Raw genomic sequence first — 144,179 nt, 5'->3', positions numbered from 1 at the left:
GGATGCAGTTGGTCCGGTTTTCTTGGATTTTCTGGGGAGCACAGTTCAGGTCAGCTGATCCTGTAGTTCAGTGAATCTCCAAAAGGCAAGGTCACCATGATGGCAGGACAGGTATAGTCATCAAATTCCAGACACTGGTCTGCACACACGGACATGTGCACACACACGTGTGTGGCATACACACGGCGCTTCATAGCATAACCTCATGACAAAGCACATAGTAGGGTTTATATCATCATTTTTCTTCTTCCTGCCAATGGTTCGCTGCCAGAGGCCTAAGATGCAATGTGCCTTTTCATCTTCATAACAGGGTAGATAGGGTGATATGATGTCAGTGTGTGTGTGTGTGTGTGTGTGTGTGTGTGTTTCAGGTGTCGCATTCATGGCTGGCCATGCAGCAGTGAACCATTCAGCATCTGAGTACTCGACACTCCAGGTGCACACTTCCAAGAGAGAACTGAACTGCATAGGCATAAAACTAGAGTGAAAGTAATCAGCTCCAGTGATCACAGATGACACTTCCCCGCCCCTCCTCGACCCCAGGAAGCCCAGGTATTGGAGGGTGTCATGGGAAAAGGAAGTCAGTGACCTTCAGCTGGTCTCAGGTGCCACACACTTCTCAGAAATTCAGTATATTTCTCCTCTGGGCAACATGTAATCCCAACACACTCTGACTTACAGTGGAAAGAAGAGACTGGAACGGGGCTGAAGGCCTAGTCTGACTTGAAGATCTATTTCTTTTTGAAGCTGTCTATCGGGGTCATGAGGGCATGCTCATCCTGATAACATGGGGGATATTATGGAGTAAAACTGATGAGAGGGTGCTACCCCTCTGGAACTATAAGACACAAGAAGTCCCTTCCTTCATAAGTTGCCTTGAATGTAGTTGTTTTTTTTTTTTTCACAGTGGAAGAAAAGTAACTGATACAAGCAGCCTGGGAGAACAGTGCACACTTGACACAGAGGTGTCCCTACTGTTTGGAACTCTGTCCTCTTGATTTTTCTCTCTTATTACTCAGAAGTGTCCATTGCAGAAGGAATTTCAAATCCTCCTTGGAATGAAGTAGAGGCTCTACCAATACCTGGAAACTTCTCAATGTCGGCATATTTACCATGCGCTTGCAGACTCACCTTTGCTTACTGTGAGGTTACTTCTCTGTAGACTGCCACACACTGACAATATCTTCAGTGGAAAACGCATTGTATATGCCCGGCCTGCCACCCATCAGAGTTTAGCAATGTCTACCCAATAGATAGAATGTTGGTTGGTGACCTTCATGATAGCAAAGCTGATGAGGAGCTGTGACTTACGGTTGGTGCCCAGCATCATGTGGCAGTATCCTAGCAAATGTCATCAGCCAGGGAAAAGATGCAAATTCAAAGTGTGGGCTGAATTGAAGCATGTTGCTTTTGAAGGTCAGAAACATTTTGGGTTAAACCATGGTAAGTTGGCACCATTTGCGTTTACATGTCCTCACATGTGCCCGTGAGTAGGGACACAGCATGATGCTGTGTTCTGCCTCTTACTTTCCTCCTCACTAGCTTCCCCTACAGTATGGGACACAAAGCCATCGCTCTGGCTGCTTATGCATGGATCCTCTCTTCTGAGTCAATAAACTGCCCTTTCTAACAAGAATGGATTTTCACTCTTGGCGGCTGGCTACCTCTGCTGGTAAATCCCCCCAGGATCTGGAAGCTCTCCACCCAGTCTGTGGAAATGGCAGGTCTTAGGGTCCAGAAAAGAGACAATTAGATGCTGTCAGTTAGCAAATGTTCTGTCCACCCAAGCCCCCAGGATTTGGCAGATTTATGTGATGGTGGGTGAGCTGTTGTCTTGACAGGACTCTCACAGATTCCCATTGCAGCTTCAGAGACTCCCTCATTGGGAGCAGGCTGAAGGAAGCTTCCAGAATAGCGTAAGTAAGCCTCACTAGTCTGACCTCCTCTGCTTCTTCTCCTTAGCTTCAGCTCTTCCCCCACCCCATGCCTGGACTCCTCTGCTGCCTTCCTTCCCCATGCCCTTCCCTACACCCCACTTTCTGAGATCAAAAATGAATGTGAGGTTATGGGAAGGTTACAGCATTGTCTCTTTTCAGATAAGGACCCCAAAGTTTCAAGGACATGCTGAGATGCCTCTAACTTAATCAAGATGGAAGTTGTCTGACTTTCACATATTTAATGAGCACCAACTGTATTGCAGACACAAGTATAGGCCTTGGAGATGCAGCTCTAAGGCGAAGGAAAATAGTACCTAGCTTCATGGTACTTGCTTTTCTCAGGACAGAAGGAGGCTGGGACATAAAATGAGTAAACAATAAGGTTTCAGAGAGTGGGAAGCACTGCTGAGTGCTAGGACAAGGAAATCTGTGTGCACACACATGCCTGTGTATGTGCTTAGACAACAGTGTGAATGAGTGTGAGCATGTGGGGTATGTTTATATGTGTGAGTGTGTGTGCATACATATTTGAGTATGTGTATGTATGTTTATGTGTGTGTGTGTATACATATGCATTTGTGTGTGTGCACAAGTGAGTGTGTGCAATTCATGCTTCAGTTACAGTGTTCAGAGAAGGTCTCTTTGAGGCTTGGGGCTAGCATTCCGTGCATAGAGAAAGAAAAAACAAAGATCATTATTAACTGCTGTCAGATGGTTTGCCAGCAATGGCATCTTTATTCGACATCTGTGGTCCCTCCACATCCATGTCTGAGCTACTAGTCACTCTGATTTCCTCTCCTCTCAAGCTCTGGGCTCTGTGAATCCCACCACATGTGCAGAGGAAGGTTTGAATGAGGAGACTGGGCAGGGCGCTTGGTACCTTCCCCTCTGCTCTTCACCCATAACTTTCCTACTTCCCTACCCTTCTTCTGGGCTAGAGTTCAAAGGATGAGGATCCAAACCTGGAAAAGATCCCGCTCTTTCTTTTCCATTCAGCTCTGTCATCCACCTTGGTCATCTCCCAGTCTCTCTGGACGGCTGAAACTGGGGGAAAAGGAAAAGGTGAGATAAAAGGTAGTACTATTGGCCAACTGATCTGCTAATGTTCTGTATTGCTGTAATGTTAAAGTTCTGTTGAACTTTGCAATGCCTCATTCTCAACCAGCAAGCATAGATAGATTTTTCCTAGGTGCAGCAATTCCCTGTTTTCATCAGCTTTGGGGGTCGCCGGTTGTTCTTTGAGTGATGACTCAACCTCTAGAAAGACCACTGATGTCTTCCCTATCTCTTTGACAGTGAACAATTGTCTATAGTGCTTTGGGTTTTGCAAGATGGTCTCTGGGATGGCCAGTGTTGTGAGAGGACATGCCTGCTTTCTCAGGTTCTGGAGCTTTGTGGCCTTAGCATCGGTGATATTGGTTGTACTTTTCTGGAGGGATTTGTTCCATGCTCTGTCAAATGTCAATCATCCTGCTTTCTACACTCTCAACACAGGCGTGTGTCTCTCAACTCCAGGAGTCAAAACCCACAGTATCTTCAAATAATGTCAAATGTTCACCGTGGGATAAAATCATACTAGTTATGAGCCAAGATGAAGCCTATCAATGAAGAAAAACATTTGCTTAAAGATCTACAAATTTTACTTCATTCATACACATAAAATTACAACAAATTTAATTCAAACACCTGAATTTCTTCTATTTGCAAATAGAAGAGTCAGGAAACCTCATTGTATAAAGCAAACTGAATATTCCAATAAACTGAGCAAAGGAGATGGGCTTTATAGATGAAGAAAAGTGGAGGAAACTAAAAGAGGAAAAAAAAAAAAAAGAAAAGAAAACTGCTGTTACAGTCCTAGGGCACTTTCCCCACAGGGTTACCATGGAGATGCACCCTTGTTTTGGGTAAATTAATGTGGTTTTGGTTAGTTTCTGTGACTCTCCTGGTTTCCTGTTGTTTTAATTTTTAGAAAAACATTTGATTATATAGTGTCTTTCATGATTGAGTAGCTCCAACTTGGCTTCATTAGCTGTTTGGGGCTACTGCCAGGAGCTGGTCCTGAACAGTGGCCTTCTATGTATTCCACTGAACACCACAAGCTTGGGTTCGCATGACTGCATTCATCACTGCTGGGGATGTGTTTAGAGGTCCTCAGCATATGGAGATCATGTTTGCAGCTACCCCCAGACCCTCACTAATTAAAACTTGAAATTAAGATCTGTATATTGAAAAAAAAAAAAAAAGACCTGTTTATTGTTAGGAGCATTAAACTCTTCTCAGTGTTAGAGCACATAGTAGATGCTATGGCTAACCTAAAGACTCATCGAGTGACACCAAGCTGCATCCCCACAGTGAATTTAGCCCATTTTAATACAGCCATATTCTGATCCTCCTCTGTGTTATTTATTATGAGAGTGTTCTGAATTCTTGTTCTAGGCTAATAACCTAGAGTATCTAGCCAACATGATGATGATGATGATGGTGATGATGATGATGATGGTGGTGATGATGATGATGGTGGTGGTGATGATGATGATGATGATGGTGATGATGATGATAATGGTCATGATGGTGATGATGATGGTGATGATGATGATGGTGGTGGTGATGATGATGATGGTGATGGTGATGATGATGATGGTGATGGTGATGATGATGATGATGATGGTGATGATGATGATGGTGATGATGATGATGATGATGATGATGATGATGATGGTGATGATGATGATGACAATGATGATGCTATATGTTTGGTAAGGTGCACAGATAATAGAAAGGAAGAATTCCTTTGAAGTGAGTCATCAAAGGCCAACATCACCAGCTTCTCTCTCTCTCTCTCTCTCTCTCTCTCTCTCTCTCTCTCTCTCTCTCTCTTTCATTCATTTATTTGTTCCTTTTTTCAATTTAACACTATAAAACTTCAGCTTTCAGGACTTGTTAGAATATTGATCAGTTTTTTGGTTTGCTGTTGTTGTTAACTTTTTCAGACTGGCTATACTAGAACTCACTATATAGACCAGACTGGCTTTAAACTCACAGAGATAACCCTGACTCTGTCTCCTGAGTGCTTGGATTAAAGGTATATATCACCACACACACTCAGTTCAAATGTTAACTATTTTTAGAATCTTGCTTAAAGACCCTTAACCTATGAAGCCCACTCTATTAGCTACCATCATACTTTCATTATGTTCATGCATGCATTAATATAGAAATACATACATACATACACACACAAATGCAATGTGATGTGTTATGCATACGTGCATATGTGTGTGTGTGTGTGCGTGTGTGTGTGTGCATGTGTGCATGTGTCTTCTTTTGGGAAAAGGTTAATGTATTTTTCATTGTATATGTGCACTAGTGTCCTGTGAATGAGAAGTTTAAACTTTCTGTGATCAACACTTAGATGTTAAGTATGGATTAACGAAATGTATGTAAAAGCCAGTGTAACAAGGGGTCTCTATTTGGGCTCAATAATGTGTCAGACTAGTTGGACCGAATTACTCTCCCAAGAATTCAGTTTCTCAGATGGTTCCAAGTAGAGCAGGCTACAGAAAAAGTCTTTTGGAGAACCGAAGGAAGACAGGCCACTCGTGCCTGTTGGTTAACTGTGAAGCATCTCCGTGGACTCCTGCGCAAAGGCTTGGTCCCCAGATGTTGACGTAAACATCAGCAAGAAGCTTGGTGGAGGGCATCAATCACCAGGGACACATCTTTGAAGGGGGTTTTGTCTCTTGCCTTCTTAGCAGCTGTGAGGCAAACAACTTTGTTCTGCCCCATGCTGGCCCACACCAGTGGAACAAGCTGAGCATAGACTTGAAGGCTTTGAAACTGCTCAAGTGAGCATTTCTTCTTACAGAGTCGCATGTCTTTGGAACCACCCATAGTGTGGAAACCTACACCGTGTTGTTGATGTGCTGATCCACCTAAAAGTGACACAGCTCCATTGCCTTTGTGGAATTAACTTCCCTAGGAGTTTCACTCAGCTTATTTGACTTCTAGGTGACAGGTGCATATTTTGAATCACAATGAAAGGCCTGACTCCTTCCGTGGTGGCCTCTTCATCACGATTAAAGCCAGTAAAAAGAGACAAGACTCAATCTGAGTTTGGTGGCTCCATACCAGACATTGATTCAGGCTCCAGTATCGGGTACAGAGCCAGCAATTTCTAAAGCTGACTGTGTACGATATTTCTTTTCTCCAACACATCCCTCACATATGTACTTACCAGTATACATGCATGCACATTTATGCACACACATATGATCTGCTGACTCCACTTCTCTGAACAGAGCTTGACTGAAACAAAATGTTTCTTTTATAGTGATTAACAGTTTGATGGTGTCTGAAGATCTGTTGTACAAGACATCAAGTCCTTCCATTTGATATTCCAGGGAGGAATCCCAGAGAATTTAAGTGGCTCTCGCAAGACATTTCCCCAATTTTTTCCTGATGAAAAAACCATATAGAACATAGCATCTTAGTAATGTTAAGTGTGTGGTTCAATCGTATTAAATAAATTTATAATGTACAACCAACAATTACTGGCATTTATCTTCATAACATTCTTTATCTGATAAAGACAAAGCTTTATGGTACTTGCAAAATAAATTCCAGTTCTTCCCTGTCCCTAGCCCCTGGCAACACTATTCTGTTTAAGTCTAGGAATTCTGTGTACTTCATGTAGCTGGAATCATACAGTATTTTTCCTTTGTGAATGGTTGATTTTGCTTGTATAGATCCATCAACATTCACTCAGGCTGCAATATGCCAGAATCCCCTTCTTACAGCACTCTATCATATTTCTGTAGATTCTATTTATTCACTTATTTATCAATAGACATTGGTGTTGTTTCTTAATTTTAGATATCGTAAATAATGTGCTATGAACCCTTTTTATAAACATCTCCTCAAGAACTGGCTTTGAATGCTCCGACATGTGTGCCGAGAGTGGACATGCTGGATTATGAGGCAAAATTCTTTTTTCAAGTTCCTGAGGAATTGCCACAGAGGCTGGACCATTTTCTTTATTTATTTTTCATTCCCAGCAATGCACAGAAGTGCCATGCCTCCCCCAGATCATCACTGACAGTTCTTGTGTTTCTTGGATTTGCTTGTTTTTTTTTTTTTTTTTAAGTATCCATCCTCCTGGCTGGAGGGAGCACTGTGCAGCTTTGATTTCCATCTATCCGATTGTGTATGATGCTAAGCTCCTTTTTATGTGCCTTCTGGCTACTTATCTGCCTCCTCTGGAGGAATGTCTCCATAGATCTTCTGCCATCTTCTAGTTGCATGTTCTTATGAGTTTGAGGCCCTCTGGATGGCCTGGGTAGTGAGTCCTTGCCAAGGTACGGCTTGAAACCTTTCTCATACATGCAGACTATCTTCTTACTCTGTTGGTATTTTTCTCAAGAAGAGTAAAAAATTTTTTCCCTACTCATTTGCCTTTGTTGTATCTTCCTTATGGCTTAGAGTGACATTTGTGCTTTGAATGATTCTGCAGAGATGCCTTGGGCGGGACTTCTGGTGACAAACCCTTTCAGCATTTGTCTTGAAATGCCTCGGTGTCTCCTTTACTTCATAAGCAGCAATTTCCCTCCATATGGGAAGCGTTTCACATAGCGTGCTCTTGGTGGGTAATAGGTTTGCAGGGGAAATTTTGCTATGGCCACCGGGTGGGGCCTGGTGGATGGGGAAGGAGGTTTTTATACTGCTCGCTAGTATCAGTGCCCATGTCTGCTGGTGTATTATGTGACACAAATTGGAGGATCCTAGCAAACTAGTAGAACCTCAGAATGGACCTGAAATAGGGCGGTGGCTGATTCCCCTGTCCTCATGGAAATCCCTAGGGTGCTGGCAGGCCTGGAATCTCCCCATAGTGACAGTGGCATGGCTGGCTACCCCAGAGCTCATATAAACTCCCCATTGGTCCAAAGGCTGTATAAAAACACTTGCTGCTGCACAATAAAATAGATCTGCACCTCCATGCTGGTCTCTGGATTCTGTCTCTTGGGTTCATGACTCCAATTTCTTCACCTCCCACCGCCGATCCTGGTTCCCATACCTGGCAAGTAGGTCCTGGTCCCCACATCTGGCAACAGGCTTCTCTCCTTCATAGTTTCTTATGAGAAGTCTGATGAGGGTGCAATGGAAGGCCCAGTTCAGCTGAGCCAGTCTTAATGATTTTAAGGTTTGCCTTTCCCTTGGGACAATTTGGTTGCAGTGCCATCTCATCTCAGTGTGGACTTCTAAGCATCTACCTTTCCGTAAATTGATTATGCTTCTCTGGTGATTATATTCAGTGTTTCCTCATATTTGAAATGTATGTTGTCAGTCTTCAATCATCTACAACAGCCCTTTCCCCCTCTCTTCCCACCCTGAATCTCACAGGGTGTGTGTGTGTGTGTGTGTGTGTGTGTGTGTGTGTGTATTTGATGGTGTCTCACAGATCTCTTAAACTCTGGCCACTGATCAATCTTTTCTTCTTCCTTCTCTGCAAATTTAGTTATTTCCTTTGCTCTACTTTCAAAATTTTCTTGTGCTCCCTTCTTCTCTCCTTAGCCTGGTTTTAAATACCCAATTCTTTTAGCTCTACCTCCAGATTGTTGAGTTTACAGACTGCGCCAGCAAGCCTAGATTGGATTCTTTCTGCTGCCTCCCATTGCCGTCTTTATAGCCTTCTAGTGGATTTAGTTTTTGTACTTTTCACCTCTAGATTTCTCATTTGGTTTGTTTTCTATGTATTTTTTGAAACTTGCACATAACATAATTATTTTAAATCCCATTTAGTTCCTCAGCTGTCTTTTAAGTTTTATCTTGTGTTTTTGTGTATGTCCATGTCTATGTGCGTTTGAGTGCAGTTGCCTTATGAGGCCAGAAGGTGGTGCCAGATGCCCTTGTAGCTGCTCAACCTGAATTCTGGGAGTTGAATTGAGGCTTTCTCCATGTGCAGTGCACATTCTTAACCATTGAGCCATCCATCCAGGTCCCATTACTACAGTACTTTTTCAAGTATGTCTATAGTAGACCTGCCATTGTGTCCTTTCAAACGACAGATCTTGTTTTATTATTGTCTTTCGGTGGCGACATGAATCTTTATATATTACTGATTTTTGTTGAAAACTGATCATGCCAAACAAGCCACTGGGAAAAATGTCCTTGTTTCGACCACTGACAGAATTTTGCCTAAAACTTGGCAAGCTTGGATGCAGGCAGAGTCAATGGCCAAACTCTGCCAAGACAGGGTAAGCAAGTCCTCAATAGTTTCTGCCTCAGGAATATGTCTGTCAGGTATACTGGGCCAGAAGGCTTAAGATGATGCTCCAATGTTTTAGAGTGCTATGGGTGACTGTTCAGGCAGCAAACTGTCTCTGTCATTTTTTTTAATTATTAAACTTGGAGGCTGGTAACCCACACTTCCTGTTTACTCAGGTAATTAATATTACTCCTTCTCAAGTCTCTGATGGAGTTGAAGACCATAGTTGAGTTTCACAATTGAGCCTAGTTGTTTGGAGATTGAGATGTCTTTAGGTCTAGATAGATATTTTAAGTTGATAGAGATGAGCTATGATAGATAATGAGTTACATTCAGAATTTTAGATTCACCGAGATAGGAAAGTGTTTTCTTCAAGGTTGCTAAATACAAACAGCAACATTATGAATGTAACATGAATGTAATTCCTGAATGTTCTGTGGTTCTTTTTGCTGTATGTAGTTTACTTTATATAGGTGTAATAATATAAATGTATATGAAAAAAAATAAAGAAAAAGAAGAAAACTGGTCTTATGAACAGTGATAGTACAACTCAGAAGTAGCTTTGAGTTACCATAGATTTTAGGGAACCCTCTTTAGATTTTACCATAGATTTTAGGAAACCCCATTTTGTTGCCTAAAATTATGTGACCTTGGATCACTCAAAGGTCTTCATCAATTTAGCTTCTTTCTCTGCAAAACAAAGAGCAAAATGCTGTCATTGTCATGGGTTACTGGTCTCCATGACTATGCTTTTCTAGTTGTGGTAAAACAGACTGGAGCTAATTTTGGCCAATTAACTGCAAGCAGCTGTGGCCTGCTGTTCCTGATAAGGTCTTCAGAAACCAGCCTGTGCCCCCTCAGCTCTCATCTGCCTTAACACAGCTGTTGTGGAGGCCACCTGTTGAGCATACGTCAGCCTGAGTCCCTGACTCAGAACTCACACTGTTACAAATTGGTCTCATAGCAAAATTAAGCTGTAAAGTTATTGGGAGAAGCTTCTAGAATTCAAAGGCTGATTGGTTAATGAGAGCATAACTTATGCCTTCCTCACCAACGTAAAATGTGGTATGGTTGTTTTGAGGACCATGTGAAAGTGTGGAAACAGCTGTGTAGAACCAGGCATCCAATCAGTGCTTGGTAATCACCTCCACCTGTTTTTTTTACCTGTAACCTGCTATTGGGGTACAGTCATCTTTCCATGCTTGATAACCCAAGCTTTCATTTCTGCTCCATGTGTGGAAAGCTCATTCAGGAAATGTGAATCTGTGGGGCCTCTAACTGAGAGCAGCCTGGCTTTGCACAATGGTCCTTATGTGCAGGAAGGACACCATGTGGGAGTGGCTGGGAACAGCAGGTGCATCCATATAATAGATGTGTTTGCTGATAAACAGTGGCTGAACACCACCTGCTCAGGAGTCTACTGACTGCATCTCACCCAACAAGCAAGTGCTCCAGGTGCTGCTAAGGCTTCACGAGCATTCTGTGATGACAAAAGCCTTGAGGCCAAACAACAGCTTCTCCCCAGGAAGCAGGCCCAGAGCTTCTGTGCTCCACAATCTCTTAATAACACAAGTTTTCTATCATTGAAATGAACTGCACAGAGCACAGGTTGCAGTAAGGGTGAAAACTTCTCCGTGAAGCAGTGGGGAAGATGCCTTTACATTACAGTGCCTGTCATGAGCTAAGCACCCAGTCCTAACTCAGGACTAGCTCCTGTGTGGCTTTGAGCGAGACGATTCACTGCTGAGTCCATAGTCCTCTCTCTAAGGTAAGGATACATTATAATGCTTGCCTTATAGGTTATGGAAGAGACTGGAGTGGGTTAGTCAAAAAGCAATTGGTGCAATGTCTAATCTATGCTGCAAGAGGCATCAATGAGGGCCCGATGTCCATCACTGCCTCATTATCATCAGCACTGCTGCAGCCAAGGCATTTGTTGTGAGGCCTTCTGTGGTCAGTGAACCATGCTGAAGTGCTGACAACTGCACTTTAGAGAAGAAAGTTATTCAAATACTTCTCATTTATCTAGACCAAATTTAACCCAACAAACAAACTGTTCTAAGCATTGTGTTACGTTTCCCCACCAAAGCTGTTTCAACGTATCCTCACGGAACTTCCATGGAATCATATAGCTGGGAACTGAGGTTCAGGGGGTTAAGTCATTCGCCCAACACTGAATTTTTCATAACATATATATTTTAACTTTTATTGTGTGTGTGAGTGTATGCACGTGCATGCATGCATAGTTGTACGCAAGTGCCCCAGAGACCAGAAGTCAGATACCTTGAATCTGGAATTATAGGTGCTTGTAAACCGTCTAGTATGGATGCCGGAAGCTAGACTCCGGTTCCCTGGAAGAACAGCAAGTGCTCCTTACCGCAACTAAGCATTACTTCGGGCCTTGGGAGAACAGAGCTGAGCTCTTCTGATTTCCCAGTCTTTGCTTTCTGAATGGCCACTACAATGTCAGGTGACCTAGGTGGCCACAGCATTATTATCTCCCAACCTGAGTAAATCTGGACCAAATACATTCCCCTCTTTTCTAAATACAAATGTTTAATAGGATTAACATTTAGAGTTATTTATCCTGCTTCACTTCATTCAGAGAGCATTCTCTTGTCCTGTCTCACAGACATTCGTTTCCCCCTCCCCCATATCAGGGTCATAGAGGCGGTCAGTCACAAGCAAGGAACACAGTTCAGGTCTTCAGAGAACAGCTCATGATTCCTCCTCCCACAGCCATAGTAACGGAGGAGGCCAACTGTAAAATACTAATGGCCACAATTAGAGAAAATGCCATCAAGCTCTTGTTTCCAGCACATCCCAGGAAGGACGAAGCACTTAGCGTGCTTATGTGGCTTAGTTTGTCCCAGCTATGTTGTTTTCTTTGTAGTGAGCAGAATGAAAAGGGAAATATCCAGTTCTAGAAAATAGGCCCGAGGGGGTGCCAATGAAGACTTCGCCTAAAAATAAGCTCAATTTGGCAAGAGCCACCTGCCATTCCTAATAAAGCAGCCGGGGAAGCATGAATCCAAAGCCCCCGGGATCTGTTCTCTTTCATTGTTCTCCCCGAACTCCCCTACTTGTAGCCCCGTTTCAATCAACAGTCTCAAGTCATAATTTCCCACAGAATAAAATGTGCCCATTTTAAGCATAGCATTGGCCAATACAAAGGCCAGAATAGCCATCGTCCTAATAAAGATGAATGCTCCCATCACTTCATATGGCTTGCTTGTGAATTCTCAAAGCCCAGAAGACACCATCCTCTGTAAGCAAGCTCTGGGGAGCAGTTTGCTGGGTCGAGAACTTGAAGTCGATGTGATTCCCTGTTTCCTTTTGCATCTCTCTCCCTTCCCATCACAATGTGTCTGTAACCAGCGCTTACTTCTTTGTACAGCTGAGTCAAGATTCAGATTTCTGTTTTATAAACTTTTATAAACTTTCAATGGAAAGACTGTCGTATTTCATCACAGTTTTTGAGACAGGGTCTTACTATGTAGCCCTGGCTAGCCTGGAATTCAGTATGTCAAACAGGCTGGCCTAAAACTCAGAGAATCACCTACCTTCCCTCCTGGGTTCTGGGATTAAAGGCATACACTACTACACCTAGTCAAAATTGTGGGGTGTGTGTGTGTGTGTGTGTGTGTGTGTGTGTGTGTGTGTGTGTGTTTGTAAGTGAAGATGCCCTCTGAGTCTAGGAGATATCAGAGCAGGAGTTGTAGGTGGTTGTAAGCTATCTGATATGGGTGGTAGGAACCAAACGTAGGTCTTCTGAAAGAACACTGCGACAATCGCCCATAGACTTAAATCCTTGGTCACCAGGGAGTGGCACAGTTTGAAAGGTTGAGGAGGTGTGGCCTTGTTGGAGAAAGTGTGTCACTGGAAGTGGGCCTTGAGGCTTCCAAAAGCTCAAGCCAGGCTTAGTGTCTCTCTCTTCTTGCTGGAGTCAGGTCTGCCTGCCTGCCTGCCTGCCTGCCTGCCTGCCTACCATGGTGAAAGTGACTAAACCTCTGAAACTGTAAGCAAGCCTCCATCAAATGCGTTCCTTTATAAGAGTTGCTGTGGTCAGGATGGCTTTTCACAGCAGTAACAAACTGACTAAGACAAGCAGTGTGTCTTCTTAACTACTGAACCATCGCTCCAGCTTTATTGCATGTTTATATATTGTTTTTAAAAGTTAGTTGATCATAAATAAATGACTGTATTTTCAGATTCTCTCCTGTCCTTTTTTTTTTTTTTTTATGATACTGAATTGCTTATGTGTCACTTTTGGAAGTTAGTCGGTTAGGTCATGAATGTGTCCACCTGTATCTCACCTTTCTTCTCTTTCATTGTTTTTATGTGATCCACCAGTTTTATATATTGATCCTACATCACTTTCATTACCATATCCTTATTTTTATTATTTATTTTCAATCCAGAAAGACTCTCTCTTCCAATTTTGTGGATAGTTTTTTTTAAATATTTGGGGTGGTCGTGTTTCTCTGCATATCCAGGTGAATCCTGAAATGCTTATTTATTTCTATTAAAATGCTTCTGAGAATTATTTGAACTTCACTATGTCTTAGCTTTAGGAAAATTCACCTCTTAATATCAGAACTTTTCATCTGTAAATATAGAATCTCTGAAGTTATTAGGAAATTCAGTTAATTCATTGATTTTTTAAAAATATATTTTAGTAATTTATTCATATTACATCTAAATTGTCATCCCATCCCTTGTATTCTCCCATTCCTCCCTTTCTCCCATTTTCCCCTTACTCCCTTCCCCTATGACTGTGACTGAGGGCGACCTCCTCCCCCTATATATGCTCATAGGGTATCAAGTCTCTTCTTGGTAGCCTGCTATCCTTCCTCTGAGTGCCACCAGGCCTCCCCATCCAGGGGACGTGGTCAAATATGGGGCACCAGAGTTCGTGTGAAAGTCAGACCCCACTCTCCACTCAACTGTGGAGAATGTCCTGTCCATTGGCTAGATCTGGGTAGGGGTTTGAAGTTTATTGCATGTATTGTCCTTGGCTGGTGCCATAGTTTGAGCAGGACCCCTGGGCCCAGATCTGCCCATCATAATGTTCTTCTTGTAGGTTTCTAGGACCCTCTGGATCCTTCTATTTCCCCATTCTCCCATACTTCTCTCACCTAAAGTCCCAGTAGGATGTCCTCCCCTCTGTCCTACTTTCCTGATAAGTGAAGACTTTCATGGGATGTCCCTTGGGCTAGTGTACAGATATAAGTGAGTATATCCCATTTGAGTCTTTCTGCTTCTGGGTTAACTCACCCATTATGATCATTTCTAGGTCAATGGATAAAGAAACTGTGGTACATTTACACTATGGAATACTACTCAGCTATTAAAAACAAGGAATTCATTGAATTTTTAAAAATTTAAATATAATATATGTTAGAAGTATTTATTATCTTCATTAGCTTTTCATTCATCTTATGACAAAAATTGAGACCATTTATAATTAAATTGAAAGTCTTCATTGATAAATGTTCTTTTCTAGCATTTATAAATGACACAGATCTTTCTATTAATCTTATGACCTGAAATGTTCCTGTATTTATGAAGATTCTTCAGAGTCTTGTGTAGAGACTTCCATATTGTGGAAGAGCCAGTGTTGTCACTTTCTTTCCATTTCATATCATTTTACTTTTTGTACATCATTGCAATAAAGAAAATCTATATCATGGTATTGAGTGTGAGTTCTGAGAGAAAACGAATCATGTTGTTATCAGGCTTCAGGGGAGAGAGATTGCTTAGTGCTTTGTTATTTGCCCTTACACTCTGTGGGGTGTTAAGGTTTTATTTGGGGTAGATAGTCTTATTTGGCCAAAGAACTTCCTCTGTCTATCTAACTTCCGGTATATTTTGATCATACATGAATGTCAATAATCCATTCAAATGCATTCTTGTTTCATAAGCATAAGGATAATCATATGGCTGTGACATTTTCTCTTTCAGTCTATTAATATAGTGAGTTTCATTGATTGACTAATCTAAATCAGCACTGCATACATGGGAAAAAAAATCTCACGTAGTTATCATTTATTTCATCTCCACACATTACTGAATCAATTTTGCTAATATTTAGTGCATTATTATTTACCTCTGCTTATGAAGGATATTGGTTTTGGCGTTTTCTCTTGAACTGCAAAGAATTTACATTACAATGTGGCAAATTTTTAATTGTTATTTTAAATCCCAGAGGAATGTTCTGTGTTTTTAATGTACTGATGTGTTAACTCATACTTACATCTATCATATTTATCAATCTATTAATTATCAAATATCTAGCATGGACATATATATCATATATCCTATCTATCTATCTATCTATCTATCTATCTATCTATCTATCATCAATCATCTATCTCTATCATGCATAATCCTCCCTGGCTACTTTTCAGGGTTTCTTGTTCCTTTGGATTGCCACTTGACTATTCCATGCTTCAGGAAACTTTTTTTTCCTGACGTTTAACTTGATTTTGCACTTCCCCACCTACCAGAAATTCTTGTATCTATCTTAACACTTTTGTGTAATTGTAGAGATTTGGTCATTTTGTCCTCTGTATTTCTTGGTTATTCTCATTCTCTTGCATTTTGAATGTGAAATGTTCCCCATTATGTTCATCTATTTGAACAGATGTCCCCGACTTGGTGGTGCTCTCTGGGAAGGCTATGGACCCTTAGAAGGTAGCCATTGCCAGAGGAAGTATATCAGTAGAGATGAGATTTGAGGATTTTATAGCCTGGCCCCACTATCTTTTCTCTGTCTCTGCTTCCTGTGTGTGGATGAAATGTGCTCTTGTTGACATGTCTTACTTCCTCTTGCCATGCCTTTCCCTGCTGTGACGGACTCTATTCCCTCAGGAACTGTAAGATAAAACAAACCCTTTCTGCTGAAATAGCTTCTTGTTGGGAGGTTCTATCACATCAACAGAAAGGAGCTAATATAGGCTCCCAGGATATTATGCACAGGTTTACAGGTTCCTGGGTGTTTTTATCAGCCATCAGGGTTATTTTTCCATGAAACTGTTTTGTAAAACATATTATTATTATTATAAGAAAGAGAGAGGGAAGAAGGGAAAGCAGGTGTATGTGTGCTATAGCAAGTGTGTGAAGGTCAGAGGGAGACCACCATGGCTTCCTGACCACACTCAGGGTATGAGGCTTGCATGGCCAGTGGCTCTACCTGCCTGCTGATTCATCTCACTGATCCAGCAAAACTCTTCTTTGCTTTTTAACTAAACAATTTGATTATTAAGTTGTGTTTTGCTTGGCAGACATGTGAGGTGTCTAAGGTTTCCCAGAACTGGCTAAATTGTAAGATCTTACCCTACAGTCTTGTCTCTGTAATCTGGCTGCTGCAGCAGAATGTTTGTTGGACAAAGTCCAGGGTGCCCCTGTGACTGGGGTTGCATGTTCTTTAAGAGCCCGTGTGTTAGGCTTAGTGTACAGGGAAGGACTGTTAGAAGATAGAATTTTTTTTGGTTGCCAGAGAGGGCCTCTTGAAGAGAATCTGTCTTTTCTGTCCTTTTGCTTCTTTGCATCACCACACAATCCCATGAGGTGCTGCCTCACCAACTCTGAAACCATAAGCCAAAAGAAATCTCTTCTCCTAATTTAGTTTTCCCAAGCATCTTGCTACAGTCATGAACAGTGAAATGAGTCAATAGTGTGATTCTTCAGCTGTAATTTTCCACTTTCATGAGGGCCTTGCATGAGGTAATAAGGGGTTAATGATCATAGCATCTTCATTCTTAGAAGGCTAAGAAAGCATGTCCTCTTTAAGTTGACTTCATTTCTTTAGTTAGTGTTTATCTCTATAGCAACAATTTCTTTACAAGTCTCACATTCTCTCACACTAAACATGACAGCTCAGCCATTAGCCAAGGACACTGGGAGGATCTCACACAGGCTTTAGAGCATCCTATTTCCTATAGTACCTTTGACATGTCAAAGATTGTGGAAAGTTCAGCCACCACAGCTGCTGGTCTCTGCTTCCTTAGCCTGGCATGAATTATGTAATTGGGAAATGACCAGCAGCATAGAACTGTGACAGCTGTGTAGATCGACATGGCAGTACTATTTCCATGTAGGACTGCCATAAGACTGTGGTCTTGTTTGCTCAATGTCCAGCCTCTGAAAACAGTTGCCTCATATACAGGTTTAGTTCCACATTTGACTATATTAAGAAGCCTGCCTCTACTTACTGTCACTTCTGGGTGCAGAATTTCTATTACTTGTTTCAGGTACTTTTCCTAAAGAAACTAAAGAAAGCAAGCTGGTTAATCTTAGTGACATCTCCAAATTGATGGACTATATTTGATTGTCTTTGTTCATGTTTGAGTTTTGGAATTAGCTGGTTCTCTGTGTGGTCCTGGGTGTCCTGGAACTCATTCTGTAGATTAGGCTATCCCTGAACTCAGAGATCTGCCTGCCTCTGCCTCACAGGTGCAGCTATTGAAGCTGTGAGCCACCATGCTTGCACACACACACACACACACACACACACACACACACACACACACTGCTGGACTTTGATTCCAGGGGCCTCACTCAATCACTGAGCCATGTCCCCAGCAAGGGGTGTATTTTAAGTTATTTGCTTTACATCCATATTGTAGCTCCCTATCTCTGCTCGTTCCATTCCCCCTCTCCATCCCTCTTTTTCCTATCTCCCCTCCCCTACTCATACCAACTCACCACAGTGCATCTTCTTCTCCCATGGTCTGACAAGGCAGCCCTGCCAGAGGGGTGTAATAAAAAAACACAGAGTCCATGCTAGACATAACTTCACTCTCTCATTACTATGGGACCAACATGAAGCCTGAGATGCCCATCAGCAACATCAGTGTGGCAGGCCCTAGGTCTAGTTTATGCATGGTCCTTGGTTGATATTTCCCACAAGCCCCTCTGGTCCCTAGTTAGTTGTCTTTGTTGGTCTTCTTGTGGATCTCTTATCCCCTCCTGGTTCTTCTATCCCTTCCCCCACTTTTCACTAGACTCCTCTATGCTTCATCCAGTGTTTAGCTATGAGTCTTAACATCTGTTTTGATATGCTGATAGATGTAGCCCCTCAGATGACAGGTATGTTAGACTCCTGTCTTCAAGAAAATGAAAAGGGAAATGTAATAACAGATACTGAAGACATCCAAATAATCACTAAGTTTTACTTCAAAAGCCTATACTCCACAAATTTGGAAAATCTGAATGAAATGGAAATTTTTCTTGATAGATTCCACTTACTAAAGTTAAATCAAGATCAGGTAGGCAAGTGAAATAATCCTATAACCCCTAAATAAATAGAAGAAGTCATTAAAAGTCTCCCATCCAAAAATAGCCCAGGACCAGATGGTTTCACTGCAGAATTCTACCAGACTTTCAAAAAAGAGCTAATACCCATACTCCTCAAACTATTCCACAAAATAGAAATAAAAACAACATTGCCAAACTCACTCTATGTGGCCACAGTCACCTTGACAGCTAACCCACACAAAAATCCAACAAAGTAAGAGAATTTCAGACCAGTTTCCCTCATGAACATTGATGCAAAAATACTCAACAAAATACTCACAAACCTAATCCAAGACACATCAAAAATATCATGCAACATGATCAAGTAGGATTCATCCCAGGCATGGAGGGATGGTTCGATATATGAAAATCCATCGATGTAATCCACTATATAAACAAACTAAGAGAGAAAAAAACACATGTTCATCTCACTAGATGTCAAAAAATCATTTCACAAGATCCAACACCCTTCATGTTAAAAGTCTTGGAGAGATAAGAGATACAAGGCCCATACCTAAACACAATAAAGGTGATATACAGCAAGCCTATATGCAACATCAAATCAAATGGAAAGAAACTTAAAGTAATTCCATGAAATCAGAGACAAGACAAGGCTGACCACCCTCTTTGTATCTACTTAGCACAGTACTTGAAGTTCTAGGTAGAGCAATAACATGACTAAAGGAAACCAGGGGGATACAAACTGGAAAACAAGAAGTCTAAGTATCACTATTTGCAGATGATATGATAGTATACATAAGTGATTACAAAAATTCTACCAGAGAACTCATATAGCTGATAAATACCTTCAGCAAAGTGAACAGATATAAAATTAACTAAAAAAAAATTAAATCCGTAGCCCTCCTAAATACAAATGACAAATGGAATGATCCTAAGGAGGTCTGTGGGGTATCTGAGTAGCTTTTGGCTTAGAACCCTCTCAACCTGCTCCTTACCTACCTGGCCCAACTGGGAAACAGACAGTGATCTCAGCAGAGCTGAGCAGGGTGCAGTCTTCAACCTCCATTGTTTTCCATCCTGAGGAGGCCTCTGAGGAGCCCTAGCAAGCAACCTTCAGCTTGAAGTTCAATTCAGCTGCTAATGGCCTGGACCATCTGGGACACAGAGAGTGAATACATTGGGAGCAACCTCCATGTCTGCTAGTACCAGAGACAACCAGATGGCTAGAGGTCAGGATAAGAACACAAGCAACAAAACTCAGAGCCATATGATACCACCAGAAACCAGTAGTCCCAAGACATGAATCCCAAGATATCAACCCTCCTGAAGCAAAACAAGAAGATTTTAAAATTTGAGGTTATTAAAATTATAGAAGCCTTGAAGGAGGAAAATAGATCTCCTGAATACACACAGGAAAATACATTCAAACATATGAAGGAATGAAATGAGTCCTTTAAAGAATTACATGAAAATACAATCAAATGGGAGAAAGAAATGAATAAAACTATTCAAGACATAAAAATGCAATTATTAAAAACAAAGAAAACACAATCTGAGGCAATTCTGAAGTTGGAAAACCTAGGGAAGAGAATAAGAACTGCAGACACAACACCAACAGAATACATGAAATGGAAGAATCTCAAGTATAGAAGTATGGTTGAAATAATTGATACATCAGTTAAAGTTAAAAAAATGCTGATACTAAAAAGTTTCTCACATAAAACATTCAAGAAATATGAGACACTATAAAAAGACCAAATAAAAGAATAATAGGAATAGAAGGAACAGAAGACTCCAAGCTCCATTGCCCAGAAAATATATTCAACAAAATCATAGAAGAAAACTTCTCCAACCTAAAGAATGAGATGCCTATAAACATACAAGAAGCCAACAGAGCTTCAAATAGATTAAACCGGAAAAGAAAATCCTCCTGCCACATAAAAATCAAAACACTAAGTGTACAGAAAAATAAAGAATATTAAAAGCTGCAAGAGAAAAAGGCTAAGTCACATTTGAAGACAACCTATCAGAATTATGCCTGACTTCTCAACAGAGACTATGAAAGCCAGAAGGTCCTGGATAGATGTCATGCAGACACTAAGAAACCACAGTGTCCATCCCAGACTACTATACCTAGCAAAATTTTCAGTCACCATAGATGAAGAAACAAGATAGTCAATGCAAAGCCAAGTTTAAAGAGCACCTAACCAGAAATCCAGCCTTGCAGAAGATACTGGAAGGAAAACTGCAACCCAAGAAGACACAGGAAATAAATAACCCCACATCTGCAAAACAAAGAGAGAGGAAGTTCTCTCTCTCTCTCTCCCCCCCCTCTCTCTCCCACTGTGAATATAAAAACCACATGTGCATGTGCATGCGCATGCACACACATACACACCAAACAGGAACTAAAAAGCACTGGTCATTAATATCTCTCAACATCAATGACCTCCACTTCCCAATAAAAAGAGATAAACTAACAGAATGGATGCAAAAACAGGACCCATTGTTCTGATACATACAAGAAACACACCTCAGCAATAAAGATAGATATTACCTCAGGTTAAAAGGCTAGAAAAGGTATTCTAAGCAAACAGACCCAAGAAACAAGCTGAAGTAGCCATTCTAGTATCTAATAAATAAAGTATCAGCCAAAACTAAACAAAAGAGATGGGAAATAACACTTTATTCTCATCAAATGAAAAAATCCACCAAGATGATGTCTCAAAATCTGTGCTCCAAATGCAAAAGCACCCACATTTGTAAAATAAACACTGTAAAAGAAACTAAATCTTAAGTCACACATAGAATCAAACATATTAATAATGGGAGACTTCAGCACCCCACTCTCACCAATAGACAGATCATCAAGACAGAAACTAAATGGAGAAATAATGAAACTAATATACACCATGGATCAAATGGACCTAAGAGATATCTACAGAATATTTCACCCAAACACAAAAGAATATACCTTCTTCTCACCACTTCACTGAACCTTTTCCAAAATTGACCATATACTGGTTAACAAAGAAAACCTCAACAGACACAAGAAGATAGAAATAACCTCTTGCATCTTATCAGACCACACATGGATTAAATCTTAAACTCAACAACAGAAACATCAGAAAGCCTAAAAAATCAAAGAAACCATACAGCTCCCTACCCAATGACTTCTTGGTAAGGGATGAAATAAAAAACAAATGAAAGACTTTCTAGAACTCAATGAAAATGAAGGCATAAGATACCCAAACTGATGGGATAAAATAATTTCGTAGCACTGAGTCTTTATAAAGAAATTGGAGAGATCTCACTCTAGCAATTTAACAGCACACCTAAAAGCTCTAGAATAAAAAGAAGCAAACACACCAAAGAGGAGGAGTTAAAAGGAAATCATCAGACTCAAAGCTGAAATCAATAAATTAGAAATAAAAAATCATAATTCAAAGACTCAACAATACCAAGAGCTGGTTCTTTGAGAAAATCAACAAGATAGACAAACCCTTAGCCAAACTAACTAAAAAGCAGAGGGAGAATATTCAAATAAAAAAATCAGAAATGAAAAGAGAAACATAACAACAGCCACCAAAAAAATCCAAAGAGTCATTCGGTCATATTTCAAAGCCAATATGTCACAAAATTTGAAAATCTAAATGAAATAGACATTTGATAGATTCCAATTACCAAAATTCAATCATAATCAGGTAAACAAATTAAACAAACTTATGTTTTCTAAAGAAATGAAGCAGTCATCAAAAGTCTCCCAACCAAAAAAAGCCCAGGGCCAGATGGATTCAGTGCAGAATTCTACCAGATTTACAAAGAAGAGCTAATACCAATACTCTTCAAACTAGTCCACAAAATAGAAACAGAAAAACATTACCAAACTCATTCTATGAAGCCATAGTCACCATGATATCTAAACCACACAAAGACCCAACAAAGTAAGAGGATTTCAAGCTAATTTCCCTTATGAACATTGATTCAAAAATACTCAATTAAATACTTGCAAACTAGAGACCAGAACACATCGAAAATATCATCCTTCATGGCCACGAAGGCTTCATTTCAACCATCAGGGTGTGTGTGTGTGTGTGTGTGTGTGTGTGTGTCTGTGTGTGTGTGTGTGTGTGAATATATGGAACTTCATCAATGTAATACACCATATAAATACTGAAAAAAATCTACATGATCATTTCCTCAGATGTCGAAAAATCATTTGAAAGAATTCAATATACATTCATATTAAAGTCTTGGAGAGATCAGGGACACAAGGCACATACCTATACTTAATAAAGACAATATACAACAAGCCTATAGCCAACATCAAATCAAATGAAGAGTAACTTACAGAAATTCCACTGAAATCAGGAACAATACAAGGCTGTTCACTCTCTCCATATCTCTTCTATATACTACTTGAAATCCTAGCTAGAGCAATAAGACAGCTAAATGAGATCAGGAGATGCAAATTGGAAAGGAAGAAGTCAAAGAATTACTATTCACAGATGATACGATAGTATAGATAAGTGACCCCAAAAATTCTACCAAGGAATTCCTACAGCTGATAAACACCTTCAGCAAATTGACTGAATGCAAAACTAAAAAAACAAAACAAACAAACAAACAAACAAAAACAAAAACAAAAAAAACAAAAAAACAACAGTATCCCTCCTTTATACAAAAGACAAATAGGCTAAGAAAGAAATTATGAGGAAAAATCCTTCACAATAGCCACAAAAAAACATAAAGTATCTTGGTATAATTCTAACCAAGCAAGTGAAAGACTTGTATGAAAAAAATTTCAAATCTCTGGAGAAAGAAATTGAATTAGATATCAAAAGATGGAAAGATCTCCCATGAATTGGTAGGAGTAACAGAAAAAATGCTCATCTTACCAAAAGCAATCTACAGATTCAATGTGATTCCCATTAAAATGCAAACACAATTCTTTACAGACCTTGAAAGAACAATTCTAAACTTCATATGGGAAAACAACAACAACAAAAAAACCTAAATAGCTAAGATAATCCTGTATAATAAAAGATCTTATAGAGGAATCTCCATCCCTGACATCAAGCTGTACCATAGAGCAACAGTAATAAAAACTGCATGACACTGGCGTAGCAGCAGACAGGTTGATCAATGTAACTAAACTGAAGACCTAGAAATAAACCCACACCCCTATGGACACTTGATATCTGACAAAGAAGTCAAAACTATACAATGAATAAAAGATAGCATCTTCAGCAAATGGTGCTGGTCTAACTGGATGTTTATATATAGAAAAATACAAATAGATCCTTACTTATCACCTTGCACAAAACTAAAGTCCAAGTGGATTAAAGATATCAATATAAATCCAAACCCACTAAATCTGTGAGAAGAAAAGTTGGGAAGAGCCTTGAACTCATTGGCATAGGAGACAACTTCCTGAGTGAGGTAACCGAGGCTCAGAAAGACATGCATGGTATATACTTATAAGCAGATATTGGCCACAAAATACAGATAACCACACTAAAATACACACATTAAAGTAGCTAAATAACAAGGAAAACATTAGGGAGAATGCTTAATTCTCATTCAAGAGGGCAAATAGAATAGGTACCAGAAGCAGTTGAAGAGAAGGAACAGGATGGAAGCCTATCATAGAGGTCCTCTGAAAGACTCTCCCCAGTGGGAGATGTAAGAAGATGCTGAGATTCACAGCCAGACTTTGGGGTGAAACACAAGGAGTCTTATGGAAAAGCTGGGGAATAAAAGGCCCTGGAGGGGACAGAAGTTCCACAGGGAGACCAATGGAGCCAACAAATCCATGGCGGTGGAGGTGGGGGAGGTTGCTACTGAGAGTGATGCACCAACCAAGGACCATGCATACTGAGGACCTAGACACCCTGCTCTTATGTAGTAGATAGGCAGCATGGTTTCCTCGTGGGTCCTACAACATGGGAAGTAGGAGCTACCTCAGATATGGGCTCTGGTGCCCACATGTTGATCACTTCCCCCTGGTAGGGTGGCCTTGCCTGTCCACAGAGGAAGAGGTTGCAGACAGTCCAAGTGAGACCTGATAGACTTGGTAGGCTGAGATCAGATGATAGGGGAGGAGGGTTTCCCCTTTCTGAGGAATAGGGGAACAGCGAATGGGGATAAGGGAAGGAAGGCAGGACCAGAGGAAATCAGGGAGGGGGCTACAATCAGGATGTAAAGTGAAGACATTTTTAAAAATACAGAATACAAAATACAAACAGGGCCGAGAAAGGAATTAGGGAAACTACACGCTTCACAATAGCCACAAATAATATAAAATATCTTGGTGTAACTCTAGCCAAGCAAGTGAAAGACCTGTGTGACAAGAACTTCAAGCCTCTGAAGAAAGAAATGGAAGAAGATATCAGAAGATGGAAAGATGTCCCATGCTTAAGGGGCATATTTTTAAGCTGAAGTTTTTCGTCCCTAAGATCCAAAGGTGGAAGGAAGGGAATCTGAGGAGATCAATTATTGCCTCTGAGTGTGAAGCTCAGAGGCACACAGAGGTGATGCCACAGAGGTGATGACAATGCTGGTGATCAGACAGCTGCTTACAAAGGTGGTTGCTGCTGCCCACTAAAACCTTTCTGTATGCAGGAGTCCCAGGGGAGAAGTGATTCTAAGTTGAGCCTTTAGAGGCACAAAGGAGTTAACCAAATGAAGGTGTCCTAAAGACAGAAAAAGAAATTCAGACAAGAAAACCAAGAACAACTGGTGAGTTAGTGGTGTTTTAATGTCAGTACGAAAGACATTTGATTGAACTAAAAGCATGGCAGTCCCCTGGCAAGTTGGCAAGCATCATTCACATGTTAATGCTCAGGGCCTCTTCAGGAGTGGAGACTTCTCAGATTAAAGACGTGTTCCACGCGCTTACATTTTGGTAGCCGGCACAGAGATCCACCAAGACCTTTAAGAAAATGTTACAATCTGAAATGACTCCATGGATTTATCCTGATGAAAAAAACCCACTGCAGCCATATGACGAATACGCCTCACACTGTGATCGACGCGATGTTGAAGAAGTGCTCATTTGCACGGGAAGTTGTGCATGATCTAATGCAAAATGATTAAGAGCAGACCATGAATCAGCACCTGCACCATGTTTTAGTTAGGATAGGCTGGTGCATGCTGCAGTGATAAGTAGACTCCTAAACTGTAGTTGCCTAGTGAAGCAGAATCTTCTGTCTTGCTCATATTCCAGTAGGATGCAGACTATATAGACATCTTGAGTGATTTCCTTTGGCATGTGAACCAAGGACTCGAGGGTCATTCTGCCATAAGCCACAGGGTTCAAGGGGAGAAAAGTCCCTTTCGCAAACAGATTTGTTCCCAGTTCTGGAAATGCTCTGCACCACTTCTAGTCCATTGTTCGAATAAAACTTAATCACAGGGCCCAAATCCATTTTGAGGGAGATACAGAAGTACTGAGAAACATATTATTATACATATAGGGAAAAGAATGTCCCTGAACATTTTAATTCTAGTCTTGAGAAAGCCAACCCACGAGGCTGGAGAGCTGGCTCAGTGGTTCACAGCACCGGCTGCTCCTGCTGAGGACTTACTTTCCTTCCCTACCACCCATATGGTGGCTGACATCCACCTGTAACTCTAGTTCCATGGGGTCCGACATCCTCTTATGGCTTCCATGGGCACTAGGCACCTATGTGGCACACAGGCATACGTGTAGAAAACACATTTATTTAGCATGAACTTTTTTTATAAAGAAAGTCAATGCATCTACGTATCATCAACCTACCTGTGCACTGTTTTTTCAATGACTCATTTACTTAGCTGTGTTTAACATGGGAAGGAACTTGTTAGCATGCCCACGGGGATGATACATAGACCCACTGGGTGATCTTCTTTTTCCATATATAAAATCGTTTGTTCACATATCCTACTTGATGATCTTTTCTTTCATATACTGAAATGACAACTTTTAGTTTGCTGCATTTTTATATGGGCAGTTATAATGAGAGAGGTTGCAATGAATTTTACAGAGAGAGAGCCAGTACCCTTCAGCAACCCCTTAGGTTGAGGGGTACAATCATTTGAATTAGCAGTTACTCCAATCATAGACTGTTTGCAAGGAAATTCAGCATTGTGGCTTCCAGCTACCATCTCTGACCTGCCGTAGAAAATAGGTAAGAAACAGTCGGGGATGATAGCCCAGTGTTTGTTTGCATTTCTAGGATGTGTTTTCATGGCTTGAGAACTTCTGTTTGCGTTTTCTTGTGTCAACTCAACTTTTCCTTTTGTATCAAAGATCCTTGAGTGAGCTCAAGCCCAGTTTGTAAGCTTTCATTGTGATCAGACAGACTCAGAATGTCTAGATAGCAACAAGAGAAAAATGTTAAACCTGGTGGCACTGGCCAACAATAAATATGTAATGTCTCCTACTGTACGTAGACATGTTCCATTGTCCACTATATGTGCAGACATATGATATCTACCACTGTGTACAAACATGTGATGTTTTCCACTGTGTACAGACATGTGATAACTCTCACTGTGTACAGTCACATAACATCCCCTACTGTGTGTAGACACGTGACACCATTTACTGTGTATGGACATATGACATCTTCCATGATATGCAGACGTATTGTCATCCACTGTGTGACATTCAGAGACAGGACTGATATTGACAATTTTCACAGAACAACTCCTACCGTGAGCTCCCAAAATCTAAAGAGACAGGGTTAGACAGGAACACCTGCCCTGAGCTGAAGGATCAAGAATACTGAGTGCTCTCAGTGTGCCAATCCTGGAAGGATTCCTGGAATTAATCTGAATGTTCTGGACTCTATCATCCAACATCTCAGAGCATGCCTCAGACAGCTCTGCATGCATGACCCTCTCCCAAGCACATCCTAACCAATAAGCAGGCAGGCAGTGCTCAGAGAGAGAGAGAGAGAGAGAGAGAGAGAGAGAGAGAGAGAGAGAGAGAGAGAGAGAGAGAGAGAGAGCATCTTCTGAGAGACATTCGGTCAGGCCATCCTGCTATACAGACCCTGAAGTGCACACTCACCTTGGCATCCCCATGCAATCAAGACACAGCAGAAATACATGAGGCTGCTGCTGTCAGAACCAAGGCAATTACTGCACTGTATACTACAAAATGAGTGTTAAGAGGACGTGCCACAATGCTGACAAATTATAGACAAATAAGTACATGCTTACTGTCTGCAAGTGTAACATGCAGAGTATGACAGTTTGCCACACTTTTATGGGACCAGAAATGTCACAGGCTTATTTGTCCCACATTACAACAAACACAGAGTGACATGTTACAACATAGTTATGATCACAGAATTATAGTCATACTGGTGACACTAGGTGATGGGACCTTCGGAGCTCCATTTTAGTCTTATGGGTCACTGCCACATTGCTGAGTTCAGGCATTTATGAGATGCAGGATGGGACTTCTCACTACCCCAGGGCCTTTGCATGTTCTTGCCACTCTGACACAGGTGAGTCTCTTTCCTTCATTTCTTACTCCTCGCATACTGAAACGTCATATTTCAGTTCAGTTTCCCCAGAAAACTTCTGCTGTGGGTCCAGACTGCCTACATGCCTTCCGCACTTCTCTCTCAAGCTCTCACCACAAGAGCACGTTTGTGCCTTCTTCTTTGACAGATACTTACACTCCCAATTACAATGCAGGCTCCATGAGGAGAGGGCACATTATTATTTTATTCATGTTGATTTCTAAGAAAACCACGGCTCAGGCATTTAATGTATGCTTAATGTCAAAAGAAGATAAATGAAGGATTCTGAGGGAGTGAGTGACTGCATCACAGGGAGGGTTAGTAACTTTCCCTGGGCCTCCGAGCCTTGAGAACATTCTGCTCCCTATGAGACAGACAGCCAGAAATAGCCAGAAATAAGTAACAACTCGTATTAATAAATGTTCCTGGAGATGCCGAGCGAAGACAGCAAGCCAAGTGTTTCATTTTGTCAGCCAAGCTCTGCACAATCTATGCAGTTGCTTCATTATACTTACTTTGCAAATTGCAAATCATGAAATTACATAGCATATTCGGGTGTCTAAAAGTGCTTTTCATTTGTTGTTAAGGTATTATAAACTTGTAGGGAGTGATGGGACAAGACGTTGCAGGTCAGGTGGCAACAGAGACAGGGTGAATGTGTGAATTTGGGAACTGCATGTCCAGAGCAACTTCTACCAGGTCTCCTAGAGCCCAGGAGAGATGTGATACACCAAGAAATGACCAGGGAAGGAGGGAATTTCCATGAAAGCAGAGAGGGTGGAAAGGCTGGTCCCTGCTGGAAGAAGTGGTATGTTGTGAGAAACTGGTGGGGAAGTACAGCCATTGGCATTCCAAGTGCAGGAATAAAAAGAGCAGAGGCCTAGAGTGGTGAAAAACAGGGCCAGCAGCTGTGCTGCAGCTGTGACTGTGGTTGCAAGGCCTGTGCTTCACAAGAGTGAAGTCAATGTGTGGGTTAAAGGTCAGGTGTCAAGTCAAGTGGCTGAAAATCAATCTAAGAGAGTCATGCCTCCTCCTCCTCCTCTTTCACCTCCTTTTTCTCCTCCTCTTCCTCTGTCTCCAGCCTACATACTCACAATGGGCCACAGCCACTTCAGACAACGTATTTCACCTATTATGCTATGGAACAGCTCTCATCACACAGGCTGCTGCACCTGTAAGGGTGGTTGCAGGTGATATGCTTAGGCCACCGAAGGAAGACCCCGCCTTCTTCTCCGCTTCTCACAGCTTCTCAGTGGCTAAACAAGAAGGGATGCTGATTCACGGTGGGCATTGTACACTGGAAAGATTGCTCTCTGAGAGACTCAGTGGTTTATAAATAATGAACTCCATATCACCTAATTAAGGGCATGGTCTTTGAGATTGAGGCAACCAGGATTTCAACACCAAGTCGGTCACCCTATGGTTGTGTGAGACAGGGAAACATTCTTATCTCTCTGAACCAAACTTCCTCATCTGTATTGTTTTATCTCACTTCAGAAGATCCTACAAGATCCCTAAGATGTGTGAAATATCGTGGCTAAAGTAAATATCACTTTGCTGCTACTTGAGTTGTGCTAAGTAAGTCAGCCAAATGTGCTTTCAGAGGCATATAAGAAAGCAGAGAGTCAGATGTTCAAAGTAGGGGACTAGCCTGAGCCTGCTCTTGGCAATTTCTTCTGAACTTCTCCTTGTATGTGCTCCCAGATGGCTCAGAATTCCAATTTTCAGTATTAGATCTTGAGACTCATGTATCGACATAAAAATGTGCATAATAGAAGGCTTACTGCAGCCTGCTTAATAATTTTATAAGAAAAAGTCTATGTCCATAATGTAGGGGACACTGGCTAAGTAAAAAACAACACAGTCACAGTATGGAGTATAAATTATAGTTTACAGGAAGGAGGTGAATCTATGGTACATGGGGAAGTAAATAAATTACAAAGCAATACATGCAGTATGACATAATTTATGCAGAACAGGATGTAACTCTATGCTCTGATAGTGACAGGAAGATCTGGAAATGTTTACAAAGCTGGTATGCAAATCACCAGCGAGAAGAGGAGCCAGCGCAGAGTAAGGCTTCCTGAGCTATGCGTGATGCTGCTACCCATAACCCAACACTTGGGAGGCAGAGATAGGAGGATCATGAACTGGAGGCCCACCTGTGCTACACAGCAAAGCCCCGGATTAAGACAACCATGAAAACAGAGCTTTAGATTCCTGGTCAAAAGAGACTGTAGAAAGGCATCTATGTTTTAAAACAAATTACTTTTGTGTGATGTGTGAGTGCATGTGTGGAAGGCACGTGCCTGCCGGATCATGTGTGTGGAAGTCATGGGAGGCCTTTGGGTGACAAGCCTCCTTTCTGCCTTGTTTGAGAAGGCCAGTCTGGCTGGCCCATGGGCCTCTGGAGAGTTTCCAGTCTCCACTTTCCATCCCCCCCCCATGGATGTCTTGGGGTTGCTGATGCTTCCACTACTGCATTTGATTTTTGTATGGGTTCTGGGGATCTTACAGGCTTGCGAATCCATCTCCCTAGCCCCATGCCTACTTTAAAAAATTTTACATGAATATATTCATACATAGCTTGTGTAGTCAAAATACAAAGGAACCCATGGAGAAGATCAAATCCTTGTGTAGGGATGAGCCCAGAGGGTAGGCTAAGTTCCCTGACACCTAAGCTCGGTATCTAACTGTGGCTTCTTCCCTTGGTACGAAAGCATCCTCCCAGATGCAGAACCCCCAACCCCTCATCTATGGTGTCCTGCACAAGCTATTTCTGGTGGAACATGTTTGATTGTTGCCCAATCTAGGGAATGTGGGGGCAGGCACAATGGCGAACATCCTTGGATCTCTGCTTCAACAAATTGAAGGGAGGCTAGGCGTAGAAGAGATGCTGAATCCCGGTAGCTTCCAGTCATTGCTGGTTTCCTTGCCCACCTGTGTCTTCTTATGGGGAGACAGAACTGCTAAACTATGGGCTTCATGGCTCTAGTTTGGGCCAGAACTTGGCTAATATTAATTAAACTGTCTGTGGACCTAGTAAGAAAACTATCCACAACTTTAAAAACTTTTAAACAATAAAAAAAAAAATGTGATTCTTCTTTCTTTCTTTCTTTCCTGCTAGGGATAGAATCCTGGGTCTTGTGCTTGCTATGCAGGAACACGGCCTTAGAACTACATCGTTAGCCCAGCATTTCATATTTCTTTTACACATTCACTTAGGACCCACGTGAGGCCCTGTGATGTGCTCTCCCCCGCAGGTTGTTGATGTCAACATCATGTGTAAAGGTAAAAGGGGGAAGCCTGCTGAATTGGGTGTTGGCCCTTAGACATGTGCCCCGTGTACTCACATGTCAAGGGGAACGGCTAGAGCGTGACTCGCTGACTCAAAGGGCAGGGAGACCAAGCAGCTTATCCAAGCATGGATTCTAGTGCTAGAGTTTGCAGTAGGAGCAAACTCACCCTCCATGTGTCAGATTGGAGGTGACTATAGCTGACCTAATTCTATGGCTTAAGTGTGAAATGCCCCGCACAGGCTCATGTGTTTAAGTATTTGGTTTCCAGATGGTGGCACTGTTTTGGGGAGGCTGTGGACGCCTCTGGATGTGGAGCCTCCCTGACACACATAGATGGGGGCGTCGCTGCACGCTGCTGGGGCTCTCTCTGCCTCTTGACTGCTAGAGCAAATCTTCCGGGACTTCACAGGCCGGCTGCTCTTGACACCGTGCCTTCCCTGTCACAATAAACTGTATCCCTCAAATAAATCATTTCTGCTTTAAGTTGTTTCTTATGGGTTATTTGGTTACAGCAATGAAAGAAGTAACTAATACACCTAACAAGAGCTGGCGAGAAATAAACCCAGGCCTGGAGAGATGCTCACCATGATGTACAACCCCTAATAAATTGGCAGAGATGGCTGGTGCTATTAGAACTAAGGATTTACGGATGCTTATTACCTACAATCAGCTTGGCTCGGCTTCCCTCCTTGCTTAAACCGTTACAATGGGGGTAATCTCTAAGTAGCGCACGTGGGTTAACCTCTTCCGTATTAGCCATCCATCTTCAGGATGTCAAGGAATTGTTCCCAGGGCTGTATGACATTCCAGGGATTCGTAGGTGAGACCAGAAATGTAGCTAAGGACTTTGGTGGATCGCATGTTGAGCTAAGGGAAGGCTGCCATGGAACCTGGAGAGCAAAAGTTGGCTAGAGAGCTTGTGCTGGGATGGGGTATGGCTAAAGCTTAGTCATTGCCAGGGGAGGGGTGCAGGGAGGCTCAGGGTGCAGAAATAGAAGCAGGAACAGGCGCTGCAGGCAGGCGAGCAGATGGAAGTTATTTTTGAAAGGAGGCTGCACAAAGCCGTAGGCGGAGAAAGCTCTAGACACAGAGCCAGGGCTATGGGTTAGAAAAGAGTGTGGAAGTCCTAAAGAGCAATCTGCATTATCCTGACGAGGGTGAAATTTTCTTAAAACTACTTACGTCCTGTGTCCCCAACATCAAAAATAAAGACCTGCTTTTGAGAGTCAAGCATGCAGTTTTCAGGGGGATGGGCAGCTAATCCCAAGGTGTTTTAAACAGAAAGGGATGCTGATCGGTACATGTAGTTGGGAAGTCTCAGATGGACAGGGCTTCAGGCAGGGGTGCGTCTGGGTGCTGAAATGGTGTCATCGGTGGTAGGTCTGCTTGATTTTGGTTTCTCAGCTATGGGCTCATTCTTGTGCAGATTTTTTTCCTTCCTGGTGTTCCAATAGCAGCCAATACCTCCCCACATCCCAACACAGCAACTAAGCATTTGTAAGCCGTGCTTCTTGTTAACTCATCTGGGTCATCTAGGTCTTTACTTCCCTGCGATATTGGCTTGAGTCTTTCTCTATATTGGAGATAACCAGGAATCAATAAACCAGGCCCACATGACATTGATAGCCAATGCGTGAATGGAACTGGTAAGTATATCATCCATAATGAGATGCTTAAAAATTCCTCTCGGAGACAGAGGAATTGTCTTCCTTGGGTGGGCCCAAAGTGACATTTGCTGGACTGTGCAGAACCTGGATCAAAGCAAGAAGCCTTTAATGTATAGCCCCCATTTTCTCTGCAGTTAGCACACCTGCACAAGCTCCCCCAAGGCCTGTTTCACCATTAGTGTCTTCCTTCCGCCTTGCTCCCCTGATGCATGGATGTGGACAGTGGCCATGTGCTGCTCTTTAAGGTCAGTCCTGGATAGCATCCGTTCCTGGTTGGCAGTGAAAGGATAAATGGATGGCTTATGAAATCAAACTGGAGGATGTATTTGGGATTCACGAAACCTAAACCACTGCTGTGAAGGTAAGGGAACTGCCAGAAGAACAGGCAAATAACTCTTAGAAATATGCAGGACAGGCACAAATACATGAGGGGGTCCTATTTCTCAGACCAGAACCCTGTGTGCCATAGCTCTGCCCTCCAGGGGCCCCTCTGTCCTAGGATTTCCTTTACTTTCCCTGAAGAGCCTTGTCTTCCCCCTTCAATGAACAGAAATCAGAGGGTCAAAAACATGATGCTGAAAGTGGTTTCCCAGCTCTGCACACTTCAGGGACAGACAGATCCCACTCTTCACTGGCGTGCTTCCTCTAGTGGAGAAACTTTGAGAAGACCCCGGAGCCTAGCTTCCTTCCTAGAATACCCATGCTTTCCTGTCTCCTTCCCCAAGCAGCAGCCTGCTGACTTGAAATAGAAACCCTGAAATGCAGACCATGTTGGTGATGCCCAGAGCCTGGCGCCTGATTCTGGCAGCTAAAGAGAAGTGGAAGACTCCGGAAGTTCACATACCAGACTCCAGCTTTGGGATGGGGAGAAGGCAGCGCTCTGTGGCATCCAGAACCCAGCACACAGCTTCTGCTGCTGCCAACCCAGGATTGTGGGAGACGGCGGGGGAGGGGAGAGTGAGAAGGGGACAGTCCTATAGAACAGATGGGCCCGTATTGAATTTTTTCTATGAAATGTCTTTATTTTCCCCTGTAACTAACACCTCACAGAGTACCTGGCATTTTTGCATCATGTATAATCCTACTTGATCATGGTCATTGTTGAAGAGGAGCACTGTCATGCCTCCCACCACCACATGTACTTATTGATATAGGGATAAGTGAATCACACCATGCATGATCAGCTGCTCTTGTCGCTGGTTCAAAGCCGGCGGAGCTAAGTATGACTGAAGCGATCGTGCTGAAGAGCATGGTGAAATCACAGGCTTTGCTCTCAGGATCTCCTAGCTGTGTGACGACGCTGTGGAAGCCTGGCTTGCCTCATCTGCAAAAGGAAGGCAAAAATGATAAGGTTGATTACCAAGTAAGACGGCACAGGTAAATATCTATTATACAATATAATTCTGCGCAGAGGCGGGACAGCAAAGAAGACATAGACTCTCTACTCATAAGCAAATTATTTAAGCTCTGTGAACCTAAGACTTGAAATTGGAAGTGAAAAAATTTTTGCTACATCATTTTGTCTGTTAAATAACCAGTAATAATTGCTACTTATTAAGAATTGTTGTGAGTCTTGACTGAAAAGCCATCTGACAACATTACGCACAGCCCACCGTACCACACTCACCAGCACCCCGGAAGGCTGCCTCTGCTCTTCTCTCTTTGAAGGTGTATTACTGGCCACATCTTCATTTATGGAGCCTGAACTATACGAGGAGGCCCTGGTCCAAACTCCCTTCTGTCAGATCCAGACCAGAGGGAGTTAGGGTGAGGTAGATTTTGGGGGGCACCTCTTCACAGGCACCAGTCGGGTACGAGCACAGTTAAAACCTGCTAAAATGGTTCTTTTTATTATTATTATTAATTTATTGCTAAAATGGTTCTTAATGCCAATGAAAAGCTCCATGTGCTGCGAGGACTACTGCTTCCTTCCTTCTAGCAAACAAGCAAAGGTGCCAGGGGTGAGGAGGTTGACTCTCCATCTCCCTCTAAGCAGAGGGTAGAGCGGAGGTTCAGCTCAGCTGAACTACTCTATGGCAGCACTAGCCATCGCAAACATTCTGTGGAGGACACGAGGCAACTAAACAAAGGCTATGGCTAACAGCCCTGGCTGCTGGAAGTACAGTTTCTAGCAGGCTCTTCACTATCACAAGCCTCTAAGAAATGTAGCCGATTCTAGAATTATTTCTACTTTGGCCAGAGGGAAGCATTCCCTCCAATAAAGGGGTAACTGAGACTGAGGCTGGGAGACTAGGCTAAGACTAGTCCCCAGTATAAAGCTCAGTGACTGTGATTGGGGCTAAGAGGTTAAGATGTGTTTGGGCTGTTGGTTAGTTGCTTGCTTGTTTTGTTCTGTTCTGTCAATTTGGCAAAAAGTTCTCATCCGAGAAGAAGGAATTTCAAATGAGAAATTGTCTCCATTTAATTGACCTGTACATCAGTCTGTGGGACATTTTATTGATTAATGGTTGATGTTGGGAGGGCCCAGTCAACTGAATACAGCCCCACCCCTAGGCAGGCAGCTCTGGACTGTATAAGAAAACAGACTGAACGAGCCTTGGGGAGCAAGGCAGTAAGCAGCACTCCTTTGTGTCTTCTGCTTCGGTTCCTGTCTCTGGGTTCCTGCCTTGAGCTCCTGCCGCAAATTCCCTTCATGATGGACTGTATACTGTAAGGTGTAATAAATTCTTTCCTATCCAATTTGCTTTTTAAAAAATGGTTATAAAGTTTATCACAGCAAGAGAAAGTAAACTAAGACAATTGGTCCAAACAAATGGCCATGGTTGGTCTACACAAATGGCTGTTGGTTAGCCAAAGTGCCACTCCTCCTGCCTGCCATATAATCAGGCCTCTTAGGATCACAGTTCTAGCTTCATTTCTGTTTCTGTGGTAAAATATCCCAACAAGAAGCAACAGAAGGGACAAAGTGCTTTACTTCAGTGTACAATGGCAGATCGCAGGTCATCTTTGTGGGCAAGTCATAGAAGGAACTTCAAGCAGCTGGTCAGGTCACATCCATGGTCAAGAGCAGAGAAAAATGAACGTGTGCATGCTTTCTTGTTTGCTTCCTTGTATTCAACATAGTCTCCCACTCTTGCACAGTTTGAGACCCCCTTCCTAGGGCATGATGCCACTCACTGTGGGCTGGGCTTTTCTGCATCGACTAAGGCAATCCACCACAGACATACTTGCAGGTCAATTCTGTAGACAATACTTCATTGATACTGTTTTGCCAGGGGATTCTGAGTTGTATCAGGTTGACAATTGAAACTATTTATCATATCCATTCAGGTTGTCAGCTAAAGAAACTTCCTCTTTTGTTGGGACATCAAGCCCAATAAAGACTATTCTGGAGTGGCTGTTTCTTGCCTACTTTTTAGGGGTGCGTGCTGAGACATCAGAGACAATAGAGCAGTGAACATCTGCTTGGCAGCTGAAGAAGACAGCTGAATAATTCAGTGGTGACCAGGACTTGATGAAGGGGTCAGAAATAGAGAGAGAGAGAGATGACTACAGGAGGGTACAAGGGCTATAAGGAGCTAGAGAGCAAGCCTGTAGACCCTGGTCACTGGAAGTGGGTCAGGGCGCTGTCAAGTGTTGAAGCCAAGAGTTTTATCCCCAGGCTGAGGGTTGTAGTCCTAGCCAGTGCCAAGGACTAGGGTTCAGGGACCAATGGTCTGCGTGGGGACTGTAATTTGTATATAAACAAGGGCCTGCTACCCAAGGATGGTTTGGGTACTGTGGCAATAGAGGATGCTTGTTGCTGCTTACTCTTCTGTACAGCTGCTATAACTTTGCTGGAAACGAAGGCAGCAGAGACAGCCTTTTGAGTGGTTTCCCCTCAACTACCCACAGTTTCTATCTAGGTAGAGGCCAAGAAACCCAGGCAACTGATTGGTGATGAAAGAGCCAACAACAGTCTGAAAGTACCCATGGAGGTGCCGATAGGTTCAGACTAGGACAAGGGCACAGATAGAAATGAAATGAGCACGCGCCTGAAGTAAAGAACTGGGTCTAGAGAGGTGCTTAGTGGTTAGCGCACAGCTGCTCATGAAGAGGATCTGACTTCGGCTCCCAGCATCCACACTGAGGTCCACAATCACATCCAACTCCAGTTCTACAGGATATGTCACCCTCTTCTGGCCTTCCTGGGTACCAGACATGCACATGGTACATGTACAAACTTATGTGCAGACAAACACTTATACACATAAAATAAAAATAAACAATCTTTTTAAGTTAGGAGTTACCTATAACAAAGAAAAGTTGAATTGAGAGATCTGGAGACAGTGTGTCTGCCTGAAGTAAGGAGATAGTGTGTCTGCTTGAATTAAAGATGGAAATGGAGATTTCTAGTGGAGGTCATTGTGATGGCTTGTAGGGCTGGGATGCAATTTCCCTGCGTACCAGCAGGTGTCAGTGTTCTCTATCTTGACATGCGCACAAGCCACGATGTTGGCTCGGAAAAATGAATTGTTTCCTTGTGTTCTGTAGCATTTCCCACCCTTACACAGTTTGGGACCTCTTTCCTAGAGAATCGTGCCACTCACATCAATTAAGACAGTCCACCACAGACATGCGTGTAGATCAACCCAATAAATACAACGCTTCATTGATACTATATTGCCAGGTGATTCTGGGTTGTGCCAAGTTATTAAAGTGCGTGAGTCTATACAACTTCACACTCTTTCACTTAGGAGTGTTACATATGAGAATAGGCAGTGTTCCAGGTTTCTCGTGACTGCTTGAAACATAGCTACTATGTTGTGGGGTGGAAAAGAAGTGTCTGAATTCTAAGGCCTGGCTGTGGAGAACGTGCTTATCAACATATACCCAGGAGAAAAGAGGAGAGAACAGGAGAGGAAGATGGGAGGAGGACAGCACAAAGCAGAGTCACAGTAGCCAGTTAATTCACTGCTAATCAGAACCTTAAGCCATGGCCAGGGCATCTGGATTCAAATGTCAGGTTCACAAATAACCTTGTAACCAGGCTCAGCGTGTTATGAGCCCATCTCTGTGAGCAACCCACTCTCTGTAGAATATACACAGTAAAAGTGAAAATTGTGGAGGGTGGAATAGCCTAGCACACAGTACAAGCTTAGTAAGGATGAACTATTACATTTATATACGGCTGCAGTCTATTTTTGCAGACAGAATGCTTGGAATAACCTAATCGCCAGAAACATCTGTTTTGCTTTTCTGTTCGCTTTCGTATTCTTGAACATTGTACAGACTGTGTCAACTATTTATCAAATAATTGCTTAATGGGCCAAAAAGCATGGATCAAAGATACCTTTGAGAAATGCTAATGTAAACATGAAGAGATGACACCAAGCAGTAGGATACAGGACCACGTGTTGCTCAGCACACCTCTGCAAGACAAGAATCCATACCTTTCCTGACGTCTTTCACAGAGTGTGCACACAAGGAGATGTGTAAATTATCACTGGGGCCCCCTTCAGAACAAGTTATGAAGAGAGAAGAGACGACACGTGCAGGTCAAACTTTGCCTCTTACAGCAGTCTATGGTGACACTAAAGCAAGCAAGAAAACAACAAAGTCATGGTGGGGCTGGCAAGATGGATTCACAGGTGACAGTGCCTTCCACAGAAGCATGAAGACCTAAGTTCAAATTCACAGAATCATGTAACAAAGACTGATGTGGGTGTGCATGTGTTTGCATTGAAAACAGAGTCAGGAGGCCTCCCAAGGCTTGCGGGCTGTCAGCCCAGCCCCATGTTCAGTGAATGACCGAATCTCAAGGTAACACAGTAGAGTGATAAAGCAGGACACTCTAGGTCCCCTGGCCTAGGAGCACATGGATGCATACATACAAATACTTCACACACACACACACACACACACACACACACACACACACACACACACCATGTGCACATGCACACACACACCACACAGTTCATCTTTTCATGCAGCTTTTGACATATTCTTTCTAGTGCCCTTTATGACACACTAGTAAACTTAAGTAAATGCTTCCATGAGCTCGTTAAGATGTTAAAATACATTAATGAAGCAAATCCAAGGAGTGGGTTGAGATTCCAGTTTATAGCCAGTCGGAAGTGCAGGCTAAGTGACGTGGGGTTTGCGCCTGAGGTCTGAAATGAAGGCAAGGGCAGTTTGGGAACTGTGAGACGGGATGCTACTCCAGGGAGGTAGTGAATGCTGTGGCCATATTAAAGGATCTTCAGCGGCATCCATCAAACAATCGACCAATTATTCACAGGGGGGAACACTCCCATACCTATGGTGTCAGTGGTCTAGGCTGATTGTAGCGTGGAAACAGATGGGGAAACAGGCAATTTGTCCTGACAGACACACAGTGATGATAATAACAGTAGGTGCTCACGGTGTAAGTACTGACAGGAAAATGCAAAAGTTTGTCAGATTAGATTCAACAAGCAGAGCTCAAATATATTCTGCCTTGGAGAAACGTACTTCACATGTAGAGGCTGAAAAAAAATTAAAAGGAAAAATACCCTGTAAGGGCTTATCAAAGAGAGCTGGCATGGTTATATTAATGTGAAAATACTGCCAATGACCAGGACGTCCATTTCCTAACCATAAAAGAATCAATTCATAAGATGGACGTGAGCAAGCCAGACTTGAGGCAGAAGCAAGAAGCACTGCAAGTTCAATTGAATGAACAGCGAGTATCACCTGTGACCTCAATACTCCTCTCTTGATGACTGACAGAGCATATGGAATCAGCCACACTATGGATTTGCGAACGCTACTATCAAACTCGACCTAATTCACGTATATAGTACACTCCATCAACCAAAAGGATTATACACATTTTTTTTTTAAAGGGAACATATCACATTTTCCATGATAGATCATTTTGAGGGTAAGGAAAACCTCTTAGCCAGGTATGGAGATTCATGTCTGTATTTCTAGCAGTTAAAAACAGCTGTGGAAGGATCCTGAGTTGGCCTATATATTAGGATTCTATCTAAAAAATTGGGTAAATAAATAAATTTTTCAAAAATTTAAAAAATATATTTTATTAATTTATTCATATTACATCTCAACTGTCAAAGTTTTTCAAATTTTAAAGGGATTCAAATATAGATACCCACAAAGTACTAGACTCTCCAAAAGCAAGAAAAAAAAAAAGATGATGGATGTTTGACAAATGGGCATGGCTCATCATCCGTGAATAGGTTCTTCATGCCCCAGTGAGGGAGCTTGTAAAGCATCAAGTCCAGTAGTGCTGCATACGCACAGGGGTATGATGTCACCCACCGGGGCCTCATATCCACGCGCACGGGCAGCACTAACTGGGCTCAATGCACGATTCAACAGGAAATTAAGGGTGTGAGTTTGGGAAAGATGTTTTGGCAGGGGAGTCGAGGGTGGATATGATCAGGGTACATTGGGCACATGTATGAAATATAAGAAGAATACTCACATAGGAAAATAAAAGACCAGTAAATGTTTGGGGTCCTGGTTTGTTTGTTTAATTTATTTTTTATTTTTATTTTTTTTGCTGTTTTTAACTTGACAGGAGTTAGGCTCATCTGCTAGGAAGAGCTTCATCTGAGAAAAATGTCTCCATTAGCTTGACTTGTGGACAAGCCTGTGGGGTATTTTATTAATTAATTATTGATGTGGGAAGGTCAAGTCTACTGTGGGCCAACCGTGGTTATTGATCCTGGATTGTATAAAAAAAAAGCGTAGGAAAAAAGCCATAGGAGTAAGTCTGTGAGGAGCACCCCTCTGTGGCTTCTGCCACACTTCCTGCCTTTAGCTCCCGCCTGCCTTCCCTTCATGGAGGGCTAGGAGCTATAAGATGAAGTAAACTGTTTCTTTTCCCAAGTTCCTTTGGCTCATGGTGTTTATCAGAGACTAGAAAGCAAACTAGAGTGCTGGCATCACAGATGACGTCATCCAGATGAGAATTCTGTACAATGTGTGTTTGGGAGGAAACGTCACATGGTGCCCTATCAACAGGCCCAGTTTTGTGATTTTTACATATTAGTCAAAAGAGAATAATGCTAAATTTGGTTTTCAAAAATAGAATAAATCTTCAGTTAAAGTAATTAATAAACAAATGAGCAAATGAACAAATGAAGGAGTAACTAACTATGTTTTCTACCCCCATTGGGAATTACTCTAAAGATGTGTGGCTCAAAGCTCTCATTTCTACAGTAGTTGAAAGCCAAACAGATCTTTTAAACAGTCCATGTGTTGAGGAAGAATCTAAGTTGTAAATTATAAAGTATTTAAATAAAAATAAAGATCCAGAATACATAAATGTCTGGGACAACAGTGAAACAATTTAGGAAATATTTTATGTTTCATGTTATTCCCCACCAGAATCTCCCACTAAATTAGACCCTGTCCCACCCACTTCTTTGAAAGCTTACAAACTGAATTCCTTAAACAAATGTCAGTTTGCTTTACTGTGTACAGTCCCTGCAGAAACATGGGCACAGCTTGCTCAGAGAGGGTGTGACAAGAGGCCCATTCAGTACAGTGAAGAGGGCAGGGCAGAGCATGGTCACTCACATCCCATTTAGAAAGCAAAAGGAGGGGCTGTAGAGGTGGCTCAGTGGGTAAAAGCACTGACTGCCCTTCCAGAGGTCCTAAGTTCAATTCCCAGCAACCGCATGGTGGCTCAAAATCATCTATAATGTGATCTGATGCCCTCTTCTTCAGATAAAGCACTCATAGACGATGAATAAATAAATAAATCTTTAGAAACAAAAGGAAGGAATTGGAGTGAAAACCCAATACAGTCTTCAGAGGCACACCTCCAGGGACTGCCTGCCTTCAGTAAAGGCATACCTCCTGCAGTTCCCACCAGGCCCCCAAATAGAGGCATCAGATGACCAAGTATCCAAGGCAAACTCCCTTTGGGGAAGCACTTACCTTCAAGGTATAGCACCTCATAAATATAGTCAGACTCACTTTGACTGAAATGCTAACATGTCAAACCCACTGAATGTAATGAGGATGGCATGAGGTGACTGGCGTATCCTGGCACTGATGCCAGAATTTCGAGCTTTATTGAATTTTCCAACTTCTAAGTTGAACTCCTCAGCTTGCAAGTCCTAATATTAACTGTCTAAAAGGGGGGGGGGGAATATGACAGTTTCAACAAATGTAGAAGTAATGTTTAACAAAATCTTATACTCAGTTCCTAAAACAAACAAACATTCCCAGTTGGGCTGAGGGTACAAACAAGAGGACGTGAGTCAGATCTTGACACTTCTGTGCAAGCGAGACTTAGCGGCCTGTAATCCCAGCACTGGGGAGTCGGGGACATGAAGATTCCTGGGGCTCTCTGCTCAGCCAGTCTGTCCTACTTTGTGGGGTTTCAGGCCAGGCCGGTGAGAGATTCTATCTCAAAACATTGGTGCTTGTCTGAGGTAAAACACCCAAGGCTGTCTCTTGGCTTTCACATGTACATCCACACACACAGGCACATGCAGGACCCCATGTCCCTCTCACCCCTCACTGTCCACCCAGTTAAGCAACAGCTCTAAAACCTAACAAAAGCTGAAGTTTCTCAACAATCTTTTTTTAGATGTTTTTTGTTGGTTTGGCTGGTTTTGTTCTCCGCTTTGAATCTGGGTCCCTGGCATGAAACTCCATGTTGTTGGCCAGGTGCTTTTTCTCTCTTTTCTGAAATGGTGTTTATCCACATAGGAGCCTCTGTTTACAGAGGCTGGTAGTGGTGGATGGGGACTTTAAATTATGGGCTGATTTTCAAACATGAAGGTGATAAATGAACAGATTTTCCCCCAGATTGCTGAGCAAACAGCAGCAGAGCAAACTAATGTAAAGATATAATCGTGATTAATCTCTTGATTAAAATAATTAATCTTGGTTAATTCTGCATTTAATCATTTCTTTTTATCAATGTCTAACATGCAGCTTCATAGAAATATTCATTTAGACTAATGGATATTTCATTCCTCCAATTAGTTTGTTTATTCTGAGCTTCTAAATGCCTTAAATTCCAACTCTTATGTTTTTTTAGGGAGTCTCAGTCTGGGCTGGGTGTTTCTTTTATATTCAGGAAGACCCTGCCGTGTTTGGTTGAGGGAAAGAGAGAGTTAAAATCTCTCTTAGGGGCTGAAGAAGACTACCTAGGTGTCCCTTATTAAACGTTTGCATAAAATTTCCAAAATTTGCCTTTGTCTACTAACTGCTTGTCATGCTAAGAACTACAGTGTGTGCTTTATCAGAATTCACAGTCCATCCTTTTGCATCTAATTTTTGATGAGTCCTCTAAGACATGGACTTCCCTTTCTCCTGTCATTGGAGGAGAAGACAACAGGCCAGAGTGGACATGTAACTCTTGAGAACAAAGGCAGAATTGCACTGGTCCTGGCTCCTCAGAAGCTCTTGCCCTCTGCTAGTTGGAATACACTTTATAAAAAACAAAAGTCGTTTAGCAGGAGACCTGGGTCTGCACATTTGTAATAAGTATACTGAGAGATGCTGAGCACCCGTTGCAGCTCACCTGTCTCGAAGAAGTGGGAGATCATTCACACTTTTACTCTTGGCTTATTTGTTTGACTCCACGCCAAACACTGTCCTAAGTGTCAGGAACCCACCATGGACAGAGGGTTTACATTGTGAATTCTGGTCCATGCATGAATGCTTGGTCTTGAAATTTAGTGCTAGCATCCCCAAAGCAAATTACTGCAGCCAGAATCTCTGGGATGTATCTGGTAAGCAGATCTCATAAGGGGGAGGAAGGGTGTGATGGGTGGATCAGGATGGGACAGGTCAGGCACAGGTGCTCCTCCGGGATCACACTAGCATCCTCAGCCTCCTGATGGCTCTGTTTCACTCCAGCGCTTTCCTTCCATCAGAGCTTATGTGGTTTGTTTACTGCTTATCTTATTCTTTTCTCTCTTTCCCCACCATAATGTCAGCCTCAGGTGAACATAAATTGTATTTTGTTTCTTGCTCTATTCTCAGGATGTGAAACAGTGTTTGGCCCCATATCTAAGGCACTGGGTAAATCCTTATTGCGCGAATGACAGGTGAAATGTGGAGTCTCAATGACAGTAGCTAACAGCAAGGAGCATCTCCACTGCACCAGCTCAAACGCAACGATTTGCTGGCACTCTTGCATCCTCATCAAAACAGCCCAGATCACTGGACCGCTTCCCAGATGAAGATGCAAAACAGCTTGCTCAAAGTCACTGCCCACCCATCTCCTGCCAGGGCCCCTAAGAGCCCTAGAGTTCCTGCTCTGGCTACCTCTAAGTGTTACTAGGTACTAAATAATTTTTAAGCTATCCTCTTTCTCAAACAATGTTCGACTACGGATGTTGGAAGTGTCCCAGATGTTGGTATATTTTTTCCTTTCATAAGTTATAACAGGTTCACAGAAGATTCATTGTGCGATAAGTCTCATGCTTATTTATTTTGATTTGATTTCCTCTGTGAGAACAGAGAGTAATTGAGTGTAGCTGCGAAGGCAGATCTTGCCCATCTCTGCTCTGCCGTCTCTCTGCAGGAGCTCCCTGTCAGCACGCAGGGCTGTCCTGATAACAGCAGCTTTATGACCTTGAAAAAATCCTCCAGTGGAAGAGGCATTGTCTCAAAGTCAGGACACCCTTGGAACTGGATAACACTATGATATATTTTTCATTATGTGGAAGAAAAAAATTTATTACTGACTTAATTTAACATAGAAATTGTTAATAAGCTGTCTGAGCCACAGAAAGAGTGTGGCTTGTTCAAGATCACACAACAATATCAATAGAAGTCTACCACAAACCAGTGCCAATGAGACCGACTGCCAACTCCATGATGAATTCAAAAAAAAAAAAAAAAAAAAAAAAAAAAAAAAAAAAAAAACCTCAAAAACCTGAAATACTCTTGCTAGTGTCCTGCTCACACTTCAGCTTGGGTCTGAACACCTCCCAAACCTCCATCTTGTCTGAATCAGCCCTTCCTCAGATCTCTCCTTTGGATTTTTCGAAGAGAAGGTTGGTTCTTGTCTATGATATAACAAGATAATTATAAGAGATATTTGCAATCTACCTATAGTCCTACTATCTCAGCTTAATTCTTTGCCACATTATACCATCAACTGGGGTTTTCTTTTCCTTATAATGCCTTAGTGTAACCCTTTGGCTCCACACAACCTTCGTCTGTTGATCTGCCAATCTGAAGTATCTGCCAGCTAAGTCCCTAACATAGAATTGCAAACTCTTGAACTATGTGTAGAAAATCAGTAAAGTCAAACGTTGGTTTTTGCAGAGAAGGACACTGAGGCCAGGAAAGGCAACAGGACTAGATCACACAGCTGAAAGACTGCACTGCCGGGACTTGAGTCCACTTTCTGCTTTGTTTCCTTTTGACTCCATCCATCTATCTGGAATGAGATCTGCCATGCACACCTAAGCCTTCTCTAATACATTCTGTTTTGTGTTGACATTAAAAAAATAAAAACTAGAAATTTATCATGATTCTTTAGACTGGGATCCTGAGAACAAGGCAGTGGTATCCCAAGTCTCTACTTAGATCTGTGAACTCACATGATGGAAGACAGAAATCACAGGTAGATGGTCCATAAAACTTCTTTTATATGGGCCTAGGTGTCATTCACAAGATCAGATCCCCATAGACTCATCACCTCTTAAAGTCCCTCTCCTTAATGTTGTATTGTCATGTTGACATCTGACTTTGGGGACTCACTCAAACTGGTAGTAGTGATTTGGAGGAGAATGGGCTACTTGAGCCCCAGCTTGTGGAACTGTTTTGGAAAGATTAGGAGGTGGAGCCTTGCTGGAGGACATATGTCATGGGGGTGGGCTTTGGGGCTTCAAAAGCCTCTCACTATCTCCAGTGCATTCTCTGCCTCCTGCTTGTGGATTGAGATGTGAGCCCCAGTGCATTCCTGCTTGCCTGCTGCTATACTTCCCACCCTGATGGTGATGGAATTCTACACCTCAATTAAACCCTTCCTTCTAAAAGTTGTCCTGGTCATGGTGTTTTATTATAGCACTAGAAAAGAAACTAATACAGAAATTGATGCCAGGTTGTGGGCTATTGCTGGGACACGCCTTGACATTCTGGTTTGTTGTTGTTGTTGTCAGTTTTGTTTTGTCGGGGTTTTTTGTTTGTTTGTTTGTTTGTTTTTTTTGTTTTGTTTTTTTTAGGGAATGTGGAAGACTTTGGAACTTTGGACTAGAAAGATGGTTGAAGTTGTTGGTGGAGCTTAATAGGCCAATCTGGTAGAAGCTTGGGAGACAGTAATGCTGAGAGTTATTCAGATCATGAGGGCCTAGCTCAAGAAGTTGCAGAGGGGAACTTTATTACTGATAGGCTAAAGACCATTCTTGTGATATTTTGAAAAGTAATTGATTAACTTTTTGACAGAGGGGCTTTCAAGGTAGCCCAATATTGACTTTGTTACATGGTTACTAGTAATCAGTCCTACACAGATCGAAAGGAAAAATGAGTACAGTACGCAGGGCGAAAGGAAATGCCAAGTGCACAGTTTGAAAAGAAAAGGAGCCTCAGGAAATTTAATGATGGAGCAAAGGTTTGTGTAGAGAAAGATAAGAGGATTACAGGGAGCCTTGACCCTCATTATAATAAAGGGAGGGGTATTCTCAGGACTAGACCCCATTAGGTTAAGCTTTTAATTTGTGAAAGGAAAGGCCCAGGAAATTCCCTACTCTTAAAAGTAGTAACAAATAAAAGTGGCTGCAAATATGATTGGGGGGAAGGTTGAGATTCACCCCAAGTTGGGAGCCAAGCTTATCAATGTTGGTCATTTAGTTCTGCCCTTAGAGCCACGAAGGGTACATTAAGAAAGAGGTTATGAAATCTTCGTCTATAGTTACAGAAAACTGATGAGACCAGGGCATGTGTCAGGGGACTCCATGCGAAGAGTCCAACACAATCCAGGCTTCACTTTCAGAGGGTCATTCAATGGTCTCTCAGGGCCTCCTTGCATGGAAACCTCAAGATGTTGGGGATACCAGAGCTGTGAGATGCCTGATAAGGAGAGCACATCCCAAGGGAGAGGAATATGCTGCAGGCAGCAAAGCTGGAAGGACATCAAAGCCCTTTGCCATCACACAAAGAATTCTAGAATTTGGAGTTTGTCCTGCTGGGTTTCAGTGTTGCTTTGTACCAGTATTTCCTCACTGTGCCCTGATTCCTCCCTTTTGGAATAGTGACATATATTCTTTGCCCCTTACATTCTGCATGTATTGGAAGTATATAACTGGCGTTTTGCTTTTGGAGGGTACAGTGAAGAGATTGTCTTGAATATCAGAGGAGACTTTGGACATTTAAGCAGTGTCAAAACTGAAAAACTCCTGGGAATTGGACCAAATGGGTTGGCACGAGCCCGTGACAACCAGGAAGTAGAATATGGTGGTTTGAGGGGGACTGGCCTCTGCAGGCTCATATGTTTAGATACGAGATCCCCTATTGTTTGTAAACTGTCTTAGTTTGGGCTTCTATTACTGCGTAAAAACAACATGACCGAACAAGTTTTGGATGAAGGGGTTTATTTGACTTATACTTTCACTCTGCTGTTTATCATAGAAGAAGGTCAGGCAGAACCCTGGAGGCAGGAGCTGATGCAGAGGCCGTGGAGGATGCTGCTTAGTAGCTTGCTCCTTATGGCTTGCTCAGCCTGCTTTCTCATAGAACCCAGTACTGCCAGGCCAGTGGCGGCACCACTCATAACAGGCTGTGTCCTCCTGTGTCAATCACTGATTAAGAAAATGCCCTGCAGGCCTGCTTACAGCCCCATCTTATAGAAGCGCTTTCTTAATTGAGATTCCCTCCTATCGGATGACTTCAGTTTGGGTCAAGTTGACACAAAATTATCTATCACAGGAAGAATTAGGATGTTGGGCTTTTTGAATGATGAGTGTCACGGGGGTGGGGGGGGGGCGGTGAGCGTTGATCCTTAAAAAGCCTCCTTGGTTCCCAGTGTGCTCTCTGCTTCCTGTCTGTGGATCAGGATGTGAGCTTCCAGCTGCTGCTGTAGAGCCATGCCTGCCTACCTGCTGCCAGCTCCCCAGTGTGATGCTGATAGACGCCTATCCCTCTGAAACCATATGGCCTAAACAAACCCTTCCTTTTAAAAGCTGCTTTGGTCATGGCGTTTTATCACAGCATTAGACAAGAAATTACTGCTTCCTCTAAAATGACCTTGTGACCAAAAAGCTTCGTGAGTGCCCAGCTCTGGTCACTAGAACCCTTGTACTCAAGAACTTAAAGGCCAGGCCCAGAGCTGTATTTGCTTGATTGCAGCCACACAGAAGTAGTATGGTGCCTGCATAGACTCTACAGACAAGTGATCAGAGACACCTGCAATAGCCCACGGGGTATCCGCAATTATCTTCAATTACACCTGCTACTGCCACAAGGCACGACACCCCAGCTTCTGCTGCCCTTCACCGTGGACCCACAATAGGGACACTAGGGAGCTTCTGGGACTTCAGCACTGGACAGAGGATGCATCATCCCTTCCTCTTGTTCTGACACACATGACATCTCTGATTGGGCAGCTGTTGGGTTCTCTGCCTCTGTTGTTGCAAACAGCCATTGTGGTACTCCTCAGCTTCATATTGTGTAAGACAATATAGCCAATACGATATATGTTCATGTAATATTTAATACAACCTGTGTGTGCATAAGATTGTGTGTGTGTGTGTGTGTGTGTGTGTGTGTGTGTGTGTTCTGTTCTTCTAAAGAACTCTTGCTAAAACACTTGGCACTTTGTTTTCGTCTTCCCCACTTGAGCTCTTTCAAAATTAATGATTCTGTGTGGTCATGAGGAGGAGAGGCCCGGGACAGACTTTCACTTAAAGGACTCAGTTATTGCTCTTGAAGGCAGCTCAAAATCTCCAATTGGAGAAAAGCTGTTTTTCGCCTCTCCATTGGAGTGGGTGCTGTGGGCTGAGATGGCTGTAGGCTCCAGCAAGGGACTGAATGGCTGCCTGGCCACACTGTCAGCAGTGGCTGAAGCTTTTCTCTGAGTTGGACTTCAAGACTCTTAAAGCTAGTTTCAGTCTAGTGCACTAAAATTCTGTGGGAACCTTGAAGAACAAAATCGTGACAAGATTCCAGGTGCCCCTAAGAGACTGTCAGTGCTTTTGCTTCCCTCAGAGGTGCTCTCTCAAAATTAATGATTCTGTGTGGTCATGGGGAGGAGAGGCCCGGGACAGACTTTCACTTGAAGGACTCAGTTATCGCTCTTGAAGGCAGGTCAAAATCTCCAAATGGAGAAAAGCTGTTCTTTCATCACCACCTATAGTGGTGATGGGACACAAGGTGGAAACACTGTGTTTAGAGTGTTGACAGGAATGAGTATAGTGAGGAGTCTCTTCTCCACGTCCTTTAAACATGCTATTACTGTGTGTCTATGTGACATGTGTGCATGAGCACAGGTGTATGTGTGTAGGCTAGAGGACAACTTAAAGCAGATGCTTCTCTCCTTCCACAGTGGAATCCAGCAATAAAACTCAGACTATAAGGTTTTAATGGCAAACACCTTTAGCCCCCATTTTTACCAGCCCTTGTCTATCTTCTGATCATAAGCTCCTGGCTCAATATGTGAGCCCGGGGACATCAAAAGGCATCTTGACATGACTGTAGGATTTAGAGAGGACTGAGTTACTCCTGTGAAAGAGTCCCTGAAGGATCACATGGGCTTGGCAGCAGCAGAAAGATTCCAGCAATAATGGATGATGCAGCTAATGTATTGGTTCCTCTTTCTTGTCTCACGTCCTACTATGACCTCTGACCTGAAGCAGTAGTGTCACAAACCTGAAGAACTGTGCCTTTACAAAGAAAGGGGCCCGGACCCTGTTTAAGTGACACCAAGAAACAACAGTGATTGGCTGAGTTTCTGCCAGGTTAGAGAAGATCTATGATGTGCTTCTCTTGAGGAGAAGCAAGGGATGCATGCTGGAGGCAGGAAGATGATGCAGATGACCTGTTGCTCCAGTCACGCCTAGAACTATGCCACCTACACAGACACAAAGCCTACGCGTCTGCTGACTTTGTCAGGTTTGTAACCTTTTAATTGAACCCATAACCCTTTCTATTCAAACGGTTCAACTGTAGCTTTGAGATCCAGGAGATAAGTAGATGTGGAGTGCCCTTCGTGTCTAGACTCAGAGCCAATTGTGCTGCAGGGGTGGCTTGGGAGAGGGGTTTTCTGGAGCTGTAGGGTAAAGGGGAAGTGGATTAGGGGATGTGTGTGCCATTTACAATTCTGAAATTGGATTCTTCCTGGCTGGGGACTCATCACCCTGTGGAGCCAGATCAATGTTCAGAGCACAAGGCAAACTCATGCTGGGTCTCCGCACTAGCCCCGCCCCTTGACTTTTGACAGTCAAGTTGTTCAATCAATAAATAATTACTGGGCGCCCCCTGCTGTACTCTGAGCTCTGGGCTAGAGATTTATTTATTGGTGCTAAGTTCAAACTGTGCAGGGGGCACTGGATAGGTCTTCATTCATTTGCAAATGCTTTCTGAACTTCCATGGCAGTAACTATAACTATTGCCCAGAATAATGCTAAATTTATTTTCTGCTGCTTTTCTAAATGATTTAAATATTTGGGGATTTGATTCTTTCAATAGCCATAAGAGGACAATATTATCATTATTCATATTTTCCAGATGAGAAAACTAAAATCTGAAGAGGTCAGAACTAGTGACAGCCCAGAGGTTGAGCTCAGGCAGCATGCAACAAGAAAGCAGCCTTCTTGACCATTCGGGAAGCTGATCCAACCCTAACAGTGCTAAGCGTGCATCAAGGTATGTGAGCAATAGCACTGTAGTTGCTTAGAAGCCAGGGTGTAGAATCCACATCACTTCTGTCTAAAGCTTGTATCTATCTTTCATAGCTTACATCTTGCAAGTCGTTTACACTCCTTCTACCTCATTTTTTTTTCTCCAAAGATGAGAGAGACGATAGTTTATATGCGTGAGATCATCGTACGGACCAACTGCAAGATGGCACAGGTAATGCACATGCCACTTGACCCATGTGTCAAAATCTGTAACTCTCCACAATAATAACAGTAGTGGCTCTTTCCTGAAAATTCATAGTCTAATCAAAGAGAAAGTTCCCATGTGAAGAGGTTATTTTCTAACTAACTTGCACATAATGAACTAATACAGCAAAGTGACAACCAATTTTAAAATATAGCAGTAACAGTGTCACAACTTTTTGAGAGAAAAAAGCATATTATTATCTCACTATGATAATTGAGAAAATAAAGGTTCAGAAATGAGCATGATTGTTAAAATAATAATAATAATGACACTGATCATGATAATATTAAATGGGTTCTGGTTTATTCTATGACAGGCCCTTACCTGGTAATTTTAAACCATGACATAATATTAGCCTGTTTTATAAGTAAGAAATGAAACAGAGAGATTATGTACCTTGTGAAGGGTCATAGTACTAACAAATGCAGAAGTCAGGATTTGAGTCAAATCTTTCTTCTTTTTTTTTTTTTTTTCCCAAGAGATTTCTGCAAACTTTTTGTTTGCAGTGCTAATGGATTTGGATTAGCTATTTATCCACAGGTAAAACAGGTGGGTTCAGGTTAGCTGTTGTATAGCCAGATCGGCTCAAAACAACAACCCGGCTTCTGGAGAGGGGTAAAATGTTACGTGATACGCACGTGTCCTACAGCAGGGAGCACTCTTAGTGAGGTATGTTGAGTGTGATGAAATGATGATCAAGCTATGGCATTAGGAGAAGGCAGCAGAGGATTCGAGCCTAAATTAAGTCAAGGGTGGACCAAGAAAACACGGTGGGGAGGTTCAAGTAGTAAGAACAAAGGTGGGCAGGTCCTGCATCAAGAGGGGAAAATGGCCGGAGACAGAGCAGAGTGGAGAGGTAATGGCCAAATCAGGCTTCCATGTTTCAGCCTAAGCGGGGTGTACCAGCTGGAAGGCTTTAGGTGAGCCTCAAATTGGACACTGTGGAGTCGCTAAAAAGACCGAAAAGCAGTGAAGCACCCAGACTCTTTTGTATGTTTATGTTTAGAACTTCTGGGCTTATGGCTTCCACTCTCAGAACTTCAAGGCAGTTTTAGCTGATTTTATTATGTATTATTTTGTTAGGCTGGGATTTGAACTAATAACTTCTGCACATGCTGGCCAAGCTTCGTGCTGTGTAACTGTACATTCCCAGCCCCTCAGACAGTTTGTAGAATGCAGCCGTGGCAGGGGTGAGGTTAGTAAAGTAGGAAGCAATGAAGTTTTCTTTGGGATATATAATCTTCACAGGAGAAGGAATGTAAGCCAGGGATTTTCACCTACATTTCCATAACAGGAACTCATAGACTCTTCCCTAGCTGCCAGGGAGTGTGCGAGACTAACCCAGATAACCAGTCCGTTGCTCGGGCTCACTGTGTGTGCAAGGAAAGAAGGATGGGCGTTGAGTAGACAATTGGGACCAACCTTACACAGAGCTGTTTCTGAGGACTCTTATTGTGGACAGAATGTTTGCGTGCATGCATGCACATGTGCATGCATGTTACTGAGGATTGAACCTGGGTCAGGTGCATACTCAATAAACACATCTCTGCAAACGTATATCCTCAGCCTCATACCTTGGAAACATTTTTGGCAGATGGTTCTAGAATTGTACCCTACTCACTATTTCCTGGCCATTTGTGCATGATCAGTCTGTGGTCTCGTCTTTAAGAAATGAATGGGGATAAGAACATGAGGCTTATATCTGAGCCTTTGTGATGTGTGTGTGTGTGTGTGTGTGTGTGCATGTGTGTGTTAAAGCAGGCCTTCACATTCACATAAAACCCAGTGGCTGGGTTTTAACATCCTTTGTCACTTTGTACTATGCAATTGAAAACAATGCCTGTGACATGTTACTCACGGGCCATTTACTTACTGACACTTAGGATAGAAGAGAGGCTCAGAGAAGCTATCTATTGAATCTTCCTCAGTCTCAGTGTATTTGCTACATAAAATGATGATATTCACATTAAAGCCAGTGTGAGCCCAACACTTGAGAGCTTGAGGAAGGTAGGTTTCTGTGGCTGTGAAGAGAGCCTGAGCTACATAGTGAGACCCTGCCTTTTAAACAAAAACTCCATAAAATGACAGAACATGGAAAATGAGCTCTCAGCTTTTGAGAGATGTCTAGAAGCTTGCATATCAGATAGGTTATACATAAGTGTTCAAACCTTGGACCATGGGTATGATTTTAGAACAATATGACCTAATATATTTGGGAAAAGAAAAAGCAAGAAAATCAAGCCAAGTAAGCATTACGTGACTCCCTCCAGAGTGAGACTTTTTCTGTATTTTTCTAAGAGTTGCAACATGACAGATATCAGTCTATTGTGGAAAAATAAAATGAGGGAGAACCAGTTTTTTTTTTTTTTCAATTTCTTACTGCAGATGTCTGTTTTCCTCACCTGCTGCCTTTGCTCCTCAGAATCAATCACAGGTTATTTTGGTGTGTCTAAGCCTTTATGCTGAAATCACTGTGCCAGATATAGATGCAAATATTGTCTTCTTTGTCAGAGGCACGTCCCATGCTCAGATAGCTACTTAGCCACTGCCAGTCTCTCTTGTGCCTGTGCGAGCAGCCGCTTTCTATCAAGGGCTGTGTCAGCTCCTGACTCACTTCCCTGGACAGGTTAGGAGGGAGGGGCACTACTGACATTGGTTCTGGAAAGAAGTTTCAGCTCTTCCTTCCTGCCATTGACCACAGTACCAACACTCTGGGAAAGGACAAAGTGTTGAAGAAGGTGACATCATCCTGATCCTCCATACTGGTCCCCAGGACTCTCACCAAGCCTTTCTGAGCCCCAGAGTTCAGTTTGATGTAACAGAGAAAGCCAATCATCAGTCCACTGGACTCAACATCAGCCCTGACTCAAGCTCTCCCTGGTGGGAGAAAAATGATAGAGGCAACCAGAAACCAGATGCCAGAGAAACCCTCAGTGGATGCACAAATGCAGATGCAAGGATCTCTCTGACCCTACCCTTGGGCCAAGTGCAGAGCTGTAGTCATCATTCCATGTCTGGCCATGTCTCCCAATGAATAGCATCTCCTTCCTTCCTTCCTTCCTTCCATCCTCCCTTCCTTCCTTCCTCCCTTCCTTCCTTCCTTCCTCTTCCTTCCTTCCTTCCTTCCTTTCTTCCTTCCTTCCTTCCTTCCTTCCTTCCTCCTCCCTCCCCTCCTCCCTTCCCCCCCCCCCCCTCCCTCCTCCTCCCTCCCTCCCTTCCTTCCTTCCTTCCTTCCTTCCTTCCTTCCTTCCTTCCTTCCTTCCTTCCTTCCTCTCTCCCTCCCTCCCTCCCTCCCTCCCTCCCTCCCTCCCTCCCTTCCTTCTTACATTCTTCAACAGGCACTAGCCTTGACTGTGGATGTGCAGGATAGAGATGGCATGTATGATCTTTCTCCTTCAGAGATTCACACATTGCTGCCCAGGAGACAGATACACATAATAATAAGCTTTTATAAACATACCCAAATGTGTATTAGATACATGTCACTATACATACACACGTGTATGCCTGTGTATTTATGTGAATGATATATGTGTTTCCCACATGTGTATTAATATAAAGTTTAAACTAAGATTTTCATCAAGAAAAGGTTAAATAAAGAATGATCCTAGCTGAGGTTCTTGCAGAAGGTAAAGTGAGCCCAGAATGGAGAGCAGTGACCTCCAGTTACCAAGATGAGGCGTAAGTATTATGGTGATGCCTTCACTAGCCAGGGCACTGAATGGGCTAGAAAGATGGGTCTTCTGTGTGTATCTGCAAGTGTTTTGTGTTTGGGAACTGCTAGGTAAACCAGCAAAATGATGAAAAGCGTTCTTTAGTTTGGGGACAAAGCACCTTCTCATTTCCATGGACATCAGAGACTTGGAGCATAGCTATTCAGAGCAGCCAAAAAGTCACTGACATATAGACAAGAAAGAGATGTAGTCCCTACTGCCTGGGAAACTGATCATTGCTTTTCCCTCATCCTCTCCTTCAGCCTAGCAAGTTTAACCCTATCATGCACAAGGTGCCACTGTGAAAGAGTGTGTAAGAGGAAAGACAAGGGCTAAGACCACAGCGAGGACCACAGGAAAAAGAGGAGGAGCATCTTAGCTGCCTTGGTAAAGGTGAGCAGAGTTGGGCACAGTGGGGAAGGAGAGTCAGGAATTATAGGTGAGAAAACAGAGGGTGAAGTCTTGGAAGTAGAGGGTTATAAGATGAGTCCATTCAAATCCTCAGGCTTTCAGTTGGCATTGGTTGTTAGATTTCATGACAAATGTGTCTCATAAAATGACATTTCCAGTGTATGTGTATACATACATACATACATATGTATAAAATATACATACACGCCCCATACACACATATATTCATATGACAAAACATGTGAACTTTCCAGTGCTTGATAATATTGTTCAAACAGGCAAGCTTCTTATTAATAGCTCCCACTCAGCATACAATATTATATATTTTCCCATTAGAAAATAATAGACAAAGGATATAAACAGAGAGGCCACTTGTGCTGGCTAGATTTGTGTCAACTTGACACAAACTAGAGTATTTTAGAAGAAGGACTTTAATAGAGAAAATGCTCTCACAAGATTGACATTTGGGAAATCCTGTGGTATGTTTTCTTCTTCTTCTTCTTCTTCTTCTTCTTCTTCTTCTTCTTCTTCTTCTTCTTCTTCTTCTTCTTTTCTGTTCTTCTTTCTTCTCTTCTTCTGTCTTCTTCTTTCTTTCGTCTTCTTCTTCTTCTTCTTCTCTTCTTCTTCTTCTTCTTCTTCTTCTTCTTCTTCTTCTTCTTCTTCTTCTTCTTCTTCTTCTTCTTTTTTATTTTACTTTATTTTATTTTTTGGTTTTTTGAGACAGGGCTTCTTTGTGTAGCCTTGTCTGTGCTGGACTAGTGGACTACTTTGTAAACCAGGCTGGCCTCAAGCTCACAAAAGTCTGCCTGCCTCTACCTCCCGAGTTTTGGGATTAGAGGCGTGTGCCACCACACCCAGCTGTAGTATATTTTCTTAATTGATGTTTGATGTGAAATGGCCTATATAACTGAGGCTGGTGCCAACCTTGGAATGGTGGTCTTGGGTGCTATAAGAAAGCAGGCTGAGGGAGCCATGATGAGCAAGCAATTCAGTAACATTCCTCCATGACTTTTAGCTTCAGTTCCTGCATCCAGGTTCCTGCCCCAGCTTACCTCAGTAACAGACTCATGTGCTGTAACGTGAAATAAACCCTTTCCTCTCCAAGTTGCTTTTGGTCATGGGGTTTTCCACATCAATAGAAACCGTGACTAAAACACCAACGAGGATAAATTTTAAATGGTTCTCAAAATACAAATCATACTAAAGTTCATTCAAACTTTAGAAACAAAATGCGTATTATTTAAATAAGACTTGAGGAATAATTCGCAAAAATGAAATATACACATTTTCAGTGCACAGATTACTGGCTCAGGGAAGACAGTGGTCACTGTAATCACACATTTAATATTTTCATTGCCACAATTATGTCTCCTTGGTTCCCCCTCAGTCACAGTCATAGGGGAGTGGAGTAGGGTGAAAGCGGGAAGGAGGGAGGAACGGGAGGATACAAGGGATGAGATAACAATTGAGTTGTAATCTGAATAAATTAATAAAATTAAAATTAAAAAAGATGTCTCCTTGTGTTTTTTGGATTTTTATGTCTACCCAGGAAACCACTGAGCTGCTTCCTGCTTTTAAGACTTACATTTATTTTCTTCAGCTTTGAATAGATAGATCCAGACAGGATAGATTTTTGATAACTGGATTTTGTCTTTGCACGTTTTCAGTTCATCCATGTGCACATGTTTATTCTTTTATTTTGATTGTATCATAATGTTATATCCTATTCATGACTTATTACCACGCTGAGGCTCTGCCTATGACTCCTCTGCAAAGCTTCTTGCACACCTCTTGCACAGAAATGTTCTAATACCTCTTGGAGTACAATTTAGGAGTCCAATCAAAGGGTTACATGCTGAGTAGACTTTGAACTGTAGAAAATAATGACCAGTTCTCAAGGTTCTTGTAGCAGTGAACTTTGCCACCACTAAAAGGACAGAGTTGAAGCTACCTTGCGTGAAAACTGAAGACCGGAAAGCGTGGCCCTTTCAATTTCAGTTGCCTTGAAGGCCCATTTCATCTCAACTGCCATACTGAAAGTCATACAGATATGCTTTGTTTTTCTGTGCTGTGTGTATGGTCTGTAGTTATAATTATTTGTATCCCCATTACTGCTGAATTATATTTGCTCTCTCTCTTTTCTCACCAGAGGCTTATCAACAGCTATTTCAGAGAAGCATCTCTTAACCACTTAATTGTCTATATTTTTCTGTTTGTTTTCTTTTCTATTGATTTTATTTTTATTCATTTTTTTTCTATTACAAATCTTGGATTTAATCTTTTTTTCCTCCACGCCTTAGGTGACATATTTCATCTTTTCTTAATATAAGAATTTAATGTCATAAATTTTTCTTTGTGGCCTTTGTCAGTTGTATCCTACATATTTTTATATTTTTGAAAATGTTTATCCTACCTATAGTTTCTAATATCTTTAGTACTTTCTTTTTGGTACTGAACCATTTAGAAGACAACTTACTTCCCAAATTTAAAGATTTTTGAAGATAAAATGTCATTGATTTGTAGTTGAACTTTGTGTTTGGAGAATACACTCTGTGAAGTTTAAAACCTTTCAATATTATTGAAACTTGCTTTCTGCATGTTTCACACCTACTGAGATTTCCTCATACTGTTGTGTTGAGGATGCCATATTCTCAGTGACACTGGGATATTAGTTTCCATCTTTATTGTACTTGCACTGGTCACCTACACATTTGCCTTAGTACTGAGAAGAGCATGATGAGGACCACGGAGAACAGCATGGAGAGAGGATGAAGACCGTGGAAAAGGCCATGGAAAGGACTATAGAGATGCCAATGGAGAAGACCGTGGAGAGGAGCATGGAAGGCACGTAGAGAGGACCCTGGAGAAGGCTATGGAAGGGCCAATGGAAAGGTCTATGGCACTGTGGAGAGGAGCATGGAGAGAAGATGGAGGACCACGGAGAGAGCTATGGAGAAGATCCTGGGTAGGACCATGGAGAGGGCCTTGAGAAGGGCACTACAACCATCAGAGCTGATTGTTGATCTGTCCTCTGGTTTTATAGTCTTTTCATCATGCATTTTCTTGTGCTGTTAACGGCCACATAGAGACACACTTTCAGGGATTCTTTCTCTAGCTCACTGAGTGGTTTTATTTGTAATTGTTACTAAACCCTGTTGAATCTATGCTTCATCATTTGGACATAACCTCATACACAAGCTGTCTTACAAAGTCTGTTTTGCCCTGTTACTCTTTATGGTCATTTCACCTCCTTGGTGCAGAGCATTTGCATACTCCTTTTCTCCCTAAATTGTTGAGATTCATTCTGCAAATTTGAATCTGTGAATTTGAAATGCTCCCCCTTCTAGGAATCTTCAGGTTGGAGCTGTTGTTTCAGGTGAGAAATAGGTTCTTAATCCTTGCCTCACCTGGAGACAATCTACCATTTTCCTTGTGCTTGTCCAAGTGTTCTCTTTGGCTTTGGATTTCAGCAGCTTTGATGTCAGCAGTGGGATTTCCTGAGTGTTCATACCCCTTATAGATTGTGCAGCTCTTTGTTCATTTTAAAAATTTCTTCCCCGTTCTTCCCCATGGCTGTGCTAATTCTCTCTCACCCTTATTTGTCCATCTTTATCTTGCTCACTTAATCTCCATCTCTTTTTCTATCTATCAATATCACTCCCCTCCCTCCTCTTTCCTCCCCTCTTTCCCTTCCTCCCAAATTTATGCCTATCCTCTGTATTCAATTTCAATAATTCTTCCATTAGCTTCCTCAGACAGTTTTCATTTTGATTATTAATTATATTGTAAATTTTTGATTCTATTTTTCTATTCAACTTTCTGTTGGTTCTTTTCTGTACTTTTTTTTTATCTGTTAAAATATCCTACCTTGACTTCTGCTGTTGTCACAATTTCCTTGCACTCTGAACTCATTCTAAAACCAGCTTTGAAGTTTTTGCTAAACATACAATCAGAGCCCATTCTGATTAACTTCTAATTGATATTTTTTTCTCCATACAAGCCTCTTGTTTCCACTTTATGTGTATGGATAACCTGGTAAGTTTTTAGTAAAGAAAATATTTTAAAGCTCTGTATTCTCTATTTTTTTCTGCAACTGCTATTAGTGCCACTGTTGTTGTTGACATTTAATTTTCCTGATTTTAAACCAAAGACTCCTTCATATATACAACCATTGGTAACTTGGCTTCACTTTAATTCTCTTTAAAAAGATATTCAAGACCAAGAAAAGATTTCAGATTATATGATATATGAACAAAATTGTGTTAGGCTAAATATAATGTAATGCTATTTAGCAAATCTGATGTAAAAGAGGAGTAAATTTTCTCAAAATTCATCCTTAAAATCAACTGCAAATCATGCAAATGAATTGACTAATTTTGTTTATATTAGCACACATATATTTCATTATATGGAATTTTCAAACAAATTTATTTTTCTTTATTCTCCTTCTTTTCTCTTCTCCTTCCCTGACTCCTCCTTATACCCTCCCATCTGCTCCTCATAACCTCCTCCGCTTTCAAGCCTCATGTCCCATTGCAGTCCTTCTGTGACTCTTTCCTCAACAAGAAAGCTTAGCAATCAGCCTATGGTTTCCAGATGAACTGTGCTCAGAATAAACATGTGTAAGAATAAACAGTGGAGAATGGGGTCTGCCAAAGTCATCTGTACACAAGCGTCACAAGAAAGCACTCTTTTCCTCTTTGAGGCAGGTCTTGCCTACTGATTCTCACTTCTCAGCCTCCAACTTTGCACTCTGCTTTTGTCAAGCCACACAGCTGCAGTTCCCAGCACCTCCAGGAAAACCTCCTGCATATGGTGCCATACCCTGAAGCTAGAGCATTCCTTTCCCAAGTGATTGCAATGTTTTTTTTTATACATGGATTACAATGATTCAATGTATTTATTTTTCTTTACCACAGTGCAAAAGCAAAGCACATTGAATTGAAACTGTATTTATAATTTTGATTTTGACTTTTTCCTGCATAAATAATATGCCATAAAAAGCCTTCTTGCCATGCTAGCCAAAGATACAAGCCACAGCTCCTAGGCATCCTCTGCCATGAGGGAAAATAGGTACAACTTTGCTGAGGTGGTCAGAGAGTTGGGTACATTGCATGCATTTCCAAATTATGAGTTAGTCAGTACATAACCCAGTAAGGAGATAGCTATACTTTACAACTCTGTCTACATGAACAGTGTCACGTTTCCATTTATGCAGACTTCAATTTATCCTAGTCAGGGACAGATTCTCAGGACATTTGATTTTTTTTTTATTGGTCACATAACCCTGTACACAGTTCCTTATTGAAAGTCTAAAAATTTCACATTATTTGTTACACTTTGAGTCATGCTGGCAGGCAATTCAGTTGCTTCTGGAATGGTTTTTATCTCTCCAAGGTTTGTTTTAACATCTTGCTAACACAGAGTATGGGTCAATTCTACTGTGGGTATAGTTCATTCTGATCAATTAATTCTTTCTTCTCCTAAGATGCCATTGAGTGTGTTAGGGAGTCTGTGAGTGTCTCTCTCCTGTGATGACACTTCACTCAAATATCTCTGTCTGATGTTGTTACATATGAGAGTTGGTTAGTTTTTCAGCCACACTCACCCCATTTTTTGTACCCTTGAATTCCCAGTATTCAGCCAAGCTGGCTGTCAATGCAGAACTGTAGAACTGAGAGCTCTTTTTCTGCTTTGTCACATGACTTCAACACTGCAGTCTTTCTTAAAGCTAATTAAGTACCTTCCTCAGGGCAGCGTGAGCCTTGGACCTGCTTGGTTCTCCTTTTCTGTATCTGTGGCCTGTGGATGACCTAGAGATGATCTTCTTTGATGATATCCTTTTAGGTTCACCTCATGTGTCTTCCTGACCTGTGTGTATTGATTCTCATCTGAAAGCAGTCATTGTATGTTTTCCTCTGCAGGTTTTAGACACTAAAAAGTAGAGAAACTATAATTGTTGTGTTTTAGTGTATGGATCTTTAAATATCAGAAAATTACACTCAAAATGGAAATGCAAATATGTTGATAAGCTGATAGGCAAATTAAATTATTTAAAAATTTTAATACCCAATATTTTGATCATATCCTTTCCTCTCCCCAAATTTTTCCAGATCCTTTCTACCACCCAACTTCCTGTTCTTTCTCTAGCAAAAAAAGTAAAGAAAGCACAAAGCAAAAGATAAAAATCAAAACAGACAAGCTAAATAAATAAAAATCAATAAAGTAAAAACACTAAGACAAAACAAAATGCTCACAAAAACAAACAAAACAAAACCCATCAGTCTGTTTTGTGTTGGTCAATTACTCCTGGGCAAGGGGCCTTCTTTAGAGTATGATTGACAGACCCAGTGACACTCCACAGTAGAAACTGACTTTTACTTTCCAGTGGATGCCAGCCTCAAATAGCTTCTTGTTTAGGGGCTGGACTTTGTGTCCACGTCCCTTCTTGTGAAGATTTTGTCTGGTTGTAACCTATAAGGACTTGTGTGTGCTATCACAGTCTTCATGAATTCATGTGTAGATCAGTTTAACAGGCAAACTTTTAAGACCTTGAAAAGCAAGTAATGGGCACTAGGAGCTGAGGGCTACAAGGGCAGATTAGAAGAAAGAACAGTTCAAGAAGAAAGCCTGCACAGGCGCGGCAGCATGGGGCCATGGGGTTTGAAAGATGAGGTCCTCAATGTATTCTGAGGAGAATGATTATGTTCCAGAGCTACACAGAAATGTTCACTTCTGAGAGTGGCCTGATTGGGAGGAAACATTTAGCACAATGGATTAGAAATACCTAAGCCAAGATCATCCAAGATGGTATCTATCGCACATTGTGTCTGATCTGCAGAACAGCAGTGACTGCACAGCCACAGAAGGACCATACTGAGAGCTCCAAAACATAGTGCTGGTGTTTCTCAGAAAGAAAGAAATCCTGTCATGTGGATTGTCCATGCCCTCCCTCCATAGGACCATGGAACCATGCTCTGGTGAGCTCCCAGGGACCCAGGGCATGGTGTGGGCCAAGGAGATGGTGTTCGAGGAGTGGGTGCTGCTCAAGTCAAGCCTGAACAAGGACTACACCAGCCACCCCACAGGCCTCACAGACCTCCTCTCATGGGCCGGGGCCATGCTCAGTGCTGAGAGCTGGGTCATGCAGAGGTGAATACTAGGGGCAGCACCAAGGTGGGGGCCCATGGCTAATGGAGCATTCAATGGAACCAGAGACTTAGAAGGCACAAATCAACAGAGACACAAGTTACCCAGGACAAGAAGCTGAGCTGGGCAAAGATCAATGGTTTCTGCAAGCAACTCAATGAAGACTTTGAGGGACTTCCACTTGCCACCTGCTTGGTGGTGCACAAGATCCAGCACCCACAGGAGTAGGAGGCCATACAGGCCTTGATGGCCAGCAACAATCTGGGGAATTGAACAGGAGCAGGAGAGCTGGCCCTGAGAACACAAGAACAGAAGAGGTAGCCCTGAGGACATGGAAGAAAATGAGCCAGGCCTGCGGACATAGGAGCCAGAGAGCTGGCCGTGCTCTGAGAACACAGGAGCTGGAGAGCCATCCCTGCCCCAAGGACACAGGAGCAGGAGAGCCCTGCCCTGCCCTGAGGACATGGGAGCAGGAGAGCAGGCTCTTCCCTGAGAACAAGGCTCTGAATTGACTTCATCCCAATATCTACCCCACATCTGACCTCCTGGCACATGTGAAGGGGCCGGACCTGCAGATTCAAAGATTAAGAATCTCCTTGACACATGGCAACAATGGGATATCAGACAACAGTCCCAGTGAGGATCCAGTAACAAAGGTGTGGGCCTCCAACCAGACCCATGACTTGTAGCAATGAACATTTGACAAGACTTTTTGTTTGTCTGTTTGTTTTATTTTACTGGAGTAAGGAGAGAGATTTTCATGTGTGATATGTAAATCATAGACATTCAATAAATGTAAAAAAAAAAAAAACAGTTCATATATATGTGAATACCCTATACTGAGACCCAGTACTGAGAATGCTAACTTTAAAATTAATCAAAAATATAGAAAACCTGTTTTACAATTGAATTTAGTTCTTTAGGGGTTAAGATGTTTTTAGATCTAGGTAGATGTTTCAAGTTGATAGAGATGAGGTATGATAGATATTCTTTTCCATTGAGAATTTTAGATTCACCAATATAGGAAAGATGTTGCTTCAAGGTTGCCAAATACAAATAGCCAGAACACTATAACTGTAACGTTAATATAATTCCTTCTTGCTTTGTGGTTCTTCTTGCTGTATGTATTTTCTATATATGTGTAATAATATAAATATATATATATAATAAAAATATATTTTAAAAATGAAGGGAAAGATACTATAATATAGTGTTTGTAGATGAATAAATTGATACAATTTCACAAAATAATTTGAAAGTATTTATAAAAACAATCAATAAATATAATTTTATGTAATGGTTTAATTTTTAGAATTTTATTCTATAGCTTAATTTATACGTGTACATAATTTTGTCTTTCCCCTACCACCATGTAGAGAGAGATATCCACACAGGACTATTATTCACGCACCAAAATTTAGAAACACTTTAAATGTTCTCTAGTAGGAAGAAATTTAAATAATGGTTTATCATTGGGGTGAGGCTTGAGAGTAAAAACCCTTGCCTAATTTCAATTTGGTCTCTCTGTTTTGTGCTTGTAGTTAATGATCACAAATCTCAGCCTCCTGTCCTGGTCATTGTGCCTGCTGCTGCCATGCCTCCATGCTGTGATGGACTCGAATTTCTGGAACCAAAAACCAAAATAAACTCTTGTGTAAGTTACCTTAACCCTGGTGTTTCAACACAGCAACAGAAAAACAACAATTCACACACATGCACACACGTGCACACACACACACACACACACACATACACACGTATAAATGTATGCATATATATACACACTATAGTACATATGTATGTATTTATATTATTTAAACATAAATATCAGTTTTTATAAACTAAAGCATTAAGCGGCAAAAGCAAGGTACCACTTTGTGTGTAAAGCATATTGTCATGTGTGCTGCATATCTAGCACTAAGAAATAATAGGGTTTAGACTTAGTGGCCAGGCAAGGTAATTTGTAACCAAATACTTTCTGGGAAAAAAAACCCTGCTTGCTATTGTCTGTGATTATTTTTTCTACAAATTGTGTGTGTATGTGTGTGTGTGTGTGTGTGTGTGTGTGTGTGTGTGTGTGTGTGCGCGTGCGCACGTGCGCGTGCGTGTGACAACATCCATTTGATCATTTGCTGAGGATAACCTGAAAAAGGCCGGGTTTGTCTGGTATACTTCCCAGTGTGTGACACTTGTTTTAAAATGTAACTAGACACGAACGTGCTGCGAAGGTGACAGCTGCTTTGAGAAGTTTCCAGTAACACCAAATCAGAGTCAGTATAAGGAGTGTGTCAGCCACGATCCAGATGCCCAGGAGAGTGCTTTCCTTAAAGGGGATGGGCATCAAGGACAAGAACAAAGATTTGCTGAAGAAGATGGCTTTGTTTGAAATGTTCGACTGTAGAGCACTCACAGGAAATTCAGATAGAATAGGTAGAAAATTAGAAATTAGGATACGGAGCTTGGGAAAGCAGCAGAGAATACCGATCTTCAATTGTACAGCTAACTGAGCTCAATGATATTGAAAAGAAAAGGAGGGAGATGCTCCCCAGAGAGTGTGCGGAGTGAGCATCTCGGAGGCCTGAAGACCTCTGGACCAGTAATATGTAAATAGAGGGGGGAATGACAGTACTCCTGGTTTGGGGAAGAGAGCTAAGTGAGTGTGGGTGTGTTGTGGGAATTAAAAACCCCATTTGCTTTTTGGCCAGTATGACTAGTTCTGACCCATGGGCTGAAGTGCAAGTGTGAGGTATGAAAGATAACTCAAAATGCTCAGTTATCCATGGTTAGAAAATTGGTGAGAAACCCGCTCCTGCTCTGCTGTGGGGATTGGACAAAAGGTTTCTGCTTTTAGAGTCAAAGTAGCCAAGCTGGGCATCGTGATGCCTGCCTGTAATCTCAACACTTGGATCCAGGAGGCTCAGGAGTCCAAGACTGTCCTTGGCTGAGTAACAATCTTAAGATGAGACCAGTCTACATGAGATGGTTTCAACACAAATCAAAATGGCACTCAGTGGAGACCAGATTCCCCTGAGAGTCTCACAGTCCTGTAGAATCTAGAAAGAAGTCTTTAAACGGGAATTACAGCTCATAGTTCAGGAGTGGAGAGCTATGCTACCACAAACATCTCAGGAGTAGAAAATGTACATGATTTATTTGGGACTCCTTCACATCAAAGATTTGCTTGTTTTTAATCTCTGACTTGTTAATTTTTTCAGTCGTGTGTATCACAGTACACACTATGAATACTATTTAATATTTTATTATAATCTATATTAATTTATTTTGTGGCTTTAAACTGTCCACTCTCACTCACTGGAGAGTTTTCAGTTAGTTATTGGGCTCCTTTGACATAGTTTTAGAGATTTAAAGAATAAATTAATGAAAAAAATTTTTAAAAAGATTTATTCTATTAAAAAATTGTTGCTTTATGATATTATAAGATGTTCCATGCTTACTTTTGTATCAATATCACATTAAATAGAACTGTTTACCTATGTTTCCAGCTTTACATCCACACGGATCAGTCAAGGTCTCCTTACTTTGTTGATCTGTAAGTTCTCCAATCCCAACGTGGAAATGCTGATCTCTATGCACAGCCATCTATTTCCTTGGTTGTTCAGTTCCCACACTTACCTGTGCTGTACATTCACTCCCCTGTGCAGAACAACTTCACCAAGCCAATGGAGTCCTCTACTTGTCATCTCAGCACTCTGTCATCTCAAAACATTCAGTCACTGCATTTTTCTTTCCATTTTCATGGAAAACACCTATTTTTTCTTTAAGTTTAAATTTGTTTTTCATGGTATGAACTTCAGCACTTGAGATGATGTTTCAATGAACATATATTTGCATAATTATATGATCACTAAAGTTCAAGTAAACCAACAACCCCAACAATATTATATAGTTATCATAAAAATCTAGCCTCTTGGCAGATTTTCAGTGTGCAGTGTGATAGATATTGGCTATGCTCCTCATGCTGTGGCTACAACTTGATACTCTACCCTCCTGTACATTACATCTGCACCCTCTGAGCTGCCTCTCCAGCCTCCACTGGGTAACTGATACTTAGATTCTGCACTGATGTTACTCTCAACTTTTTCTTTTACTATTTTTTTTAAGTTAAAATATTACAACACTTTTCCCTTGTCCTTGCTTCCAATTGTCCCATTCCTCCATGCTCTCCTTAGAATTCATGGTCTCCTTATTGTATGCATATATGTATTTGTATATACATATATATTTCTAAATTTAACCCCCTCAGTCTGTATAGTGTTACTTGTTTGTATGTTTACAGGGCTGACTTTGGCACTGGGTAACCAATTGCAGTGCTCTGCTATGAAGGAGACTAGCTCTCCCACTCCCAGCTTTCTCGGGTGTCTGCAGTTCTTTGTGTAGTGTTGAGGCCTCCTAAGCATTTCTCCTTTAAGTCTGGAGTTATCTTTGTTAAGCCCAAGTGTGAGCAGTGATGTTGATGAGACTTTATGGGTGTAGCTTCTGACATTACAAAGAGACACGACCTCACAAAAAACTGCCTGGTCCTCTGGTTCTTACAGTCTTTCTGACCCTTCTTCCTCAATGTTCCCTGGACCTTCAGTGCTTAGTGTTTTGCAAATGTCTCCACAATTCTGTATTTTGATTGTTTGTAGTTTTCTGTGGTGGTCTCTGTCTGTTGCAAAGAGAAGACTACACTTCTCTGTGGGTATAAAGACAAAGGTTTGCAGGTTATTGTTAGGGATTCTGCTGACTTAGTAAATGGATGGTTGTAGGGTCTCCAACAGTAATCATGACTTCACTAGGACTTAGCACTTAGGTAGGCTTCCAGTACAAAACATGGTATGTCTTTTGCTGAGAGGGTCTTAAGTCCAATTAGAGAGTTATTGGTTACTACCAAGTTATGTATGGCACTACTGCACAGTTAGGGTTAACATGCTATTCCTACCAAAAGTTATTCATAGATTCAATGAAATCCCAATCAAAATCCACATCTCATTCTTTACATTAAAAAACTATGCTAAAATTCATATGAAACCACAAGAGACCCTATTTAGAAAGAAGAGTCCTGAGCAAAAAGAAAAGTACTAGGAGGATTACAATTCCAGATCTTAAGATGTATGGCAGAGTCATAGTAATAAAAACAATAAAGTATTGGCACAAAATAGACATGTAGACCAATAAAACAAGATCAAAGACCCACATGAGCCAAAATCAAACATGAGCCACATGTAACTTTAGCCACTTAATATTTTTCAAACACACACAAAACATATGCTGGAGAAAAGAAGGCAACTAGGTTTTTATAAATCATAAGAGTATGCTTTACACAAAAAGAAATGTTTAAGATTTACATTTTATTTTTAATTGTGTGTACATGTTCGGGGCTTCCAAAGATGTGAGAATGTGGGTGCAGATGCCTATGGAGCCCAGAAGAGGGTATCAGATCCCCTAAAGCTGGAGTTTGAAAATGTCATATATTATTAATGTATTTTGATTAAACCCACTCCCCCATTCCCTCTCATTCCATTCCTTCCTTCCCCCAACCACCATCATTTTTTTCTCCCAGTTCTGTATACTCTTTTAAAGCTCACTGAGCCAATCTGCTGTACTCATGAATGTAGGACCATCTACTGGAGCGCAGATAGCCTCTCAAGATCCACATCCCTGAAGAACCCTGATTGTCTCTTCACCAACAGCTTTCCACTGCCAATAGCATCTCAGATAGTAGTTCCCTCTCTGCCCATCTGTATTCTTATTAACACACACACACACACACACATACACACACACACACACACAAAAGAAACACACAAATACACATAAAACATATACACAAACACACACACACACACACACACACACACGCAGTCAGGATAGATGGGTCCAGGTACATTTAAATAGTCCATATTTTCTAAAGAAAGCTGGGACACGTGCTCACTGTGCACAGGATGGAGTGTTAAGCCTGATTAACTATAGCACAGTCCAAGTCATTGGTCCTCCTCCATTTCCTATAGAGCTATTTTTACATCCAGCATCTTAAGGCCTTCTACTTCCACATATTACCCCCACTGTGATTCATTTACTATTTCTGGACTGACAGCCTAGAAACACATCCTACTAGTGCTGAGTTGGAGAGGATATTTGAGCCCTGTCTCCAGGAAAGCAGGAGGGAGGATGTGATGCCCAGGACACACTGCATTCTAAGAATCTTGATGAATTCAAATCTATTCCTCACATTTGTATTTGTATCACCAGGAACACAGTCACTATGAAGGAGGTGAGGAGCTACAAAATAAAAATGGATTTTCCTTTTATAGTCAGCTTTACTGGAAATATATGAAAGAACTTTTTCTCTTTTAGCTCATGTCTACATACACATGCTCATGTTTTCTGAGTTTTTTTGGTTTTTTTAGAGCGATGTACAGGGAAGCCTTTGCATACCTGCTCAGTATGATGAGTCTAAAGTTGGAAACTTAAATTAAGTTATGTCATTCATCAGCAAGAGAGAATAGAATTACTTGGATTCAGATTTCTGCTTTTGTCAGATTACTAGTTAAAATAATGCTTTTATTGGTAAAATGAATTTCTTTTTAATATGGTAGAATACATATGGCTTATTGTATAGCATGTAAAATTCTAAATTAAAATATGGTGCTTTAAGATATTTGCTTATGGTAGGATGCTTCAGATTACATTGTTCCATAGAGTGTGTAGACATAACCTGCATAGGGAATAGCAATCAGAACATCTATGATGTCTAGAACACCCATGGAAAGTGTCTAGTGTTGGCATGGTAGTATGTTTTTGCTTCTTCACCATCCTTGTTTCTCTATTAATGAACAGATAGCAGTAATATGTCTATTTCACCTGATATCATCAAACACTTTGAAAGGATTATGATATGGCATATCATAGGTATATGACATGGCATCTTACTAACCCCTTATGACTTCTTCTTCAATAGCCCTCCCAACATGGTATGCTCTATTGGAAGTGAAGATTTTGGAAAGCATGCTTATGTTGTGAAACTCCATGTTTAACTGATACCAGCTTACCCTTGCTTTGTTCCAAGGCAGTCACAGGAATGTGAATCAAACACTTGGCGGCTTCACAAATGCTAGCAGCCTTCGGCAACGTTCAGAGGTGAAGCTTGCTATTGTTTCAGTGTGGATTTTACCCACCAAAACCCATATCGAGATTTTGCTTGATGAACAGGGAGGTCTAACAGGAGGTGTTTGGGTCATGATGTTAGGGCTTCCAGGGAATATAGCTCTCTCAGGGGCTAAATTAACCACTACTGAAGAGGGGTTGCTATCAAGCCAGGTCACCCTTCCTTCTCTGTCCCCTCAGCTCGTGCTTGCTCCTCCCTCTAATTATCTTACAGTGCCAAACAGATGCTCCTGAGAAATCAAACCACTGTGGCTATCTGATCTTGGATTCCCAGAAAAAGGCAGGAAAAATTACAAAAAAGAAAAAAAAAAAAAACAACCAACCCAAACTACATTAATAAAGCCATACCATCCATATAAGAGTGAGCTCTCCAAGTCTGCACAGCAAGCCAAACACCCTATCAACACTGTCATCTGAGTGGTCCATCTCCAGTGTGTGTGTCTCTGACTAGACCATAGCGTCAGATACAAGTGGATGATAAAGGGTACAGGAAAGGATAAAAGTGAGATGGTAGTAGGGAGGGGAGTCACAAAGATGGACTCGGTAACTTCTGATCAGCACTGAGTAGGAAGATGTGTCTGCTCCCAGCTGGGGAGCATGAGACTCAGAAAGCCCAGTGAGTCTTTCAAAGACAGCTTGCAGTGGGTGGGGCCTGCATTCCCTCTAGGAGGGTCTAAAGGAAGGAGCTCCATGAGAACCATACAAGAAAGCTCTTTATGTAATGCACGGGTTATTCTACATGCAGAGGTAGAGTATCCCCTGGTTTGTACAGCTGACAAGCACACATTTGTCAGCAAAAATGGCCTCCCAGCTCCACAGCCCATCTGCTGAGGACCAAACACTCTGAGGAATTGCTTTGCACCTGATTTTATTGACTCTAACCCCAAATCATCTTTCTTTAAATAGGCTGTTTCAAAGAGAGAGTGGGAAGAAGTGACACTCTATTACACAACAGCCGAGACGAATCATCAGGGAGGTTGGCAGCCAGGAAGAAACCTGTCCCAAAGTTACAGATGCAGAATTAACCTTTACATTCATCCAGCAAAGCAGGAAGATACAGGCAAGTGAGATGTAACCGGGGAAATGAAAAGAAGATTCTTACCCGATGTTCAGACAGAAAGCAGAAACGGCTGGGGGAGTCTCAGACAGAGCTGGGTGGGCTGCCAGAGTAGCCATCAGCTGCCTTTCCTTAGCACTTCTCATCCTTGAGCATTATATAATACATAAATACATGGGCACCTCTCCACTGAGTGTTGCCCAGATCTTACCCCCGGGACAGAATGGAACGGTCATTTAATGCCAATACCACTGCCTGTAGCATCTAAAATGTTATTTAGAGGAAACCTATTTCTCCTTCAGGAAGCCACTAGTATGCCTGATATTCAACCAGGACCAGTGAAAACGGCACATTCATTTTGCACAAACTGGCCTCTGATGACCACTCAGAGACATCCTCTCTTGCAAACTTTCTTTTTTAATCTCTACAGAGCAGCCCCCTTGGTCTCTGTTCAGATCTTCTACCTCTTCAGAGTGCTTTATAATTCAAGACATTATATCCTAAACTGCTTGTGCCCCCCCCATGCTTTTCTCCTTTTCACAACACTCATCCTTTGCATCTGCAATATCACCCTCAATGAGCCCTCCCTGTCCTTGTAATGTAGAGAACCTCTCAGCCCCACTTAGACCTTATCACACATCTTGCTTGATGTCTCCACAGGACTTGTGATGATTGAAAACTGGGGTTTAGCTCAGTGGTAAAATGCAGGCTTAGCATATGCAAGACCTTGAGTTTGATACCCAGCACCCAACACACAGAGTTTCTGGTAAGTAAAAATGTGCTCATTTTTATAGTTTTCTGGAGCTCTGTCACTCCCTCAGCAGACCAGAAGGTCCATATAGCTAAAGCTTTTGTCTTTCTTACCTCCTTTCCCCTTTTGTTCCAACATTTCACAGACTGTTTAGCCAGCAGGAGACCCTGAATGGAACAATAAAACCTTCTGTCGCTGCACCCACACATGCACTCTCACCAGAAGCCCCGCTGGCTAGTCCAGCCTTCCTGCTCCACACTGTAGCTTCAGTCTATTTCTCTGGTCCAGTTTAACAGAGATGGAAAGTAGGGGTGCAGGCCATTGGGAGCATTCTCGAGAAGCAGAATTAGGGGGCAGATTCTGTGTTCTGTGATCAAATTACTGAGAATTGTTTAAACAGCCGAACTCTCAGAACATGAGTTTTGTTTCCCAAAGGGAGTTAGTGGTGCTTCCGTGTGAGGAAAACACACATGAGTTGAATCTCAGACCTGCATTTTCCACAAAACTCATGAAATTAATACGAACAGTGATAACATGTCACTGCTAAAAGCAACTGTGCGATGAAAGTGGCCCAGCGTAACGTTATTAGCTCTAAGTGATGACACCGACACAATAAAGGACATCCCATGAAAGCACAGCAGAGCTTCTGAGCCTGGAAGAGTTGAGAAGAGGCCTAGGCATGGAGAGAGGACAGCCAGTAAGATGCTTTCAGCACATTCTGGGGCACTACCTACAGGACGTTATAGAACAGCCTTAAATCTTGGCTGTTATTGGAACACAACTTTGCAAGAGACAATAGAATCAACAAGACTGTCTCTATTTTTTTTAAAAGCCCTTCGACCTAATTAGGCCTAAAATCCACAGGGTGGATTAATTTTCTCCAGTCATTGAAATGTACCTTCAGCTAAGAGGAGAAATTTAGATCGTGGAAGTTTAATGTAAGGGAGAACAAACAGGAGGAGAAGGGGATGAGAGAGTGAGAAGAGGCTTGGGGTTAGGAGACAAAGTCTGAGCAAGCCAGCTCTGTGCAGCTGAGCTTTCCCTGTGCACCACCACACACCTGACTTCTGAGGGTGGATCTGGCTATGTTCTGCCAGCTGTCCTTGTGATGAAATGCCTGAGATAAGTCACTTACAGGGATGAACAGCTTACTTGGGTTACTTCCCCCCCCCCTTTTTTTTGAGGTTTCAGTCTGTAATGAATGGACTCTGTTGTTTGGGGCTTATATCGAGCAGCACCTCACAGTGAGAGTACAGGACAGAGCAAAGCCATTGTATGTATCCCCACAGGTGCTCACCAGTGAGACATGAGTGCTAGAGAACACAAAGTGTTAAAGGGGCAACACACACACACACACACACACACACACACACACACACACACTCACATATACGCATATCTAAATACACAGAGATGAATAATGCTTAGAGAAAAAGGCATGGAGATGATATCTGTGATCAGCATGAACAGAGTTCTCATGAATGCCTTCATCCCTCAAAAGTTCCTGATTCAATTAAGTAGTAAGAAAGAGACGCCACATAAAACAGGCGAACAGCTTGTTGGAAAGAAAGCCTCACAGAACTGTGTGAGAAACACATCCAGCTGCGAATCGCACTAATTAGAACAAGATTCCAATGATATTAGACTCAAAGTTGAGATAATAAATACAACAGAATGGAATTAAAAGCTCTTGCAGAGTTCAGCACAAATTGAGAACCCAAACAATATTGTTATGAATTAAATGAAATCACAAGAATGAAACTGGCTCAGCTACAAGGCAAATAGCTGCATGGAAAAACAGCTTCTGGGCTGGGGAGATGGCTCAGACAGTAATGTGTTTACCTCGTAAGCACGAGGACTTGATTTCAATGCCCAGAACCCACATTAAAAATATGTGGTGGTGTGTGATTGTGATTCCAGGGTTGGGGAAGCAGAGATAGGCATATATCTGAGATTTCAGACCAGCTACCCCAGCTTTCTCAGAAGACACTGTGGAAGCAACTTGCGGTGGTGGTACATGTCTTTAATCTCAGCTCTTGAGTGTCAGAGGCAGATAGATCTCTCTGAGTTTGCAGCCAGCCTGATCTACATAGTGAGCTTCAGGACAACCAGCCAAAACTACATACTATATTGTGGGACTCTGTCTCAAAAAAAAATGGGTAGAGCACCTGAAAGGAGTGACACCTGCTGTTTTCCTCTGCCCTCCACACTCAAGAGTATACATGCACATATTTTCTTGTTTGCATGTGCACATACACATACATGAACTTTCCCCCATAAAACACACATGCACATACACAAAAAGGGAAATAAATACATAAAAATAAAAGAAGAAAAACAGCTTTGACTAAGCACATGAAGGAGAGGAAAATACACAAGGGATTAAGAAATTATAAAAAAAGAGATAAATAACATTAAATAACATTTTCTCTTATTTTGCCACAGTGTGAAGAGAGTCTGTTTTGTGCAAGTCTGATAGAGAAAAGGTGAGAGAAATAGGCAGACAACATAGCTGAATCATACGGCCCAACTGTGCCTGAGGCTACAGTTCCCCTTTGGGTTGGAACAGTAAGTCTTTTTTTTTTTTTTTTTTTTCATGAAGGCATATTTTTAGATGAGTTTTATTTCTCTCCATGCATTTAAAAGCAACCTTCCTATTAAAATGTTTAAGAGTTCAAAGATGTAAAATAGCATCTCAAGCCTTCAGTGTCTTGCTTTCTCACCTGACATATGAGGAAATAATCACATATATTCTATATTTTTACTTGGGCAACATAATTTTATCTGTGTCTACATATTACAGTGGCACAATGTTTGCCACACAATGAATGGTATCTTTAGAAGCTATTATTATGGAGTTCAGATATAATTCCACTATAGTAACCTGGTGAGATAAATTTGTTCTATTTTATCTGGAATTAAACGAGTCCAAAAACTAATTCGTGTATCTTCATATTTGATGGACACTTTTCTAAGCATTTTTTGCATATATTAATTCACTTAACCCACACAGAGTCCATGGAGCAGCCATGTTATTATTCTCATCTTCCTGAGGCACGAGGAGGTTAAGTAATTTCCGCAGGGTCACAGCAATTGTTAGTGATGGAGAGAGTGTGGCCTCAGAAGCCATGCTCTTTGTCAGGGCACCATGCAGCTACAGGAAGGCCTTTGAGAGCTTGAAACGGGAGTAAATAAGCAGAAAAACTCCAGAGCTAAGTGGCATGATGAGTGAGGCATGAATCCCAGGCAATGCGACTCAAAAGCTCCAGCGTGAGATGCTATGTGGCAGTCTGTCGAGTGCATCTTTGAACGAGGATCTTCTGCCCACACGGTCAAAGGGAATTAAGCGAAGATGCTCCCTTGGTTCTGGTTTCAGCACCTCGGACAGAGAACCACGGGCGCAAGCCACATTCTACCTAGACATGCTGCCTATGACATCCCAAATAATCCTTTGACAATGGTAATTAAAATGTGCACAGAGCAAATATGCCATTGTAGAGGGAATTTCTGAGGTTCGTGAGATGGGACTCTTCCCTTTTGATACGTAGTCAATCATTCTAACAATGTAGCAACTAGCAGCATGCCTCTCAAATGAAAGGAGAACAATACAGAGCCAGGGAAGGGGCGGTTCAGGTTTGAATAAAAGCAGCTGCCTAGGAGCTGTGGGGATGAAGGAGGTGGTGATACAGCACTGACAGCAGTAGGTGGGGGTAGACACAGAGTGTGGATGCAGGAAACCTACTTAAGTAAGGGGAGGGCTTGAAAACATGAGGGTAGGCTTGACAGAAAAAGAACAAGAGAGAAGGTATTTCCTATTGGTTAAGAGTGCGCTGTAGCTTGGGTAAAATTTGAATCTTAAACATGTAATTGTCTAATCTTTATGATAGTAGTAACTTTGTTTTCTCTTAGTCCATAATACAAAGGAGCTGACGATGAGGAGGAAAGGTGTGTGTGTGTGTGTGTGTGTGTGTGTGTGTGCGTGCTGTTTTTTGTTTTGTTTTGTTTTTTGGTTTCTTTATTTGTTGCTTGGTAAAGCAAGGTGTATAACGAATGGAGAGAATAAGAGGCAAACAAAAAAGGCAAGACCCTCAGATACAGAAAACAGAATTCGGGGAAAAGAGGCAAAAGAGTGGGTTTGCAGAGGGTGGGAGAGAAGGGGAGTAAGTGAGGGAACGGGATTGATGGTGACTTCAAATCCAACTTAGGACAAACAAGTCAGGTCTGTAGCCTAGGTGCTCAGTGGATACTTTTTGTGGTGAACTTTTCTCTTGAAGAAGACTTCCATAACCATCCTCTGGGCGAAGTACTCTACCTAAACTTCACCACACACAACCCCAGAAGGTCATTGTTGTTGTTAGCACCTGGGAGGGGTTTCAAATCTAGCGCACTGTGCTCTGAACATGAAGTGTTAGCATTGTGTTGTTCCTGTTAGGGGAGTTGGGGAAAGGTCATTATTCCTTTATCTAAAGTGGTGGCTGGTTTGAAATACTCAGCAGTCCTCTTGGTACATTTTGCTTTGCTGGCTTTGGATGGAGACTCTGTCTCACAGAGATGCATCATTTAGAATATGGACAGCTTATTTTCAAAACAGGGTGGATGAAAACGTTAGAGTGCTGTGATATTTAGTGTGTAAGCTTCAGAAGGCACTCATGAGCAGGATCTTCTGTGGCGGGTTCAGCAGTGTTGCAGGACAGGGATCTGTTGGCATTTCACCATCATAGATCAAATTCCATGGCTAGCTACCCTGAGTAAACACTCTGCCAGTGCCATATCTAGGCCTGTAATCAACACACTGAGGCTGATCTCAGCATCCCTGTCAAAAGCTACATGTTTTGGCACACATTTTTAATTTCCAGACAATCACTGGAGCTCACTGACCAATATATCTCAATCAGTGAATAATACATTCAGTGAGAAACTGTCTCAAAAGTAAAGTGCGCAGAAGAAGACACCTGGCATTGGCTCTTGATATCAAACACACACACACACACACACACACACACACACACACACACACACACAGGTACTGTTACAGTAAGAGGGAAGTGGATGTTATAAAACCAGAATTTCACTCCAGTTCTTAATAAACCTCTTCAGAAATGGCTATTCATATCTAAAAACAAGATGCATACAGCCAAGAGCACATCTGGATGACTCCCAAAGACCTCCAGATGTAGATGCTACTGGCATTCTCATGCTAAATATCACTGGGCACCTTGGGCCATTCTGAACATTTTCATGCCCTAGACAAGGCTCTCGGCCCCAGAAAGGACACACGCAGTCCATTTGGATGCACCTGTTGGCTGAAACTGCTTGCTAGCAGAGATTAGAACTGTGAGAGTGACATGCAAAGTGGGCATGGAACAGTGATTGGAAGAAAGGGAGCCAAGAACGTCTTCCACTGGCCTGCCACTGTCCTCCAGATTCTGAGATGACAGCCCTTGTTTCATTCAGGTCTTACTACAACCATGTAAATTCAGAGCTTGTTAGTAGTACAGGTTAAAGATGGGAAACTGAGTTTAGCAATTGCTATGCATCCTGGACAAGGCCATGTATCTAGCCAGACTGAGTCAGATGATGAACATGAATGTTCTCTGTAATGACATATATAAACCTAGTCCAAGCTGGGCTTGATGGCTAACACCCATAACACCATAATCCACTCCACTGTTATAAATAAGGCTGCCTGCACTACCTAAAAAATCTTGTCGCAAGAGACACCATCACGCCCCAAGTAAACCTAGTTCAGTCTTCTTTATGGCTGAAGAGTAGTTTATGGATAGATGTACTCTGATGTATTTTAAAGCTTTTTTTTTCTTTTTTTATTTTATTTTATTTTTTTATTAATTTATTCTTGTTACATCTCAATGTTTATCCCATCTCTTGTATCCTCCCATTCCCCCCCCCCCATTTTCCCATTATTCCCCTTCCCTATGACTGTTCCTGAGGGGGATTACGTGCCCCTATATATTCTCATAGGGTATCAAGTCTCTTCTTGGCTACCTGCTGTCCTTCCTCTGAGTGCCACCAGGTCTCCCCCTCCAGGGGACATGGTCAAATGTGAGGCACCAGAGTATGTGAGAAAGTCATATCACATTCTCCACTCAACTGTGGAGAATATTCTGACCATTGGCTAGATCTGGGAAGGGGTTTAAAGTTTACCTCCTGTATTGTCCTTGGCTGGTGCCTTAGTTTGAGCGGGACCCCTGGGCCCAAATCTGCCTATCATATTGTTCTACTTGTAGATTTCTAGGACCCTCTGTATCCTTTTATTTTGCTATTCTCCCATGCGTCTCTCATTTAGAGTCCTAATAGGATGCCTTCCCCTCTGTCCCAGTTTCCTGGTAAGTGAAGGCTTTCATGGGACATGCCCCTTGGGCTAGTATGCAGATATAAGTGAGTATATACCATTTGATTCTTTCTGCTTCTGGTTTAACTCACTCATTATGATCATATTTTAAATCTTTTGTTTACAATTTTTAAAGTAATTTTTATTAAATATTTTCATATACATTTATATGGTAACATTTATCATGCTGTTGCTTTGGGCCACTTACTCACTTACATTATGCTTCAAACTACCAGAAAACACAATTCTGTCTGTCCAGATCACTACTCTACCACTAGGTTCTAGCAAAGTGACAAGATTTTATATATATATATATTACACATATATACAATAAACTACCTAAAACAAGAAGAAACACAAAACAATCAGGAATTATATATACATATATATTACATTCATAGTGTTTTGGCTATTTGTATTTGGCAGCCTTGAAGAAAACATTTTTCCTATCTTGGTGAGTCTAAAATTCTGATTGTAAATTAATATCTATCATATCTCATCATTATCAACTTAAAACATCTATCTAAACCTAAAGACATTTTAACCCATAAATAACTAAGCTTAATTGTAAAACTAAACTATCTGGCCTTAGACCCCATCAGAAACATAAAAAGGAATAAGATTAATTACTTGAGTATACAGGGAGTGCAGGTTAGCAGCTTCCCAAATGAGAAGATGACAGAGAAGGTTTGCTGCTAAAAGGAAAGTTAACAGCACTAAGTGCCATTATAAATAAACAAAAGAGATCCCACGCTAGCAACTTAACAGCACACCTGAAAGCTCTAGAACAAAAAGAAGCAGACACACCCAAGAGGAGTAGATGGTTGGAAATCATCAAACTCAATGCTGAAATCAATACATTAGAAACAACAAAAACAACTCAAAGAATAAACAAGACAAAGAGTTGATTCTTTGAGAAAATCAACAAGATAGACAAATCCTTAGCCAAACTAACTAAAAGGCAGAGGGAGAGTATTCAAATTAACAAAATCAGAAATGAAAAGGGAGACATAACAATAGACACCAAGGAAATCCAAAGAATCTTTAGGGCTTACTTCAAAAGCCTACACAAAAATTGAAAATCTAAATGAAATGCATAATTTTTTGATAGCTACAAATTACCAAATTTGAATTAAGATCAGGTAAACAAATTGAATAGTCCTATAACACCTAAGAAAATAGAAGTAGTCATCAAATGTCTCCCAAAGAACAAAAGCCCAGGACCAGATGGATTCAGCGCAGAGCTCTACTAGACCTTCAGAGAAGACCTAATACCAATTCTCTTCAAATTATTCCACAAAATTGAATCAGAAGGAATATTACCAAACTCATTCTATGAGGACCCAATCACCTTGGTGCCTAAAACACAGAAAGATTCAAAAAGTAAAGAAAATTTCAGACCAACTTTTCTTATGAATATTGATTCAAAAATATTCAATAAAAGACTTTCAAACTGAATTCAAGAACACATCAAAATATCATTCACCATGATCAAGTAGGCTTCATCCCAGGCATGCAGGGGTGGTTTAATAGACAGAAATGCAATTTCCATCAATATAATTCATCATATAAACAAACTGAAAGAAAAAACACATGATTATCTCCTAAGATGGCAAAAAAGCAGTTGACAGAATCCAACGCCCATTCATGTTAAAAGTCCTGGAGATAACAGTGATACAAGGTACATTCCTAAACATAATAAAGGCAATATACAACAAGTCTATAGCCAACATCAAACTAAACGGAGAGAAACTTAAATCAATTCCACTGACATCAGGGACAAGACAAGGCTGTCCACTCTCTCTGTATCTCTTCAATATAGTACTTGAAGTTCTAGCTAAAGCAATAAGGCAATTAAAGGAGATCAAGAGGATATAAATTGGAAAGGAAGAAGTCAAACTATCATTATTCATGGATGATATGATAGTAGACATAAGTGACCCAGAAATTCTATCGAGGAACTCCTACACTGATAAATACCTTCAGCAAAATGGTTGTGAACAAAGCTTTTTTCTTTAGTTGTTGAAATTTTGAAAGTTTCTAACTTTTTGTCATTTTAAATGTGCTGCCATACCATCTTTGAGTACTTATTTTTATTTACTCATTTAAAAAAAGAATACATTTCCTGGTGGCAATATTATAAGTTCAAAGCTTGTGGGTTTTGTTTTGTTGTTGTTTTTGCACTTTTTTCCTTCTTTTGCTTCTTTTTCCATTTTATTAATTTATTTATTCATATTACATCTCAATTGTTATCTCATCCCTTGTATCCTCCTATTCCTCCCTGTCTCTCATTTTTCCCTTACTCCAGTCCCCTATGACTGTGCCTGAAGGGGACCTCCTCCTCCTGTATATGCTCATAGGGTGTCAAGTCTCTTCTTGGTAGGCTGCTATCCTTCCTCTGAGTGCCACCAGGCCTCCCCATCCAGGGAATGTGGTCAAATATGGGGCACCAGAGGTCGTGTGAAAGTCAGACCTCATTCTCCACTCAACTGTGGAGAATGTTCTGTCCATTGGCTCGATCTGGGTAGGGGTTCGAAGTTTCCTGCACGTACTGTCCTTGGCTGGTGCCATAGTTTGAGCAGGACCCCTGGACCCAGATCTGCCCATCATAATCTTCTTGTAGGTTTCTAGGAACCTCTGGATCTTTCTATTTCCCCATTCTCCCATGCTGCTCGTGGGTTTTTTATTGTAACATATATGTATATATGTATTATCATACAGTTTTCAAAAAAGTCTATAGCATTTCTCATTTCTAAAGAATACAAAAGCAGACCTTTCCTTCACATCCTTGCCAAAGATTCATGTTAACACTTTAAATTTTTTTTCTGGTCTGTTGAATAAGCAAAGATGTTCCAATTTGCTTTTCCATATACTAACAAGTTTAAGCTCATTGTTACTTTTTTTTTATTGCTCACTCATTTGTACTGCTGTGAAGAATCAAGTTGTGACAGTTCTCCATTCGATGCTCTAAAAGCATACCTCCTTACTCCTGAGCACACTAACTAGACTTCCCAGGCTCCTTATGAACATATGAACAATTTAAAGCCAATGGGATACAAATATTATTATTAATAGCATTCTTTATCCTTGACATCCCCTCATTTATGACTACTGATTCTTAACCTACAGATATCAGCCTCACATGGAGGACTAGAACATCCTTGGGAAGGGCAGCATCAAGATATTTAAGGAACATGAGGGTGAAGTCTTACATAGTGCTCCCCACCACACAGGAAAACCCATGTCAGTCTCTGCTGGTTAATAGAGGGTTTTTGGTCATATTAATTTATGGAGAGGTCCATACCACACGGTGGTTGTCTCTATAAAAAATAGTCCAGAATTTGAGGTTCTTGGTGTTTTTCCTTGGCATTTCTAAGCCATCTGTATATATGTATTAATCTGTCTTAGTTAAATATTTGTCTTATCAATTTATTGCTTTTTTATTTTGCTTATTGTATAATTGGTTGAACACACACACACACACATACACACACACACACACAAATGGCCACACTTGTTTAGAAAATTTCCTCCAATATAAAAATTTAACAACATTTCCCTTTAGTGAGTGTTGGTATTTTATCACATACTACTTTAAGAGATAAATTCAGTAGAAGTTTATTTCATCTGCTGTTCATAGAATGGGTATCATTCTGTGTCATCCCAGGTGGATACTATGTGCCAGATGCTTTTGCTAAGTGCTCCTGGATGCTGACACCAAACATTATGTCTGCATGTATTCGAGGATGTAGTTCTACGTGTTCAGCAGCCTCCTACCATGATGTCTGTCTAGTCTGATGTCCATGCTGCTTAGACTGCAGCATGTTTAGAGTCTGTCTCCACAGAAAGGATAGTGTGGCTCGCCTCATCATTGTTCCTTTTCAAAATTCCAAATCTGTTCCTCACTTACCTTACTCTGTCCCATTCTACCCAAACTAGTCAAATATGAAGTGAAAAAGTTAAATATAAGACACAGGAAGTCTGACAGAAATTTGGCAAATGGTTTCATGAATCTAGACAGGGTGGATATTTGATGACATAAAGTCATCTCTTTCAGGGTCCTGATATGTCTCTCCATTAATTCAGATCATGCTTTATGCTCCTCAATAAAATTTTATAGTTTTATTCAGATAAGTATCATGCTTGCTAAATTTATTCATAGGTATTTTATAGTTTTTACAACTCTTGTGAATGGATCTCCCCTCCTCCCACTTTCATTTCTAACTGGATATTTTCAGTATTGAATGATGTTTGATTTGTTGCTTCTATAACTCATGTTATTTTAAGACAGCTTCCTACCATCATTCTACAGATAGTGTGGGGAATGCCTCCTCCCAGTGTGTCTCTTATTCTTAGTAAAATCAGAGACTTATAAACTATGCACTTTAGCTTCTGGGAGCTCTGGGATGATTAAGTAATCAGGATAAGGTCAGAGGTTGGGCTAAAACAAATTTCCTGTAACAGATGTGCTTGTTTCTCTTAAAAGAGCATGGAGATTTCAGTGTGTCCTAGGCAGGAAGTGGTAACAGCTATTTGTGGTTTAGAGATCAGCCTGGTCTTTCCCGATGAGGGCATGAAAGGGGGGGGGCAGTGTTTCCATGAAGGAGCCAATAGCAGGGCTGAGATCAAGATAAGTAAACTGAAAAGCCAGAAATGGAAATTGCTGGATAACCCAGAACCAACAGACTATCTCAGGGTTCTGGTGTAAAGGCACAGCAGCCAAGATCAACTACTTTCTTATGTACTGATAGCAAATGATTGAAAACATAAACAACAATACATGAGGTGGTTCTAATAAAATAAAATTGACAAGGTACATTTTTTTCTCCAGATTTTTTAGTATAATTTATTCAGATTACATCTCAATTATTAACCCCTCACTTGTATCTTTCCTTTCACACCCTCCCTCCTTCTTTTGCCCTATTCTTCTCCCCTAGACCTCTGACAGAAAGGGACCTCCTCTGCCACCATATGACCATAGCCTATCAGGTCTCATCCAGATAGCCTGTTTCCCCTTACTCTGAGTGCCACTAGGCCCTCCCCACCAAGGGGAAGTGATCAAATTGGGGCCACCAAAATTCATGTCAGAGGCAGTCCCCACTATCTCCACAAGCATGGAGAATGTGCTGTCCATTGGCTAGATCTGAACAGGGGGTCTAGTTTACTACGTGCATTGTCCTTGGTTGGTATAACAGTTTGTGTAGGCCCCCCTGGGCACAGATCCGCCAGCCTTGATGGTCTCCTTGTAGAGCCTGAACCCTCTGGGTTCTTTCATTCCCTCCATTCTTCCATCCCACTCTCACCTGGAATCCAGCAGTGAGTTCCAGCATTTGGCCCAATCCCTCACTGGGTGGAGAATCTCAGAGAACATCTATGTTGTACTAATATTCACTTAAAAGTGAGTATATACCCTGAGTGTCTTCCTGGGTCTGGGTTACCTCACCCAAGATGATCATTTCTAGTTCTATCCATTTGCCTGCAAATTTCAAGATTTCCTTGTTTTTAGTAGCTGAGTAGTATTCCGTTGTGTAAATGTACCACAGATTTTTTTAATCCATTCTTCTGTTAAAGGACACCTAGGTTGTTTCCAGATTCTGGCTATTATGAATAAGTATGCTATGAGCATAGTTGAGCAAATGTCCTTGTTGTGTAGCAGAGCATCTTTCATCAAAGAAATGCAAATCCAGACAAGGTACATTTTAAAAAGAAAACGAAAGAAGGGAAAGATTAAAAATATGCTCACAGATCAGAAACTTCATTTTACTAAATAACTACTCTCTTCAAACACTAGTCAGAACTGAGCAGATCCATTTTGTAATTATTGATATAATAATTAAGCACTTTATAGGGGGCTAAAAGGAGGCTCGATAGTTAAGAGCACTGACTGACATTCTAGAGAACCTGGGTTCAATCCCCAGCACTCATATTGTGACTCACAACCATCTGCTACTCCAGTTCCAGGGTATCCAACATCTTTTTCTGGTCTCCATAGGTACTACACACACGGTTCACAGATGTACATCTGGGAAATACACCCATACATATAAAATAAAATGAATAAAATCCTTAAAAGTTACTTAGAAAGCCAAAACATATACTATCTTTTTAAAAGACTTGATCTAAGGCTAGAATAATAAAAGCTTATTGCACTAGTGTGTGTGTATGTGTTTGTGTGTGTATGTGTGTGTGTGTGTGTGTGTGTGTGTCTTCCTATGTAGACTTGAACAAAGGTCTACTCATCTCAGACACAGAACCAACTACAGACAGGAATAACAGTGCTACCACAGCCTGACATGGTGAATGAATTTGGTTTTTATGTTTTTGGTTGGTTGTTTGGTAGTTTTTTCCCTTAGTGGATGACTTATAAGAACAAGGATGAATCAAAGACAGTTACTTCACCAAATGCCCACTGCTGTCTGGTGGCAACTCATGAAAGCTGGACCTCTGAAGCTGTCTGAATTATCGCAGAACAGATAAACATGGGAGAGTCTCCTTCTCATCAGTCCCTTCTGTGTATATAATGTTGAGGAGAGAGGAGCATGGTACATCTAATAAGTTTCATGGACTTTCTGAGACTTGAGAGTTGTTTATTTCCTGAGTCTTAAGGAGCCTCCCTTTAGAATTTCTGCCATCTTTGGAAAAAGCATGAGGAATCCACAAGTAACTTGAGTTAAGGCCAGAAACCTTAAAGTGATTTTACCTTTCTAGTTCAACAGAACCTTGAGGGAGGAGAGCACACCTGGGCTCCACTGTAAATATTTTATAAATGTATTATCTTCCTGGAGCCTCAAGAGGTGCAAACTAAAGCATCACATATAATACACTATGGAAGTTTAAATGATGACAGAAGCAATCACCATCCTTGCTGGTGATGTATAAAATGACACAACATAGGTCCAACTAAACTGAGGCAGGCTATAGGAAAGTCACTACATTGGGAGACTACTTGTCAACACAAAAGACCCAAATACTCATGCCCACAATATGAATAAAGCTCGATGTTTATTAATCCCACAATTATGCTTAGAAGTGACACTTAAGAATATGTAGTTCATTATTAGGTTTGTAACACCTTCAAAATTTTACAATCCAGAAGATGACTGCCTTCAAGGAAGGGGACAGTGACTGCAATGGGCCTGAGAGTAATTCCTAGGCTGGAACTATTTTCTGGGTTGCTCTGGTAACAGATCGGTGACATCAAACTGAACACGTTTTGCATCTGTGTTCTGTGTGTATGAGGTACTTCACTGGGAAGAAGCACTGCAGAAATGCTCAGTTGCTCAGAATGCTCTCTCTGTTCTCACAGAGGACCTGAGTTTGGTTCCCAGCATCTAGGTCCAATGTCTAGTGTCCAGTGTCGCAAACAGCCAATAACACCAGCTCCAGGGGATCCAACGCCTCTGTGTTCTTGGGAGGCATTGGAATGGGGAAAGGACCTTCATGGACAAAGCAGGCCACTGGGGGCATTTGAGAATTATATTGGTTTCCTAGCTTCTTTTTCTTTCCCTCTGCTTCTTGACCACCATGCAGTGAGAAGCTTTGCTCTATTTATTTGATCCTTCTGTGGTGCTCTGCCTCCCCATGACAGGCCCAGAGCAACAGAACTGACCTTTCCTCGTTTCCAAATTGTTTCAGGTGTTTTGTCATGGTGATGGAGAACTGGCTAAACCAGCTAGTAAAACCCCAATCTGACTTCCTGCTTAAGCTCTTAGTTTTTTAAACCATCACGTACACTGGACTTGAGGCAATGTTCTGTGACTTCTGACATACTTGGGGGTGAAATACTGAGTAAATGCTGAGAACCAAGGCTGTACAAAGGGAGAAAGTGGAGAAAAGAAAATTATTTTGTTCTAAAAGTAGTCTTTTACTCCTTATCTGTGCAAACGTGTTGGATCAGAATATGCATTCTGGAAGAAAAGTTGCATTTTGTAAGATGCCTGGGAAAAGGGAACTTTTGTATCTTTGTCGTATGTCTTCAAAGATCTTTATATCACATGAGCTGTATTTTCCCAGAGTGAGATGGCTGAGAACTTTGACCCCTTCTGTCTTATTTATCAACAGCTACCCTGGATCCTGTCCTGGATAACTGTTAGTGACTGAATAAGTCATCCATCCATCCATCTATCTGTCCATCCATCCATCTGTTCATCCATCCATCCATCCATCCATGCATCCATCCATCCATGCATCCATCCATGCATCCATCCATCCATCCATCCATCCATCCATCCATCCATCCATGCATCCATCCATGCATCCATCCATCCATGCATCCATCCATGCATCCATCCATCCATCCATCCATCCATCCATGCATCCATCCATCCATCCATCCATCCATGCATCCATCCATCCTGTCATCCATCCTTTCATCAACTTTACACCTCATCATTCTTGTATGCCTGTCTTGACATGACTCTTCTCATGAATTCAGTTGCTGGCGGCTGTATTAACTCTCACTATGAGATGTCCCTGGATTCAAGGTGAAGTTGCTCGCTGCTTGTTCATTGAGGCCCCATGCACAGGCTAGTGGGAAGAGGACCCCTAACCTTGCCCCATTTGGCTCTATGCCTGTCCTGAGAAGTTCATAGAATAAGCATTTGACAGGATTAAGGATTGATTTGGCACCACACTGGGGCTCCATTCAGGAACTCAGTTGTGCTGGGCACTGGAGTAGCACTTATTGGTTTCAGAGGGGATGAAAAACAATTTAAGCAACTTCTGTTCTCTTCAGCCCGGACACACACCATTGCTCTGTTGACTTAGGAGCAGCTGCTGACACTGACGAGCTGTCTTTGAAATCCTTCTCTCATCTGTCTGCAGCTCATCATGGAAACACTGCGTGCAGCGATCAGGCAAGAGTGTTCCTCACACCAACCTCCGAGTTTCAAAGCCAGACTGTTTTTCTGGAGAAGAACAAGGCTAGGGGATGCCATTTTTCCTTGAGTCTTGGAGGGATGGAAGGCAGGGATAATATTTGGGGCTTTTATATTTAAGGACATAGCGTAGGCTGCAGAATCAGCTGGGAAACACTGAGCAGACAAAGGGAATGAACAGGAGACCAGGAATTTCTGCTGAAATTGAGTGGGTGGCTCCACTCCAAACTGACTGGTCAGAAGAGCAGAGGTTTTCTTTAAAAGTAGCCTAACAGGGGGTTCTAGAGGCTTGACCCACCCAACTTCTCGGTAACAGAAATCTCCAGAATCAAGAAGTGTGGGGGTTACAGGAAAAAGTGTCAACATAACACCTAAACTCCTGAATCGTCTCAGGTTTGAGAATATGACTGATGGAGAGATGGAAGGAAAAGCAAGATTTTTCCCCAGATTTCAGGGTGGGTCTCTAAATCTCTAAAGACATTTAGGTCTTTTATGACTCAACCTAGTCCTTGTCAGGATTCCCACAGTCCAGTGAGTTGAAGATACAGGTATGTGGGCAGACAACAGTGCTATAATAGTCAGCAAGCAAGAAAGGTGCGGTTTGTACAGTGCAAGTCAGGTGAGGCCCTTGGGGTTGTGAGCAGTTTCAGCAGTGAAAAGTGTGTGTGTGTGTGTGTGTGTGTATGTGTGTGTGTGTGTGTGTGTGTGTGTGTGTCCTACTTGTAAGCCTTCTAGGGAAAGGTGACAATTAAAATCATGATTTTGCAATGATGTATGTTAAAACGCTGGAGAGACACACTACATCTGGTTAGGAAGGTATGCATAGCATTTTTTTTGAAACCTGGAAGCAATTTAGAATTTCTGAAAATGTCAGTTACTAAGCAAGCCAAGCACCTTCCGAGGAAGGTCCTGTATCAAGGCCTCTTCAGATTTCACTTTTTTTTCTGTTTCTTTTTCTTTCTTTCTTTCTTTCTTTTTTTTTTTTTACTAATTTATTCTCTTTACAACTCAATGGTTATCCCATCCCTTGTATCTTCCCATTCTTCCCTCTCTCCCATTTTCCCCTTATTCCCCCTCCTCTATGACTGTTCTGAGGGGGATTACCTCCCTCTGTATATGCTCATAGGGTATCAAGTCTCTTCTTGGTAACCTGCTGTCCTTCTTCTGAGTGCCACCAGGTCTCCCCCTCCAGGGGACATTTGAAAATCCTTTGAGAAAACAGAGCATGTCCAGTGCTGTGCTGTCATATTTTAAATACATTCTTCATATGACACATTCTGATAATGTTTCCTCATCTCCTCCCAGATCCTCCCCATCTCCCCAACCACATCCTTTCTCTCCCCTTAGAAAACAAACAATAAAAAAATAAACAAACAAAAGTGAAGAAAACGCATAAGAAATATATACATACAGAAAGATGCACAAAGCAAAATGTATAAAAGAGCAGCAATGAAAGCTGTAATACACAGGCAAATGACCAGTGAGGTTAAAAATGCCCAAAGAAATCAATATGAGAAAAAAGTCTACAAAATCTCATTGAGTTAGTTTTGTTTTGGCCATCTACGGTGGGGCACAAAGCTTGTATAGCTAGTGCAACTCCATTGAAGAAAACTACTTTTTCCTTTACAGGGGGTTTATCTACATAACATAGCTACTTGGTTAGGGATGTGAGCTCATGGCTACTTTCCCCCTCTCAGCACTGGAATCTCACCTTGCATGGACCTGTGTAGGCCCTATTCATACTGCCCCAGTCTCTGCAATTTTATGTATACCACAGCTCTGATGTATCTGGAAGACATTTTCCTTAGTGTCAGCCATCCTTTCTGATGGCTCCTTCCTACCTCCTCCTCAGCATAGTTCTTTGAGCCCTGAGAAGAGGAGTTCAATAAAGACATCTCATTTAGAACTGAGTGCTCCAAGGTCTTTCACTCTCTGTACATTGTCCAGTTGTGGGTCTCTGTATTAATCCCCATCTGCTGCAAGAAGAAGGTTGTTTGATGATGGCCGAGCAGGACACGGATCTACAGCTATAGCAGAAAGTTGTCAGGAAAAATTTTATTTTTAGGTTTATTTTTGGTGACTGTCTTAGTTAGGGCTTCATGTGCTGTTAAGAGACAGTATAAGCAAGGCAATTCTTACAAAGGAAATTATTTATTTGAGGCTGGCTTCCAGTTTCAGAGATTTAGTCCATTATCATCATGGTGGGAAGCATGGTAGCACACAGGCAGACGTGGTGCTGAAGAAGGAGCTGAGAGTTCTACATCTTGACCCACAGGCACCAGAAGGGTCTGTGTGCCACACTGGGCATAGCTTGAGCATACGTGACCAAAAAGTCTACCTACAGTATGACACTTCCTCCAACAAGGCCAAATATCCTAATAGTGCCCCTCCCTCTGGGTCAAACATTCAAACATGGGGCCATACCTATTCAAACCACTGCAGCTGCTCAAAGAGTGTCAGGCATGGGTTCCATCTCAGGGAGTGCACCTTAAGTCCAACCACATGAGGGCTAGTTTTCCCCACAATATTTCTGCTACTATTACACGAGTGTATTAAGAAACTACCTGGCATCATTAGGATAGAACATAAGCAAACCCAGAGGTGTTTCTCTCTACCATATTAACTTCTTGAACATAAACTCTCTGACCATGAGATAAGCATGCTCAAAAATACATAAAAAAGAAAAGCTAGCTGTTCTTTTTCGTCTGTGACCTTAAACTAACCTGCTTAGGATTGGACTCAATTAACAGCATGCTCAGCCTCATTCTTGTCCCTAAAGTACATTCCTGTAAGGGTATGGCAGGTTCACCCAGTAAAACCTCCATACTCTTTTCTTGAGGGGGTGGCCATATCTCTGAAAGTGACTTCAGTGCTCTGTCCACTTGAAGCAGGTAACAAATCTTTCTCCATTCTTCTATTTCTTGGTAATGTCTGTTTTTGGCTTTGTGCTAACCAAGATCCAAACCTACGAACCCATTGCACTTGGTTACCAGGATGTTTTAAAAAAAATACAATCAGATCCTTCTCTGTGGAGAAAACATTTCAGATCTCCTGAAACAATAGGTACTAATGAACACAGAAGTGCCACCTTCCCCCCTACATACCCTGAAGTAGTACTACCCAATAATCTCTGCTTCTGTACATTACAACCTGGTGCCTATGTACCCACCATTAAATAACATAGAGTTGTTTGAACTTTAGATTTTCATGGTTGATATGTATATGGTTTCTTTAGAGTTGATATGAAGAGTGATAATGCTCCCATGTGCTAATGGACAGGTTGCACATACTGTGTAGATCCATTGGACAGAAGGGCAACTTATACATTTGGTGGGAGGGTTAGAGGTGGTGACACACTTTTGCCCTTCCATTTAGAAGTATGCATACACCACTTCTAAATGGAACTGTTTATTCTAAATGGATTGTTTAGTTCTGTGATTCCCATTTAATGTCTTCAGAATGAAATCAAGAATAGGTACCTAAAATTGTGAAGCACAAAACAGCAGACAAGGCGTGCTGCTGACCTGGTGTTCTAGTGCCGCCTCTACTGCTGTGGATTTAATTGCTTTGAGGTAGAAGATTAGGCCTGAATATTTATGAAGCCCATCAGGTGCTCTGAAGAATAGTGTGAGCCAAGACCTTCTGGGGCGGGGGTGAGGAACTGCTCAGCATCAGGAATTTGAGTTTGCCATATGTGTGTTTGTGGCTGTCCAGCATATTTCCTTACCAACAGTCCTTAGCTCCCCCTTGGGAGGATGAATGCTTCTCTGTATGAGAGAAGCTTTGAGTAGTCAGTCATTTGGGGGTTGTGCTATACAGGGGCTCCTAGCCAGTGAAAATTTGGGGTTTGAGTTCCCTGATTCTGTCGGTCAGCTTTTTAATCAGTGGGTTGATGTACCAATATCAAAGTAAGAACACTTTTGTCCAATTTGTACAAACGTGCCAGTTTCCATAACTATTAACCAAGTTGACTTGCTCTCTATGAACCACAAATGTGTGCATGCCAATGGTGTGCAAAGAGAGCTCCCTCTCCTGAGGCTTTGGTGTGTAAATTCTGTAGGGATTGGTTTACCCCAGTGCCCTGAAGCAACTCCACCGGCTCTTGCTGCTAGGGTTAACCCACAACCCCAGAACCCCTTAGTTACCCACACCCCCCCTTACTTACCCACACCCCCTTAATTAGTCACACCCCCTTAGTTACCTACAACCCTCTAAGCTACCCACACCTCCCCTTAGTCACCCATACCCCCCTTAGTTACCCACAAACCCCTTAGTTACCCACAACTCCCTTAGTTACCCACAGCCTCCTTAGTTACCGACAACCCCCTTAGTTAGCAATACCCTCTTAGTTACCGACAACTCCCTTAGTTACCCACACCCCCCTTAGTTACCCACAACCCCACTGTTAACCACAACCCCCCCTTAGTTACCCACAACCCCCTTAGTTAGCCCTTGTCATCTTCAAAGCTTTCCATCTACATAACCACTGATTTTAAGTTTTGAATAAATTCGATGAGGCCTGAAAGAAGGATTCCTTGCACACGAGGGTTGCGATTTGGATGCGAGGTCCTGTACAAGACAACTGCCTGGGTAGCGGTGGTACTAATAGCCACACAGAGTTCAGAAGAAAGGATGCCAGGTAAGGAACATCCTGAACAAAGCCCTGGGGGAAGAAACAGGACTTTTTAGGAGATGGATGCTATGGGCAGTGAGACAAGACAGTCTGAAAGGGGCAGCATTAGGAGAGCACAGATAGCAGGTGCAGTTCAGTGGATGTTCTGGAATTATCCTGCCCTTTCAAACTCGCTGCTCTGCAGCTGTGTGTCGCTAGCATACTGTGTAACCTCTGCTACTACATCCACCTACCAAATGTTGGCCATGTACAACCCACCATACGGGGTTTTCTGACATGAAGCACAAGGAAGCATTGTATGTAAACACACAATAAGTGTTAGCTGCAAATTATGATGAAAATTTGGTTTTATTCTCAGTGAAGTAAGCAGTGCTTGGAGAATTCTAAGGAGAACAGAAACAGGAACTGGTTCAAGGCTATAATGATGGCTATGGCTATTATATTGAGTGCAGTCTGAACTGGTTAAGTGGAAAACATAAGGATCTGGAAAATGACCATTGTGGTGCCTTAGAGCCAGGTGACAGCGCCTCTTTATTCCTCTTTGGCTACTTAGAGCTACTTTTCACTCCCAACTAAGGCCCCACACTGGTCCTGACAGCAGACCAAAGACAGCAGGAAATGAGGCAGAGAGATATTGATGGCCAGATCATGTAAGGCTTTAACTGCCATTCTAAGAAGTATATAGGCTTTTCCACAAAGGCGACGAGGAGTCTCTCGGGTGCTTCTTAAGCAGAGAAATAAGGCAATCAGATTTGCATTAGCCAAAGCTTGCCTTGGTGTATGTGAAAGGTGCGTAAGGAAATGTCTTAAAGCCCCAGAAATGAGTGTCATTAGGAACGTGGATGCATAGTGACATTAAGTTCTTGGGAGAACTATGATTAGCCCTGTGTCTTGTTCTCCTAGTAGTGTATGGGAATTTGTAATCCAGAGTACAGATTACGGTATCCCACTGGGCTGAACTGGCTGGACCGTGGAGATAAACACATCCTATGAGGCTGGCCTGAAGAATTCCACCAGGCAAAGCTGTCAGAACTTCATGCCAGGCACTAGGACACCCACGTGATTCTGCATTCTATGTGTGCTGTGACAGAGGCCCAAATGATGCAAACACATTTTGTTTGACCCTCTCTGTATTTAAAAACATGAATTAGTTGCCATGGCAATTTCACATTAACACTTGAATTTTCACATACAAACACTCTGGCTGACCAAACCAAGCCTCCTTCCCATCAGCAGCCATGCATCACAGAACCAGTGGTTCCTGATATCCAGGGTTTGTTACGGTCCCCAAGTGGCCCATCTATAAATTTTCCTAAATTTCCTACTTCCTCAGGCCTTGAGGAGGCTTGTGCCCTTCTAGGGCAAGCTGTGCCTGAGCTCATTGTAAAGAAAACTGAAGTCAAGGTAGAAGCACAGAGCTTACCTGCATATGAGGGGCCTGGATATTGGACTCCTTGTTACCATTTGTGGACAGCTCTTCTCAGCACCCTGGGTCCATACCTGGTAATGCCCCATACATGATCCCCAGAGTCCACTTCCCTGAGGAATTCTCCTCCATTCCTCTTTCCTACCGATACTTGTGCCTGGCTTCCTGGCCCTGGGAATAATTGGGTCTGAGCAAGCACTGCTTCTATAAATATTAATTTGGATATGCTTGGAATACTCTGCAGCTTTTAGATGAATTGCTAACTAGCTTTCTAATACGGAGCTTCTCGACAAGCACAGCCAGATCTCTTCGCTTGCTCCTTCCAGCCTTAGTCGGGTGGGGGAAGGTAGGTAGATATACTGGAAATCGCAAATAGTTCTTTTAAGAGGTGAGCTTCATGTAGCTTTGCTCTGTGAAGCTGTGGACACCCTCAGACCCTTCTGAGTGGCCTTAGTAGGATAGAACTAACCTTATTTTCCAAAATTCACTGTCAGAAGTGTGGGCTCTGGAGAGCAACAGGTCATAATTAAGGCTTTCCTCTGCCACTTAGGAAAGGCATGACTGGTCAAGTTACGCAATCTCTCTCTGAACCACAAGCATCTCATCTGTAAAATGAAGGTGGTGATGTGTGTTGCCTATGGTTGTCATGGAAATCAAATCAGCAAGCTTACAGGTGGTTCCCAAAGCATGGCAATGCTATTAATGAAGAATTGGTGGTGGGGGGGGGGGCTCTACAGAGTCCTTGCAGATGCCAGCGTGTTTATTACTTTAAGCTCTTGGTGTATGTTTCTGGTGTGTTATGTGTGGACGTGGTATGAATACACATGGAGCCAGCAGACTGTTTATAACCTTCTTTTTGAGACAGGATCTTTCACTGAACCTGCAGCTTGCTGATTTAGCTGGTCTTGTGGCCAGTTAGCTCGCGAAAGCCTCCTGTCTCTGGCCAGACCTGTGTTTGTTTGTTTGCGTGGGCACGAGGGCTTCAGAGTTGGGTCCTTACGCTCGTGGAGGAGGTGCTTTGCTCACTGAGCCATCTCCCCTGTCCTGCCAATGCAGTAGATGGTGCTGGTCCGCTGTACAAGCTAGACAGCTACTGCTGAAAGGCTTAGATCCTAGTTAACGTAGAAACAGCCCCAAGACACCATCGTGCCGCCTCAATCTTAACTATATCATCACTTCCTGTTGCTTTTTTGAGACAGCCCATGAGAGATGTGAACTAATAATCCTTTATTCTCAGTTTGCCAAGTTCAGGGATAATAGGAATATGCCACCACTTCCAACTTCAGTTATATTTTTAGGGGCAGTAAATGTGCTCACTAAACCTCTGTTTGCACCTTGAAAACCGATGATGCAGCAGGAAGCAGATACAGTCCTCTGTGGAATACGTTTGTTGCTGGGAGTCCCTGACATCTAGTGGTTATTGGTTCAGACGTTGGACTAGAGGGGGAAGTAGCCTAACATGATGTGACTTAGTGACCTGGAGCCAGTAATCTAAGAGCAAAACCATTTAATTTAGGTTTTGTTTAACATGGGAACCGTTATCTCCCTGGTGAGCTGGATGTGGCAGCTTTTGCTTGGCTTGCTGCTGGGATTTATTATTTGAGATTCAAATTTAGGAGACTAAAAAATACAAACCTGTTTCATGTCCTGTCATATGAAAATGAGTGTGGGTGTCTTTTTCTGAAAGGAATGCATCAATCCAGCAATGTCACGTTCTGCACTAAGCCAAGTGCAGCCCCAACCAGGGCTCACATGCCAGCCAGTGCTCAGTCCTTTGCCTTCTCTTCAGATCATCCTTCATTTCCTGGAGGAACTAGTCTGGCAAGGAAGGGTGCTTGGGCCACCAAATTCTCTTTGTAGTGATCCATTCTTTCCTGTCTCCCACTAAGACAGTAAACTAGAACCCCAAGCATCCCCAGGAAACATCCATACAAGATGTTCTTTCGTGGCTCAGTGGAATCCCAGCTCTGTTGTCAGCCATGAAAGTTAAAGCTATCTCGAGCCTTGGCGTGCAAGGTAGTTGCTTTTGATTGACAGATATTTGTCATTAGTGATGGGCCACTCTGAGTATGCCTGTGGAGGGTTTCCTGAGAGGATTGGCATGCAGGTTAGTTGCTGAGAAGTGAAGACCCACCCTGAATGTGGATGGACAATCAAATATGTTGGGAGCCCACATGGAAAAAGTTGTGAGGGTGGAAGCCAGCACATCATATAAACTCCACTTTACCAGGGGCAGTGCCTGCCACCCAAGACATCTGACTGATTTCTTCAGACTTCCAGCAGATCTGGAAGCTCCCAGACCTTTAAGCAATGTCTAGGACCACATCAACCTCCCCACCCCCCACCCACCTACTTGTTCTAAGACTTTGAGCATCTTAAGGAGCAGATACCTTAAGAAAACTAAGATTTACTGCATGCATTGTCCTGGGTTGGTACAACAGTTTGTGTGGCCTCTCCTGGATCCAGATCCACCAGCCTAGATGGTCTTCTTGTATGGTTCCTGGACCCTATGGGTCCTGGTTCCTCCATACCACTCCCAAAAGCAAGTCCCAACATCTGTCCTGATCCGTCACTGAGTGAAGACTCTCAGAGGGCATCCATTTTGAGCTAGTATCCAATTATAAGTGAGTATTTTATATACCATGTGTGTCTCTCTGGGTCTGGGTTAACTCACTCAGGATGATCATTTATAGTTCCATCCATTTGCCTACAACTTTCAAGATTTCCTTGTTTTTAATATCTGAGTAGTATTCCATGGTGTAAATGTACTACAGTTTCTTTATCCATTCTTTGACCATGGGACATTTAGGTTGTTTTCAGAGTCTGGCTATTATGAATAAGGCTGCTATGAACATAGTTGAGCAAGTGTCCTTGTGTGGTGGAGCATCCTTCGAGTATATTCCAAGGAGTGGAATAGCTGGGTCTTAAGGAAGTCTATTCCCAGTTTTCTGAGAAAGCACCAGATTGATTTTCAAAGTGGTTGTACAAGTTTGCACTCCCACCAGCAGTGAAAGAGTGTTCCCCTTTCTCCACATCCTCCCCAGCATGTACTGTCATTTGAGTTTTTGATCTTAGCCATTCTGATGGGTGTAAGATGGAATCTCAGAGTCATTTTGATTTGTTTTTCTCTGGTGACTAAGGACAAACCTAGACCCCCTATTCAGATCTAGCCAATGTACAGCACATTCTCCACTGTTGTGTGGAGTGGGAACTGCCTCTGGCATGAACTCTGGTGCCTCCTATTTGACCATTTCCCCTTGGTGGGGAGGCCTGGTGGCACTCAGAGGAAGGGGAAGCCAGCTATCCGGATGAGACCTGACAGGCTATGATCATATGGTGGGGGAGGAGTCCCCTTCTGTCGTAGGTCTAGCAGAGAGGAATAAGATAAAAGATGGAGGGAGGGGGGCAATGGGAAGATACAAGTGAAGGGATAACAATCACTATGTAATCTGAGTAAGTTATTTAAAAAAATAAACATTTTAAAAAATGGGAAAAAAGAAAACTAAGGTTCTCTATCTCTCTGGGTGCTCATATTGGATAACCAGCTTACCCTAAGCCAATCCAATTCATAGATAGATAGATGGATAGATAGATAGATAGATGGATAGATAGATAGATAGATAGATAGATGGATAGATGGATAGATAAATAGGAAGGAGGGGAAAATTAAATCTATATAGAAACACAGTCTGTTCTGTTCCTCTAGAGAACCTTGACTAATACAGCGTGCTCATTTTTCTGCAAAAATATCTAGACCAGTGGTTCTCAACCTGTGGGTCATGACCCTTTCCCACATGGGTTATATATCAGATCTTAGGTATTAGATATTTATGGTATGATTCATACTAGTAGCAAAATTATAGTTATGCAGTAGCAATAAAATAATTTTATGGTTTGGGTCACCACAACATGAGGAACTGTGTGAAAGGGTGGCAGAGTTAGGAAGGTGGAGAACCACTGGTCTATACTGTCAATTCTAGTAGCACAGTGCTGTACTACAGACAGGCACGGAAGCCTTGCTGCTAAGCTCATTAGTTGCTTTGCCATGTCCCAGCTGTGTGACCTGTAGCATCTTACTTAACTTCGAAATTCATTTTCCACATCAGCAGAGTCGCTAAGAGCAGCCAAGCTTTACGATGAGATCAAGCAAACAAAAGCAGTCAGTTGGCAGACGCCACATAGCAAACATAGAATGTTCAGAACCATTTGTTTCCTGGGCACTCCCATTCCTTGGACTCCACGCAGTCATTGGTTTTAAAAGGGGCCCTGTGCTAAGCTTAAGCTTAGGAGAAGTGGAAAATGATTGGAGGTGGGAAAGCCATGTCCCATGCAGGATGCTCCACACAAGTGGAATCCCTGCTGTGCCTTCATGATCAAATGCACATGTCCTTTGGCCTTGCCACGTGTGATGGCTCATGTTGATTGAAAGATAATCGGTTTTAACTGTTCTCATCATCACCGGCATCACAACTGTTATTAGTACTAGCATGGAGACAGTCCTGGTGGCAGGATGGGGTTGGGTAGAATCTGGTTCTCACTGAAAGGGCCAGGCACAGAGGAGAGAGACTGGGAAGAAACAACTCTGAGAGAGAAAGCGAACTAGGGCCCAAAGGGCTGCCATCATTAACATGTGTCCTTTGTTCTAGGAGCAGTTTCCATAACGAGCTGCTAATTGTCCTTTGAAGACTCCTGCCCCTACCTGGACCTGACTCAGACAGGCACTACAAAAGCATCTTACATAAGCCCCAAGTGACTCTATCTCACACAGGCTAGAATGTCGTGTGCCTGCTGGGTATGGTTAGTGAGTCTCCTTAAGGCAATTGGAGAAAATTCAGGCAAGAGCAGTCCCCCAGGCTATCACACTGCCGGAGGCTGGTGCGCCAACAGTCTTCACCTGCTGCGAAGATTGGACCTGCTTCTTTCTGTGGAAGCTCACGGCAACCCAGCTGGCTGCATGCAAAGGTTGATTTTCAGGACAAAGGAGCCAGTGCCTGCAGTTGTGTCTAGGTTTTTGATGGGATTCCCTCTGGTAAATTCATTGTGAGTTAAAAACGCACTTATTATACCTGATATACCAAACATCAGAGCTTAGCCTGGCCTTCCGGAAATGTACTCAGAACACTTACAGTAGCCTGCAGGTAGGCGAGATTGTCTAGCACGAAGCCTATTTTATAATAATAATAATTGAATACCTCGTGTAATTTATTCAGTTCTGTACTGAATGTAAAAAGCAGAACTGGTGTGTTGTATGCTTTCATCCCATTGTAAAAGCGGAAAATTTGTAAGGGGATCATGGTAAGTAATCAATGTCTGCATTTCTTTCAAGAAGAATTGGCCCAGAAGTAAGGTCTTAGCCATTTCTGCTCATTTCATCAGCCTTTGAGCTCAGAGAAGACAGGACTCATGCCTGTTTAGTTGGTATCTGTCTCCACAGGGCTCAGCATATAGCAAGTACATGCACACAGTAGATGGATGGATGAGTGAATGAATGTGGTTGGATGGTAGGACCGATAGATGCAAGGATGATTGGATGAGTGTGTAGTTGGGTGAATGAGTGGATGAATAGATGTGTGAGTGAATGGGCGTGGCTAGGTGGTTGGTTGGATGGATGATAAATAGATAGTTGAATATATACGGATAGAATATTGGGTAGATGGATGAGTAGGTGGTTGATGGGTAAGTTTCTTTGTATCTATAGTATCATCTGACACCCACAGACTGTCACAGCCTAGTTTCCAGTCTATTCTTCTAAAGTGGGAGGTTTTAAAGATCGGTTACTCCTAGCTCATTCCTTTCTATTTCCAACTCAATGACTGACATCAGCCTCCCAACTTCTCATCACTAACTGGACCAAAGAATCTTTGGTTATTCTTTATGGAAGCCCCATTCTTCCATACTTATATTCTGAGCATAGGTGTCCTTCAACTGCAACAGCCCTCACAAGTCACAGCCCTCCTAGTGTCATAGTCCAACCTGGCATCAAGCCAGCAGCCTCACATGCAATGATTTAGCAGTCTAATTTTCTCCTATCTTGTAGCTCAACCTCAAGTCTTATACTCTGAAGGCAGATATTTGAGCTATAAACATGAAGATTGAAGCAAGGATCGACTGAGTGGGAAGGGGACAAGTTTGAACATGGTATACAATTTATTTTCAGACATTTCATGTGCCAGAAGAGTCATGTAACCCTAGTTTAACAGTAAGTGAGGCAGCAGCTAGGCTACAGAAATGAGGTTGGTGAGTGTGTCTGAAGTTCTCTGAAGAAGTGAACTTACACAGAAAGGACTCAGTTATTTGGCCTTGGCTGGAAGAGTTTAGTAGTTGTGGAGAGATGAAATATCATGAGCCAAGATTCAAAGCCTGGTTAGACTCTCTAGCCTGTGCCCATAGCTTCATTGTCATCCTCTGTATCAAACCTAACGTCTTTATGACTACTAGATAACGTCCTGGGATGAGCTAAGCTCACAGCAATGTGCTTCTTAAATGCACTGATTCAGGGATTTCTTCTATTCTTTTTCAGGATGGACCATGTCATTCCTGGTGACATGAATCTATTCCTGGGTTAGAGTCTCTCAGATTTAGTACATAGTTGGGGTAGTTCAGAGGTTAGAAACAGCATCTGTGTTTCTAGTTCCTCATAAACCTTTTGTAAGGTTGAGGCCATATCAATTTCTTAAAATAGCTTCCCTTAATTAGTCCTTATTTTATGGTTTACACACACACACACACACACACACACACACACACACACAGAGAGAGAGAGAGAGAGAGAGAGAGAGAGAGAGAGAGAGAGAGATACTGTGTGTTCCCTAGTCTGGCTCTCAATCAAAGGCTGAAGACCTGGCTCCCTTGCATTCTTCAGAAAAGGAAGGCTGAAGATTCAGTCGAACCAGTCAGACTTCTGTTGAAGAGAAGAGACTGTTCCAGCCCTTGAGAATCGCTGGAGTCAGAACCCAGTGACCATCCAGGAGCTACGACTTCGGTTGCAGTGAGTGACAGGAGGGTGCCTGGGCATCACGGAAGCTGCAGGTGGGAAGGAAACATGAAAACACTGGCTTGCTGGAAACTGATGCAAAAGTTCATGAGCACAACTGGAGTGAGTAATAGACTGTGTTTAAGCAGCCTGTAACAACACTGAAGATCAGACCATCCTGTCTGCAATGGTCTACTCCAGTTGGCTGTGACAGTAGTGAGTGGATCATCTCCAGATGTAGGGACTGCACCAGGTCTGAGTGCAAAGCCAACAGAAAGAGGAGCAGACCCATTGGCCTGACTGGGGACTCCTTTGATAGGCTCAGACTTCCCCATCCCCTCTAGATTTGACAGCTATTTCCTGATTGGTCCCCTTTTAAACATAATTTGCATATGCATACACCCAGCCAAACAGAGCTCCCTGGGCTCTTTATAACAGTGTGCTCTTAGAAGTTTCAGCAGTCCAGTTCTCATCTGTCTCGCAGGGTCTGCCAAGGACCTTGGCTCCTACGCACTCAACAGAGAAGGAAGACTGTTCCTGAGAGCCTCCTGCAGAAGACCCACCACAGACAGGAGACTGTGCTGAGACTCCCACTGTTCCCGGTACCCACAGCCCCTGCTTATGATCTACTACTGTTCCTGCCAGGCTTTCAAGACTTGCTGCTTGATGTGTACATGGGGGTGAGGTGGGGGTAGGGGTGACTCTCCCAGCTCTTCTCACTGTTGACCTCTTCCAGTAGACTTGCTATGGTCAGGGCTGTGCTCTGTGATGACCATGCAGCTGTAACACCCGCAGCCGCTGCGGGTGTCCTACTGCCATCAAGGGTCTCAGTTTCTACCTTTTCATTGACATTTCTACTTTTCTTTGAAAACTGTTATGGGTGGCAAAGGTTCCCTGCTGCCTGTTCCTCTTCATTGTCTTCACACTCTATTCTAAGAGTGAGGACAAGACGAGAGCCTGATCTAGGAGACCTGACTGTATGAATCTGGCCCAACTCTAACTAAGCTAGTGATTTTTATTATGATCACTTTAAAGGTTTGGGTGGGAGACTTCTTATCAAGGCATGGATGACTCAAAGACAGCTGCGTCATGGAAAAATCCTACCACTCACTCATGGAATTTACATCTCTAGGACTTCCAGAGTGTCTTTTTCTCAGCAGTTGTTACTTCTTGCATAGCTTTGTAAATTCTGCAACTTTTGTTTACTTCCTAGCCTTTGCATGTTTTATTTCCTGACTCTTAAAGAATTTCCTTCCAGGAGGGAATGTTTCAATTTCAAGGAAATTTTTACACAAAAAGTTACTTATTCTAATGTATAATTCCATCAGACCTGTGAGAGAGTTCTTTCCATTTGCTTTATTTCTTTGACATTACTTAATATGATCAGCAATTAAAAGTTTGGTTTGTCTAATTGGTTTTTGAGATAGGGTCTCGCTATGTGCCCCAGACCAGCTTCAGATCCCACTGTAAGTGCTGAAAAGGCCACTTCCTGCTGCTATGTCAGGGCACCACTGTCTGCTACCCCAACAACTACAGTAAACTAAAAACTGGTGTCTTTGCTCTGCTCTTGGCAAGCCTACTTCAAGACATTCTTCACTCAGCATTGGAGTGCCTCGCTTCCCTACTAGAGAGCTGCACAGCCTTCTGATTTTACTGAGGCATAAATCTGTGCTCTTATCATAACCTTCAAGTCTCCATGTCTCCCTTCTCAACAATCAGACTTGAGCCTAAATAATACCTCCTCAGCAGGCCTTTCCTGACTCCCCAACTGAAATTGTTCCCCCATCCGTATCCTCTATCCTGCGTATTTGTGCATCTTCTCCACACTTCTAATCACTCTCTGCATCATTTAGTTCATTGGCTCATCTGTCAACTATCTTTACCACTTAGCTGCCAAACTCTTAAACTTGAATTTGAAGTTATGTGTGCATAGTCCGGCACTAGGTACGTTGCAAACTTTCCATGGATGTCAGGTGAGTGATCTGCCTCTGCCATGGCTTGGTCTTGTGCAGCCCATAGTTTGCGTCCACATGGCCTTTTATTTGGGCTTATCACAGAGTCAATGCATGTCTCAAATAAATCCCTGACCAAGAATGAACCGAAAACTTGGCAGCTCTGTTTTCTCATGAATCCTTCTGAGTCTCCTAGAAACATTCATTAACTTTCCAGTCCAAATCTGTCCCCCGGTCCCTGAGAACAAACCCCTTCTCTACAGCTTCCATAAAATCTGCCTTCCAGGGTCCTCCTGGGGAAGAGAGATTTACTCTCCCTTTCAGAGTCACCTGTGAGGGCAAGAAAGGTATTGCTATTATTTTATCCATTTTTCACTTGGATAACCTAGGGCAGAAGTTAATGGAATCTTTCTCTGCACCTCCTGTTATGTCCCACCCCCCTCCAGATCACCGGAGGCCTCTGTTATGGGGCCACAGTGCTGAAACTGCATGCTAAGGGCCCTCCTCCTCTAATGCTTGAGCCAAAGCAGGAACAGAAAAGGATGCTCTGAGTGCTCACAAAAAAAAAAAAAAAAAAAAAAAAAAAAAAAAAAAAAAAAAAAAAATCAGACCTTCCCCAAGCAAGTTTTAGTGGCATAAAGAATTGACACTATGAAACAGATTCCTGGGTAGGTGGGGTGGGCAGAGCTGGCAGGCTCTGTGCTGAGAGGCACCTCATTGTCTCTCTACCTCTGTCATGTTTGACTCTACGTCTCAGTTTCTCCGTGTCTGTTTCTTTTTCTTTCATTTTTCTTCTCCTCATTTCTCCTACTGCAAGACTATGTGGACCTGTCCCCTAAAATGACAGGAATAATGTCCTCACTCAAGCACACATGCGTCCCTTGAATGAAACTCTCAGAGATCTTCCTAAAGCACTCTCATTTATGTGTACAGGTGCAAATAAAAAAAGTGAATAAATGCATTTGCCCTCCACCACATACCTCTGCTCATTTAGAGCTCTCTCATTTATTTACTCTCTTTCTATCTCTATTTCTCCCCATTACTATACCAAGGCTTCTGAAATAACAACATTTAGACTCTTTCTTCTGAGTGCTTTGGCTTCTCTCTGTCTCTGTCTACACCTGTACTCATTTGTGTTGGTCAGTTTTCCAGCACTGTCACAAAACACTTAAGGTAACCAACTTTAAAAGAGAAAGGTTTGCCTTGCTTTGGTTTAAGAGATTTTGATCCATAGTTAGTTGGCTGTGCTGTTTGTAAGACAGTGGGGTGGTGGATCATAATGACTGAGGGCCATGAGAGGAGCTGCTCATCTCACAGTAACCTAGAAAAGTATGTGTATTGGGGGGGAATGGGGGGGATGAGAAACTAAATGGGTGATTGGGCTGACAAATGGTTATATGGATGCAAAGATAAATGGGTGGATATGTAAATGCATAAATAGTTTGGATGGGTGATAGATGAATTAATCTACCCACCTGTTCATGCCCAATAACCTCATTTCCTGATTCTGGACTACATCTCCTATAGAAGGCAAACCTTTAATACATGGCTTTTGGGGGCATTTAAGTTCCAAACATAACACTCATTTCATCTTTGATCTTCACACTAATGCTATTTAGCTCCCAACTCTACATAGCAAAACTTAATAGACACTCTTATCTCTGTAGCTGATCCTTTTGGAAGAACAATCCAGTTTTGACTTCTATCACAGTTTTTGAAAGTTCTTATTATGATTGATGGAAATAATATATAGCTTTAATTTTTTTTTTTTTTGCCTTTGGTCATCTTTCATTTAGTGGCTCAAAGGAGTACAGCAACAGCTCTATGCAGAATGGCAAGGCACCTAAAAACTGAGGCAAAGACAGTTGGATTCCTGCTGCATATTCATCTACTTTACTTCAAGGACTTAAGTCTCTTCATCTACAAATGGGGTGTCACAGTATTTATCCTCTGTACCCAACATGGACCCTTTGTTTGAATTTCTACTCATTCCTCAGTGACTAAGAAAACCTTGAACAGTTCATGAACATCTTGCAGAATATGAATAAATATTTTTCTGGGTCCAAGGAGAAGAGTATAAAACACACATGCGCTTTATTGAATTAGTCATCAACGCGTTCATCTTCTCATCCACCCATTTGCCCATCCACGCATATATAAAACCACACATGCATCCATCATTAACACACTTTACCCATCCATCTGTCCATCCATACACAACCACCCATCTACCCATCTACCCACCCAGCAACCCACTCATATGCCTACCCTTTTTTTCCTCCATTCACCCATACATCCAACTACCCACTCATCCCTCTTATAAGTGCAATCAGTGAATCTTCTTATTGAGATATACATACATATATACATCAGTCCATAAATCTAGTCATATATTTTCCCATTGAGTAATCCTTTTATCCATCCACCTATAAACCATTCACACATCCGCATCAATCTACAAATCCGTATCCCCATCAAACAAGTTACCTACCCATCTCCCTATCTACTACTTTCCATTTCTACCTCTATTCTCTAGTCAAGGCCATCATCTTCGTGATGCACTTCTATCCTGTCCCTGTAATTAATTGGTTTCCTTGCTTTCAGTTTTACTCATTCTTCTAGAAACTGGCATTTTAAGCCAGCAGCTGGAATCATCTCTTTAAAATACCAACTAGTTCTTGGGTCTCCTCATCTGAAACCCTCCTATATTCTTCACTCGTTCTATGCTGTGACTCAAATAACTTATTTAACTCAAGATTCTTCATGATCTAGCCCACTGTTCCCTTTCTAACTTGTCTTTGATCCCTGTCCCTTTGTCCCACTATACTTCAACCACTTGTAAAGTCCTTCAGTTCCTTTAGCATACCAAGGATTCTCTAGCCTAAGTCATTTGCCCTTATTTCTTATACTTCTGATTCTCATGAGCAAAGCCTGCTGGACACTGACAAGTGTCAACACATGATTAATTAAGCACACATCAACTGTAGCACTAGCCGACGCTATAAATTTTGTATTTGTACAAATCCTCATTGTTTTCTTTTTTTTTTTTTTTCCTTTTTTTTTATTAATTTATTCTTGTTACATCTCAATGTTTATCCCATCCATTGTATCCTCCCATTCCTCCCCCCCCCCCCATTTTCCCATTATTCCCCTCCCCTATGACTGTTCTGGAAGGGGATTACGTCCCCCTATATATTCTCATAGGGTATCAAGTCTCTTCTTGGCTACTTGCTGTCCTTCCTCTGATTGCCACCAGGTCTCCCCCTCCAGGGGACATGGTCAAATGTGAGGCACCAGAGTACGTGAGAAAGTCGTATCACACTCTCCACTCAACTGTGGAGCATATTCTGACCATTGGCTAGATCTGGGAAGGGGTTTAAAGTTTACCTCCTGTATTGTCCTTGGCTGGTGCCTTAGTTTGAGTGGGACCCCTGGGCCCAAATCTGCCTATCATATTGTTCTACTTGTAGATTTCTAGGACCCTCTGGATCCTTTTATTTTGCTGTTCTCCCATGCGTTTCTCATTTAGAGTCCCAATAGGATGCCTTCCCCTCTGTCCCAGTTTCCTGGTAAGTGAAGGCTTTCGTGGGACATGCCCCTTGGGCTAGTATGCAGATATAAGTGAGTATATACCATTTGATTCTTTCTGCTTCTGGGTTAACTCACTCATTATGATCATTTCTAGCTCAATCCATTTATCCACAAATTTCGGGAATTCCTTGTCTTCTATATTCTTTGGGCTAAATTAATGAACATACTGAGAGTTTACTGAGGTTTTCATACTTACTGGTAAAAATCAAGTATCACTAAATTCTTTGGGTTTCAGAGCTCAATCAGCACGCTCCACTGTAGGATATAGCGTTGTTAGAACTTCCTACTAAATAATGACATGATCTGTATTCTAGTTTACAATAGGACAACAGAAGCTTCTACATAGACAGCAAACAGATTTTCTTCTAAGACTGGTAGACTTGGCCTTGATCTTTGAGGTCAGAAACTTAGATCTCATGCCTCAAAATATATTTCCTCTATTTGCAAATTGCCTAATTCCCAGTTGCACACTGAGCTTTTCATAGTACAGTCTTGGATGAAACAGATGCTCTCAATTCCAACTGAGTATAGTAAGATTCTCTCCCCACAAAGTGACAGGATAATTCTCAATATACATTGGGATTCAGGCCAGTGTCAGTGTGTGAGTGACTAAGTTAATTTCAATGTCCTCCCTTGAACTGCCCAAGGTTCCACCTGTCCTAGCTGATGAGTCAGGGCTCTCAAGGATAAAGGGTACAGTCTCCTCTTTGGCTCTTAGGAATGAAGTGAATAGGCAAATCAGAGGTGTCTGAGGGGAGTCAAGGGGACAGCATCTCTTGTTCTTTCTGTCTTGTGTTACAAAGAAAAGAAGTTTGGAGATGGGAAATTCTGAGTCTCACTTACAGCATTGACCCTCCTTCCAAAGTGATATTACCCCAGTCACTTTCCATCTTTGATCCTCATCTTAGGGCCCAGACTCATCATTTGTAAAAAGAAGCAGAACCAGCTATTCTGAGTCTGTGATTATGAAGTGGGGATTATGCTTATCCAGGCTATGACCTGCCAATTGCTCAGTAAATCCACAGGCCACCAGTCTGAAAGCCTGGCCAAATGGCTGAGTTCTCTAATTATACACAATTTTCATGTAACTCAGCAAGGAACAGAATTAGTCTCTGAAAAAAAATGTCTATACTGGGGCCTTTGAACAAAAATGCGTTTGTTTTATTTACCTATATGTCTTTCTTCCCTGACCTTTCTTCTCCTCCCCTCTCCCTTACTTCTCCCTGCCCTCCACTCTGTTATTGTCTCTTCCTTCTATCTCCCTCCTTCTCTCTCATTCTTCTTATTACCTTGCCTCCTCCCCCCTCCATGTCTTCATCCATCCTCGCACCTCTATCCTCCCTTTTCCCTCTCCCCCTCTTTCTCTCTTTCTTCCTTTCCCATTTTAGTCTTGGTTCCTTATCTTGTGATTGTATGATAGCATCCTTTTTGTTCTCCTGGAATCTAATTCCCTTAAAGAAATAGGTTTCCAATGGACCAGGGGTGATGGAGAATATCACTCACGAGGGTTAGGAAGGAAGAGAGAGGATCAAAGAGAACAGAGGAGAACCTAGGAGGGCATAAGAAGCGGGGGGGGGGGGTGGTGTGAGGGGTGAAGAGGTTAATGTTTAAGGCAAAGGCTGATATGATGATTCAGCTGCCTGTGGGATCCTGCTGTAAGGTTCAAGTCTGGCATTACTGAATAGCCTCTAAGCTCTGTACAAAGTGGCCAACTCCCTTTCTCATCAGGGTTCCCTCTTTGCCTGAACTGGGGACCTCTAGATCCCTAAGGAGTATCAGGCCTCAGGGAAGGTTACAGGCCTGACTCTTGATAAAAAACCTGTTCAGCCAGCACCTGGGGATTCCTGAAATGCCCGTCCTATGATGATAAGATGTCTTGGTGTCTTGGCTTTCAACCAATGACCTTTCAACTGTACCTGGATAGTCTTTCCTACCCATAGGATAATTAAGTACTGCTTTTCCCTCTTAGAGCTGTTTTGTCATATGTAGGTCAAATATCCTGATACCCATAGCCCCAGCAAATCAAACACATTCACCCTGGACACACCTCCCACTGCCCACGGTTTATAATGTCTCTGATTCACAAAAATAAAACTCTGATGGCTTGCTCTCTCACTCCATTCCACCACCACATCTGAACCTCATTGTTTGTTCTGGGGAAGACTTGCTGATGGATACACAGGACTTGGGCAGTGATAGCAGACCTGCCTTGGCAGCTGCTGAAGCCCACTCCTTTGCTGGGTTCTGACTTGCCTGGCCTGTGTCTCCTCAAACCTGCCTTCTGGCTGGTTTCAGATGTCTGCCTGCATCCTCTGCCATGCTAAGTATGACAGCTTAACAGAGGGCTGTAACGCTTTGGTATCATCATGGAATTTTGGAACTCCTGAGTTTCCACTGTTGTCTGATACTAGAAATCTCATTTTAAAAAGAGCTAATTGAAATACTCAGTGGGAAACTCATTTCCACCTCTCCTGATGAAACCAGGAGCCTCACCTAGTATACTGGCCTTGCCCTGAGTGCTCTAAGCCGCTCCTGAGAGAGAAACCGAACCTTTGACCTGGAGCTCCTCCTGTTTCCTTCCAGAGGCAAACAGTGCCTGGAACAGCCTGCTGGATGCCAAATAACAGCTGGTGGCTGAGTTTACAGGGCCTTTGGAGACTTGCTCAGGCAAGAAAGATGGTCTTGGAAGGCAGAATTTGCTCTTTTAAAAACTTTAACTTTGGTTTTCCAACCTACCCATTGTGTCCAGGACAAAGTCGTTTACTTGCCATCAGCTGACTGTAGATCTTAACATCTTCAAAATCCCTTCTCAGCAGTTCTTAGATTAGGAGTAAATGCAGTAACCTTGTTGGCTCAGCTAGCAGGGCAGACACACAGAAATAAAGACACAGCATCTATGTTCATTCATGACTATGTTCAACACATCCTGACCTCAAACTCTGTCCAACATCTTGGCTTGGGTGTTGGTGTATTTTTTAAAATCTATTTTATTTGGGTTCTTATATACACCATGCTTCTCCACCCAAATCCCTTCCAACACCCCAATACCAGGTAGGAAAGACATGATGTTAGTGGGAAGAGGATACTGAGATCTTTTTAGGCTATTACTTCCTGATGATTAAGGGCACAGAATTTCCTGGGGCAAGTCCAATCTGCATCTCATCAACCTGTCTCCAATGTCTTCTTATCATCTCTTTTCTCACAATTACTTGCCAAACCAGCAAGAGGAACAGCCTCATTTCCTTTCTCAGGGCTCTGGTCTTTTTATACCCTCTCTAGAGTGCCCAGAGTTAAACTATTTTCAGGTGGCAAAGTCATACCCCTGCCAGGGCACACAGGAAGCCAGTAGTGTGCTGCTGTGGGCAATCTGAAGCCACCCATATCTCACCCTTAGAATTAAAACAAAAACATGTTTATGTAACATAACTGGGTGCTTGAAGGCAGCAATATTCTCACTACACTTGGGTCTTCACTGATTCCTTCTCTCCAGTTCAGGCGACTGCAGGTCATGGACAGCAATCACAGCTCTGATCATCAGCCAGGGAATCCCAGGAGCCTCTTGAGCACTTGGCAACCCGTGGCTTTCACTTGGGCCCTAGCATGTCAAAGGGACATGGCCCCTGTGCCTAGACTGAGCTTCATGACTCAAGACTGAGACCACTAAGAAAAGAATTCTTCTTCCACCAAATCCAGGTAGATACACTTCAGTGCCAGTAGGAAGAGCAGAGTGTACAATGCTCAGAACGAGACTCTCATGGGGAGCTGGGAGAGTATGTGTCTCATTGATATGCACGGTAGCAAAGGAAGACAAGGTTAGCTTCAAGTCTGGGGCCAACTGAGACCACATCAAGAAATGCTGGTGATGAACATGGTTGAGCAAATGTCCTTGTTGTGTGCTGGAGCATCTTCTGGGTATATTCCAAGGAGTGGAATAGCTGGGTCTTGAGGAAGCCTTATTCTCAGTTTTCTGAGATAGTGCCAGGTAGGTTTCCAAAGTGGCTGTACTAGTTTGCATTCCCACCAGCAACGAAGGAGTGTTCCTCTCTCCCCACATCCTCACCAGCATGTGGTGTCGCTTGAATTTTTTATCTTAGCTTCAGTCACAGTCATAAGGGAGGGGAGTAAGGGGAAAATGGGAGGGAGGGAGGAATGGGAGGATACAAGAGATGGGATAACAATTTATATGTAATATGAATAAATTAATAAAATATATTTTTAAAAAAAAGAGATGCTGGTGAGATCAGGGAGTGCCATGAAGTAGTTGTGATTTCTGCCCTGAGCAGCAGTGATTTGCTGACGTTGTATAGTGTTCTGAAGTAGGATGGGGTAGTTACCATGGCTACCCCTGTTCCATATATGAAAAAAGTGAAGTCCGCAGAGGTTAGGTAACTCACTCTGGTCACATAACTACTAGGTGTCTAAGCTAGGATTAAAACACAGAAAGTGAGAGCCCAGACTCTAGTCTGACAACCACCACACACTGCTGTAGGAGCAGCACGCAGTGCTGGAGGTCTGGCCCTGGTGGTGAAGGTGTGGAGGAACTGGTGGGCTGGGGCTGCCCAGCTCAGCTACCACCCAGACTCAGATCCAGACCTATCTGCCCCATCTGTGAACTGCTGGAACTCGTGAAGAGGCTGGTCCAAAGCCACAGGATCTCCATGACACAGGGCAACACCAGGATGCCAGAGAGGAGTCCCAGTGAGGATCCAGTGTTGATGGTGCAGCAGAAGCCAGAGGCCTCAAACTGTTGCAATGGAAAATTGCACGTGTAAAAAAAAAAAAAAAAAAAAAAAAAAGAGTCTACTGTTTGACACACTATAGCTTCCACGAGGAGATTATTTTTTCTTTTGGAGAGAGATGGCAAAGGCATAGGATGGATACCAATGGGGGAGGTGGGTGGGATTGGGGTGCATGATGTGAAAATCATCAAGAATCAATAAAAAGTAAAGAAAGAAAGAAAAAAAGAACACAAGATCTAAAACCTAGAACAAACTTATGCCAGCTCGGGCAGAAGATCATGCTGGGCAATAAACATAGCAATTATATTTCAGATGTTTTTCAAGTCACCAGGAGCCTGGCGCAGGATAATATGTGACAAGAGGTTCTCTTCATTATGACAGGAATAAGACCTAGTGCAAGTAGATATGTCACTCGCTGCATGTATGGATAAGAAAATTGAGATGTGCTGGCACTGCCCTAAAATTAGAGACCTATGGGACAAACTTAAGTTTTGATAAATTCTAGAAATCAGTCCCCGGCGGATGACCAGCTTGGTGCTGACCCAGATGAGGTCATAACATGATGACTGGACTCTGGAGCTGAAATTCCTCAAATCAGACCCAGCCTCTAGCACTTATTTGGTATGGGCCGTGAACTGTCCATTTTCCATTTGTGCACTCTACTTGTCTATTGAAAATCAAGAGTCAAAGTAGAAAACCCTTCTCTTCTGATCACGAGCATTTAAATGGTGCGTTCCTAAGCACTAAGATTTTGTCCATGTCGATTTCAAATGCTTTAATAATGCTTTCAAACAAATTCAACCTTTTATTTTATTATATCTGAAGCCCAGCGGGCCCTTCTTTATTAAACAAGTCTTTAAAATTATACATGCTTTCGTATGTCTGTATGTCACATGTTGCATGTGTCCTGAGAGTCAGAAGCAGGTGTTGGATCCACTACAGTTACAGGAGGGTGTGAGCTGCCTGACATGGGTAATGGGAATTGAACCACCCTCCCACCCCTACCCCTGACCCCCACCCTCCAAGTCCCGTTTCTTGAAGAGCAACAGGTGGTCTAGACAATTGAGCCCTCTCTCCAGCTCAAATAACTTTCTTCTACCTTCTCTTCTTCTCTTGCTGGCCATGTGTACGCAGAATGGGCAGTGCTGGAAGTGCTCAGCTTCTGCCCACCCAGAATTTCAGGAGCTTTAGCTGATAAACCCATCTCTCAAGCCTCCCTAGGCTTATCTTTCTAAAGCAATCAGCTTACTTCCGCCCCTTAAAGGATGAAAGCATTTAATGCATCTGTCAACATCGCTTCTGCTTAGAGCCTTACATCCATTCTGGTCTAGCTCCCCGCTGAGCCTCTTTTCTCAGACCCCACTCAAAGCTCCTTAACGTCCCAACACCGCAAATCTTCTCTTTTTCCTAATCTCAGGCCTTTGCCTTCTGAGTGTATGTAGCATGTTTCGCCTTCTCTCTTGATATGTTCAACTGCATCCCTTCCTTTCAAAGGCTAAGAGATTGTCATGTTCACCGGGAGGCTCAGGAGTTGCAGTCGATCACTTCTACCTCTGGACCTCTAGAGTGAACTGTTGGTATCACCTGGTTTACAGGAAGATGCTGCATCACAGGGCTGGTTGGCAGTTCTGAAGCCTGCCTTGCCCTCATCAGTTTCTCTACTCATAAGGGCTGAAGTAAGGAGGTTGCTGCCAGATTCAGCTTGGCTTGTCTGCACTATGGGGGAAAAATCACTATTCCTTAGAACTCCTGGTTCCTCTGTACTTCTACTTCTGCCCTTATAGTCTGTCTCCACCCATGCTATGCTTTGGCAATTCTTTGCTAACTTAAATCAGACACTCCTCCCCTGCTTTGAGACCCTCTAGTAAACTTCCATGCCCTTGGAACACCCATGCCCTAATTCTCCTACAAAAGGCACGTGACTTTGTTCTCAATATCTCTTCTCAGTCACCCAGTTCCTCTAGCATGGCATCTTGGGTTTGCTTCCTGGGTGGCCTCCATAATAAGCTCAGTGTTCTCACGGCAGTGAGCTCACCTTGGAAGTCTCTTCCCAGCCATCCTCTTACTCATTCATGGCTGATCCTCTTTCCCAGGTCTTTCTGCCAAAATAAGCCACTCCTGTCCTCCTCACTTTCTTTGTATTGTTAGTCATCACCTGCAGAGATGTTAGGCTTCTTTGTTTATTTATTTATTGTCTGGTTCCTTGCTCACAGCTACTATCCTGCTGAATAAATTGTAAGGGACACTCACACAGCTCGTTATTTTATCCTGGCCACTGAAACTGAAAGTTCTTGACACACCCTGGGCACTTTGACTAATAATTATTAGGGAGCTAATTGAGCTTCACCACAGTGCCTGGGCCCAGGTGCCAGGTGAGTGACACATGTGCTGTTGTCATTTTTCTTTTTAAACTCTTCTTTCTGGGTCTCATGCTGGTCTTCCCTGCTGGCTGTGAGCTCTTCAGGAGCAGTGGTTTAATCTGTATCCCCTAAAGAACTCTGCACAGAGCAGGAGCCCACCTGTATCTGTTGGTGTCAAAGACCTCTGCAGGAATTAGAAGGGCAACTGAAGAAAATAAAAATAAATAAAGAGAGCAGATCCTTGGGTGATTGTGCCAGGCTTCATGCATCAGGGGGTGGTTCCATCTCTCTGTTATCTCCTGAACATGCCCATGTTCTGGAGACCCTAAGAGGATGGAGACAGTGGAGCTCAGGCCTGATGCTTTCTCCCAGGGGTGTCACCTGCCAGCACAAGTATGCTAGGCTTACTCTTGTTCTGCCTGCCTCTGGCCTCCTTTGCTTGTGGGCGGAAATCCAGAAGCTCCCCACACTCGTAAATCTGGACCACCTGATGCTCAGAGACTCACAGACTCGCTCCTACCCTTCTTCCTATGTAAGTGTGATTCACTCTCGGGAGGGAGAGTGCTATGCAAACTCGCTCTTCACTAGTGCCTGGGGACTCCTGCACCTGCAGAGCCATGTGTATTTTCTCCCAACTCTTTGTCGTGCTGGGAATGTTATTAAAAGGCCCTATTTATCAGAGTGGAAAAAAAAAATCTCAGCTTAAGCCAAACAATATAGGATCTAAAATACAGGCTGTGAATTTAATTTGTATTGCAGCCATGGTGCCCCAGTAACAGGAGGTGATTTATGATTCTCCCGAGGGAAGGCAGAAGGCGAGCCAAGCACTGAGGGCTGATTCTTTCCTGTATTCTTTGCCCCACTCTGATTCTGCCTCCCTGGACTCTTGTGTGCTCTGTGTCCGTGGGGCAAAAAGCTCCCTGAGCCTATGCGGAGCCCAGCTGGTGCTGGAGCGGGGGGAGCTGGGCAAGCATGGATTCTGCCTTGAACATCTGGAACATTCCCAGGTGTGTTGAGTTGATCAGAAGACAGACATCCTGCAGTAGGTAAGGTAGCAGGGGTATTTTTAAAAGAAAACCTGGAAGACAGGTGACGTCAGCATCCCTCCTCCTGTGTGACATGAACGCAGCAGACGTGAATAGAGTGACAATGGCAGCTCTCACCTTTGCAATTGGCTATCATGTCAGCCTTTGCCCAAGTGAGGCCATATTATGTCCCCCACTCTTCACAGCATGCCCCCAAAGAGCTCCTACTATGAATTACCTGCTGTCGATAAGAAACCGAGGCAGGCTTAAAGAGTTGAAGACTTTGCTCAAGATGGTGAATGACACAGCCTGTAGGTGGCAGAAGCATTTGACCACTAGCCGACCTGTGTTAGAGAGGAAAGGCTGGATCCTGACGTTGCTGCACATTTCTCCTGTTTGACCAGCTACATGCCTGTTTTCTGCAATGCCTAGGACAACAATGGAATAGACTAACTTTGCAGGGAAGCGAGTGCTATACCGAGCCTTTTTTCTGTGTGTACTCATTATTCTCAGCCGTCTTAAGATGTTAAGACATATCCTTATCCCCACATTGCAGACACAAAACCTGAGCATTAAAACACGGAGAGATGCGTCCTGGTTATAGGGCTCCAGAAGTCACCGTTCCAACCATTACAGTCTGTCTGCTCCTCATATGGATTTCAGGCACAGGCTGGCACTCTAACACCAGGGGAACCTGGCTATTTATGAATATCATTCCAGAACTTCTCTAAGAGTCCAGCATGTCCCGAGACTGTAATATGTGGTTCTTGAGAGAGTTGTCTTAATGTTCACACATGTGTTGCTTTTGATGTTCATCTGTAGGGAGAAGATGGCAACCTGTCCGTGCACTGGACTTACAAACCTAGGAAATTCAGGAGTTTTTTTTTGTTTTTTGTTTTTTTTGCCTCCTCATTTCCAGCGAAGAAACAGGAAAACAAACTACCACCTGTAGCAAAGTGTGTTTACAAGTGCCAGAGGCAGAGATGTCCCCTAGGAAGGCAGGAGCAAGACTGGAAGTGAGAGGGAGACACAGGAGAGGAGGAGAAAGGGAGAGAAAGATGGAGGGAGGGAGTCAGGGAAGGAGCAAAGGAAGGGGGAGAGGTGGGAAAGACAGAGAAAGGGATAAGACTGTAGGAGGAAGTGAGGAGAGGGAAAGGAGGAAGAAAGAACCAAGAAAGAAAAAAAGGGACAAGGAAGAGAGGAGGATGAAAGGATAGAAGGAGTTTTAAGGAGGGAACGTGGGTGGGGGAGAAAGACATACATTCTCAATGCTCAGACACACTGTACCAGAAAGAACACTGTTTAAGTGGAAGTGTGCGCTCATCCCTTATTTTTCATAATAACTTTAGGACACTAAGACATAGTTAGCATTATCTCCACCATGAAGGTGAAGAAACCGAGGCACAGTCAGGTTAGATAGCTGCTAATATTTTCTTTCTTAGTATCTGACACAACTAGGTGCAGAAGAGCTTCCAGAAGCTACACGGAGGCTTCCTGACCCAGGCTGATTCTCACCCATCGTGGTGACCCAGTTGAACAGGATAGCCCACACTACTGATTGAATCAAATGGTCATTTTGGTTATATGTGAGGCTGGCATTGAGACAGGGACAAAGCCAGGGACTTGGTCTTGGGGGTCCTGAGCCAATACCAGATATCAGCTCATTCACTTTAGGTCTCTTGGCTTCCCTGTGGCCTTTTCGTCCTTGTCCCCTCCTCTTGAGTGGAGCATCCCAAGTCCATGCACCAGCAATGTAGCATTGGGGATGCCTCAGTTCTTCTTTTAAAGTAATTTAATGTGTGTTAGAAGGAACGATATTCTTGGCAACTGGTAAGTGCTATTAATATGGTCACTTAGAAGTAATATTCAAGTTAAAAATAGAATAGGGTCAAAGTAAAGGGGAAAATATTAAGCAGCTAGGAGTCCTGGAAGTTCACATGCATTTTGGCAAAAAGACGAATGAGAACATTTGAGACACAATATTGTTTCATGCAAGCCTGCAGAGTGAAACTTCTTGTTTTGCAGGTAAGAAGTACCAAGGGAGATCCCATCACAGAGCTAGCTTGAGAACCATAGAGCTGTCTGTGGGAAGCAGCCTGGAGATATCCCAAAGAGTTAAAAACGGAGCTCCCTTATGGCCCAGAAATTCTACCTCTGGGGATTTAACTGTGAAGAAAAGTAGTCAGGCATCAGGGGCCTGTCTGTGCTCCTGAGCTCACTGCAGCAATATCCACAATGGCCAAGCCTAGACATAGCCAGCGCACACCACTACATGGTTCGGTTGAGGAAAGGTGATAGATACGTGCAATGGAATACTAGTCAGCCCTCAAGAAGAAGGAAATTCTGCAGTATGAGATAACAGGAACAAATCTTGAACACCTTAGGACGATAAATGAAATACACCTGTCACAGAAATGGAAGAACTGCATGATTTGATTTCTAAAACCCTCAACTGACGAAGCTGTGGGTGGCAAGGACTGGAAGGCCTTGGGGTGGGAGGAGTGCCAATCAAACAGCAGAGTTTTACATTAGGCAGAGTAAGTTCTAGAGAACCACTACAGGGTACCGTTGACAGTCAGCAGTGACACCTTGCATGCTTATTCATGAAGAGGATAGATCTCATGTTAAGTGCCTCTATGCCCCTATGTTAATAAAGTAAACTTTAAAAGTAGCTTTGCCCCAAATCACAAAACTTGAAATCAGCACATTGGAGCATCCTAATCCACAAGGAGTGCTGTTGTCTGAAACAGTTGCTGTGATAGCTTCCTCCTGTTTCGCAAGAACCTGAGCTCAGAGCAAATATCACCCCCACACACTCACCCACCTACCCATCCCAGGCTTCCACTTCCTGCCAAGACACTCACTGAAATCTGGTGGAGTCACTAAAGCCGGGAAGTATATTTGTTTAAATTGTCAAGATAAATTAACTTTTAGAGCCCCGTTGGAGTGGTCCAGCAAGCCTGGGCTGGGAGCTAGCAGCCATGAATATGCAAGTGCACGCAGCCATTGAATTAGCCTGCTGCAAACGTGTTTGGAACCAGCTGCTCATTCAATAATCTGGGACAACCACAGGAATAGACAACCAGCCCGCTCTGGCCCATTTGCATGGGTAAAGTGATAATTTTATAACACAATTGCAGCAATTAGGTTTCCCCAGACAAAGCCAGGAGAACACCGTTTGGGAGCAATCTTGGGTGTTGCCAGGCAAAGCCTACAGCAGGCTCATCCCAGCTGTCAGACTTAACAGCCTGCTTCCTGAAGTTGCTGCCTTCTCCTAGGGAAGCGGTGAGGAATGTGGCCCCCAGCAGGCAGGCAAAGCAGGTGTGTATGCCAGCATGGCTGCTATGGGACTCCTAGATAGCTGTGCAACCACTGGATTCCGATGCAAATGGGTAAATGAATGACACATCTTTAGTGGGTTTCTGTGAAGATCAAGAGGCATTAAAGAAGTGCCATCCATTTCCCATGTAAAAAGCGCAGCGTGGTGGCCCACAGGGGCCAAGGAAAGGTGGATTTCTGCATGTTATTGTCCAGCCAGGTTTAGCCATTCAGAGATCTCAGAGTTCAGTAAAAGATCATGCCTCAAGAAGTAAGGTGAAGAGTCATAGATGAACTTACCTGACACTGACTTTTGCTCTCCATACACACCTGCACACTAGTATGCATGTGAACCCCCGTGCACATTTGTACACACTTAGGCTATACACATATGCACACAAACATTAAAAAGAAAAAAACAAAACAAAACAGAAACAGTTCCTTTCAGGACTGTGCCACAGTCTTAACATCACACTTGGTGCCATCTTTACCTACCTCCCTTTTACCTGGAATCGAGCACCGTAGTCTAAGTTACAGACTTGGCATTGATGTAATGGACCCTTTTTTTTTTTTTTTTTTTTTTTTTGCCTCATATGCTTTGGCTGGAAGAATCCACTTCTCATCTTAGAAAATAAAATACCAGTCTCTGTCTCTATCTCTCTCTTTCTGTCTCTCTTTCTCTGTCTGTCTGTCTGTCTGTCTGTCTCTCTCTGTATCGGTCTCTGTCTGTCTGTCTGTCTGTCTGTCTCTCTCTCTGTCTCTCTGTGTGTATCTGTCTCTGTCTGTCTGTCTGTCTGTCTGTCTGTCTGTCTGTCTCTCTCTCTCTCTCTCTCTCTCTCTTTCTCCCCCCAACCTTCCACCCTGAGTCCTTGCAACTCACAGTAGTTCACTTCCAAGTACACAAAAACAGTTCTCTACAATGATGGACAACTTGTGGACTGACTTTACAGCTATGAATTTGTGGGTTCATGCTCTAACAGAGGCTGCCCTCTGACATCATACTTTTCACTGTGCTATAAGGACAAGCTCCCACCCTTGAGAATTTCACCTGGATCTTCAGCTCTCTAATATTATCTTGTACTCATTAAAAGCAGAGCTAGCTGAACTTCCCTATCTACTACTTCAGAGTGCTAAGAGTTCCTCCTATTTCTATGTGGGAGTGGATGGTCCCCTAATCCAGGAAACATGCACCAGAGTCCAGTGAAGGCACACTTTTCTGTACCATACAAAAGCACCCCAAAGAGGACAGAAGGGAGCCTGTCTTTAAGGGTCAGGTGTACTTGTACCCATCTTCCCTTGTATCAGAATCCTATGCACAAATCTGCAAAGAAATACATGAGGACAATGAAGAGCTGTGCTACATCTGCAGATAGATACCGTGAGAACTGTGTTTATGAAAATACAGAGGAGGTAAAAGCAAGACCTATGACTGACTCTCAGTCTCATGGGCACACGGCTTTTGGTCCAGAACAAGCTGGCAGGAGGCGTTGTCTGCTTCTGCAGTAGCACACATGGCATGACATGGTAGCATATGTAAACCTGTCTGCTTAATTTTAAACCAGATGCCAATCATCTTAAGACATTGACCAAACCCAAATGACACTAAATCCAGTCTTAATTAGAAGGCAGAAACGGAGGCCTGCCATCCAAATTCTAGTATAGAAATTTCTCTGTGGCTACAAACCCCAGGAGACAATACAGAGAACATTTATTGTTCTCTTGTGCTCAATAAAGCTTGATATTTGCAAAAGAAAGAAAAATTCAGGCTACCAAGATGAGGCTTGATAGCCTATGACCATATAGTGTGGGAGGAGGTCCCCCTCGGTCTTAGACCTAGGGGAAGGGAATAGGGTGAAAATGAGAGGGAGGGAGGAATGGGAGGACACAAGTGATGGGATGACAATTGAGTTGTAATCTGAATAAACTAATTAAATAAAAAATAAATATGGTTTTGAGAAAAAAAAAAAAAGAAACACAAATTCACAAACCTTCTTACTTGTATTTTCTGTTGTTACCCAATACAACATATCATGATTGACATTAACCAACTATAATCGAGACTCCATAGGTTGGAGGGTCCTTATCTATCTTGCTATTGTGCCTGTGGCATACGAAATATTGTCTAACAGTAGGTGCTCTGGTTCATTGAACAGAAACAAGTATTACCGTTCTTTCAGCAGGAGAGCTTTTCTCTTGATTTGGAGACTTCTATTCTATCATCTTCTTTTTAACAGCACTGGGATTAGAACTCAAGGACTTGCACATGACAGGCTTATGCTCTGCCATGGAGCCGCGTCCCCAACCATTTGTCATGAGCTTCTGGTTAAAAGATATAAAGATGATTTCAATGAACAAGGTGGAACCCTGGCCAGATCTCTTTGTCGGGCGCAGCCCTCTACATATGTCAGATGCTGAGAAGTGTGTGTGTGTGTGTGTGTGTGTGTGTGTGTGTGTGTGTGTGTGTGTGCGTGTACATGTGTGTGTGCATGTGCGTGCGCGCGTGCTTGCATGCATGTGCGAATGTGTTTACTCACTGCTCATTACTGAGCTATTCTCCCAGGTGAGATAGCAATTCATTCAAAGTTATGTCCCTTCCTTGGAGTGACCCTAATCACTGAGCAGCTGCTGTGCCAGCAGATGGATCAGAGATTAGGAGCGCTCCAAAGACTACCTCGACCCACAGTCCCTTGAAGGAGTTTCCCCGGGGCAGTCACATGGCAGGAAGGCTTTTCTTTCTGCTCAGTTCTGTCTCCCTCACTCCTGACAGGTACGTCTCCAGAGAGAAATCCCAGGGAAGCCTGAAGCAGGCAATTTTCCCTTGCAGAGCCTGTTTCTAGGAAACCTTATTTAAAATGATACTGACGATAGGGAGGGTAATGGAGGTGGAATACCCAGCAGGGCTTTGAGAGGATGGATGCAGTAATGAACGTGCAGAGTGCAGACCTGGTACTGTCCAATAAGTGCTGGTAGAATCTGATCTGAAGCCACATTCAGCAAAGAAAATATAAATCCCTTTGAGAGACATTTGTAGAATTTATATCTCCTCACGATGTCATTCCAGGGGGACATCCATTAGTTTTTCTATTCTGGTAGTTCTAGTTGTGAGCCCCCAGGAGAACTGCTCCACAGGGCAGATATGTAGCCTATAATCTGTACCCTAAGTCTTTGGTATCCTGTACACTGTGAAAGTGTCTCTCCCTCTGGGCCATTCCATTAGAACCCATTGCCATAGCAATAAACTACCCTGATCACCATCTTTTCTAGCTTCCAAGAGAGCTAATCCCCTGCCTAATGCTCTATCCATCCATTGAGAAACACCCAGAGAAACCTGCCAATCAAAAATAGAGTGTAGGACATGATAGGAGATCTCCCTGCATTCACCAAACATCCTGGACAGTAAAATTCTAACACCACGGTGATTCTTTGTTGTAGTAAGACCAGGAATTGTTAGTCTGTCAGTCATCCTTATTGAGGTATTAAGATTCTCTTCAAAATACTAAGTGGAACTCAAATCTGGGGAAACCCCATGATAACCTACCCACACTCTTAGAATCAGCCTGAGATTGTCAGGACTTTTCAGCCAGGTGATATCAAAAGATGATTGTGCCGCCTAAAAATGACCATTCCCATCAGGGAAGCTCATAGAAAACTATCTAATGGAAGGGAGCCCAATGGGACAGAAATATAGATAGAAAGTTCAGGATGTGATGCGAGTAGAAGGATGTTGGTTCATATTTATGATTAGCCCTTGACTTATGATCCTCAGTATAAATTGCCAAAGAAAAGCTAGGCATGGCTCCAGCAAAAGAGACACAAAGGTGGGTACAGCGGAGGAGGCTGAAAGTAGGAAAGAAGTCATTCTCTCAGGCAGGATGAATCCAAGCGGGAGGCATTGATGTGTATGATACAAGCCTTCCTTCCCTACATAATCCTGAGCTAGTGACCAAAGGATGCACAATGGCAGCCACTTGTCAGTATTCCTGTGTCTCCACTATTTCCGGACGTGACTTTAATAAGGTAGCTAACTTTACAACTCCAGAAAGTAAATCGCATCTCCAAATCAACCAAGGCAATTTTCAGTTGGCAGTCCATTTCACCAAATGTATCTACCCAATTAGAGAGAGGCAGAGTTTACTTGGGGGCTTTTAGGAAAGACATTGATCCTCGCATCCAATCTGTTGGTGGAATCAATCCACAGACATCTCGCATACTCACCAAATATACATACCCTTGAATTCTAGAACATCTGTCTACGATCTAAGAAACTTTGAGGTGACTCATATAATTACCAACCAAAGGATAAACACGATTTGTTTTGCTTCTTTATGTTTTCTTTCAGTTTTGTCAATTTTTACTTTTATTTTTAAGATTAGACTATAATTACATTACTTTTCCCTCTCCAAAATCTTTCATATACTCCTCCTTGCTTTTTTTCAAATTCATGGTCACTTTTTCATTGTTATTATATGTATGTATGTATGTATGTATGTATGTATGTTTAACAGATACATTCCTAAATATAATTTGCTCAATCTGTAATACTACTTGTATGTGTGTCTTTAGGGATGGCCACTTGGTATTGGATAATTAATTGGTGTGCCCCTCCCTGGAAAAGACTATCCCAATTCTCAGCATTCCTTAGTAACCTACATTTGTGTGTGTGGGGGGGGGGTGTTGAGGCATTGTGGGTTTTCTTTCATTGACTTTGGAATGTCTATTAATGTCTTTCTTGTTCAGCTCATGTTTAGTTAGTCATGTTGGTGAGAATTTATGGGTGTAGTTTCTGACATTACTAGGAGATGCAGTCTCAGGAGCAACTGTCATGATTCTCTGGTTCTTACAATCCACTCCCGGCCCTGCAATGTTTCCTGAATCTTGGGTGCAACCATTTCTTGGTTGTAGGACATTTAGGTTGTTTCCATTTCCTAACTATCATGAATAGAGTATTGATAAATATGACTCAGCAAGAACCTTTGGAGTAAAATATGGAGTCCTTGGGACATATGCCAGGGAATAGGCCATATGGTAGATTTAATGTTTTTGCTTTTTGAGAATTCTACACACTCATTTTCATAGTGGCTGTCCAGCTTCATAGATCTACCCATTGGAACTGGGTTCAGGGTCTATGCACTTTGATTGGTTGTGGTTTTCTGTAACTATCTCTGTCTTTTGCAAAAAGAAATTTCCTTGATGAGGGGTATATCTGGGGGTATAAGGACAAATGTTGGATTGTTGACAGGGATTGTGCTGCCTTAGTTAAGTAGTGTTTGTAAATTCTCCTCCCAGATCCATGACTTCACAAGCACTTAGTAGTTGGCAGGGCTCCCTACTGTTGATCAAGTCTTAAGTCTGGTTATAAAGCTATTGGTTACCACCAAGTTCTGGATGCCACTAATGCACCCTAGGGTTATTGTGCCATTCTAATTATTGCTGTGGCTCAGAGGCATAGCCCCTGGGTAGGACTATGGTTGCTTCCTTCATTTGGAAGCTTGCATGGTGTCTTCTGGTGCCACACAAACCAGTACTCCTGGAGGGGCATTCGCATCAGTTCTAGATCAAGCACCTCTGAATCGTGTGTCCGAAGTGGGGGTGTCTTCAGAAATAGGGCTTTCCCTTTCATATCTAGGGACAACCAACGGCAACATGATAGGCTGCATGGTTTTGGAGTCTCTTAGACATCCTTAACCAACAACTCAAAAGAGGCATTGTCATGTGTTATATTGAAGTTTTTCTTAGGTAGCTTTGGATCTTGGAGGAAACATTGTCATCCTAGATGAAAAATTATTTAAAGAACCGCTCTTAGAGTCACTCATATTATTTATTTATTTATTATTTTGGTGTTACCCTTTTCTTATTTTACTGCCTTTTTTTTTTTTTTTTTTTTTTTTTTTTACTATTTCTTGCAGTTGACTGGATTTGGATTTTGTTTGTTCTTGGTTTTCTAACCTTTTGAGTTGTACCAGTAAGACATTTATTGGTAGATGTTCTGATTTTATAATGGGGGCTCTTGGGGCCATACATTTCCCTTGTAGGATTACAGCGCTGCTTTCAATAAGTCTCATAGGTTTGTTGTATTGCATTTTCCATTTCATTTAATTCAAGGAAAGTTTTTATTTCTTTCTTGACTTCTACTTTGACTCATTCATCATTCAGTAATGAATTGTTTAATCTCCATGAGTTTGTGTATTTACTGGAGATTTTTAAGTTCTATCACATTGTAGTCAGATAGGACACAAGGAGTGAGTTCAGTCCTTTTGAATTTGTAAAAAATTTGTTTTGTGTTTAAGAATGTTGTCTATTGTAGAAACTCTTTCATGTGCTGCTAAGTAGTCCAGGCTGTTTGGATGGATCTTCTACAGGTATCTGTTAAGACCAATTGATATATGATAGCAAAAAAATTTTTGATATTCCTCTATTTATTTTGTCCAGATAACCTGTGGAACATTGAAATCATATGTTATTGGATTGATGTTCATCTACATCTTTAATCTAACAGTACATTTTAAAAAATGAAACTGGCCATCCTGAGTTTGGTACATACATACATAGGATAATAATGACTTCTTCGTTAACTTAGAATGAAGTTCCCTTCTTTATCTCTTCCCATTAGGTTTTGTTTGATGTCTACTCTGTTAGATATTAGATTACAACACCTATTTGTTTCCTGGTCTCATTTGATAGGAGGAATATTGTGTGCCCTTTTACTCTAAAGTGGTGCTTATCTTTAAAACTAAGATGTGCTTCTTGTAAAAAAAGAAGATAGACTTTGTTCCTTGATCCATTCAGTCTGTGTTTTGATTGGAGAATCTAGACTCTTGCTGTTTAAGGTAATTATTTAAATGCGTTTGTTAATTGTGATCATAGTGTCATTAATTTTTTGGTGTTGTTTGTGCTCACATGGCATTTTGTATTTTAGTAATTATGGCTTCATATTTCTTTCCACAGTATCTCTGCTATGCTTATTCCTCTCTTCCACCCAAAATATTGTTTCCTATATTTTCCTCAGATTTGGTTTGTTAAATATAGTTTTAAAACTGTTTTTGTCATGGGAAGATTTTTTTCTCCTTTAATTTTGACATATAGTTTTGCTGGGTATTTTAGTTTAAGTTGCCATCATAGATTTTCAGGACTTGAAATCCATTGCTCCAGGGTCTTCTGGCCTTCAAGTTTCCATTGAAAAATAAGCTATGGCTATGATAGGTTTTCATTTATATGTGGCTTGCATTTTTTTCTCTTGCATCATTTAATATACTTCCTTTGTTATGTACACCTAGTGTTTTACTAGAGTATTCCTTGAGGGTTTCCTTTTCTGGTCTTATGAATTTGGTATTCTTTGTGCTTCTTGTACCTGTGTGGATATGTCTTTCCTTAGATTAAGAACATTTTATTTTTATGTTAAATTTTCAGTTTATACCACTGATTTGGGAGTCTTTTTCATCATCTAATCCTCTAATTTGAAGATTTAGTTTTTTTTCCTGGTGTCCCACATTTCCTGTTTTGGTTTTTAATTTTTTCATATTTCTTGCTTATTTGGTCTAGAGTGTCTAGTCTATCTTTGGGCCTTGGTAGTCTATTTTCTGCTCACTTCATCCCAATGATAAGGTTTTCCTTTGAGTTGTCTAGATGAGTTATTGTGCTTTCCAATGTCATCTTCACTTCAGCTTCGTTCCTCCTCGAGTTTCTATCTCCTTATTGTATGTTATTCTCAAGTCCTAGAATTTCATCATTTCAATCAATCTGATGTTTCTGATTTGGGGGGGGCATCACCGTTTATTCTCTTTAAACTCTTTCTCCTTAATTTCTTTGTATAATTAGACCTGTGGTATTTATAACCCTAGGTAGGGTGTAGTTATACCTACGGTGCAGTTAAAATCTATGATGTAGTTAGGCCTAGATTGCATTCAGAATTAGGGTGTAGTTAGGCCCATGATTGATTACTTAGGCCTAGGACATAGTTTGAACTATCAAACCTGCATCAGCATTGAGCATGCATAGCCTTCTCTTCTTCTTATTGTTCCATGAAGCAACTACATAGTCTTCACGTTTCACTCATCATTGTAAGTAACATAGGGATCACTTAAGACATAAGGGAGAACGTGGCATTGGGGACATTTTTCAGTTGGTAAAGTCCTTGTTGTGCATGCATGAAAGTTTGAGTCTACACTCACATAAAAAGTTGGGCACGGTGGCCTGCTTTGTGACATCAGTGATGGGGAGGCAGACACTAGTCAGTGATCCTGACCTTTCTAGTGAGGTGTCTTCCAATAAGCCTGACTCAGAAAACAGTGTGGATGACTTCTGTGGAACAACACCCAAGGTTCACCTCAGTCCTCCACAATCACATGCACAAATGCACAGTTTTTATGCACCTGCACACACATGCATGCACACACATGAAAGGGATAGTGTATGGAGGTTAAAGAAGACAAACATCATGGCATTTATATTATACAGTAGAGTTCTCTCATACTTTGGTATCTGATTCTGAGCCTAAAAACTGTCTCCTATAGATAGTGAGGGATCCCTGCCTGAACAATGACCTTCTATACATCATTAAAACATCAAATAGGATCTCTCCATCTCTAACTAAGTAAATAAGCCTCACAAAATAGAGCAAGGCAATTGTCTAGGAGCATGCCAGAAGATTCCATTTATATGAAGTTAAGGAAAAAAGAAACTCCATCTGTGGTTTGAAGTCAGGCTGGTGATTTCCTTGGGGACAGCTGGGTTTGGAAGGTGGCCCAGGATGCGTCTGTATGATTTCTGATTCATGGTTTATGAGATTTGTTTCACACTTGGGCTCACTTTGTGCAAAATCGGCCAACTTGCCTTTTTCGTTTACGTACGACTTGAGTATATGATGTACATCCCTGGAGATTTGTATTTGAACTCGAGGAAGGGTTTGCTGGCAGAGTACCCTATGCATGCAACCCCTTCCCCTGCTTCCTGCCCTAACCCTGTCTTGTGAAGAGGCAATGGCTTGAGCAGTAGTACTGTTCTATACCCACCAGGAAGCACATATAAGGGATGAACTTGGGCTCAAGATGGCAGTCATTTCTACCCTTGACGGAACATCTACGCTGCGGCATCTTTGACACTGTCAACCTCTAAACCCTGCTGTGGGAAGAGAACAACTATCTGGAGTCTTTAGACCTCAGGGTTAAGCTTCCTGTTCTTTGCAACAGGAAGCAGCCCCTGTGAATCCAGAATTGTAGATGTATGATCCAGTGTCCTGTAGAAAACAGGGACAGTCTGAGACTTAGGTCTAGTTGGTGTTGAACTAGAAGGGTATGAGGTCAGCACTGTTGCCATCCTTTAGTGCTGGGAAGTCCTTGAACCCCTTGTTGTTAGAACTGACTCAGGCACTGGGTAAGCTAATCAGTGAGGAGGAGGAAGAGTGCTGGTGACAAAGGGAGGTTCAGTGGCAGTGACCAAAGCTGGAAACAACTTGGAATGACAAGACCTTCATCTGGCTGCTTCTCCCCTTGGCATTAAGTTTCATTCTTTTCTCACCTTGAAGGACTGCCTTTGGAAAAAGCACATGACTCTTTCCCTCATTATCCCACACTTAAGAGTTGATTGCATGTAGAAGTGTTCTTGTCGCTGTACCATAAACATTGACTAAGCAGGCTACCTTCACCTATTGTGCCTTTCAGCAAAAGCATCTCCTTTTCCCAGCCATCTTCCAACTCTCTGCAGACATATTGAGACTCACCCTGCCCTATCTTGAGGAGAACACATTATCCTCAAAGTCAGGGGGAAAACCCACAGGTTCCTGTGTAAATCCTACTGGACACTGGAATCTGGTTCTGACAAAAGCCCCCAAAAAGGGAAATTACGTAAAGAATTGTCAGCCATTGTTCCTACGATGATGGCGGCTACTCTGTAACCTGATGTCAAGTCTTCTCACTCTGTGCCTACTGTCCTGGACATAACTCTTCCCAACTCAGAATGGGACACACACGCAGCACCAAGGCACCAGCCTTGGAAACCCTAGGAAGTCAGAAGCTCCTGACTTTGTCAGCATCACATGGCACAGCTCAGTGACCATACCTATGACAATAACCTGCCTTTCCTTGGTTGCCATGTGCCATGAGTATGTCTGGGCGTCACCCTCATGCAGTGTCCAAGGAGGCCAGAAAAGCATGTCAGGTTCCCTGGGACTGAAGCTACAGATGTTGTGAGCCACCATGTAGGTGCTGAGAACTAAATCAGGTCCTCAGGCAGGACAGCCAGTACTCTTAACCACTGAGTCATCTCTCTAGCATCTTCTATCTTCCTTTTACAGATAATACCCAGTGCTAGGGCTGCTCATTCCCAGAGTCCCCTAAGAAGTGGCAGATCTGGCACAGGGGACTTCTCCTTTCCCCTTGACACTTGTGGGTCAAATGGCAGAGAACAAAGTGACAAGAGCATCAACAGCAGGCATGACCCCAACCGGGAGAACTTCATTAACACTCTCTCTCTCTCTCTCTCTCTCTCTCTCTCTCTCTCTCTCCCATCTTAAAAAAAGGCACTTATTTGGAAGATTTTTACTTCAAACTTCCAGAAAGGCATGATACTACAATCACAAGAAATTACACTTTCCCATTTTCCCATGCTGGGGTGGAGAGTCAAAGGGGGAGATGAGAAAGGCAAGATGGAAGTTTAAACCACAGGTTTGGTAAGGATTGGGTATGACCCATACAAAGTGTGTTCTTCTATGCACATTGGGGTGAAAGTCCTGATTCTAGTCTGTTTAGATGTGACTTTATGGAACTGGCAAGATGGCTCAGATGCTGAAGGTGCCTTTGCCTCCTTACACCTTAACCTTGACTTCATCCCATGGAACAATGGGGAATTACACCTCACATCTCAGTGATCTGCTAGTGGTTCTTCTCCTGCTAGCCCTAATCAGCAATTCACAGTGCAGATGCCAAGCTAGATGTCATGCTGTATGTGCTTGACATGTGCATGCAATACGTGGACTATGTAAATTGTGTGTGCTTAAGAATTACCCCTGAGCAGCACTATTTTAATAAACAAGAGATTTCTAATGAGAAGCCAGAGTTCAGAATCATCACCTGCCTGTATGTCTGAATTGCCTGTTTCTTTAGAATTAGTTCTGATCTGGAAGGTCACGTGCACACAGTACCCCTATGCATTTCCATCTCTTCCGGGCAGCCACTCTCCTATTTCCCACTGCTTTAGTTTCTTCACGGCATTGATGACTCTGTCAAATGGTTTCTGATGTACATGGTTATTTAATTTCTTCTTTCTCTGGAAATATAAGCTTGGTGAGGTTAGAGCCCTGAACTGTTTTTTCCCTTCAGTGCTGGTGAGAGCATTATGAGTGGACAGGACACTGAGGTGGGGGCCTTCCCTCCCTCTCTCCATCTCATAGGTCAGGAATGGTAGAAGTTGGATTTGTGCCCAGGCTGAATTGAATTCACAGCCATCCTGCTGAGTTACTTATGCATTCATTATTTTCTTGCCACATTGTGCTTTATTGACTGTCATTTTCTACCACGGACTTTCATTTTGTTCCTCAACAGAACTCCAACAAAAGACCCACCACCAGCTCTATTTTACAGATCACAAAAATGGGGGCTTGAATGCGGGGGGACTCTGGTTCCCTCACACAGCCCATAGGAGCTGTTTCGATAGTGTGTCAATCCCACAGCCTTCCTATCTTCTTGTTGGGTTGAGTTGATTCTTTCCCTTTCCTGCATTGAAGAGAGATGCTCATTTTCCACTGAGCATCTCCCTTTAGTACAGGAATAGAAGGATTTGGCTGAGTTTTGTGAAGAGCAGTCAGAACTGGCTTGGTCATAAAGTGCCCATGTTCCAGATGGTGCTCTATACCCCTGCATGTTCAGACAAAAGTGAATATGTGGAGTTTGGAGGGAAAACTTGGGGGATGAGGCAGAGGAGGAATTGGAGCAGAGAGTAGAGGGTGAATTTGATCAAAACACATTATATTCACATACAAGCTCTCAAAATTAATAAATATTATTAAATTTACTACTACTGCTACTACTAATAATAAAATAATAATAATAATAATAATAATAATAATAATAATAATAATAATAATAAATACTCCAGCACACTGAGTCAGACATTTCAGAAGAAAGAGCCGAGAAACATCTTGGCATCACTATTCCCAGCCTTAAGATGTGCTGGTTTCTTCCCTTAGCTCTGCCAGCCCAAGGCTGCCTGCTGGCACATGAGCCCCTAGTTAGAAAGTGGGAAGGTTGGAAGCTTCCGGGAGAAGATGACAGGGATTTGAGTCCAGCTCCTTGAGGCTGTGACAGAGTTGTGGGGGAACTCAACTGGCAAAGACCTTATGGGGACAGATGGATACCATGGACATGTAGCGAGTGTCTGGGGTAGCACTTGTGGCAAGTGATCACCTGACCATGCAGTGGCTGGACAGAGAGGGTGGAGTCCTGGTTAGAGCCTCTTCTCCTGCTTGAAGCAATTCTGCTCAGTGCACAGTGTAACAGAACCTTCCCTACTCTTTTGCCCCCAATTCAGGACAGGTCTTTGTTATTTATACAGAATTGTGTTTGCTCCAATCTCTCCACATGTAGTGTCTGGTCCCCTTCCAGCTTTGCGCCCATTCCACAGGCAGCATGACGGCTGCATGCAAACTCTATGGAGGCCGCTTACAACCTCCGACAGCTTTCTGTTTTCCTTATGATGCAGCCGCAGTTCCGAACAAGGTGTCCTAGGCATCCTAGTTAGACTCCCCAAAGAGCCGCTTCCCGCCCACCTTACAGCCCTTCCTTGTCTGCATGCCAGGCCTTCTGGCTTGCTTTCGGTTTCTAAACACACCGTGTTCCCTCCAGTCTCCAGGCCTTTACACAAGCTGTTCCTTCCGTCTGGCATATCTCTTCCCCATCCTCCAACAGCACCACAGCTACCACCGCCGCCATCACCACTATCACCCTACTTCAACTGATTAACACCTGGCCATCTGTCAGAGCTCAACTCAGCTGTCATTCTCCCAGATGCCCAAGAAGGCACAGCCCCTGTCTCATGCCTTCTCAGACTCTAAATAAGCCTTAATGTGCCTTCATTCAGAGTGATTCTTTGAGTTTTTAAGTTAATGTTTCTAAGAATAGACTTCACGTGACTTTGTTCATCTCCCAATCTCTAAGTGATCAAAGTAGGTTCTCAACTAATACTGTCTTCTCAGGCGTGTCTCTGTCACACTAGGGAGAAAATTAGGGCTTAGGAAGGCAAAGTTGCTTGTCTAGGGTTGACTAGAAGAGCTGGGATATTACCCAACCCTTTCACTGTCTAAAGCAGAGTCCTGTTTGCCTTTCAAATATATCAGCCTAGGCAGAGTTTCAGGGGAGGAGCTTCTACTGAGCATTTCATTTTAGCCCCTGAAAAATAAATGGGCTGTACTAGCCTGAGCTCAGCTGCACTCCATCATGAGCCAGTTAAGAGGCCGTGTTCCTCAGAACTGCCCTCAGCCGTGGGAGAGAGATGGATGGTCCCTAAAGACTCATCTCATTATCCCAGGAGCCAAATTGGGACCCTGTTAAAGGATAGCTTGCCCATCAATAAACAGCACACTAATTCTACAGCCACATGGTTTAGGAGAGTGCCCAAAGCCCCCTTAATGTGGCCTCTGGCACCTCTCTCACCATCCAGAGCTAATGGCAATTCTTAGAAGATAAACACAGCCTTTGCAGAGCCCACAGAACACATTTGCTCTAATGTGATGCAACCCTCTTAAGTGAGTGCCTGATAAATTAATGGTTCTGTTAAACACAGTTCATTGTAAGCTTCAATATGCTGCAGCCATCAGTGGATGAAGGAGTTATTCCTAGGACAGGTGGCAAGTAAAGGCAAATGGTAGCAGTATGTGTGCACACCTGTGCAGGGGGTCACTGGGCAGTGGTTCTGTGCTGTGCTTGTGTGCATGTGAGCAGGTTAGAGCTCAGTGGAGCTGCACTCTGCAGACTCTTGCTGCACAGGGATTTGAATACTGTGTAGCCAACCCTGTGCTTTACAAAGGCCACATGACATTGTCCATACTAGAAGAAATACTTCATAGTAGTTCCTCAAAAACATTTGTTTCAATGATTAATACAGTCATTAATAAAATCATTCAATGACTAATAAAGTCACTATTTAGTTATTATATTAAAAATGACAACTATAATAAATGGAGAGAAGGAAGCATTTTTTAGACAAGAGAGCAAGGTAGACACATTGTCCAATACAGCCACTTATACCTATGTGTGCTGGGCTGGGACACTGATGGGCTCTTTCCTTGGATCATCTCTGTATTCCCCATAGTGATCAGGACAAGAGGAGGTCCAGAGAGTTTTACAAGTCTGGGAAATTTTCAAAGGGACAAAGTAATATCTTGACAAATGTTATGGAGGGAGTTATTATAGGTAAGTTTGGGGACAGGTGGCTAAAGTTTGAACCATTCATCAAGACATATAAGAGAGAAATAACCCAGGCCATGTCGAATAACAATGATTAGCATGCACTGGACGCCTAGAGGATTTCTTGCTCTGTGAATTTGTTTGGGGTAGACTACTACCATCCTGCTTCCTCCATTGCATTTTTAGCTCCATAAGATGGACAAGGAACTGAGGCAATCTAGGCTAAACGGTGGCCAAGGACTGATCTTGGGGCTTATGCAGAATATGATAAGGAGACAGATTTTAAAATGAAGATGAAAAGGGAGGAAAAGGTGAAAGAGCAAGCAGAGAAGATAGAGAAAGAAGAGCTAGAATGGGAGGTGTGTGGGTGGGCAGAAATGAGGGAGGAGAAGGGGAAAGAACATGGGAGGGAGCTGGAGAGAGGACATGGAGAGGAGGATGTGAGGAAACAGAGGAGGGTCACTAAAAGCTCTCATCCACATGGTAAAACATAGTTTTATGGATAAACATGTTTGACTAAAAGTTATGGTCAGGAAAACCAGAAGCAATTTTTTAGGACAAAGCTAATGGACTTAGGGCAGGAGAGTTTATGACTTCAAGGTCACTGAAAAAGAGGAGACAATCCCAAAATAATGAGTGGTACTCCTTCGGGGATGGGTGGAGATCCTGCCACCTTCCCAGTGGCTCACACAGGCTGAACAAACCAACTCTCCCTGGCCTGCTGGGTCTGTGCCCTGCACAGCGTAGGAAAGGTTGGCTGACATGACCATAATGAATATGGTTCAGTGTAGGATCAGAATTGTAGAGACATGGCCAACATCCTTTATGAAGACAAAGTAGCAAGAGATGGCGGGGGACCAAGGATGCCAAGGAGGCTACAGCAGGCCAACTGCAGAGATTCCTGGGGCAGATGAGCTGCTTCAAGGAGCAGAGTGGAACTCTGACAGGAGGACTCTATGCAGGGATTCTGAGGGACACAGATATTCTTAACTGCCGCCTACTTTTTTATGGTCCATGGACACTATAAGGAATGAAGAAAAACACAAAAGCAGTGCCAATGGCTTTCCCGCAGTGGCTGCCTCCCACTTTGTGAGAAAATGTCTTTTTCTCACTTTTTGGGGCATGACTTATTTCCATTTTTAATTTCTGTTGCTTCTATTCTCAGAATTGCCTCCAGCTGCCTGTCTGCCACCTCAGTGTTTTGGTATCCTATTCAGTACCATAGGATGCTCCTAGCCTATCCCAATCCCATGGGGGCTTTTTAAAAATTAACTTTCACCTGGCATCTCCACAGGTCCCTGCATGCATAACTCCAAGCATTGAGCCCTTCTGCCTCCTCTCTCTGCCTTCTGTTGGCCTCCCTTTCCAAACTGCATCCAGAATATCCAGAATGGACAGGGGCTGCATCCAGAATATCCAGAATGGACAGGGGCTGCATCCAGAATATCCAGAATGGACACGGGCTGCATCCAGAATATCCAGAATGGACAGGGGCTGCATCCAAAATATCCAGAATGGACACGGGGTGCATCCAGAATATCCAGAATGGACAGGGGCTTATTGTTGCTTTCTAGTTACAGCAACGCCAAAGCACTGGTCAAAGGGGCCTGACCAGGTGTATAAAAAGGGAAATGCTTTAGGCATGCGTCAGCGACTCTGAGGAGCAGAACATAGGCTTTGAGTTACCAGGTACTGAATGCAGGCAGCAGGAGAGTGAGTTTTTCCTTTGATCAGGCAATGTCAGTGGTCATAATGAACTGACCATCGCTTGTCAGCCTGAATCCTGATGTAGACAAAGAATCATACAGAAAGGTAAGCCAGGACCAAGGGGCATCATGGGAAGAGACCAAGGCATTTACAGAAAGTGAATAGAAAATTCTGGAATGTTTGAATTGGTCCTGAGAGGATATGAAGGTCCAGAGAAGGGCTCATCCTCCCTACCCTCAAATTTTCTCAGATTCTTTCCAGGATGTGTGGAAGGAGGGGGGATCTTTTTAAATATACACTCTCAGCCATATGTAGATACAGAGGCATGTAGGCATGTCTCTATATAGAAAATTGCATATGAAACAAACATTCAGGCACACAGACACAAACTTGTAGACTTCTTTCCACCTGGAAACATTTACAAGGACTTCCTATAAGGACACACAACTATTCATACATGTCTTCTTGTACATCCTAAAAGCTTTTTCACTCTGAGAGGCTTGTATCTCACACACACACACACACACACACACACACACACACACACACACACACACACACACAAGAGAGAGAGAGAGAGAGAGAGAGAGAGAGAGAGAGAGAGAGAGAGAGAGAGAGAGAGAGAGAGAGAACTGGGTTATTCAGGAATAACAGGATATTGGTTAGCTGTCTTTCCAGATGTTTGGAGGAAGGTGGAAGCAGAAGGATGCTCTGGACAGATACAGGAGCAGAGGGAGTGGTCACACATTCTGGCTTGAGTTAGCAAGGAAGTGTGAACTGTGCAGCACTGTAGGCCGAGTTCCAAGCTGAGGCCCCAGGTTAAAGTGAACCCTTGCACCCTAATCCACAGGCCTGATCTGATCTAATATGACCTAATGGTTTCAGACCTCCTGGAGAAGAGTTTATTTTTGCTTTTCCCCATTGCCCTCTGAGTTTGGAAGTCAGCAGCAAGTGAACTTGAAAATCTGGTCTATAATAAACAGCAGGGCCATTTCTACCACTTGGACAGAATAATTATTCTTATGAAGGGAAAGCCATTTGGGGTGGATCCCTGCTGCCTTTTTGGATTGACTTGCATAACAGCTACAAGAACTGGGTGCTGTCCTCACTGTCCCTGCCCCCTGCTGCTCCCTGCTCTCATCAGGAGCCTCTGAGACTGCATGGGACTGCAGGCCGACTCAGCTGAGGAAAGCACTACACAGCACACTCAGGAGCAGGTGATGGATTGAAGCAACACCATCTCCACAACAACCACTGAGGCATGAGGTAGAAACTTTTCAGGAAGGCCAACCCAAGCACAAGGCTGGGACTTCACACAGAGGTAAGTGATAACAGTGACCTAAAATAACAGCTAATAACCCAGAGTTATAATAATATAGAGAGCGACAGACACCGGACCCAAGTCATCACTGTACAGACGCAGGCGATTTTCTTTCACAAAATGCACAGAATCACATTTGCCACAGTAAGTGGTTTTCTACGCATAGATACTTTTTATCCATTCATTTAAATATTCATGATCAATAACAACAAATACCCATGAGTGCTTATTGTTCATTAGGTGCTGTTCAAAGTGTGTTGTGTGCAACAACTCTTCAGCCCTCGGACCAACTTGTCACGTTAGAATTACTAATTGTCTCCATGTAAAAAGTGAAGCAAGGAAGGGTTGCCATTGAAGAAAGGCCACACAGATGGCAGAGCCAGGGTTCGAACCCAGAAAAGTTGGCTTCAATTGCCCTGTCTATGCTTTCTATGAACTTAATAGTTTGAGTCACAAGATATTCTATGGGAATAAGATCCTTGTTCCAGTGACATTCACATTATAGTGGAAACGTAGTAAGTAAATGAAAGAAAAAAGTAGTTGCAGATAGTGGGTTGTGATGTTATTCTTGGCTGTCAACTTGTCTACATATGGAATTAACTAAAAGCCAGAAATAGAGGGTGCATCTGTGAGAGATCTTTGCTTAGTTTGAAATGGATAAATCTACTCCTAATCTAGATTATTGAGGTAGGAAGACACACACCTTTAATCTGGATCTTGAGGTGGGAAGTCACACCTTCTGCTGGAAGTCTATTTAAAGACGAGGAAGAAGGAAGCTATTGCTCTTTGGCTGCTTGCCCTCACCTTGTGGCAAGCCCATCCCTTCCCTGGCATTAGAGCCCACCTCTTCAGGAGCCCACTGTGTCCTGAAGACCAACTAAGAGATGCAGCCTGTGGACTGAGAAACGAGTGGATTCTGAGACTTTCCATTCATAGCCAGCCATTGTTGGGTTAGCTGGACTGCAGGTTTTACGTCATTCTAGTAACACCCATCTCCTCTTACAGAGAGACTCATTCTATACATTCTATTACTCTAAAGAACCTTGCCTAATACACAGGTGAAAAAGAAGGTAAGAAGAATAAGCTGATGTGGCTAGGGACCGGGGGATGCTTCTGATACGAGCCTCTCACATGCCTCCTTACATATGTAGAATTTGAGCTGAGTCGAACGTTAGAGAACCAGAAGGCATGAACCAGAGGTTAATGCAACAGAAAAACTTCTAAGGAGAACAGAAGACTCTGAGGTCCTGAGGTAGAAATGTATTGGAAAATGTCAATAAACAGAGGACAACAGGCTGTGATGATCACTGTATTATACAGTAGCTGAGAGAACAGCACTCACGCAAAGGATAAAGTCAAGATGTTGGAGTTTTTGAAATACAGAGAAAATTAGTTGGTAAGAAGAGAATAGAGTGTCCCATTTTATTCTTTCTTTTATTTTTGAGACTATAATATAATTACACAATCCCTCCCATCCCTTTTATCACTCCAAGGCCTCCCATATACCACGTCTTTTTCTTTCTCAAATTCATAGCCTATTTTTCGTTAATTGTGGTTTCACACATACATGCATCTAGAAATAGAGATAACCTGCTCAGTTAGGATAATGTTACTTGCATGTATGTTTTTGTGGCTGAAACTCCTGCCTCACATGACTAAACACTGAGTAAAGGAAAGTTCACTCCCACAATGGAGACATCCAGCGGAAAGACCAGTATGAGACACAGAGGGAGGGAGAAGTGCTCCACCCAGGGCCCCTTCCTCCAGGAATCAGAGATGCACCTGCCCTCCATAGGGGAAAAGAACTCAAGCACTTGAAGATGTTTAACTTGACTCTCTCTTACAGAAAAGACATCTCAGAGAGTTCAAGGCATGTTCTGTTTGCCAACTAGACCACATTTCAGCAGCCCAATTCCCAATGCACCCCAACTTTGTATAGTGCTCCACTTAACAATGTTGTTTGAGTTTTTGAGAAAAGTTTTCACTGTGTCTCCTGGGATGAGCTTGAGATGGTAACACTCCAACTGACATGCCATGACCAAGTGAGAAACAAAGAAGGACACAGAAGAGACCAGAGTCCCATGCTCCCCTCTGAGGTCACCCTACAGTGAATGGTGAGATTTGATTATAGCTCCATTGCTATGCCCACTCCAGTGCCAGCCTTCAATATCACCTGAGACAGGATGCCCTTCCAGGGCAGTGTTTACAAAACCTCCAAGTGTCCAAATGATCTGGCAGAAGGACTTGTAACAATGCCATATCCACTGGCCATTAAGTCACCTATAGTCCAGTCTTTGCTGGGGTTGGCTGCCAAGACGCTAATCCCTAACCCCCTTACCTGCTTATCATTTTAATCCCCTTTGGACTATGAAAACTGATTCATCCTTTTAGTTGACAGCGATGACAAAAAAGGCTTTTCTACAAAGAAAGGGAGGTATTGCACTGAGAAGGTGTCAGAAAACCCCAATTAAAGTATAGAATTTGATTTCCAAGCAATAGGCTTAATTGAGGAATAAACCAGGACCTCACAAAACTGTGCCCTCCACTGTGCCCCAAGAGCAGAAGAGATTTTGCTGGAAAATTTGCCTAAGCTGTTTGAAAGACATTTTGTTGGCAGCTGTGGCTCTTCTCGGGAAGCTGGTCATCACGGTGGGCTAGCAGTGGGAATTACTTAATAAAAAATAATCTCAAGGTCCTAAGAAGCAGCTTCTTTGGGTTGGGCTGGCAAGACATTGTGGAGCAAGGCTTTGTAACCTGAGTGTTTCCCTTATTGCATCCTGCTATGGCTTGCAACTTAGATTTCTCACAGTGTGGGCCCTTTAAGAAGTGGGCTTTAGGGGGATGTTTCAGGTCTTCCTAGGCTTAGCCTAAAAGCGGGTCAGACTCTGACTCCTCCTAAGCTCTTCTCTTTCTCTCTTCATTCTGCTCCCCTCCTTTTCCACCCCCTTTTCTCTTTCATCCTCCCCCTCCTCTCTCCTCTCCTGGCAAACACTGAGCACCCTCTTAGCTAGCTGCTCTAGTCATGTTGTGTTGCCTCATTAAGTGTCAGTTATCAACAGGAGCACCTGGCCATAGACTGAACTCAAATTGTGAATCAAAATAAACCTTCCATATTTTGGGGCGGAGCGTTGAGACAGGGTTTCTCCATGTAGCCTTGACTGACCTGGACTCACTTTGTAGACCAGGCTGGTCTCAAACTCACGGAGATCTACCTGCCTCTGCCTCCTGAGTGCTGGGATTAAAGGCATGCGCCACAACGCCCGGCTAAACCTTTCATCTTTACAGAGTGATTAGCTCAGGTAATTCTTACAGTTCCAGAAAGCTGACCAGCCAAGCCCAGTTCCAATGTAGCTGAGAAGAATGACCGCATCTCTGCATTTGCACAGTTACTCTTTACATAAGAAACAGCACACTCCCACACACATACAATGTATGACAGCCATGGCCAAGCACAGGTATGGGATGCTCTTCACATATTGCATGTAGCCTTCTTGTCCCATTCCTTCTTTATCCCATTTCTCAGTAGCTGCCCACAAATCCAGAGTAGATCCACGAAGGTTCAGAGCTCAACTATGTCCCTGAGAAGCTGCCCACAGATCCTGATCCCATAGTTAAATAATGCACCAGAATGTCTTGGGCCTCTGACTTTGCAACATCCACATGTTTCAGGTCTGATGCTTCAGATCTGCTTGGACTCCTGGATGCTGAGGGCATCCATAGATGGCTGTGGTTGCCTATCTGACGTGGACCCCAGAGCAGCAAAGCACCACAGAAACCTGCAGAACATTGTAGGAATTAGGAACAGATGCCTGAAATAAAACCTCATGCCAAATCCTCTCTTTGCTCTCAAGCACAAGATGACTAGATAAAATCATCTCAATTCAATAAAACCCAGTGTGAGGCTCAAGCAAGAAAGAATGAGCCTTGGGAAATCTAGGGACAATGGAGGCTCCTGGGCTGAGCAGAGAGATCAGACCGTCTGGGGCTGGGACTTTAATTCTGTCAGAGGATTTCAATTCATATTCAATCAGGAATATGGCCTCTAAGGGTTGCAAGGAGGAGCAATGAACAGTGGTTCCTGAATAAATTAGCTAGGAAAGAAAGGCTAAATCTGAGCCTTCTTGTCCCACAACTTGGTCAGTCTTCATCAATGGGGAAAAGCACCAGGGATAATCAGCTTATAGAGTGGGGGGATTGCTATGGCTCGTGGGCCCATGAGTTTCAGCCTGTGGTTACATGGTTCTATTGCTTTGGACCTGAGGCCAGACAGCATCACAGTAGGGATTGTGGCTCAACTTGAGGAAACCAGGAAGCAAAAGGGACAGAGAGGGAGGAGGAAGTTCCCAGTAGTATTCCCTTCAGGGATTTGTCTCCAATGACCTCATTTCTTTCCACTCCATCCACCTCCCAAAGTCTCACCATCCTCCTCTGTGCTGCAGGCTGATGACCTAACACGTAACACTTTTCCAAGAGTGGGTGTTGACAGGGTGGGGTGGTCATTACAGATATGTGAGTAAAATTTTTGTGGCTTGGACCCGCATGAGACATAGCTGATTAATCCAAGTCCTCACCTCCCACACAAAATGGAGACTCCAAGCCATAGGACCTGCTGTGAAAGTGAAATAAGAATTCACTTATCTCGACCCCCAAAGCATATGGTAGGAATCCCTCTCAAACCCAGGCCTGCAGTAGACTCCTACGAGGACAGATTCCTGCTGAACGTAGGCTCACAGCAAAATTGACAAAATAAGTTATTACATTATAAGTTATATTAAAGTTATGCAAGAACTGAAGTAATTTACTACCACATTTACTCTCAGCAAATTAAAGAACCTCCAAGGGCTACAACCCAGCAAGGAGGAAATTGAATCCTAGTGCGAGGAGGTTGGGACTCAAGAAGCAACGGCAAGTGGGGGCAGGGGGTGGGGGCAGGAAAGAGGAACAAAGAAATGGGAGTGCCGAGAGAAAAAAGCAGAGATAGCATGGATCCTCATCACAAGATTTACAAGTCAGCAAATGAGCCCCGCAGCCCTAGGGTGCTGCTAAGGAACAGTGGACCACCAGGAGAGGGCAAGGCACCACCAGGAACTCATGGGAGGGAACTGTTTTCCCAGTGATTTCCTCACTCACCTCTGATGGATGGACTGCTATCTTTGGAGCCAGAAGCTGAGTCAGGTTCTCCTCTACAAAGTATGTTCATTCCTAGCATCAAGGGAGACATATGTCTGCATTGGGATGGATGTAAAAAGAGGAAAGCTGGATTTTCTTCCCCTGCGTAGTATCCAATATCTGGTTCAACACTCCTAATAGGCCTCAGAACGCCTTCGTGTCTGGCACGTGAGAAATCTTAGGGGAGTCAAGAACTGTTGCTGTGTTACTTCTTTTTCGCTCACAATATCTACTGACCTAAGCACGCCCACTGGGGTGGGATCTTGGGCCTGGAGAAGGCAATGGGAGAAAAGCCACATGATGTCACCACCATCCTATTTGTTTGGATGAGAACCTAGCGGCAAATTATAGCCTGCCACTCTCGAATGAGTGAGCAGGATGAAGACGTCAATTTGAGCAGATACTTTAAAAAATCCTTATTCTTTTAAAACTACAATTTGGGGGGGGGGTAATGGTGTCTAATGCATGAGTCTCAAATTCAACAGTTAAAGAGGGAAAAGAGAAGAAAAATGAGGCTTAGAGGGAATTTTTGTCACAAGAGCAAGAATCAGAGTGCTGACTCTCTCCTTTCAGGAAGGATGCCATGAAAGTACTGGAGCTTCTGCAAACAGCCTCATGGCATCAGAAAGAGAATTAAGCAAGGCCAGTGTATGCCTAGTTGCCTGAAGATGCTCCTAGGACAAGGAAGTGCAAATTTCAAACATGGGGGCTGGGGATCAAGAAAATCTGTCCTTGCAGTGGATTGTGGTACTGTAAACTTTCTTTGAATCCCTTTGAGTCCTTTGATATTAAGACTTGAGGGAAAGCAATTTCTGCGCTTTAAGCTCCCCAAAGTGAAGAAACAAGATTATACTAACAGCTTGTAGCAAGCCCAGAGTCAGGCAGCAATGCTGTTTATTTTCTGAACATGTTCCTCTCCCTGTGATGGACTCCAGGCATGCGGAGCAAAATATAAAGAGCGTAGGGAATACAATAAGAGGCAACATGCTGGGGTCTCTGACCCTTCTGGGTTCAGATTCAGGAGGTGGGAGTTTCTAGCCAGAGGGTGAGGAGTGCTTGAAGATGGTGCTCAGGCTTTTCAACTCAGTTTCCTGTCCAGGGGGCACAAGGTTAGGGTGAAGTTCGCAGAAGAGGATTATTTACGGGATTTGGGGTGAGATACACTGTGCACCCAGCTAACCGGCAGAGGAGTTTTCAAACCATTTTGACATGTATTTCTCCCAGTTTCCTGTTTCCCTGCCTCTGGGCAGATACTTCCAAGCTTCCTATCCTCACACGTTTCTGTCATGCATTTTGACAGCCCAGAAATAATTCGAGCTGGAATCTTCTGTCTGTCTTCTAGCTGATGTGAGTAACGTGTGAAGGTGTGTAAAAAATGACAGAGTTACCTCTTACACTTATTGAAGGCTTATTAGGCTCTGGGGATTGGCTTATTTAATCCTCAGAACAGTCTTGGAAGTAAATACTGACACTTCTTCCTGCTTGCTGTCAGAATGTAGGTCCGCAAGCTCACTAAAGAAGGAGAGCTGAGACCCCAGAAACGTAGACTTGACTCCATCAGTGCTGAACACCAAGCACCGAGCAGAAGGAGTGGCCATGGCAGCTCTCTGTCATTAGGTTTAAAGGACCTAAGAAGGTGATGGAAACGCAAGTCAGCTTTCGGAGGACAAACACTAATGAAGGGGGAGGAGAGGCAATGTTTCCAGGCAGCTTCATCCTTTCCTCCCAGCAGCAGCGTCTGCTACAGGAAAGAATGAATAGTTCACCTGGGCAGCCACTGAAAACTGCCAGGAAAATCAACTGAATTCACCCTGCAGCATAGTTTTGTATTTATGGAAAAGTCGGGCAGAAAGTAAAGGAGTTGCAGGCACCATATACCCCATTTCTCTAATACTACCATCTTGCACAAGGGCACTTATTATGATGGCTGCTGCAATCATTATGCATTGTTATAAAATAAAGTCCTTTGGGTCATAGCGAGGTTTTTCTTTGCATTATACAGTTTTATGATTTTTTTTGCAAATGTAAATTGCATGGATAACATCACTATGCAATTGTATAGAATAGTTTCCATATTCAAAAACGTCAAGGCATTCGCTCTTTTTATCTCTACTCTCCTTCCGCTCGCCATCTTCGCACTGTCTATAGCTCTGTCTTTTGTGGACTGTAATACAATTGGGATAATACAGTACACAGGCTTTTTACACCGACTTCTTGGGCTGAGCAAACGCTATTAAGTTTTCTCCCTGTCTTATCATGGCTTGAGAGTGTGTCTCTTTTAAATCCTCAAATAATAGCCAACTGTATGGCCATGTTACCAATGATTCACCCAGCTATGGGAGAGAATCTTGCCTGTTTCTCAACCTCTGCTCAATAAATAAAGCTGCTATAAACGTGCCTGTACATTGTCACACACAGGCTTCAACTGTTTTTGGTAATATCTAAAAGCTCAAATGATATAACATACCAAGGCCACATTTAGCTGTTTAATCTAATCGACTAAGCTGTCTTCTAACGTGACTTCCCTACGCTCCATTCCCATCAACAAACAGTAGTCATTTTTTCCCATTATGTAACCTTGTCTGCCTTTAATACTCTCTGCATTTTTTAAAACTTATATGTCTGTCTTAATTTTCAATTTCTTAGTGATATGATCCTCTGCACTATTTGTGTTTACTTTCCATCAGTATAATATTTGAGAGAAGTGTCTGTCAAATTTGTTTACAGTATTTTCCGGACAGGGTCTCAGGTATCCTACGCTGATCTCAAACTTGACAGCCTGGGATACCTGAGACCCTGCTTAAAAAAATACTATAAGCAACAAGATGAGTTTGAGTTTCTGCTCTGCTGGGCTCTATGTCCTGGGCACAGGAGTTGCAGGTGTGTATCACTTGTCTGGCTTATACACCCTGGCTTCAGACAGGCTAGGCAAGCACTCTGCGAATGGTGATGAATCCCCACCTCCCGTTCGTACATTTTTAATTAGGAAAATTTTATATTCTGTTGCTTTTGAGTTTTTATTGAGTTTAGTAGTTCTTTGTGTACTTTCAATAAAAGTCCTTTATCAGCTCAAACATAATAAATATATAAGAAGTTTGGACCATTTTGCCCCACTGCCCCCTATCATCACCTTCCCTCTGCAACCTTTCTCTCTTACATGGTCTGCCCTCCTCCTGTGCCTCTCCTGTGTGCCACTCAGCGGGTTTAGTGAGTGTTGCTTCCTGAGCATGGGTGGACTACAATGGACTGACCCATGGTGCCTGAGCAAAAGCTTCACCACAGAAAGAAATGACATTCCTTTCCCCAGCAACCATTAATTATCAGTGGCCCCTCAAGGAGGGGTGGGGCAAAACTCACCATGTTGAAACAATACACACTTTGGTATTACATCTAAAACTCACTACCAAACCTGATGTCACCTGGAATTTTTTTCTGCACTGTCTTTTAGATGTCCACAGTTTACATTCAGGATCTATTTTAAGCTAGATTTTGTGAAAATTACTCCTCCTCCTTCCCCTTCCCCTCCCTCTATCTTCTTTTCTCCCCCTTCCTCCTATTTCTTCTCCTCTCCTCCTCTGCTTTCCCCCTTCCTCTCCATCCTCATCCTGCAGTCCTCCTCCTCCTCCAACCCTCTCATACAAAGATGAAGGCACATTACATCTACATATGAAACTCTTGAAATCAAATCCATTGTGTTCTACCATTAAAATTCACCAATTTCAAAAGGAAGCAGAGTGTCCAATTTCCCACAAACATAACTTCTCCGTTCTTGTGCCAACAGCTGCCTTTGCTGTTACTACAGCTTTGCAGTAGCGTTAAGGTAGGTATGCAGACCTTTGCCTTTGCTGTTCCTCTTCAGTGTTTTCTGCATGTAACTCATGAAACTGTCTTCCCATGTCAGCAGTCTGTTCTGTGTGTCATCATTTACACAATAAACCGGGAAAGTTTTGACTGTGAATGTATTGACCCTATAGGGCAAGTTGTGAAGAATTGATATACTCACAGGTTTGACTATTCCTATGTGTGAATATGGACTGTTTATTTTTTCAAGCATTTGGCATTTTGAATTTTAAAACAATGTGTGGTTTTCCTCACATAGAATTTAATATATATTTTATTACATTGATGCCTATACAATTTCTGGTGCTGATACAAATACTAGTTTTCTTAATTTCTATTGTAGTTACTCATTGTTGATATGTAGAGCAGAAATTATCATTGTATATTAATTTTATATCTTATGACTTTCCTGTAATTGCTTATTAGCTATGAATAGTTTTTAGTATTTTATACACAATCTGCAAAGGATGCTATCCTGTTTTTTCTAAATTATGTATAATTTTGTTCCATTTTCTTGTGTTATGGCTTTAGCCATATGTTTTAGCATGATACTGAGCAGAAGTGATGAGGGAACATTAGTGCTTCATTTCTGATTCTGGGAAGAAGCTTCCAGATTCTCATCAACAAATATAATGCCACTTATGCCTATGTTTCTGCAGACTTTTAAAAATTGAGTTGAAGAAGTTTGAAGGTTTACTTTTATCCTTGTTTTCTGAGAGTTTATTATTACGAATAAATGTTGTATTTTGCCGAATGCTTTTCTCTGTAAATTTGATCATGTGACTTTTCCCCCTCAACCTGTTAAAGTATGGCATACAATCACATATCCAACATGTTGTCAATGATATCTGTGAATACAGCCAAACACAACATTATGAGCTTACTTGAACATTATGAGACTTCCTTGGAAACTTGACTGTGTGATCTGGTGCATGAAGTTGTAGATAGTGATATCCTTTCTGAAGACCAAGAGGTTGGACACGTATGCCTGAGTTCAGTTGGGGTCCACTCACGCCACTCTGTATTTAATTATGCTTGGTTATACACAACAGCTTTTCTGTTGTATGAGTCCATGGGTGTACATGTGTGCACATATGTGTGTATATGTGCTCACCTCTGCAGGTACATGTGGAAGTCAGAGGATGCCCGTGGGGTGTCTTCCTCTTTGAGGCAGGATCTCTCACCTAACCTGGAGTTTGCCAAGTCACTGACAATGGCAGAATCCCAAGCCCCTGGAGTCTGCCTATCTTCTCATCCCCAGAGTACAGAGGTTGCAGACTTGTGCCACT

The sequence above is a fragment of the Acomys russatus genome, chromosome 5 (assembly GCF_903995435.1).
Source record: "Acomys russatus chromosome 5, mAcoRus1.1, whole genome shotgun sequence".
Lineage (NCBI taxonomy): Eukaryota > Metazoa > Chordata > Mammalia > Rodentia > Muridae > Acomys > Acomys russatus.
The sequence above is the reverse complement of the archived record's forward strand: the minus strand, read 5'-3'. Positions refer to the sequence as shown.